The sequence below is a fragment of the Rhinolophus sinicus genome, linkage group LG11 (genome assembly GCF_036562045.2).
Source record: "Rhinolophus sinicus isolate RSC01 linkage group LG11, ASM3656204v1, whole genome shotgun sequence".
In the NCBI taxonomy this organism is placed as follows: Eukaryota; Metazoa; Chordata; class Mammalia; order Chiroptera; family Rhinolophidae; genus Rhinolophus; species Rhinolophus sinicus.
The window spans coordinates 20,646,780-20,763,050 of record NC_133760.1 but is presented as its reverse complement, the minus strand read 5'-3'; the positions used below and the strand labels follow the sequence as shown (position 1 = coordinate 20,763,050).

The 116,271-nt window shown below is 48.1% G+C and overlaps 3 protein-coding genes across 6 annotated transcripts; 2 read left to right on the top strand and 1 right to left on the bottom strand.

The window, feature by feature from the left end:
• Positions 1–822: 822 nt before the first annotated feature.
• Positions 823–5,339, top strand: ADAD2 (adenosine deaminase domain containing 2). The gene is made up of 10 exons (XM_019743706.2): positions 823–1,285; positions 2,741–2,881; positions 3,255–3,302; positions 3,396–3,521; positions 3,610–3,760; positions 3,847–4,014; positions 4,139–4,356; positions 4,460–4,703; positions 4,999–5,119; positions 5,207–5,339. Exons 1-10 carry the CDS (start codon positions 823–825, stop codon positions 5,309–5,311), a joined length of 1,785 nt encoding a protein of 594 aa, XP_019599265.2. The 3' UTR covers positions 5,312–5,339.
• A 1,963-nt stretch (positions 5,340–7,302) lies between these two features.
• Positions 7,303–28,462, bottom strand: KCNG4 (potassium voltage-gated channel modifier subfamily G member 4). 2 transcript variants are annotated; one of them, XM_019743739.2, is made up of 4 exons: positions 28,101–28,462; positions 27,519–27,722; positions 25,602–26,364; positions 7,303–15,690 (listed from the first exon to the last, which is right to left on the bottom strand). In XM_019743739.2, coding segments are annotated over exons 2-4 (1,539 nt in total). In that variant the 5' UTR covers positions 27,521–27,722; positions 28,101–28,462; the 3' UTR covers positions 7,303–14,916. The 2 variants fall into 2 exon arrangements, with proteins under 2 accessions (XP_019599298.2, XP_074170601.1); XM_074314500.1 differs by lacking the exon at positions 28,101–28,462 and having other exon boundaries at positions 27,427–27,536.
• A 143-nt stretch (positions 28,463–28,605) lies between these two features.
• LOC109453729 (WAP four-disulfide core domain protein 1) lies at positions 28,606–90,959 on the top strand. Of its 3 annotated transcripts, none has more exons than XM_074314502.1 (8): positions 28,606–28,745; positions 67,068–67,260; positions 77,836–78,019; positions 81,917–82,000; positions 83,228–83,368; positions 87,633–87,674; positions 88,858–88,930; positions 90,537–90,959. In XM_074314502.1, exons 2-7 carry the CDS (start codon positions 67,117–67,119, stop codon positions 88,914–88,916), a joined length of 654 nt encoding a protein of 217 aa, XP_074170603.1. In that variant the 5' UTR covers positions 28,606–28,745; positions 67,068–67,116; the 3' UTR covers positions 88,917–88,930; positions 90,537–90,959. The 3 variants fall into 3 exon arrangements, with proteins under 3 accessions (XP_074170603.1, XP_074170602.1, XP_019599295.2); XM_074314501.1 differs by lacking the exon at positions 28,606–28,745 and adding an exon at positions 65,261–65,416; XM_019743736.2 differs by lacking the exon at positions 28,606–28,745 and adding an exon at positions 66,488–66,828.
• The last annotated feature ends 25,312 nt before the right edge of the window (positions 90,960–116,271 follow it).

Here is a 116,271-nt window from a genome sequence, read left to right as displayed (position 1 = left end):
TTTTCCCCAGCACTGGCTTCTATAAGACTCGGTTAAATTTGTGGCCCCCTTCCTGCTATGGTGTTCTGTATCATAGCAGCCCATGTGTAAATTGCCTTTATCCCTAATTTCATCTTAATTTTGTTATTTCTCCTTCATTCCTAATCCCTCATCTTAAAGAATGGCTGTCTTGTGGTATTTTTATGAGCCAACTCAAAATCCCTTCTGAAGAACAAAAGGGCAGGGTGCCAAATATTTAATTTTGGCTAAGGAGCACTTCCAGTTGGCTTCAGGAAGGCGTACAGTTTACAGTTTTTAAATGTAAATCCTGAATATGCCGTGGGATTGTTTCAATTGAGAACACCTTTATTTATTGGCTGAGAAGCCCCAAGCTCAGCTAAGCGGCTAGGGGCGGGCTGCTGTGATGGCTGTGGCTTGGGGGCATCCTTGTGTGGAAGCCATATAAGACGCTGGACTTGGGTCCCCAGACATCTTCCCTAGTCTTTGCTTCCCCAGGACCACCTAAGGGCGAAGAGGCTGCTAGGAGAGGCCCCATGCCTCCCCAATCACCGCACCCAAAGCCCTGCACCTGAAGTGGGATGTCCACTCTATCCACATCCAGGCTTCAGCTGTCCAGGAGACTGGCCTTCCCATTGGTTGCGAGCACTGTCTGCCACACCTGCGGGCTCTCATTGCCCTCAGCGAAGAGGGGGCGGAGCTCGCAACGTGCTGTAGGGTGCACCGCGTGATCCCCACGCGGAAGCCCGCTGGCGCGTGTAAAACGGCGCGGGCGGCGCAAGATTAAGATCGGCCCACTGTCCCCTCAGGTCCTCACCTCCAGCCATGGCTTCAGCGGCTAGCACGGCCCCAAGCGCTGACGAAAGTGGCCGCAGGAGACACCGTCTGGCCGCTTCATTGCAGATCAGCCCCCGGCCCAGGCCCTGGCGTCCTTCTGCCAGCCTGGGCCAAGACCCCTTGGAGCCAGCCCCTGCCCCCAGCTCGGTGGACAATGAGGGGGGTGGGCAGCCCCTGGCCTCGGCTGCTGCGGGGGACAGTGGGCCCCGGGCGGGGGCTGGAGTCAGGGTACTGGGGGCAGCTCAAGCACAGGAAGACTTGGGGGAACAGACGGGGCAGTCCCCGAGGGTCTCTGTCGGGCCTGCAGGGCCTGCTGGGGACTTCTGGAAGGCGGCCAGACATCTGGGCCTACAGCTCAAAGACCCGCCTCCCGGCCAGGCCGTAGCCTTGCTCACGAAGTACGCGGCCAGTCTAGGCGTCTCCCTGATCTTCCGAGAGGACCAGACTGCAGGTGAGGCCCTGTGGCCTGGGACGGCAGCATGTCCCCGGCTAACCCCAGATGAAGCAGTGGGGACCGTGAGGTGGGCCTGAGCCTGGGGTCCTGAGGCAGCCCCCTGCTGTGAGCAGTGTGATGTTAGGACTACTGGCTACAGCCGACATCTAACTGGCAGGTCACCACAGGGTGAACAGTATCCCCATCTGAAGCGCCTGGAGGTTTAAGGACATGCCCCCAGCTACCCATCCTTTCAGCATGCTTTGTTTTGAAGACCAATGACAGGTAGTTACAGTTGCCTTTCCTGTATTGGAGATGAGATACCTGAGTGAGGGCCAGCCCCAGACTTAAATACATGCTCAAACACAGTTTGATAATGAGAGCACTACATGGAGATGTAATCATACTATGTCCTTTCCTCTTAATGCGTGCCCTCTGCCCCACACTCCTCAGACACACACACACAGCAATACACCAGGTTCCAAATTCAGGTTCCCAACCCGAGCCCAGTGCATCCCTTTCTCTAAGGAGAGCAAGAAAAAAATCATTCCTTAAGCTGTTGGGACCTTTAAAAAACTACCTAAGAGAACCCTGAATGAACAGAAAAAAAAGAAATAATGTATTAAATATGGATTGGGATTTACTTTAATTAGGGGGGGTAGGACAGCAGATGTGGAAATGATAATGATGAAGGAGTAAGTCAATAGTCACAGATCCCTAAAACCTGAAGGCACAACTCGCCATGCAGGCGGCGTGGGAAGGACTACGGTGGGTCAGGAGGCAGAAGAGGGAGGAGAGCAGGGCCCAGAGCCAGTTGGCATTCTTGATGCCCTTTTAAAGTGGGTGAACCTGAGTGCTAGTGAGCAGCGCTGAGATGTAGCGTCTCTTCTAAAAGGGCAGTCCTTTTGGGAAACAATTTAGCAGCAAGTACCAGCAACTACCGTGAACTAAGGTTATGCCCTTTCATCAAGGGAACCCAGTTCTAGGATTTTCATCTATCTGTTTTGTGTCATAAGTGACCCCTGAAATGATAGTGTTTGGTAGACAAACCTTTCAAATGTAGAAGAGAAACAGAGCCGTGTGTCTGGGGAAAGGCCGAGGGGGTACTGTGTGCTCAGGGTCATCATCCTGAGAACAGAACGGCCCTGGATTTGGGTCCTGGCACTGCCTGAGTACACTGCCTGTCCTTTGTGTGCCCTTTGTAAAATGGGGTCTGACCGACCCCATTTCAGAGGGGCTTCTGAGGATTGTCTGAGAGATGCTGGGCCTGGAGCAGCAAAGCAACTGCTGTGCCTGGTGCAGGAGTCAGCCGTCTGTCACCTGTCATCCTGGCCACCCTCAGTGTCAGACGTCAGGAGGAAGCGATGGGCTGCTGCGGCTCAGCGGGGGCAGATGTCACTGTGGTCGGCTCAGAAAGGGCCCATGATGGGTATGAAGTGCAGGGCGCCACTTCACGCTCCCCTCCTTCTCTAGACCCCTGCTTCCCCTTCTCTGTGCGTGTGGAACTGGACGGGGTGGCCTGCCCTGCCGGCACTGCCAACAGCAAGAAGGAAGCCAAACAGCAGGCAGCTCTCTCTGCCCTTAGCTACATCCAGAGTCAGCTGGAGAGCCCAGGTAAGGCGGCAAGTAACTCAAGTGGCCCAGCCCCAGCTGGGAGTGGGGGGCTGAAACACTGCACGTGCGCATGTGTGTGGGCAGGTGAATTGCTGCAGAGACCACCTGGGCTTCAGGACTGGGCCTGCAGGGAACTCAGGAGGCGGACATGAGCTGACCCTTGCCCTAATGTCCTTTGAAGCCTGTCAACCCTGGGGACAGGGACTGCTAGCGGGCTAGCCAGAGACTAGTTTCTGGATGATGAATTCCGCCCACCCCCCGTACCCCCTGCCCCCACACACACAATGGAACTTCTTGGCTTCCTGAAGGACAAAGGATAGGAGAACAGAATGCAGCATCCGTGGTGACCCACCTCCCCTTGTCTCTCTTCCAGAGCCCCCAAAGACCCCCAGCAAGCCTCCACTGGGCTCCGTGAGTGTAGGTAGGTGGGCCCCTGTTGACCCAACCCCCATAGCGAAGGGAGGGACATAGCCCGTGGGGCTCCCACCTCTGCCCCTCTCTCCCCCATGTGCAGAGAACATCCTGACCCACGAACAGCGCTGCGCAGCTGTGGTCAGCGCTGGCTTTGACCGCCTGGTGGACATGACCTCGCCATACTGGGCCTGTAAGGGGACTGTTGCTGCCATCATCTTGGAGAGAGGTAAGAGATGCCCTGCCTCCCCCCACCTCAGAAGGCCGCCATGGGCCCCTTGCCTTAAGCCGGGCTGTCTCTGTCTTCTCCCTTGCAGAGGTCCCAGGTGCCAGGGGCCATGCCAAGGAGATCTACGAGTTGGTGGCACTGGGCACAGGCAGCAGCAGCTGTGCTGGCTGGCTGGAATTCTCGGGCCGGCAGCTCCATGACTGCCATGGTGTGGTCATCGCTCGACGGGCCCTGCTGAGGTGAAGGGTGGGTGGGGTGGACACTCTGTGGCAGCCCTGGGCAGGACGTGGCATCCCCCAGCTGCTCCTCTCCCTGTCTCTCCCAGGTTCTTGTTCCGGCAGCTCTTGCTGGCGACACAGGGTGGCCCCAAGGGCAGGGAACGGTCTGTGCTGGCCCCCCAGCCAGGGCCCGGGCCCCCCTTTGCCCTCAAGCCCCGGACCTTCCTACACTTCTACATCAGCAACACCCCCAAAGGAGCTGCCCACGACATCTAGTATGTGGGGAGCTCCCGTGGGGTCCCTGGGTGTGGCTGGGTGGGGAAGGGCAGTGTCGTGCGGGGTCAGAAGATCGGCCGTGGCTCTCATAGCCACGTCCTGTTTCTTGCCCGGCCTCTGCAGCCTCCCACAGTCCTCCGAGGGCAGCACCCCCTTCCGCCTGCAGGCCCACATCCGAGGGGAGCTGAAGCCCGTGTGTTACTTGGCACCCATACTCCGGGACACCCACGTGGGCTGCCTCTCGGCCAGTGACAAGCTGGCACGCTGGGCCGTGCTGGGACTGGGCAGCGCCCTGCTGGCCCACTTCTTGCCTCCCCTCTATGCCACCAGCCTTGTCCTGGGTGAGGACCCTCAGAGGCATGAGGGTGGAAGGTGGGATCTGGCTGGTGTGTGGGAAAGGATGTTGGTGACTCAAGTCATGTCTTGTGCCTTCTGCCCCCACAGCCGACCCCTGCCATGACCCCCCAACTTTAAACAGTGCCATCCACACCCGGCCCACCCTAGACAGGGATTTGGGGTCATGCCTGCCACCTCCCTACACCCGAAACACACTGCACCTGTTTTCGGGGCCCCCCGTGGCCCCCTCCGACCCCAGTCCCAACACCTGCCATGAACTGAGCCTCAACTGGAGCCTGGGGGACCCTGACGTGGAGGTTGTGGATGTGAGCACCGGGCGTGTGAAGGCCGAGTAAGAAGGGCCCATGGATGGGCTGGAGAAGGGGCGCATGGTGAGGGGTCCGCATCTCCCTGCCCTGGGATAAGAGTGTCCAGCTAGTCACCAGCTTGGGTTCTAATCCCAGCTCAGCCTCCTACAACTCTGAATGTGGCCAGTGCTTCTGTCACCCACGCGGTGACAGCCCACGACACCCTCGGAGATTGTCATGGCATGAAATGAGATGGTGTAAGGGGTGTGGTGCGGGCCTTTTAGTTGAGTCCATCTTTTCCCTCCTCTAATCTTCATGTCTCTTTTTCTTCATCTCTAGTGCTGCCCTCGGGCCTCCCTCCCGCCTCTGTAAGGCAGCTTTCCTCCGGGCCTTCCGCCAGGCTGCCCAAGCTCTCGGGAAATCCCACCTACTGGCCTTGAAGACCTACGAGGAGGCCAAGGTCAGCCCCTTCCCTCCCCTCCGACCCTCTTTCTCCTGCAGCCCCAGGAAGTACCCTTTTTTCACTCCGTCTCATCTCCTGCCCCAGGCTGGACCCTACCAGGAGGCTCGCCAGCAGCTATCTCTCCTCCTGGACCAGCAGGGCCTGGGGGCTTGGCCCTCGAAACCATTGGTGGGCAAATTCAGAAACTGAAGCATCTTTAGGAGCTCGAAGTCCCTGAGCGGAGCTGGATCCTGCGGGAGGAGTGTTCCTGGCAAGGGGTGGGGCCGGGGTGGGGAGGATGGGGGCTACACAGGGTGAAGTTGGGATGAGGGAGTGGTAGAGGGATGGCGGTGACTGCAGATTTGGGCTTGAATAAAGAAAGTTTCTGGTGCTCCAATGTGTTGTTGGCTGTTTGAGAACGGCGTGGCCTGGAGCCCTTTCGTTTGTGAAGAGAGAAGCCCCTGACGTGGCAGGGCTCTCAGCTGGATCCCCTCCTCACAGATTACATTATTGCTGCACCAGCCCTGGCTCCTCCCTGCCTTCCAGCCTGCGTGCTCCAGGGGAGGCTGAGGCTGTGTTGTTTTGGAGCCAGGCTGTTGGCAGCAGGAGTGGGAACACTTCCTCTTCAGGTGTGATGGAGGCTCCAGCCTCTCTTCTTTTCCCAGGGCTTGACCTGGGAGGAGTGGTAGAGAAGGGCGGTGCCTGCTCCTGAGTCTCCTCTACCTCCCGTTGAGCTAACTCCGTGGGTCTGAGCATCCCCTTGTTGAAGGGTGCCTGGAAGGTGTAGGCACGGGTAGTCCCCAGCCAGGAGGGGAGGAGAGTCCTGCAGACCGCAGCTCCAGTCTCTGCTCTGAGGTCCTCTAGGTTTCTGCAAGTGGCTAGGCCCTGGAGCCCTGTAGGTGTACTGGGGTGAATAGTGTTCCCCCAAATTCACATTTACTTGGAACCTATAAAAGTGACCATACTTAGAAATAAGGTCTTTACAGATGTAATCAAATTAAGATGAGATCATACTGGATTAAGTGGGCCTTGAATCCAATGATTGGCGTCCCTAGAAGAGGAGGTACACAGGTTGACACGTAGAGGGGAGGAGGCCGTGTGAAGATGGAGGCAGAGATTGGAGTGATGCTGCCACAAGCCAAGGAAGGCCTGGAACTGCCCGGAGCCAAGAGAGAGGCGTGGACTGGTATTTTCCTTCTCCAGAAGTAGCCAGCCCTGCCAGCATCTTGATTTCAGACTTCCAGCCTCCAGAGCTATGAGAGAACAAATGTCTGTTGTTTGAAGGCTCCCAGTCTGTGGTACCTTGTGTGGCAGCCCTGGGAAGCTAAGCCTCCCACCAACTCTGCATGCTAGCTGCATTTTATAGGTGGGGAAACTCACAAGGTGAAGTCGGGTCCAGAAGAGCATATGTGGCCAAGGTGGTGCTGCGGTTTCCGTGCAGGCATCTACTTCTGAGCCCTTCAATCCGTCACTGCCTCGGCTACTGCTCGATTTACTTCTGTGACCTTGGACCAAACTCCCAACCTCTTTTATACACAGAACTTGGTGGTGTGGTTCCTACAGTTCCCTCATAGCGTTGACGTTCTCACCTCTGCTCTTTCCTGATGGCCACCAGAGGTGGGAGATGCAATTTTGCCCTTCAGAGAGAGAGCTGCAGCCTGGCGTGCTTGGGAGAGGCTGAGAGGTGGCTGGTGAGCGGACAGGAGAGGGGAGTCCAGGCAGGAGGAGAAGGGAGGTTTTCAGGAAGGTGCATGTGAGAAGGACTGGGAGGAAGATCAGAGGGAGGGAAGTGTGAACCAGGAGGGAGGGTCTCAAAGCCAGGTAAGCACTGAATTGTTATCATTATTACTATTTTTTGTGTAACTGAGGAGACATTTATCGTTAGTTTTTTTGTTTGTTTGTTGTTGTTTTTTTAATTTCTAAGGCCAACTTTGAAATGATTTTTTTGTGGTTACTTTTTTCAAAGATGGAGAGGATTTTTAAAACACCCAAGCCTGTTAATTAGCCCATTTATTACACATTGTTTTCTTCAGGAGACAGTTTAAATTGATTTACTTTTTGTGCTGCAGTGGTGACTGCAATCAAATCTAGGAATATAGTAACCATTCAAACTGCAGTTTTATGCAATGAGCCTTTTGATATTCATTCATCACATAATCACTGGGTAAACAACTTATTCAAAATGACATTAACTCGGCTATGTTCTGCCAAGTAAGTAGTATTTGTCCCCATGCTGCATAAATCTGCCTGTCCAATCCCTTTCTCCCAAGACAGTCCTCATTACACAATATTCGCTCAGTTCCCTTGACTCAGCTTATTTATTATTGCAGCGTGATGATGAACACTGCTATTGAAATGGAGAATCTAAATCAGGCGGTGACGTAATCAAATGCTGCTTCCTCCAGGACGCCTTTGCAATCATTCCCCTGCTCTGTTCCCTGCCGCTCTGAGCTCTGGGGATCTTGCCGAGACACTGGGCACCCGCGCCACCCCCACCCCCCCTCATCCCTGCACCGTGCTGTCCCTCTGCTGGTGTGGTCTTTCCCACTGAGTGGAAGTGTAGACTTAGCCCAAGGGGCCACTCCACCTTTCCAAGCCTCAGTTTCCCCATCTGGCAAATGTGAGTCACTCACAAATGCGTAGCCCGCAGGGTTAGGTTGAGGTAAACTGGGACCTAGGCCGGGCACTGTTCCTGGCCCTTGGCAGTTCTCAGGCAGTGGCTGTCAGTCCTGTCCGCACTCAGCTCCGGAGGTAGACCAGTTGTTTGTTTCTCTCCATCCTCCCCTGTGGGTCTCCCACACAGAAGATGCCTGATAGACAAGCATTGAATGGAAGATCAGTGATGTATGGGATCTCCTCTTTACAGGAGTGGGTGAGAGGGAGAAAATAGTAACCCTCTCCTAAAAGAGGGTTTTAGAAGACATTTAGAAAATTTCCATTTTATTGTGGCTCTTTTTTTTTCTCTGCCCTGCAGAAGCAGTCAGTAAGACCTAGAGAAGAGTTAGTGAAGAGTCTAGAGAAAGAGGACCTTCTCTATAAATTGTCATTCCGCTCCCTGGGTTAGTGGTGAAATGACAGCTTAAAAAAAACATTGGGCACATGGTAAGATGCTGTGACAAAAACAGCCCCAGACTCTGGCTTTCATCAGAGGTTATTCCTCACTGTCTACCATCCTCACCTCAACAGAAGGTGGCTGTCCTCTTCTGGACAGACATGACCCAGAGGTTCCCCACATCGCTCTGCTCACATGCCTGTTGATCCAAACTCAGTAACATGGAACATTAATGGTTTTTCCCACATGGAGCTAGGACGGACTGAGAGGCTCCACCCCATGAGGAGGGACCAGGCACTGCAGGGAGCATCCCACAGCCAGGAAGGGAGCACAAGTAGACTCTCCACAGGCTGTGTGTGCCACGTTAGGGAGCCCTGCCCTGTCCCTTACCTGTCCCACTGGTCCCTTACCTCACCTCTTCCACCACCCCATCACTTCCTCTACTCCAGACATGGTGGCCCCCATGCCGTCCTTTGAAGGACCAAATACATTCCTGCCTCAGGACCTTTGCACCTGCTGTTTCTTGTTTCCCAAAATGCTGTTTCCAGAAATCTGCATATCTCGCTCCCTTCACTCTTTCAGAATTTACTCAAATGTCATGGCTCAGAAAGGCCTTCCAGGTCACCCTTTTACAAAATTGCAATCCCACTCCTATCCTGCTTTATTCCTTGTCTGTTTCATTCCCTGCTGAGCCCCCCGGGCCTGGAACAGTGTCTGGCACAATAAAGATTTATTGATGAATGAATGAAGAATAAATTTGAAAAAACAAAAACAAAAAACAACCCATCAGCATGCCTTGCTGTCACTTCAGGGTCCTGGCAGCTCAGTCGGTCACATCGTAGACACCCCACACCCTTTCCACAGCCTCACCCACACCCAGCATCCTCTGACACCCTGGATTCATCTTTCCTAGTGCCATCCCAGGGTGAGCCTGGAGCTGGTTAATTTACTTTCGAAAGATCCCAGTGCCCAGAGTAGGTGTCAGTTGAGAAGACATCACATGTTGCATTGCCCCCACTCTGGGTGAGGTGGTAATGGGTTTGCATGCGTGTTTTCCCACAGAGATTTCCTATTGCACTGTGGGTGCAGATTGTTGTTCCCAGAGTGGCAGATCACCAGAGCCAGCCAAGGCGGCTGGAGAGCCAGGCCTCCTGACCCCGCCAGGACCAGCAGCCAGGGGATGACTGACTGGCTCAAGGATGCCTTTGGAAACTTCTATAGAAAACAGACATTTGTCCACGGGGTGCAGGGTGGAAGGGTGGACCAACTGCTGCGACACACAACCCTCCAGTTTCAGTGGCTTATGGGTGCAATCCATTAATGCCGGTGGTCAGCATGCAGGAGTTCGGGGACTCAGCTCCTTCCATCTTTTGGCTCCATCGCCCTGACAGCAAGGCTGGCAAACTTTTTCTGCAAAGGGCCAGAGTAAATACCTCCCGTTTGAAGGCCGTAACAGTCCGTTGTCTGACTCTGCTCTAACATTGTAGCCCCAAATCTCCTTAGACAATATCTGAATGAATGGGCATGGCTATGTTTCAATAAAACTTTATTTGCAGTAACAGGCAGAGGGAGGTATAGTTTACTGACTCCGGTCTTAGGACTTTGAGTATATCTTGAGTCTGCACAGGGTAGCGGGTGTAAAGGATCACGCAGCAGGTGTTTGCAACTGGCCCACAGTGGCGCGTTCCCCTTCCACCACATTCTACTGACCAGAACTCCGGCCCTGCCCCCCCCACACACACACCTGCAGGGAGGCTGGAAATGTGAACGAGGAACCAGATATTGGCTAATCCATTTCAATTTCAGAAGCCTGTTCAAATTTGGCACCCCTGTGCCTCCGTGTATGGTTTCTCCCACTACCACTCTGTCCTCTTTCTTCCTAGGACTTATCACAAGCTCTGCTTGTCCTGTTTATTTCCTTCTTGACTTATTTGTGGTCTGCCTTCCTACCTCCCTTCCTCCCCTCCACTCAGGCCCACGCAAGCATCTGTCTTGCTAACTACTGTCTCCACTGAGCTGGAACAATATCTGGCACATGGCAGACACTTAAAAAATACTGCCCCAGAACCTAACTACTGCCCCTCCTGACTTCTGACGTGGCAGTGGCCCTGGGATGGGTGACCTGTGACCCCTGCCACCCCTCACTTGGGGGACCCTCCCACCTCCCCTCACGTCCTAAGGTCAGCCCCAGCTGCTCTGACACTAGACATGCCCCAATACACCAGACGAGCCCCAACATCACTCCTTAACATTGTTTCACGTTTCTCTGGGAGTTGGGAGGGGCAGAGGGGGAAAGTCCCAATGCTTAGTTAGGAAGGTGCCAGGTGAAACTGCTGAGCTTTCCAGGGGGTCTTCTTTCACGCTGGTCTTTGGCAGAGTACAATGGAAGCCTTTGGAACAGCAAGATTGGCTAATTTTAGCTCAGGGTGCCCATATTCATTCCCTTTTCTTTGGCTTCGTCCCCCTTACAGCGAAGGTGAGTTGTAACAGTCACATGTTCTCCATGTGTCATCCAGAGCAGGCTGCGCTGAGGCAGGGCTGGGCTCTGCAGCTTTAGCCAAGGTCGCTTGGGACGACCGGAGCCATAGGGCCCACGGAGACAGCCAGCAGCGTCTCTTTTTATGTTTTCTTTTTAGCTGACATTGTGTTCCTGGAGGTGCCCCTTGGTGAGATGTCAAAGGATGGATGAGACAGCTGCCAGGCAAGGATCTGGAGGCACAGAGCTGAGGGCACTGGATGGGTAGTCCTGGCTTTGCCACTCCTAGCTGTGGGACTTGCCACATTACGTCCCGTCCCTGGGTCTCTGTCCACAACTATAAAATGGGAAGGTTGGGCCTGGTGACCCTAAAGATCCTTTTAGCTCTAAGAATCTATGGGCAGCCCATAGTTGGCAGGATCAAGGAAGAGCACTTGGTCGCAGGTGGAAAGAGATCGTCTGCTCTGAGCGTCAGGGATTCGTTTATCTGCGAGCAGATACTCTCCCTTCCTCACAGAGATGGCCAGAGGTGGCCTGCGCATGCCTGGCCTTCTGGCACATTCTATCCGACCTGCACAGTAGCAGAAGTTAATTTTGTTTCTTATTTGAATACCTTTGGACTCAGCCAGCACTCTCCAGCTCTCCGCACCCCCACCAGTGTTTCCTGGGGTCACCTCCCAAATAAAGGGCTCATACGTCACCCAAGAGGGGCATGTCAACCCCAGATATGATACCGCGAGAGGGACAGAACTTCTGGCTGGGAATGCACAGCCTTAATCTAAGCATGAGGAGACGTGGAACGGACACAAAATGAGACTGTTCTATTAAAAAGAGGGGTTTGTAGTCATCCAAAATTTCCGTGTCATCTACATCAAAGGTGGGAAAAGGTCCAGGTTACGGGAGGCAAAGGAGATAGGACAAGCAAATGCAACATCCGACCCTACACTGGACCCTGTCCTGGAGGGGAAAAAGCCCAAAAGGGTATTATTAGGTCAGCTGACAAAATTGGAACAGACGGTAGATTGGATTAAAATATTGCATCCAAGTTAAATGTACTGACATTGATCACTGCACTGTGGTTTTATAAGAGGATATCCCTGTTAGGATCTACACAGAGAAGTCTTTTGGGTTTCCCTGGGCTCTGCAACTTACAATGGAGTTGGTTTACCTTAGAGCTTCCTATCCATTTATTTTGATGGGGAGTCATGGATTCCTTGAGAGTCTGATAAAATCATTGAACACTTTGCACTTTGAAACACATACAACGTACATATTCTTTGTTGCCTGTCATCTCCAGAGGTCACAGACTTTTATGGAAACTCTTGGCTAAGAATCCTTGGACTAATGATCTTCCACTGACCACATTCTAAAGTTCGGAAAGCAAAAGACAACTTACTCTCACATGGCCCAGAAAAACATACTCTGTGTATATAATTTAAAGAGAGAGAGAGAGAGAGAGAGAGAGAGAGGAAATGATAATGCAAACGGGCAACATATTTAAAAAAGAGGTATATTCCAGTGTTCTATGCGCTGTTTTTGTTCTTGAAACTTTCTCTTGTGAATTTGACATGTTTTCCAAAGAAGATGTTTTAAAATGTTATTCAATAAGCAATGCCCATTATCAGCATTTCAATACAAGGAAGAGGAGGCAGGGAGTTTAATGCTCCTGAAGAGGGGCAGGCAGCCGAGCAAGTACAGATACACAGATACATAGCCAGGCACTGGTGGGTGCGGTGTCAGGGTGGGGTGGGTTGGAATGTGGCAGGCAGCTGGTGGACAGAGATCTCAGTGAACTATTCAAACTTGAACTACTTGCTGGTTTTTGCTAAGTGAGCAATTGTGTTGATAGTCAGGGACCATGGTCTGTTTTGCTTTCTCACCTCTCTCCTTGTTTCTTACATGCCCCTTGCCCCTCTGTAATATGAATTATTGAGATGAACTCTACATCCAGAATCACAGACTGCCCACACTGGGAAGGACATTAACCAACATCTCATCTGCCCTCTCCTTGGAATCAATGAGAAAAGGAAGACCCAGTGAAATCAATTTCTAGGTTCACTGTTATATAATGCAGGGTAGGCAAGAGTTGGTGCCCCCGACATCCCAAGACAATCCTGCTTACTCTGCTCAGGATACCATTGCAGTGTTATTACCATCTTGTCTTGAAAATTTTCTTTGAGGGTTTGGGCATTGTTTCAGAAGAGGCTCAGAGCTGCAGCATGATGTACTAGAAAGCGTATTCTGCTGGGAACCAGGATACTTGGATCTAACTAAATGAACTGGCTTTGTGGCCTTGGACAGGTGGCTTTCCCTCTCTGAGCCTTGGTCTCTCCATCTTAAAATGTGGGCGTTGATTTACTTAAGAACTTTTTATCCTTTTTGCGGGGTTGTGGGTTCCTTCGAGGATCTGGTGAAATCGTTGGACCCCATTTCAAAGCTGTGCACTCTCAGATGCATAACCTCCACAGGGTCACAGGCCCCCTCAGGGAAACTCCCCGCTTAGACTGTCTTCTGATGGTCCTTCCAGTTACCAAGTTCTCAAGTCTTAAAGGTCATCAAAAGGGAGGCAGTGGATGGAGCCCCACTTAGATTGTATTGAAGAATTAACCCATCCATCTCCAAGTCACTTTTTGGGCTCAACTCTGACTAGGAGATATTGAGCCAACATATTAAAGTTACCTCTGGTAGACGTATCTACAATACAACATGAAAATGGCTTGAAGGAAAGGCCATTTGCTCTTTGACTTCAGCTGGAAAATTACTCCCTTTGGCTACAGTCACACCCATTGGCCTCCGATAAAACAAGCCCTTCTGGGACTCACAAGACTCCTTCCAGCCAATGGGGATGAGGAGACCATCTAGCAACTTGCTTGTCATCCCTCTGCCAGCCAATCAGCACGAAGGAAAGGAGGACTCTGCAAAGCTAGACTAGCCCCCCAGGACATTACTGTGGAGAAAAAAAAATAGAGTGTTTAATTAAGCCCTACATTTGAGCACTCGATTCCAATTTTCTATTTCTAATTTAGTAAAGAATTTCCACTGGATGTGTACTAAGACACTTAGAACCTTGCCATGTTGGTGTTGGGCTCACCTATTTTTCTTTCAGTCCCTGCATGCTTTTGTTGAGATGCCTGGTATGTGAAACAGAGGAAAATGGAGATGCCTGGGTGGAAGCCAGTCCTAGCGATAAGCAGAGCTGGAGTGAGGATATTGCACCTGACACGCAGCACAGAACAGGTCTCTAATTAGAAGAGGCAGGGCCGGTGTGGGATCTGATGTGGGTTTCAGGCCTTCTGCTGGCTGTCGAATACTCTTCCCTGGTCCGGGACAAGCTTGCCACCTCAGTTCAATGGGCTGTGGACATGCACTGATTAGAAGTGGGAAAGCTGTCTAGAAATTCGCACATCCTTTTAAAAATCATTACTTGCCAATGTTGCACTATGGAGTGAAGAATTCTCCACCCACACGGAAGCCCTGAGGCTCCTCATGAAACTCCAGCCAGAAAATCACAGATCTAGCCCTACCCCCGAAGCTGAGGGTGGAAAACTAAGGTTCTTGCAATTCTGGAGAAAGCAGCAGCAGGAACAGGGTGCTCTCGAGGGACAATGCAGAGCCCCCTGCAAGAGTTTGCCTCTGTCAAGGCCAAGGATTGGATAACTAGAGAATGTCCCACCTGGAATCCAGTTGGCAAAGCAGGGCCTGCTGTGCTGTCCTGCCCAGGTCCCAGGCAAGTCAGGAGGGATGGCAGGCTTGCAGCCACTGTGCGCTTTAACGCAAAGAGGCCAGTTCTGCCTTCTTGGCTAAGAGCTTCCAGAGCTGGGCGGGAAGTGGGGAGGAGGGCGGCGGCTGCATTAGGAAAACCACTAGAGGTGGTGAACAGAAGGAGAACACAGTAATCCCTGCTGGAACCCATGAAAAGGCTGGCTGGGGAGATCGGATCGGATGGGTTTGCAGTGACTGGACCCTCCGGTTCCTGGTGGTGGGATGGCACAGGAGAGAGGGTCTTAGGGGAGGAATGGAATTCTGTAGGCTGGGTTCTGTGGGAACCCAGCTTGGGATGTTGAAGACTCTGTTGGGAAGGAAATGAGAACAAAGGGAGATTGTCACAGCCAGGAGGGTCAAGAACCACAAGGACCTACATCTCTGGCCTTGAGCCCCTCCTAGCTTTGGGAGCACGCCCTGAGCTCTAGAAACATACTACCATAGGGTCTGTGCCTGGTGTTCTCCAGCCCAAATCCGTCGAGGGCGATGGGTTGAAGTCCCAGCATACTCATGAGAGGTTTGCACTTAAATGTATTTGACGGGCGAGGGGGGTCCCTCCAGGATCGGGTCATCCACATCCTTCAGGAGTTCATGTTCACTGGCGGTGGTGGCGTTCTGCAGGCGGTGGAGGCGCGCCTGGAGCTGCTCCTGCTCCTTCTTGAGCTCCAGGTAGGAGTGTGAGAAGGTGTGGAAGATGGACGTGGCTGGGAAGGCCATGATGAGGATCCCACTCAGGATGCTGCTGAGGGCCACCACCTGGCCCGGCACACTGCGTGGGACCATGTCTCCGTAGCCCACCGTCGTCATGGAGATGATAGCCCACCAGTAGGAGGCCGGGATGCTGGTGAACTCCAGGACCCGCCCGGACTCGTTCTCGGCCACATAGACCAGAGGAGAGAAGAGGGTGATGGCCACGCAGAGGAAGAGGAGGAGCAGGCCGAATTCGCGCGTGCAGCGGCGCACGGTGAGGCCCAGCGTCTGCAGCCCCAACGAGTGGCGGGCCAGGCGCATGACGTACAGGATGCGCAGAGCCCTCAGCACGCGCAGCACCAGCCCCACCTTCTCCAGGTAGGAGCTGCCGCCGCCAGGCTTCTCACCGTCCCCTCGGGGCTCCTCTGGCACCGCCAGGGACACGTAGTAGGGGGAGATGGCCAAGATGTCTATGATATTCAGGGGCCCTTGGAAGAACTGGCACTTGTTCCGGGCCTGGACAAACCGCAGGCAGAACTCCAGGGAAAACCAGGCCACGCACACGGTCTCCACGATGAACATGTAGTAGCACTTCTGAGAGCACTCACCCTAGAGAGACAACAAAACGCAGGGTACAGAGTGGTCGGGCGACAGCGCCGGAAATGGGAGGAAATAAGCAGGCGGAAAAGCGATGCCGTATGTCTATATTGGCATAGATATCGATATTGATATAGGTATATATGGAATCAGTATAGATATCGATTCCATATATGGATTCCATGTATAGATTCTATATGTTAAATAGATTCTGTATAGATTCTACATACACTGTATATTCTCTCTATTCGATATATTATCGCTCTATATCAATTGAGCTGTGCTGTAGACTCTCACTTGTCCGTCAAAACCCCCTTTTTACATAGCTATCAAATTGTGGCTGGGCACGCAGCTCGGCACCTAGATCAGAAACCACCTTTCCAGGCTTGCTTGCAGCTAGGTGTGGCCAAATAATTAAGTCCCTGCCTGTGGAATGTAAATAGAAGTGATGTATGCCACCTCCAAGATGTTGGGGTGAATTCCTGCACATTCTTTCTCCCTGTGAGCTGGCACAACCCATTTGGCCCTGCAACCCAGCTCAGAACCAGCAGATTGGACCAATGCCCCAGTCGAGGATGGAGCATCCAAGGGGAAAAAAATCTGGGTCTTTTGATTGAGAGCTGTCCACTGGATCACTCTCTGTGAAAGAAATCAACCTCTGTTTTGTTTAAAGCCATTCTATCTTGGAGCCTTTTTGTTATAGCAGCCAACCTTCGCCTTTTCCGACACAAGCCCTCTTGTATACCAGGCACTGCTGTAGTGCCGTCACATAAGCCCCACGGTGATGCTGTGAGCAGGCGGCACAACTTCATTAAATGGCTCAGGACATGGTTCCCAGCGGTGAAATGACTTGCCTGAGCCCACATCCATAGTAGATGGTCTCTCAGCCACTGTACTCTATTTTATGACTTCTTTGCCCACCATCCCTCATTCATTCATCCAACAAAAATATACGGAGGCTTCACCTTGTGCCAGGCCCTGAGTTAGGCTCTGGGGGTAAAGTGCTAGAGAAGCAGTTGTCATTTCTGGGGTCTTGGAGGCTGGTGGTGCAGAGAGGGCTCCTGCATCCCAAGAAGGGCCCTACGACATGGAATGCAATTGTTCACACAGGGTCTGCTTCCCTGGGAGAGTCCAGCTAGGTGGGAGCTGTTGTGGAGTCACTGTGTCATTCACATGCCCTGCCTCTGGCTTCTAACAGAGCATCCCACCTGCACCTCTGCTACTCCAAGTGTGGTCCTGGCACCAGAAACATCTGCTTCCCCTGGGAGCTTGTTAGAAACACAGACTCTTGGGTCCCACTCCATCCCCAAAGATTCAGAATCTACATTTTAACAAGACCGCCAAGTGATGTGTGTGCATGTTCAAGTTTGAGAAGTACTGGCCCAGTGCAGTGGTGCCCAGCCTTGGCTGCACGTCAGAGTCACCTGTGGGGATGGGGGGGTTGGGGGGGGGTGGCTTTGAAAAAATTCTGATGTCTGGGCTGGGACCTCAGAGATTCTAATTTAATCGATATAGGTTTGAGCCTGAACAGTAGAACTTTCCAGAAGCTTCCTAAATGATTTTAATGTGGAGCCAGAGTTTAGAAACTAACTCTAAATATTATATTTATTTTTATATATTTATATTTATGATGGATGAGTAAATGAATGACCGAAGCCAGTTGCCTGAGTGAACAGCAAGATGTTGACAACTGCAGTTTTCTTTGGATTAAAAAGCTGTGAAGTGGAAAAAGAAATTATTTCCAGTTCCTGGGCCCACAGGAATACTAAAATTGAAATGTCCTTTATGTTTGGCTGCTGGAGGAAGAGAAAGAGGCTGGTGGGTCCTGATATCTATCTGCCTGTCGGGGGAAGGGGGGTGGGGAGGCAGCTAGTTTTCTCTCCTGACTTGTGTCTGGTCTACCGAGGGGTGGGAGGCTGTGGAGTGCTGTTGAGGGCTTAGAGTCCAGAGCGTCTGTGACTCAGGCTCAAATCTCACATTTCCACTTACACAGGGATGTCATTTGGCCTCTCTGGACTTGCAGTTCTATGCCCCGGAAGGTGCTGTGATGAATAGAAGTGATGCATGTGAAGTAGTTAGCAGGCTGCTGCCCCTGCAGGCACACAATATATTGTAGCTATCTTTATGAGATGATTCACTGATCACAGACATAGCCTGTCTGGTCAGTTTAAGGGTAACAATATCCTCCTCCTATCACTGGATTCTGAGGAAATTCTCCAACACTCTGGGAAGTCTTTGCCACTATTGCCCGGGTTTGCTTCAGGATCTCAGAGGTCTCAGGAGTTCGGGATCCTGATTCCCCAATCCTGCCACAAATTTGCTGTGTGACCAAGCAGTGGTCACGGCCTTCTCTGTGCTTCAGTTTCCAATAAAGAGGTTGGAACAAAATCAGTATTTCTCAACGCTGATTCGGAACCTCCTGCATCAGAATCCCCCGGGGTACTTGTGATGAATGCAGAATCTTGGGCCTCCATCACAAAATCAAAACCCTGGTGTGGGGCCCAGGGACCTGCATTTTAGCAGACCCCTCTTTTGACTTAGAGGCACTTGGAAGTTTTTCAGACTCTGGGCCAGAATCTTCTCCCAAGGCGTCTTTCATCTCTGACATTCTGGGAGTTTTCCTCCTGGCTTAAGAGCCTCTTGTAGTTGGGAAGAACAGTTCTAGGTCAGTGACCCAATAGCTCAGGAAGGTGACTCCTGAGAGGCAGAGAAGGCTCTGTGGGTCCTCTCTCGGCCTCTGGTGTTGGCGTTTGGATATGCAAAGCATGCAGGGCCCACCTCCTTCCTGCGGCCTGGCCCTGGCTGTGCTGGCCACAGCCCTGCACTGCAGCAAGCGCTCTGCCTCTGCCGTGTCACCCCGGGCACTGCTGCTCCACTTTGCATCTTTAAACCAACCTCCCAGCACTGGTTCTCAGAGAAATGACCCGTTAGCAGCTGGTGTTGGGGTGGTGGTGATTTATGGGGCTCGAAATAAGGAAATAATTCCCAGGTGAGACAATACTTGAAGAAAAATAGAAAGGAAAGAAAAAAGTTACTCTTTCTCTCTGAGAAAGTTTCTGCTTGCTTTTTGTAGGTAACGTGAACCACTTATCCTGGTTTGCCCAGAGATGTCTGGATTTGCGCACAGAAAAGGTCCCAGGTCACCAGAACCCCTTCAAGCCTGGGCAAACCAAGATGGCTGGTTGCCCTCTTGTCACGGGGGGAAATGAGGTGTGCTCTGGTTCTCTCATGCAGGGAAGAAGAACATGAGAAGTCTGGAGGTATGAGCCAGGCGACCACATGGATGAATCTCACAGACAGGACGTGGGGCAAGACAAGGCAGACATATGTCTCCATTTATGTGAAGTTCAAGAACAAGCAAAACTTATCTGGGGTGGGCCACATCACCAAAAACGTGGCTGTCTCTGGGTGGGTAGGGATTGACTGTGAAGGCACATGAATTTTCTGGGGTGAGGGGGATATCCAATTGTTAAATTGTATAGCTAAGATTTGTGCATTTCAGTGTATACATTTTTTACCTAGAAAACTGAAAAATAATAAAATGAATGGTAATAAGCGCCTGGGGGTAGGGAGTGGGTGGGGAGAGACAGAACAAGAATGGCAGATGTAGACAGTTTTGGAAGCTAAGTCTTGGGGACTTGGGGTACATTCTATCATTCTGTTTATTTTGTAAATACCTGAAATTTTCCATTATGTAAAACTGGGGGGGAAAACAAACACAAAAAAAACCCAAACAGGTTCAGAAATCAAAACCACAGTGAGATACCACTTCACATTCACAGGGATGGCTAAAAACAAAAAATAACAAGTGTTGGCAAGGAGACATTGAAGCTCCCAAACATTGCTGGTGGGAAGGTAAAATAGTATAGCTGCTGTGGAAAACAGGTTGGTGGTCCCTCAAGAAGTTAAGTGTGCATTTGTTGTCTGACCCAGCAATTCCACTCCTACTCCAACTGAAGGAATTGAAAATAGGCATCCGCAGCAAAGCTCATACGTGAATGTTCACAGCAGCATTATTCATAGTAGCCAAAAAGTGGAAACAACCTAAATGCCAGTCCACTGATGAATGCATACACAAAATGTACTCTAGCCATGCAATGGAATATTCTTCAGCAATTAAGAAGGATGAAGTACTGATGCATGCTTCCACATGGATGAACCTTGAAAACCTTATGCTCAGTGAGAGAAGCCAGATACAAAAGGCCAGATAGTATATGGTTCCATTTATGTGAAATGCCCAGAAAAGGCAAATCCATGGAGACAGAAAGTACCAAATTCATGGTCACATGGGACTGGGGGTGGGGGGGGGGAACAGGGAGTTACTGGTAGTGTGTGCAGTGTTTCTTTGTGGGGGGGGTGATGAAAATGTTCTCGAATTAGATAATGGTGTTGATTGCACAACTCTATACTAAAAGCCACTGATTTGTTGCACTATAAGAGGGTGAATATACTAGTGTATGAATTACATCTTAACAGGAAAAGCCAACATCCGAGCTGAAGGCGCCCAGCCAGTCAGTGAGGAGGCAATGAATACGAACCCCAGTTTTGCCCAACTCCTTTTCCAAAGCTCCAGAGCAGAGCTGCTCTGAAGGGCTCAGGGGTTAGAGGGCGGGCAGGCCTTTCCCAGGGCAAGGCCACCGTCCCTGAGGGTCCATCTGGACAGGTTGCCCAGCAGACCGCTGCAGGCTCAGTGAGGGCTCGTTCTTGAAGTTCCATCTGGGAAGGATTCAGAATTGAGTTCTTGACCTTAGATCTTTTCTTGCAACCTTCTCTCTCGCATCAATGCCTGCCAGCTCCCCCCTTGGGAATATGGCCATATTCAGCCACTTTCACCTCCTCTTTAGCTCAGTGCTGGTCGCACTGCTCCATTCAGCAGTGGGGGCTTCTCTCTCCTTCCCTCCCTCCTGCCTGTGATTTTCCCCCTCTGGCTCTGGCCTCAGCTCCAGGCTGTTTCCTCTGAGAGTCTTCAGGGCCTGGCCCTGCTGACTCATGCCTGTCCCTGGCTTCTCTCTTCCTCTCTGCCAGTTCTACTCTCTTTTATACCCCCTTTCACAACCCTCTCCCTGCTCCCCCCTCACCTTGAACCATAGACCCTTCTCCCCAGGTCTCCCCCTCCCCTGTACTCCCTCCTCCCAGTTGCCCCAACTCCCCAACCTTGGGACACAGGGTCTCTGAGAATGTGTGGACCTAAGCAGATGGGGCTTAGGAACTAGGCACAGAGACAAGGAAAGCATGGCTAGGCAGGAGAAACAGCACAGACCCAGGAAAGGTGGGCCCTGTCCAGGAAATGGGGAATACATCTTCTTAGCTAGAACATAGGGAGACTGAGCTGGGAAGAAGAAAACCCCCAAACAAACAAACAAACAAACAAACAGGTTAAGAAGAATTCCTTAGAGCTATTACCAAACGTCACTGAACACAGAGAGTCTACAGAGAGCAGACAATTCTTTATGGAGCTGATTCATGATCCAAGAAAGGGACAGGAAGAGGGGAAGCTGGCTCCAGCATGTGGCTTATTATTAAAGGCAGGGAGGTGGAAATTGCAGCCCAAAAGGTGAGTTGCAACCCCATGAGGAGGGCATTGTTCTGTCAAGGTGTTCCCAATAGTTCTATCCGGTCTTTTAAAAAAAGCAAATCTCTCTGTGTCCCCCTCCTTCCCCAGCCCTGCACCTTAGCGAGATGCTGAAGCCACAGGACAGGATGTGAGGGAAAGTGAGAAGCAGAGCCCCGCTGTCCCAGCCTAAGCCCCTCAATGGCTCTGTGACCCCCTGGGGCACTGTGCACAGCAGCAGTCCGTGTGCATTGAGCAAACCTCTGGGACAGGAGTAGAATCGAAGGTGGAAAGAGAAATGGCTGCTGGGTTTGTGCCTGTACTTGTCCCCCCTGGGTCCCCAGCACAGAGGACGCCCTCAGGGAAGGTCTGTTGAATGCATGAGCAAACGACGGATGAGAACCGGCAAGGCAAATGGACAAAGAAGACATTTGAGCCAACTGGCCACTGACTTTGCCGCTGCCATCTGGGTTTTGTGGAGCTGGGAGAGAAGTTGATGCAAAACAGATGAGCTGGGGGGTGTGAGCTGAGTCCCAAAGGACACATGATAAATAGGATCATTCAATCCCATCGCCACCCTCTGAGTAGGTGTTATCATTATCCACTTCTATAGGCGAGGGAACAGAGGCACAGAGAAATAGAGTGACTCATCCAAGGGCAGAGCCAGGGCGTGCCAGAGCTGGGATTCAAACCCAGGACTAGCAAAACAGAGTCTGGCTCCTTACTGTGATGAGGTGCTGTCTGTCTGCAGCCACTGGGATATCTCAGTAGCAGTAAAGAGGGAGAAGGAGATCAAGAGAGGAGGGGCAAGTGTGCAGCTGCGGCTGGCAGTGACCTTCAGCCTCCTCCAGCAGGACGGAAAGCACTCTGACCAGCAGAGCTGCCTGGCAAGGGCCGAGGCCACGTGGAAGGGTGCTAGGCATAAGTGGCAGGGTTGACAATCTTGACAGAGGACTTGAGCAGAGGAAAGCAAAAAAACCTAAGAAATCGCAACATTCATCACCAGATGGATTGGGAAACAAATTGTGGTATATCAGACAGTGGAATATTATTCAGCCACAAAAAGGAACAAAGTGCTGACACACGCTACAACCTGAATGAATCTTGAAAACATTATACTGAGTGAAAGAAGCCAGACACAAAAGGCCACATATTGTATAATTCCATTTATATGAAATGTCTGGAATAGGGAAATTCATGAAGACAGAAAGCAGACTGGCGCTTGCCAGGGGTTGGGGTGTGGGGAGAGGGGTGGGGAGTGACTGTCTGTGGGTACAGGTGTTATTTTGGAGTGGTGGAAATGCTTTGGAACTTAATCGAGGTGTTGGCTACGCAACATTGTAAGTGTACTAAACGCCACCAAATTAATTAATTGTTCACTTTAAGATGGTTAATTTTATGCTGGGTGAATTTCACCTCAATGAAAAAAAAAAATGAATCAGGAATGCTTGGAATATAAGCTCCAAAGATAAGAAATTTGTCTTCTCTTGTCTGCAGCACCTAGAAAAATGTACTTAGCAGGCACTCAATAATTGTGGATGAGTGAATAAATGTTATGATTTCCTGTTAAATAGTACCTAATAAGTGAATAGTGATGATGACAACTACCATTTACTGGCACTTCTTTTTTTTTTTTTTTTTTTTTTTTAACTGGCACTTCTTAAGTGTCAGCGTTGTTCCACTTGCTTACACGAATTACTCGTTTAATCCTCACCGTAAGCCTTGAGAAAATAGCATCCCTATTGTACAAATGAGGAAACTGAGGCTCCAAAGAGGTTGAGTTTCCCGAGCTCAATGAGTTCATAACGGGGCTAGGCCAAGATGCAAACCCAGAGTGTCTGCAGTCTGAACCACAATGCTGGACAGAGAAGCACCTCATAAAACCTGGCTGCCTGGGAAACGCGAGGGCCGCCAAGGCTCAGGGTCTGGACTACATGCAGAGTAGCCCCACCTTGGAAGACAGTTTGAGAGCCAAGCTGAGGTGAGCGTAAATCCTGGCTCGGCCACTTCCTAACTGTGAGCTTAAGAAAGTGATCAAACTTCCCTGAGCCTCAGTTTCCTATTTTGTAAAATGGGTGCAGCCATAGCATCTACATTCCAAAGCGGCTGCAAGGATTCAGTCTGTTCTGTCAAATGCCAGCCTTGTGAGGGGCGCTGAATAAGTATCGTTCTTTCATCCCTTTGGGGATGAGCTCCCCCAAGGAATCCAGGAAGGTCTGAACGCTTCGGGAGGTGCTTAGGCCCTCGGCTTGGTCCTTTCTGTTTATACTGCCTCCTCCGTTTTAATTTACAGTCTTGGGCACAGAGCTTTCATCCAACTGCCAAGTTTACTCCAAGGGGTGTTGCTTTGAGAAGGCAGAAGGAACAGGAAAAGGAAGACTGCTTTGCTCAGGTGTCTTTTAATTCTCCAACCTAGCGTTACACCCCCTCCGTGTCTGATGGAGGGGTTCTGTGAGTCATATCCCAGATGTGTCTGTCCCTCCACGTGGCATTAATTCATTGAGGGGATACCATCAGAGCCTCTCAGGAAGACTCAGTGTCCACAGGCAGCTCACTGAATCGCTGCTTTCAGACTGATACACCTGGAGGCAAGTATGAAATACCAGGCACATGCAGTGGGACGAGAACACCATCTTTTCATGCAAACATAAGGACATAGCTTAAAAAGAACAAAGAACCCAGGCCTCAGCCTCTTGACTTTCTAAATTAGTATTATTATTATTATCAAAACAGGGAAGTCCACACACTTATGTTGAGGGCCACACCTCCCGGCTTCTATCTGGGCAGCCCACACAAAGGTGGTGACACCCCTCTTATCCCAGGAATAGAAATGGCAGCCTGATTCCTCTACTCAGACTTGGGGCTGCACGGTTCTGCAGGCTTCTTGCCCACCTCTAATTAGATTTTTCCGAATTTCCATTAAACCAAGCCTCGATTCATACTATGGGTGATTTTCAAAGCATTAGGCTTTGAAAAGACCTTGGCCCTCTGCACAGTCTCAGTCCTGGCTCCCTGGAAATCCCTAAGAGGAACAGGCTGGTGGGAATCCAGGGGTTCTTCCTCAGCACTGGGATCGAGGGCACCTTTGGGGGGTAGGGGGCAGAGGCCACTTATTGTGTCCTAATCTTTTTACTGCAGTGTCTTTTTACTACTTATGAATATTTCTGTGAACGAGCAGGATCTTAAATCCCATGATACCGTGCTAAAGAATGAAAAATCACCAATGATTGGTGATAGTCCTATACAGGGAATAAAGCTGTTTGAAAGGCAAAACGTTTTGGTTGGTTTGCTTTAGGACAAAATGTTTATAGGTTAGACGAGTACATTTTATTCAACAAATAATGAGCGCACTGACCACGGTTATGGGCCATATACAGTGTGCAGTTTTATGTGTGTGTTTCGTTTATGGGCTCCCTCCATCTACTATAATGTAAGCTCTATAAGTTAGGGTGATGGGGGGCCTGGGAGGAGTATAGAGCAACATTTAAAATGAGGAAACAAGCCAGTTCTCAGTTTGAAGCTCTCCAATCACCTTCCCAACAAAATGTTATGTTCTTATCTCATTTCTCAGATCATCTGACCCCATGGGGATCTTGGGATCCGCACAGCTCCCTGGAAAGAGAGTGCAGGAGTAAGCAAGAAAATATTTTACTCTGTGGCAGTCACTTACAAGTCATCTCTCATCTCCCCATCCAGGGAGACTGAATGAGAAGTTCAGGAGAGAAGAAACAAGCAGGAAAACTGAGGACCTTGTCTCTCTGCCACCATCAGCACCTTTACTCTGTAACTCTGAGGAAGCTAAGTACCCTGTGCCTAAGTTTCTTCATCTGAAAGTGGAGCTGGGATGTCCGCTGGACACTGACTCAAGAAGGCAGGGATTGCTGGCCTGGCAGAGTACATGGCACAGACTAGCCACTCAATGGACATGTGATGAGGGCATTGAATGTTGAAACTTCATAGAAATGCTACCCATTTTATGGAGGAGGAAACTGAGGCTCGAAGAGTACATGAAGCAATTTGACAGTGGTCACAGAGCTGGGAGCGGTGAGGCTGGGCCTGCCTGGCCCGCTAAGACCAGGGGAGGCTTATCAGTGCCCAGGGTTCATTATCAGAGGCAGGGCCACCTCATGACTTTCATGAGCCCAGGGTACCCTTGCCTGCATGGGCCACTTCCTCCCAAAACTATATTAAAGCTTATCTTTTACAACTGCATTGATCTAAAAATGAATACAATCCACACTGGATAATATTCATTTTTTTCCCCTTCTTGTTTTAAAAGACATCAAAACGTGTCCAGAGGCCCGAAGTCTCCTGGGCCCAGGGCACTGTGCCCAGTGGAGAAAGGGACCCTGGTCAGGAGCCACTCACTCACCTTGTCCTCCTCGGCCCTCAGGTCAGGCATGGTGCTGACACACAAGCTCACCGCCGTGGTGGCCACGAAAAGAATGGACAGACAGGCAAAGACCTTCCCGGGCAGCCCCGACTGTGGGTTTTCCACCATCTCCCGCAGCCAGTGCATGAAGAGGCCCCAGCGGGAGTCATGCACGGTGGGGCCGCACGCCTCCCTTTGTTGCTGCAGGGCCTCGTCCCTGCGCAGCTCGGCCAGCTCCTCCAGCTTCTTCAGCAGTTTCCGCAGGCAGCATTTCTCCAGGTTGGCTTCTTCGATCCCCCAGTAGGTCAGCTCCTCCTGGAAGGACAGCACGCACATGTCCCGCAGGAGGGCCAGCTTGCCAGCCGCCAGGAAGCTCACAATCATCCCGAAAGCACTGGGACTCCTGTCGAAGAAGAACTCCTGGCGGTCCTGGTCGTAGTCGTCACACAGCTGCGTGATCTCCTCGAGGCTCTGGCAGAACTTGAGCTTGCTCAGGCGGCTCAGGGGAAACTCGTCCAGCGTGCTCCAGGGAAGGACATACCTCCTGCCCCCGACGTTCACCAGGATCTCCTTCTTCAGGTCAGCCATCGGGGAGGCGTCCAGCGCACCCACCTTCCGGGCCCTGCGGTAGTAAAGGCCCTTAATGGACGGTGGCTCCACGGAGCCAGGCAAGAGCTGACTCAAAGGACTGCAGGAGCTAGAGTGATGATGTCTGGGATGCAGGCCCCTGACTCTGGAAGGCATGGGTACCACTGTAGACGTCCTGGCACCCAAAGGGAAAAGAGCAAGGAAACAGGAGATGTCATTCTCAGGGAAGAGTCCTAGAGGTCACAGACATTTTCTCATGCTTGCTTTCCTGCAACTGGATGTGCATTATTCATTCATTGAATCTTATAGCCAACGCAGATTTATTGGGCATCTACTACATACTTGGGATCTGTCAGTGAACAAAAGGAGACAAATGCCATCCCTTCCTGGTGGAGCATATACTTATATCCCAAAAGAATCTCCCTGAAATGGGCATTACGTGGACTGGGACTTGGTGATTTCAGTCCTGAGTTGAAGAAGTCAGAGCGGTACCATGTCCAGGCTGTGTGGTCTTGGGCATGTGCCTTAACCTCTCTGATCTCAGCATTGTACATTCCATGACGAGACTTGTACCAACCTTGCAAGGAACAGTTGCTAAAAATAGAGCTTGGGAGCATAAGAAGTTCTCAAGTTCATTGCCAGGTTCTGACCCCTTATGGACTGCCGCTACAGGTGGATTACTCAGCCTCTCTAAGCCCTTTGCTTCATCTGTCCAGCTGGTGTAATTTGAGTGCCCACCTCATGCGTGCACGGTGAGGGTTACATGCAGTAATACACATGAAGTGTATATTAAGAATTCTTCTGACATGCCAGGCACCCTGTATACATGCTTCCCTATATTTACTCATCTCAACAACCCCATGAGGTAGACATAAGTATCTCCATTTTACAGATGAGGAAACAGAGGCACAGAAAGATTAAGTATGGATGAATGTGACTGTCGTAGCGTGGCGTCTGACTCTCAGCAGTCAGCTCCACAACGGTCACCTCAGCCCTTCTGTTTGCCTTCTCATTTGGAGGAATTTACTATCCGTGACAGCGCTCTTCCATTTTCATTGGATGCTTGTCTCAGCCACGCTTGCTGTGTGACCTTGAGCCAGTTACTCCCCCTCTCTGGGCCTTGGTCTTGTCATCTGCAAAGTGAAGGGGCCTCTAATGCTCTCGCCATTTCAGACCTGTGTAGGGCACTTGACTTACAATAGGGTTTTAGATTTAGCCCATGCATTTAAAAAATCACCTCCACAATAGTTCTCATCCTCAGCATCCTGCAACCATTTCCTATGCTATTCATTGTAGCCAGAGCTGTTTTCAGAAGCTCTATAACCTTACATTCCAAGATGCACTCCAATCTAGAGAAAGACACGACAGCCGAATGGAAATAAAACTTCCTCTCAGTTTCAGAGCCAGTTGGATTCCGGTAGACAGTGAAGAGTTGAATCACAGCCTGTGCTTTTCACACTTGCTCCCCACACATTCTGTTATTCTGCATGCGTTACTTCGTTTACAATGTATGACCAGAGGAAGATGAGCAGCCTGCGGAGAGAAGAGTTATTCTGAAATCCAGGGAGCCCTTCCCAAGGTGCTCATTTTCTGACTGCATAAAACAATACCCAGAGAGCTGAAGGGACTCATCCAAGGTCACACAACAAATCTGGTGCCAACCCAGGACTCTGTCTCCCAGTCTGGAGCTCTTTCTAGCACCCAGAGAACTGCCCTTTCTGCATTCACTACACAACCCCAATTTTGCAATCCACTGCCCCCTGAAACAGCTGGCACACAAAGCTCCTCACAGAGCACGGGAAAGGTAGTCACTCAAAACAGCACTTTGGCCAAGAATGTTTCACAGTGTCCTGCAAACAAACCCCCACCCCTATAGCAAACACTAACTTCTTCCCCTGAAGTTGAACTCACCCTCCTGTCTCAGGGAGCCCGTTTCCAGCTGTCTCTCTGCCAGACAAGGGGAGCCCATGTCTTGATGCCCCTGAAAGAGATGGGTTTGTGGTGGAGATGAAGGGGAAGAAAAGAAAAATCCCAAAGACATCAGTTTCTGGCAGAGTTAGTTTCCAATCTTTCTTCCCTTGCCTCCTCCAGAAACCTGAAGTCCGTTCATCTCTCTCCAGCAGCTGCAGAACAGCCCTGGGGGAGTGGGGTGGGGGTTTTAAAAGGACCCAGAGGCCCCTTTCCCTATAAGAGGTGAGAGTCTAAGGGGTTCATGCTAGGAGTGAGCCGGGCCAGCTGTCCTGCTTCAGCCGCCGGGCTCTGCACTCTGCGTCCCACGGGGACAGCCAGTGTAGTCCTGCAAGAGAAGGGGGGAGGGTGGAGAATGGGAAGGGCTTAGAAATAATCTCTCCATCAGCCAGGCAGCAGACAGGAGCAGCAGCAGCCGCCGCTCTGCCAACCGCCTGGAAAGCAAGGAGAGCCATCCTCCCCTCTCCTCCAAGGAGAAGCATAACTCGGAAGGAGCAGAGGACAACTTGAGGCCGGGGAATCTGCAGCTACCTGTCCTTGGCAACCTGGACGCTCCTCGGTGTGTGCTGACAGTGGGCAGGTGCTCAGGTAGAGGCTACAAGAACTTTTTGCTGCTTTGAATCAGCCCAGGCCTGGGACACGTTCAGAGGAACCCAGTCTCTCAGCACTGGGTGGGAGTTCCCAGTGCATGATGGACCAGGAAGAGGTGTGAACCTAGAATGACATACACCTGGATCCCCAACTCCAATGTGAATGTCTGGTGACCTTGGGCAGGTGTCAGTACCTCTGAGCCTCATTTGTAAAAAAAAAAGAGAATAATAGGGGTTTCGGGGAGGTCACACCAGAAGCCACAGAGCAGTCCCCGTCTGTGGGTATGGCTGGTGCGGTGCTGGCGAGACGAGGCATACTTCTAGGCTCTGGGGCCCAGCCGCGGCTCTGTACTACCTTGCTGCGTGTCCTTGCTCAGTCACTTGTCCTCTCTGCTCCTCAGTTTTCTCACTGGTCAAGTGAGGACAGTCGAAGCAGTGATGGGCTGAAATTGCAAAACCATCTTCTCATGTAGGTGCTCAATGTACACTGGCTCTTCTTAATTTTCTTAAGAGGTTCTGAGGCCCCGTCTCTTGGCTTCCAACGGGGAGTTATCATTATTAGCTCCGTTTTGCAGATGAGGTCTGGAGGCCGAGGGAAGAGGCATGCTCAAGGTCACCTTGCTGGTTGGAATCTGCACTTAACAGAGACTTTGAGTTCTGAGGTGAGGATCTGGGAATGAGGAAGGTCTGAGCTTGGGTCTTCCACAGTCACACGGAGGGGGTGGCAAGAGCTGCTGGTCTCAGTGGGCTTTCCGTGGCCTGGGCTAGCGATGGGGACGAATCCATACAGGAGCAGAAAAGCCGATCGAATGGAGGTGGTCTTGGGCAGTGGTTTTCGAATAGTATGATTGAAAACTGAGGGTGCTGCAGAAATGACTGAGGGGACTGGAATAGGGGTGACAAAAGAGAGGACACCAAGATGAGACTCCCCGCCTTACTATGGCAGCTCTTCTCAGATCAGTTTCCCATCGTGACTCTATAAGTGTAACCCAAATAAATGCCAAGGCCCCACAGGCCCCGTCTCCACACTCAGCCCACTCAAGAGACCCCAGGGCACCTGTTAGTGATGGAGACCCTTCTTTGCCCCCTCCCCAGTTCTGCTCCCTTTCCTCACACCTGCTCCAACACCTCTCATGGACCAGACACCAAAATGATCTTTTGAGCTCATGCTGGGTTTTTTTTCCTCTCCTCTCTCTGTCTCCCCTCCTCCCCCGGCTCTTTATTATTTATCTCAACCTCTGGCTAACTCTCCCCCAACCTGTCCCCCTGCCTTTCAGTTCTCTTTGGGTCTGGAGTGTGTGAGTTCAAATCAACAAATTATCACTTCCCTCCTCGGTGACCTTCAGCATGTTTCTGAACCTCAATTCACTCATTTGTGAAATGAAAATTATAGGACGTACCTATCTATTGTATTGAACAAATTCATTTACATTTAAAAGGCGCTTGACAAAGTGTCTGGGGTGAAGCAAGTCCCACTTAAGGGCTTGCTGTTATAATATTTATAATAACAGCAAGCTGTTAAGTGGGACTCAAGTCACACAAGAAAGATTTTGTTTGAAGGAAAGAGTCTGCATTTAAAAAGTATTTTAAAGGAAAAGTTGAGAGGTGCTAATCTCGTACAAGCCTCTGACAACTCATAGAGGAACTGAGACCAAGAGAAGAGGGTAGAATTGTCTGAGCTCCCACGGCCAGTCAATGGCAGGGCCAGGCTCAGTTAGGACTCATAGTCCAGTGCTCTTTCCACAGCCCCACTGCCTTCTGTCAGCATTGTCACTTAGCCCAACCTAGAGGCCCTTTGTCTTTAGCCTGGTGCCCAGGGCTGTCAGCCTCTGCCCCAAAGCATTCACTGAGTCCTTCCACAGGGCTTGGTAAAGTTCCAGTCATCTATTAGCTGAATGCCACTGCCTTCCTGTCCCCCAGTGTTCCTCCCTCTTGTGTGTACTTGAACTCAGCTAACTAAGGAAGGGAGCCAGGGGTGGGGCCTAGCCCTTTCCAGCATCTTGGAAGTCCAGGATGCAGGACAATCCATGCTAGCCCATCCTTACTCTCTTCTAAAGGACTGCCGCCTGTCATGTATTTCTGATAAAGTAACCATGTATGAGTCTCCTATGGCTGCTGTAACAACACACACACATATTACCTTGCAGTTCTGGAGACCAGGAAACCAAAATGGGTCTTATGGGGCTAAAACCAGTGTGTTGTCAGGGCTATTCCTGTAGGGGAGAATCCGTTTCCAGCTCTTAGGGGCCACCTGCATTCTTTGGTTTGTGGCTACATCTCTCTACTTTCTGCAACTGTCCTCACATCTCCTACTCCATCCCCTACTCGGACCAGCCTACCCCCCTCCTATTGGGACCCTTGTGATTGCATTGAGCCCACTGGATAATCCAGGATAATCTCTGAATTTTAAGAACCTTAACTCAATCACACCTGCACCATTCCTTCTGCCGTGTCAGTATTACATTTACAGGTCTCGGGGATTAAGTCTTGGACATCTTTTCAGCCCAGTGAGACCCATTTTGGGCTTTTGGTCCCCAGAACTGTAAGATAATAAATGTGTCCTGTTTTAAGCTCCTAAATTTGTGGTATTTATTACAACAGCAATACAAGCCCTGACTGGGGGTGGGGCAGGCAGGTCACACAGCAACCATCAGAGATACTTGCAATTTGTTGAGGAGAAGGTCTTGCCTCGTCTGTTTTGCCAGGCCTCCCAACACCTGCTTCCAGAAGTTGGGATCCATCCATGCATGCAACAAATATTTTTTGACCATCCACTCTGCTGTGACTATTTTCTCACTGGCTGTGTGACCTTGGGCAAGTCACCTTTCCTCTGTGTGCCTCAGGAAAAACGTGGTAATGATAGTTGTTATTGTAAAGAGTGACAATAATGGTTATTGTAAGGAGTGAGTGAGTTAATGCACGGGAAGCACTGATTTCAGTGCCTGGCACTTGGTAAATGCTCGATTAGAAATTACAAAGATGAGAGGAGCTGGAGTGGGTGAGTCTCAGGGTGCCATGAGTGAGCAGAAGAGGCAATAAACAATGGTGTGCTGTTAAATGATAATAACTGGCTTTCTGAGGGGAAGAAAAGTCCTGATTGTAGAGTTTGCCAATTACTGTAGTGTAAATACTCCTACCATGACCAATTTTGTGCTAATGACATAACATCCTTGAATGCTGAGCAGGGAAGAGATGCTAATGAGGGTTTCTTGCAAGCCTATGCCAGTGGGCTCCGTATATCACTGCACACACAGCTCACCAGGGAGGCCAGGGCAGCGCTCCCCAAGGCATGACCCGGGGTAAATCTTGATGGGAGATCAGCAGGGATGCAAAGCAAGACAGGAGAGCAGAGAGGCAGGTGGACATCCAAAATGATGGGCTTCTCTCCCTTGCTGAGAACTGTGGACTCTACACCGGCCTGGGGGAGCCACTGGAGATTAAAGCTGTGGTTCTTTACTCGGGAACCTTCTAGAATCACCTTGGAGAGCTTTTTAAACATTCCAATGACTGGGCCACATCCATATCTGTGAAATCAACTTTGCGGTTTGGGGACCTACATATAGAATTGCTTTGAAATTTCCCTAGGTGACTGTAATGTGCAGCCTGGGTTGGGAATGGATGCTTGCACTCAGGAGTGACACGATCAGGTATGCATTTTCCGGAGCTCACTTTGGCTCACTCCGACATTGCGGGAGGCTGTGTAAATTGGTACCACCCTTTCAAAGGGCAATTTGGCACTGTTGACCAACAAGCAATGCAGACACCCCTTGGTTTACAATCACATATCTAGGAATTTATTCTGCAGATATGCTGGTGCATGTGCACAAAACATGTGTATAAAGATATTCATTGCAGCATTGTTTGTGATAGCAGCAGACTGCAAATGACTGAAATAACCCTCGTTAGGGGACTGATTGAATAAACGCTGGTCAGAAAGGCGAGAGAAAACTCTGCAGCTGTTATAAAGGAAACGGGAATCTATATATACCGATGTGGAGGGACCAGCAAGCCGCATAAAGTGCAAGGTGCAGAACAGATTATACTGAATGCGCTGGTTTGTGTAAAAATAGACAAGGGGTGAGTGTATGTGTGTGTGTGTGTATGCATAAAATATTTATTTCTGAAAAATGGGTAAAAAACTAGAAACTGTGGTTGCCTCTAGGGAGGGAAACCAAGAGGTTTGGAGAAGGGAGGAGAGGGGAAGGAAATTTCCTTTTCGCTATCATTTTCTATGGTTTAATTTAAAAAAAAAAAAAAACTGTGGGCATGTAGTGATTCAAACGTTTATTTTTTTTAAGTTAAATTAAAAGGCATCCTCGTACCAGTGCAGAGGAGAAGTCAGCCTGGAAGAAAGAGCTGATTTACCAGATGGGACTGCAGGTGACACGCGCTTAAATAAGGCGGTGACTGTGGGGCTGGAGGGAGGCCTGCAGAGGAGCTGGGATGGACAGAAGGAAGCACCTGGAAGGTGCTAGACAAAGAGCAGTTGGTGGACCCTGCCCTGCCTTCAGCTGTCGTAACCACAACCACACCCCATCAGGGAGATTTTGTTAGTGGCCAAGGCTACAGACGCCACTGGAATGACCTGATCACAGCCTTGGGCCACTGGGCTCATTCAGCATGACCTCATTGGGGAAACCAAGGCAGCTCAGTAATTTTCATTATGGACTGGAAGTAAAAGCACATGTGGATCATTTACCACCAAGAGTCCTAAAGTCGAGGTGACACCAGGAGCCAGGTGGGTGATGCAAGGCAGGCTGGTGGGTGCTGCAGCAAAATGGGGACCCCAAACCCTCAACTCACAAAGGTAGAATGTGGGACCAGTGTGGCAGCATTTTTACACTTTGGAAGAAGAGCTATAATCCTGATGTTTATGCTAACTCTCTCAAGTTCTAAATGTTACCAACTATCTCAGTAATTCATAAGGTGCCATGGGGCTACACTGGTGCATGTCTGATGATCCAACAATTCCACTCCTTCATGAATACCCATGAGAAATTCTGTGGGGACAGAGCCAGGAGTGCAGTTTCCAGGCTCTCACCCTCACGTGGAAAGGTGCTCACTCAGGTAGTAAATGGCCATCAACTGTGATTGGATGGTCATCAGTTGTGGCTAGTTGGCCGTCAGCTGTAACCAGTGAGCCATTGGCCACTAATATAACTGCCATGGCTACGCCAGCAGCAAATGGGGGGCTAGCAAGAAGATGGTGGCTGAGCCAGCAAGCACGGATTGAAGTTAGCAAGTGGGGTTGGTTGGTTAACAGAGAAGCAGGCAGCAGGTTGCAGGTTGTGTGAATCCTGTTTCCTGTGTCTGCAACCCAGCCGCCAGCAAGACTATAGTGGTATGACTCCCCTGTCTATGGTTCCATGGGTGTTCCTTTTTGCCCTCACCATATCCTGCGTTTTTCTGTGGGGAGCGGGAGCTGAGAGCCCGCATGACACCCTGCACGACAGATGCGCACATGTGCGTACCAAGGGCATGGCTTAGAAAGCTGGTTACAGCATTGTTTTATAACAGCCGCCAAGTGGAATGCCCACTAACAGGAGAATTGGTAAATAAATTGTGTATAGTCACACAGTGGAATATCATACAGTAGTGAGAATGCGTGCACTACAGCCATTTGTGACAACATGGAAGAATCTCAGTCAGGTTGCGTGAAAAAAGCCAGACAAAAAAGAGCAGATACATGATTCCATTGATATAAAATTTAACAACAGGCAAAACTAATCGAGGGAAATAATTACCTTTGGGGGTGCATAGTGAGTTCTGGGGGCTGGTCATATTGTTTGATCTGTTTCGTCTGGGGGCTGATTACTCAGTGTGTTGAATTTGTGGAATTGTATTTAAATTTTAAAAGTGAGTTTTCTGTTGTTGTTTTGTTTTTAACCACCACTGCCATGGAGGGCCAAATAAGATGCATCAGTGGTCTGGATTCAGCCTTGGGCTCCTGGTTATGACTAGCTTATCACAATGAATTGCTTTGAAGTGGCCAGGCTTCCAAAGCTACTCCAGCCCGGAACCTCTATTTTTTGTCAGTCACCACTGAAGCCCATAGTTACACTCAGCAATATGTCTTTACCTGGACCATGCCCACTGTTCCTCCCTCCCTCCCTTGCATTTCTCCTGGAATTCTGAGGTCCTTGAAGACATAGGAAAGTCAGTAGTAAAGACTTGCCCTACCTTCTTCCACCTCCCTCTGCCTTCCTTTTCTGGAAGGAAGGAGAGAGGTGATTGGACCACTCACAACCACTTCAACTTTCTGTTGAAAAATATTGCTCAAGATGTAATTAACCCCAGTGAAAAACGCAAGCCCTGTTTTGACAAAACAAGTCTGTCCTCAGGGCAGTTTGCAGAAGTTGTAGAATGTCAGAGACAGCGGCTGCTACAAAGGGATACTTTGCGTTTGAACTCCAGGCAGCTGAGCTCTAGAAGCTGAGTTCCTTTTATTGGAGGAAGGATTGCCCTCCAAGGAGACTGCACGTTTTATATTCTTATTGGGGGGAATTACAGAACGGAACACTTGCTGAGGTCTCAACTCCCCCCTGGACCCCCAAGGTGCTTGTAGCTTTTTATCATGACATTTTTTAAACAAGTGAAAAATTTGCAAGACTAGTACAATGAATATCCCTATTCACTGCCTAGGCTCATAATTATTAGCATTTTGTCACACTGAAAAAATATATATATATATATATATTTTCCCCCTGAAACACGTCAGAGTAAACTGCAAACACTGTGATATTTCACTCTGAATTCTTCAGCATGGATATCCAGAAAATTAATGATAGTTGTCTACATAACCACAAAACCATTATCACATTTAACACGGTAAACACTAGTCCCCTAATATCATCTAATACCACCCAGTCCATAATCAAATTTCCCTGTCTCTAAAATGTCTTTTACAGTTATTTTTCAAAAACCAAGATTCAAATAAGGACCGCGTATGACATTTGGTGATTATGTTTCTTTACTCTTTTGATCTCCAACAGTCCTCTGTCCTCTCCCACCACCTTCCCCTTGCCCCCTACCCCATGACATTGACTTTTAAAGAGATCAGGCCAGTCTCATAGACTGTTCCTCCTTCCAGATTTATCCCATTGTTCCCAGGTGCCCTCTCTCCTCTCTATTTTTGGAAATTAGGTCTCAAGTATTGAATACATTCGAGTTAAATAGTCTGGGCAAGAATGCTTCATAGGTGGGGATGCTGGGAACTCATGATGTGTGGCTGTCCTTGGGGGATGATGCTGAGATGCATGGCTGGGGTGAGGTAGCCAAAGCAGAGGTGTGCGTTGTAAGGGAACACTTTCCTTTTGTGATTAGCAAGGCTTCTGGGGTGATATTTGGGCCAAAACACTTTTTATCTTTTGTCCTGTGGTGGGAACTCAGGGAAGGGAATGTTGGAAGGCAGATGAGGAGCCCCACTGCTCCTTCCCGAGGTGAGCTCCCAGCACTCACAGCTGCAATTTTCACAGTGGAGAGAGACCAGCACAGTCTAGCAGTTTCTCTGTAGCTTAGAGAGGGCCAGGCTGGGGCACTAAGAAGAATGGTCAGCACACCCTCACTATTTATAGCTGAGCTCTTCAGTGTATCACACACTGAATGAAATAACACATTTTAACCCTTCCAACGGCCCAATAATCAGAGGTCGTAGATCCAATTATTCTCCCAGTTTAGAGATGGAGACACTGAGGCTTGGAGGAATTAAGACACTTGCCCATAATCATCCAGATTCAAAACAAGGTCTGTCTGCTGCTAACTGTTCTATATAGGGCACCAACATTTCAAATTCCACAAAAACTAAATTCTGGGTCTGTGCCCCAGTCTCAGGAGGTAACAGAGGCCAGCAGAAGGGTTCAAGGTTGAGTAAGAAATGTGAGCTGAGACCAGGTGTAGATTAAGCTGTGACTGGTAACCTTAAGGTTACAAAGATCCTGAATTTTACTTTTCACTTACTCTATTTTTAATCTTCATGTATCATTTTGAAAAATACTTATGCCAGAGGGTAAGGGGGGTGGGGCGTGGGGGGTGGGAGATGAGGGTAAGGGGGATCGAATATATGGTGATGGAAGGAGAACTGACTCTGGGTGATGAACACACAATGAGATTTATAGATGATGTAATACAGAATTGTACACCTGAAATCTATGTAATTTTACTAACAATTGTCACCCCAATAAATTTAATAAAATAAAATTAAAAAAAGAAAGAAAGAAAAATACTTATGACAATAATGACCTAATACAATAGCTAGTGGTAACTATAATAAAGTCATGATTTTATTAATGTTATTTTTTAATGGTCAGGGCATTGGCTAGTGTATTGGGCCTGTTGCAAAGATGCCGGCACAGGTCATGTTGAAGGTGCCCAGCTCCTGCTAGAGTTCCACTCCCCACTGAGTTCTGCCACTGATGGAGCTCGATTATGGAGCATGAGTGGTGTTCAGGGGTGAATAAGACACAGCCCTGGATTTCAGGACAGCACGCTGGGGAGACGGACTCACAACTGACTATAGCAAAGACAGATTTAGAGAAACATTAATGGGGTAAACCACTGAGTCTTGGGAGGACAGAGAAATTTGAGAGTGATTCTAATTGGGAGAATCCAAGGGAGATTTTTGCAGGAAGGGACATTTGAGCTGGGCGTGGAAGTACAAGTAGGAGTTTGAGCAATGACACTGACAGAGGCATTGGGGGCTAAGGGGAGTGCAGGAATGAGGGCTGACGTGGACAGGGACTAGAGTGTACGATCAGCTCAAAAGGACAGTTACAGATAAAAAGGGTGACAGGGGTCAGAGAGAACATGGCTTTAAATGCTGGTTTGTGCACTTGGATCTTATTCCAAGGGCTTCACAGTGTCATCGAAAGAACTCAAAAAGAATAGGACCAGGGGCCAGCCCGGTGGCTCAGGCGGTTAGAGCTCCATGCTCCTAACTCCGAAGGCTGCCGGTTCGATTCCCAAATGGGCCAGTGGGCTCTCAACCACAAGGTTGCCAGTTTAATTCCTCAAGTCCCGCAAGGGATGGGGGGCTCTACCCCCTGCAACTAAGATTGAACACGGCACCTTGAGCTGAGCTGCCACTGAGCTCCCAGATGGCTCAGTTGGTTGGAATGCGTCCTCTCAACCACAAGGTTGCCAGTTCGACTCCCGCAAGGGATGGTGGGCAGCGCCCCTGCAACTAAGATTGAACACGGCACCTTGAGCTGAGCTGCTGCTGAGCTCCTGGATGGCTCAGTTGGTTGGAGTGAGTCCTTTCAACCACAAAGTTGCTGGTTTCGACTCCCACAAGGGATGGTGGGCAGCGCCCCCTGCAACTAGCAACGGCAACTGGACCTGGAGCTGAGCTGCGCCCTCCACCACTAAGATTGAAAGGACAACAACTTGACTTGGAAAAAAGGTCTGGAAGTACGCACTGTTCCCCAATAAAGTCCTGTTCCCCTTCCCCAGTAAAATCTTTAAAAAAAAAAAAAAAAGAATATGACCAGAATATTTCCCTGATGTACCTCAGGGAAAATACATCTCGGATGGGATGCGAAGACCAGATGAAGACAAAAGGTAAGGAAGGTTCCTCCGTTAGGAGGTCATGAAAAGAATGTGTGAGGGAGATGGTAAGGACGAGAAGGAGGGAGGTGGGGGGGATGCGGGAATGTTTCATGAGGAGCATGAGGGGCATTGGCAGGGTGTGTGTGGGGACTGGGTGGGTGGAAGGTGGGATGCAGGGAATGGAGGAGCTGGAGAAGGCTATGGTGACCCCAAGATTCCTGGTCTTTCAAGAAGGGCAGTAACCCAAACGGGAAGCAAGGGAGGAGGAGAGTTTTGGGGAAAGACAATGTCATCCCACTGCAGGTGTTCGGGAATTTGAGGGTGGAGCCCAGAGAAGAGCTCAGGGCGAGAGGCTCAAATGTGAGTCTCCTCAGCAGCCCCTCCAGGGAGGTTTGGGCTGAGGAGGAGCAGGCAAGTGAGGGGTGACCCAGAAGGCAAGGTGATGTGTAAAGCAATGACTTTCCTCTGGGTACTGTGAGATAAGAGGAAGGACAGAGTACCTCTGGGTCTTGGAAGACCTGGAGAGCACTTGAAGGATGGCCAGGTCCTTGAATGTGAACCTCAAGAAGGAATATATCTGCCAAGGACTCCTTATGGTTAACTAAGCACAAATTCAAAACTAGAGTCTAGGAGCCATTGCTGAAGGGGGTCTCTCATTCATTCTGTATTTCAGGAGAAAGCCACAGACTGAGCTGTCAGCCTCCTACACTGTACTCCTGCTGGCTGAGTGAACCCTTATAGAGGAGTTCCCGGTATCATCTTTTGACCAATGGGCTGAGAGACCTGTGCCATCTAATCAGAACTACACAGTTATATCCTCATTTTTTTTTTATACTGACCAGAGGGGCTCCATAACAACCAATCAGAACTTGAGAAGCCAACCAATCGGGACAGTGCTATGCAAATTTGGATTCCTTATTTGCATAAAATGGGCCAATCAGGAAGCAGGGCAGGAACTTTCTCTATAAAAGGCAGCCTTCTCTTCGTCTCTTAGGTGCACTTTTTGTCCCCTCTGGAGGCTGCGTTTCCCACTTTGTAAACAGTTTACTTGAAGAAAGTTTCTTCTTTTACCACACGTCAGATTAAGGACTCTTGTTGGCATTAGATTAATGGCAACAAACTTCTGTTGACATGGCTGAGAGGCAGGGAATGAACCTGAATTCAGGCTTGAAAGGTGTAGAAATAGGCTGATCTCAGTGTATCCCCCAATATGGTGAAATGCTTCTGCCTGGTCATTGGGGGTCTAGGCAGGATTGTCTTCCTGCCAAGAGGACCTCCTAGAGAGCCTTGAAGAGAACCCCAAGGGCACCTGGTGGGCTGGGGAGGCCCTTTTAGAGTGTCCTAGGGATTCTGAACAACAGCCTAGCTGGGAGTCTGTGTGGCTCAGCAAACAAAACTCCCACAGGGGTCATAGCACTTTGTCAGGTTGGGAATAACTTCCTATAAAAGGGTGGAAAGGCAGTCTCAGAGGGGGCCTTCTCCTGCACCCATCCTCCGCCCCAAGGAAAAGTGTACCTGTGTGGCTATCCTCAGAGGAGCCATCCTCAACATGCATACCACAAGGCCTCTACAGGAAAAGCTGTGTGCCAAGTACGTTTGGGACAAGGTAGATAAAGCTGCTTCCCCTCCTGGGGATCTGCTCAGCTCCCTGAACAGGCTGACAGGCGAAGCGCCTCTCCTAGGCTGAGGACTGGATGTCAACTGTGATTCCCCAACTTCTTGCCTCCAGGATCCTCCCTTTTTCAACAAGACAGCTCTCTTCCCCACATTAGTGGGTGCACACTGGGCTCCAGTGAGTCCCTGGCAGACAGATTGCCCAACAGTGACAGAGGGGGTTGAGTGAGAGTGTTAGCGGAGAGTGTGGTATGGTGGCAGGACAGCGTTCACCAGTGTCATTCTGCAAGAGTCATGTCTCTCCAGGGTTGAAGGTGGCGGGGGGGGGGTGGTATGTGAAAATGCCAAATGGCAGGAGGTGAGAACTCCTGAGCCTGGGAAGCCTTCGCTGTTGGTGGCCAGGCGGGTCCCTCCTGGGTGGGCACAGGGAGGCAGAGAAGCAAGTCCATTGCCAGATGGTCTTACCTCATCTCACGTAATATCAAATTTCTTAATTGCACCACCATCCCACATCAAAGAAGTCTTTGCTTTGCTTTGCTTTGTGGGAACATGTATTTATTATTGTGCTTTTGAAATCTTTTGGCTGTAAGGAGCTTATTTAATTTATGATTGGTACGACTCCTCGGTACACTTTGTACCTACTTCAGATAATCTTCTTCAAAATGAGACAACAAAGTGACTATTATTTTTAAATGTAATGAGATATGTTGGATGTGAAATTGGCCAAAGAATAAATGAATGTAACCCATCAGAATCTATATGAATAGCAAGGTTTTTCTTTTTTCCCCTCATGATTTGGAAGATTTGTCTGCTTTTAAAATCATCCATCTGGTAGTAGGTCTGAGAAGCTTGAGTGTTCTGGGGCCTTGGGGGCCAGAGGGACCTAATGGAGGAAAGGGAGGCAGTGGGGACTGGGGACTTGGGGAAACTGGGGGGGGGCTGAGAGCTGAGGTCTCCCGGAGGACAGTGGCTGAAGTGGGGAGGCAGAGACTGAGGTCCAAGTTCAGGATGTTGGAACTGGGGCCATTTTGGAGGAGGGGAGCCAAGGTTCCAAGTACAACTGGCAGTATGTGGTCTTGGTGGCATGTATTCCTGCCATCAGAACTGTCAATAGGAAAAGGATGAAAAACTTGAAAGGAAGGCAAATGGATGCCTGTATGTCCTTTCAATGTTACACCGTAGCTTTGACTAACAGGCCTGTCCAGGAATTATTTATATTTAATTCTCTAAGGAATTGTGCCTTTATGCAACTCTTTTTACTATTCTTTAGGGTCCAGATTCTGAAGTGAACATGTTAACTTGCAAATTTGTGCCTTGTAGAGATGAATATGATTTCTGTCTGTTACAAAGAAATCCTAAAAGTTATGGTTTCATTGCCCTGCAGAACAGTCACCAGTTCTGTATCTCCTCCAGCCATCTTATCCCAATTTTCTTGAGTGCCTATAAATACTAAGTCCTCAAGTGCTTTTTGGATCAGCTTTCCCATCCCATTGGCTCCCTCTCTAAGTACATACGATAAATTTTTGACACATGTTCATTCCATGTTGGTATGAGAGGCATTAAAAAAAGATTTTTTTAAAATTACATTTTGATCTCCTTTCACAGGCAAATGTACCTCCTGGAGACCCAGGTAGGGAAGGTCGATGGGGCCATATCTTTGGGGAATTTTGATCTCATGATGCTTGTAATGTTTCACATGCAAGCAGAGCAACGTCCGAGCTTTGCTTTGTTTCGGTCAGTTCCCATCTCCAGGTACCAAATTCTGTTCCAGGATTCTAATACTATGAAACAAACCATCCCGAACTTAGTGGCGTAAAATAGTGACCATTTATTATGGATAAAAAATAAAAATTATGGATTCGGTGGGACAGGAATTTGGGGAGGGCACAGCAAGACGCACTTGTGTCTGCTCCATGATATCTGGGGACTTGGCTGGAAGACCCACATGCTGAGGTGACTCAAACATCTGCGGCTGGAGAAGACACTTCCAAGATGATCTCTTCAGTCACATGTCTGGCACCCAGGCAGGGATGGCAAAAGGTTGGGCTCAGCTGGGACAGTTGGCCAGAGCTCCTCTAGCTGGCCTCTCCAACATGGCAGCCTGAGTGGGTGGGTGAACTTCTAACAGGGTGGCTTATATTCCTGTGAACCAAGTGGGTGCTGTGTAGTCTTTTACGACCCAACCTCAAAGATCACATGATGTCCCTTTGGCTGCACTCTGTTGGTCAAAGCAGTCACAGGCCCACCTACACTCAAAGGGAGGGGACACAGCCCACCTCTCAATGGAAAAAGTGTCTAAGAGTTTGTGGTCATGCTCAAGCAGCTACTGCTTCTTTACAATTTCCTTCCTCTTTGGTCATTTCTGATGACTTACAACAACCCATATCTCATAATAAACCACGAGGCTGTGGCAGATACCAGGGGGAGAGCAGACCTCCAGATTCAATCTTTGTTCCCAGTTCCAACTGTTGTCCTTGGGGTTTTTATCCAGTCATGCTATCTTCGTTTTATTGATTCCTCCAATCTTGGGGGTGGAGCTTCCAGTAACGTATGCCCATGGAACTCAAACAAAACAAAAAATATGCCTATTGACATGAGAGAATGTTCATGCTACATTTGGTAAGTGAAGAAAGCAAAGGAAAAATAAAATGGAAGAGTACCTATCAAGCTGCTAAGTGTTTGTTTCTGAATGGAAACTTTAGACATGATTTCTATTTTGTTGTTGCTTATATGTTATATCTGTATTGTTCTTTTTTTTTACAGAAAGCTCAAGTATAATGTGGAGATTAAGCTTGCAAGCCCTGGAGTCAGGCTGCCTGGGTTCAAATGTCAGTTCTTTTGATGTCTAGCTTTGTAACCTTGGGCAAATTACTTTGACTCTCTAAAACTCAGTTTCCTCATCTGTAAAATGGGGCCAATAATAAGCCAAGAGTATCTACCTCAAAGGTAGGACTGTTGTAAGGATTAAATAAGACAATGCATGGAAAGCACTTAGCACAGTGTCCAGCATAAAGCAAACAAAGTTAGAGATTATTCTTAGTGGTATTATTAATAATAACTTTAAAAGAGATAACAGGGTCTTAATTGTTTCTAATATCTAATAGCATCTTGTGTGTGTGTGTGTGTGTGTTTTATCAGGTGCATAAACCCAGTTTCATTGCTAGAAAAATCTCATAATTTGCTTTCACACCTTTAAAAAGCTGTTTGCTCCAGATATATTCTGTCCTCATGAAGATTTTGAAAATCTAGGGCAGTGATTTTCCTTAGAGGGGAATGAGAAGGTCACTAGGAAAATATGCTGTCCTATAGATCCTCAGTATTATAGAGTACATATTTAATCAGGCAAGATTGAGAAGCTAAAAGCAATAGAATAATTGACCTGATTTTTTTTTTTTTAAACACAGAAGTTTTGTTCTCTGCTGGACCACAAAAAACATTTGTTATCCTAAAAGAAAATGTTTGTTTTGACTTGTTTTGCCATCAGCAGAAATTTTGGCTTTTGCACTCAATCTCCTTCCTAGCTCAATAAATACGAAGGATAGACAGGGCAATGTATTTAGAGCAGTCTGGACAAGTGAACCGTGATGGAGAAGTGGGGTGATGGTTTGGTCATTGCACCCAGAGTGGAAAACTGAGACCCTGGCAGCACTGTATCCTGGGAACAGAGCTGGCCTGGGGCTGAAGAGGTGGGCTCAAATCTAGCTCGATTACAGAGTATCGAGTTGGGCCAGAGCTGGAAGTTTGTCACATATGCTCCTGATATAAAGGCTGGTGTGGAATGGGCAAACAGTAAGCACTGGGTGGAGGGATAAATAGAGGAACTGAATGCAGCGGGAGACAGTTTCCTGACCTCTGTCTCCTGGGCACTGTGCTTGGAAGCTATGACCAGAACCCAAAGGAAAGGACATTTTGTGTTTATTTTTCTGCATCCCCTGTATGGCCTACCTGGCTAATGATCAGAATTTTTATTAACAAACTCTTATCTCTCCCTTGGGGATATGGTGCTGGGGTTACAGAAAATTAGATTTATTTTCTTACAAAGAATGTTCCACATTTTCTAAATTTTCTACAATGAGCATATGTTATTTTCATACTTGTACATTTATGTCTATGTAAATGAAAATCCAAATGCACACTCTCCTCTCAACAAAGAATCACTGTTTCCATCCTGTCCTACATATTTCCAGACCCTTTTCAATACCTTTCATAGTAAATGCTTGAGGGCTTGGTGCGTGCTTTTCATCGTGATGTCAGTTGACCCTCCCAATAACTTTGAGATAGGAGCTCTTCATATTGTCTTTTTACAGGTGAGGAAACAGAAGCTCAGAGAGGTTACACCACTTGTCCAAGGTCACACAGCAGTGAGGGGGTCTAACAGCTGAGTCTATACCCTTAATCACGCTGCTACACATCCTTATAAACATAATATAACAAAATTAATTTCTAAATATATATTTTTTGTGATCTAAAAGGCAAACTCATTTTTTTTTAATGAGGAAAGGTGAGGATGGCAGACCACTGACAGATGCAGAGGACCTGATGACTTTTATTTCCTGTGGCTGAAAAGATGACAGAGGCAAGACCATTTGCCCAGAGGGGCCTTCTGGATTACCGCGGGAACTAGGTTTTTATGATCACCATAGAAAACACAGCTCTGGTGGATCAAAAAGACCCTTCTGTAGAGTGTATACTCAAAGTATGGAAATACACATACCAGTAGGCTTTGGGGGCTGGGAAGACCAGGCCAGCCATCTTGTCCAGGGGACCTCCTCTCCCTGGTACAACAGGCTGTCCTTTGTCACCTTGGAGTCACATGTCAGAGTAACTCCGCAGGCCTTCTTTGCCCCTGGTTGTTGGGTCAGCCCTGGTGCACTTTGTGGTTCCTATAACAATAAATTACGTGATGTCCAGAGTGTCTCTGGGCACGGCCCTGTCTGGTGGCCAAGAGTGTAACTGGAATGTAAGAAAGTATCAAAGCCTCTGGTGAGGCGTGTGTGCTGACCTCTCAGCCACAGGCCCGCTGCCCTGGCTCAGATGTACCTGAGTTCCAGCTCCAACAGCGCAGTGTGCAAAAAGGCAGAGGAGCAGCACTTCTTAAGTTTTGAACCCCGGTGTCCAATCTGTCCTCTCTTTAATTTCTCTGAAGTGCTTTCCTTTGCATCATCTTACTCCGACTGCAGGTGTCAAGGGCTTTGAAGATGAGAGTAGGAAAAGAAATTAATTATTTAAGGAAATGCATTTGCACTTGAGACAGAATAAATGTAGATTAAAACCCAGGGGGTCCAAATTGTCAAATACTGCTGGCATGCTCTTCATTCTTGACGAAAGGTGAATAGCAGCGGACATCTGCGTAAGGAGTTCTAATTTACAAACTTCCACCATGTGTTTCACTCTGACTTGATTCAGCAGGTCTCTGATACAGGTGTATCAATCCAGTCGCACAGATAAAGATGCTAAGGCCCGGAGAAGCTGAGTGCCTGGCCCAGGGTCACACAGCTTCCAAAGACCAGAGCAGGAATTTGAACCCAAGTTCAAAGACTCTATGACTTTTACGTCCACTCTTTCTCTGGGGCGGTTCGACAGAATTGATATAATTGTTCATAGAAACAATTGATACAATTGTTCACAGAAAGTTTTCAGTGAGGCTTTCCATCACTCTGTCTTTTCGTGTTCATGATGTACCGATTTGAGAATGAGACATAACCATTTGCAAACGTATTTAGAAAGAAAAATAAACCCCATGATTTTGATGGGGGCACTTAAGCTGGCAGAAATCACACAGAAGACTCACTATTGCTTTGGGCAGAATGTAAGCTATTCGTTATCAAATCCATTGATGATGAAAGCACTATAACGAAGCAATTGAATGGATTCCCACAGCCTCATTCTGATCCTTGTGTCTGCAGAGACCAGAGTAGGAATTTGAGTTCAATATCATCAAGGCCGATTTCCTTTCCAGCTCACAGTTATTAAACGCCTGGGGTTGATGTAATTTTTAGAGGGTGAGATGGTAACTGTGGCTTAATGGTGCAGAATTTGCAATTGTGGTTAAGTACTGGGTAATTGGACAGCCCCACACAGAAACTGCAGCTCAGCCTCCTCCAAGCCGTGTGACCTCAGGCAGGACGCTTCCCTTCTTGGCTGAGCGTCATCATCCCAATGGGAAAACAGCAGTGTCTTCAATATAGCAGTGTTGTTGGCATGGCCTGCTGGGTGCCTCCCGGGTTTGTAGCAAACAATCAGTAAAACATCCACTGCTGTTAATATTGTTGCCAAGGGTAGTGGGGTCGTGCGCATGCATGCATGGGTATGTGCAGATGTGTGTGTTTTAAGGCCATGAGAACAGCTAGAAAGCAGAAATAGGGTCCTAGAGACCTAATTTCTCATTTCAATGCAGCTCATTGATGACTTGGAATTCCTGGGCAAGTTGTTTATTTCCTTTGGTCCTCAGTTTCCCCATCTATAAAATGGACTTAACCTAGATTATTGGTAAACTTTCTGTTCTGTATAAGGTATTCTCAGAGTCTGTAATTCTTGTTCCATTGCATACAGATGGGAAACTCTCACTAGTGGGGAAGGAGCTGGTCACAAACACAGGTTGGCTGGGTGGGAGTGGGAGACAATAGGGAGTGGTAGGGATTGTGGTGAACTGAACCCCATTTGAAGGGGTCACCAATACTCAGGAACAGCTGATTGCTGTCACGTGACTACACTCTTTGTTCAAGAGAAGCTTGAACAAAGCTGGCTGGAAATAATGGATTTTTATATAAAACTTTGCTATTTAAAAATGTTAGCAAATTACAAAGAAAATTTAAATACCTGACATCCCAAACAAAACTGTCTGAGCATCAGATTCACATATGGTTCATACCTGTGGCCTCTGAAGCAGCTATATCTCCAGGCCAGCATCATTCCCAGGCAAGATCAGCCTGAGGACTGGGAGATCTTTTATTTTAACATTGTTTAATATTTTCTTGTAACGTTAAGACCCATATTATAATTTTGATCCCACCGAGGAGGAGACGAAAAAGTTCCCTGTTCTGGAAGTTGTTCTTCTTTTAGCTCCTTGGGCTCAACCTGGTTAATTCCATCATCCTGCAGGGCTGTTCTGCTAGGCAAAAGGTTTCAGGGATGCTGAAAGGTCCTGATGCCCCCTAAATCTTCCTCAGACACCTGGATTCCACCATTTGTGCTGGAGGCTCCAACCTCCGTGACCCAGGCAGGGTCTCCCACTTTAGTCAGTTACCAGACATATTTTTCATAGTGCAGATGAGTTTCAGAGTCTTTTGCGGTGTTTTTTAATAACTTATATAAATAAATATATGCATATAATTATAAGTTATATAAATAAAAATATGCATAATGTAAAATGTATCATTTTAATCATTTTAAGTGTACAGTTTCGTAGCATTAAATACTTTCACATTGTTATGCTACCATCACTACCATCCATCTCCAGAATTTTTTTCACTTGCAAAACTGAAACTCTTCCCTATTAAATGATAACTTTCCACTTCTACCTCCCCCCAGTCCCTGGCAATCATCATTCTACTTTCTATCTCTATGAATCTGACTAGTCTAAGTACCTCATGTGAGTGGAATCATACAGTATTTGTCTTTTGTGACTGGTTTATTTCTCTTAACACGATGTCTTCAAATTTCATCCATGTTGTAGCATGTGTTAGAATTTCCTTCCGTTTTAAGGGTGCAGAATATTCTATTGTATGTGTAGACTTGTATTGTATGTGTAATGAATTTTGTTTATCCATTCATCCATCAAGGGGCACTTGAGTTGATTTTGCCTTTTGGCTATGGTGTGCAAATATCAATTTGTGTTCTTGCTTTCAGTTCTTTTGGATATATACCTAGAAGTGAAAGTGCTGGAACATATGGTAGTTTTAATTTTTTGAGGAACATCCATATTGTTTTCATAAACAGCTGCAAGATTTTATAGTATTTCTAGCAATGCACAGGGTTCCAATTTCTCCACATTTTCACCAACACTTGTTATTTTCTGTTTTTTGCTTTTGTAATGAATTTAATGGGGTACTTTTTTTAGGGCTCAAATAAGGGGAAGAAGGAGACAACATGAGTGACCTGGGAGATATGAAGAAGTCCTTGAGAGCAAGCAGTATAAACCATTCCATCATACACAGCAAGTACTCCAGAGCTGCACTGTCCAATCAATGCAACTAAAATTCCAATTCCTCTATTGCACCAGCACATTTCAAGTTCTCAGTAGCAACATGGAGTGGTAGGTGGTTGCCATATTGAGCAGTGCAGATCTAGAACATTCCTTTACCACAGAAGGTTCTATTGGACAGTGCTGCTGTGGAGTTACAAAATACACGCACACAAATATACCTCACTTTGATGTTTGAGAGTCCAATATTGGCCTTATTCACAGTCAGAAAACTGAGACCTGGGGGCAAGGTAAGTTGACCTGTTGTATAGCCTCTGGGTGGCACGGTGGGGGTGAGGGGAGGGAATTGATTATAAACAATACCATTCCCACAGCATTTCCCAGGATTTCTTTTTAAAGATGAGTAGCCTGTGCTATTATTTCATGTACGCTCTGCTAATATTTCTTGTCTAGTGGTTTATTAAAAGTAATGGACCAGATGCTCCAAGGGTTATATCACCCTCATGGCCTGGTGGCTGACAGCCTTTGGCTTTAATCAGTGTCCTGACTGCTGCAGACCCACAAGATTGTAGGACCTCATGTAGCCAATTCTCTCTTCTTCCACAGTAATATGTCAACTGAGCACATGGTCATGCAGAATGAAGACTACATTTCCCAGCCTCCCTTGCAGCTAGGGGTGGCCATGTGACCAAGTTCTGGACAATGGAATGTTAATGGAGGATCAACATAGCAGCATGGCAGCATCTGGAGATGGCTGGCAGGCATATGCCTGCATCTGCCCCTCCCTTTCTCCCCTACGCCTTTCTCTATACTGTTGTCTGCAGCTGTCACCTTAGACCCAGAAGACAAGGTCAAATGTTAGTGATGGCAGAGTAGAGCAGAGCCACCATGTATCCCTGAACTGCTAACATTTAGCCTTTTATGTGAAAGCCAACCAAACTGCTGTCTGAATTCAGTCACTGTTACTTTGGGTCACTGTTACTTGCAAGCAAACCCAATCCTAACTGATAAGCCAGGTAATGACAATGGTTAACTCCATGTCAGGCCCTCTCTATAAACCATTAACCCTCAGAACAACCTTAATAAATTAGGGATTCTCAGCTAGGGATGATCCTGCCCCTGAGGGGACATATGGCAATGTCTGCAGACATATCTGATGGTCCTGACTGAGAGCAGGGTGTGTGGTATGCCACTGATATCTAGTAGTTGGAGACCAGAGATGCTCCTAAACATCCTACAATACACAGGACAGCACAGCACCACCACAAGAATTACCTGATTCAAAATATCAATAGTACTGAGGTTGCAAAGCTATTTTTTGTTTTGTTTTGTTACAAGTGAGGAAATTGAAGCCAACGGGCATAAATTATTTGCCTGTGGTAACACAGATTGTAAGGGGCAGAGTCAGGAATCAAATTCAGGTGGTCTCAGTACAGAGGGAATGGTCAGTATACACATGAGGCAAAGCATGGGAGGCATTCAACATGCCCCCGACACCCTGCATGTCCCTCCTTGTCTCCAGGAATCGGGCAGTTCCTGGCTCTGCCACTCACTAGAAGAGTGACCTTGAGCTGCTCACCTCTCTGGGTTCTTCTACTGTGTGAATGGAGAATGGTAAAGCCCCACATGCTGGTGAAGAGTGTTGGTGAGCCCAACGCAGAGCTTCTACAGCCCGGCACTGACCAATCAGAATGAGTTTGCGCAGTAGGGTCCTAGATGACCCTGTTGTTGAAGGATAACTCATTAGTTGCTGGACCAGGCAGAATCCTTGGGGGAGGATGCATGGAGGCTGGGTGGAGGACACTTGGGGATGTCGGAGGAGGGATTGTTTGCTAATTGGTATGGAAAGATTTCAGTACTTCAACAACCTGCATGGCCATTGTGGTTACACACCCACCACATTTTGGCTTAAGTAGACATAGAAATTGCCCAGGTTGGGAGGGAAACCGGCCTCGTTTGGAAGAATGACTCCAAACAGCCAATATCCTTTAACCACCAAATTATGCCACCCACCATGGGTCTAAAGAAATTAAAACACATCCACCATCCAGATGAAAAGCTAAGGGTGAGAGGTGATGCCTGATGAGCTCCACCTAAGACCAGGAGCTTTGTTGTAGCGCTCATTTACTACCCACAGCTGCCCTGGGAGGTAGGCTTATTATTTGCCCCCATTTTACAGATGAGGAAACAGAGGCCCAGAGAGGCTTTCAGGATTTGGCAGCTGGTAAGTGGACTCAAGAATTTATTTATACAACAACCCTGTTAGAAGGCAAAGGGGGCTTGGGGGCCTGAGCCCATCTCAGATTGGTGAAGTGGGGCAACCCTAACGTTCAAAAAAAAAAAGGGTTGGGGGAGACCTGGTCTCAAAGTGCCTTTGGCTGGCTGAGATTGCCTAGTTGGCCTCGGCACCTAAAGTTCACCAGGGCAACGTCAGACAAATGTCACTGGTTTCCTGCTGCCTTCCACCTTGACCCCAGGGACGGGCCTGCTCCATTTGCACTCCCTGACTGGGGCCCTGTAGCAGCACCAGCCCTAGGGTTTCTGTGCCCCCTTTCCACACTCTCTGGGTTGAGCTGCCTCTGGATTAGGGAGGTGCTAATGATTTGATACCTCAGCCCAGGGATTTAATTGATCCCCCAGCTCAGCTGGAAAAATTCCCTCCCTCTAATAGCCGTTTTATGTTTCGGTCCCTGGCACCTCTTTAATGATACTTAGTTCTCATCAGATGCTTCAAAGGAGAGAGAATTAAAAAAATTTTTTAAAAAGTCAAGACATCGGAACCAGGGTGAGTTTCCTTTCTAGACCATTTAGAAGGCAATTGCTTGTTACCCGTTATCAGCCTCCCAATCATCCGCTTTCACCTAAAGACTGAAAAGTGTCCCCCAAGACCACTTGAAATGAACGATAAGGGGCACAGAAGCTTCATCTTCTCAATGGTCATGAAACCTGGGTTTTATGGATCATCCATTCTCTGGCCTCCTGTTTCAAGTCTCAGTCCACCAGTCCCCTTGGCAAAAATGGTGCCCTAGGACAATTTACGCCTCTGCAAAGTGGTTAATGGCGCGTGAGACCATTTCCCACGGAACTAGAATGAAGTTAACCTTCGGCAGAAGGACACCACCAACAGGGATGGGGCTTTGTGAGTTTCAGAAGCTCGCGGGTTGAAAGCTATTTTTTCCTGTTTTCTTTTTTATTTTTACTATAAACTTGACTTTCGTAAAACGACTCTTTTCCATTTCGTTTCAACATAAATTATAAATATAATCTTAAGCACTTGACCTTAGTAAAACTGGAAAGCCACAAGTTGAAACAACATCCTAAACATGTGATTCAAACACACTTTTCGAGAGAGAACACGTCTTTAACACGACTATGTTGTCACGGGGGTGGTATCGCAGAACACACTCATCAGAACGCAGGTTCTTAGGGTTTGGATGAACGCAATAGGGCCTGACATTTCCTGGGTTGATAGTACAACTCAGCCATATGATTTCTGGAATAAGAAACTGTCGATGCTAAACAACTGTTTATCATCTTTCGCTGTCAAGGTTTCCCAGTGCGAATGACGAAAGGGTTTTGATGAAAGGAGACAGAGCCAGGGTGAGAAACCCCAAACAGAAACAATAGCAATAGTAGTGATAACCCCTATCTAGTGAGCACCTGGAAGCCAGGCTCTGTGCCGGGTGCTTTCCAAGCATTATTTCACTTGATCCTCCCAAAAATCCGAAGTGAGAGATGTTATTGTTGCCCCATTTTACAGATGAGGACACTGAGGTTTGGAGGGTCCAACAACTTGCCCGCAAATATGCACTCTGCCATTACGTTCCTCTGTGACCTTCCTTAGTGGAGTTCTTACATGGCTATCAAATGTGGTGGTCAGACTTTGACCTTGACTACTCCCAGACAGAATATAACCTGCAGGACTATTTTGAGTTGGCCCTCACAGTGTTATCTACCCACTAATCTTGGTCACATCCTAGAGAGGTTGTCACAAGCTCCAGAGGTAGGCTCTACCTCTGGAGAGATAGATCAGAAAGCCTTTGGGAGGTGAGGACAGGATTTGGGATTTTATTCTAAGGGTAGCGGAAGCCCCCAGGAGCAGAGTCTTGCTGGGACCAGATTAATGCTGTTGAGGTCTGGCTGACCACAGTGGAGGTGAGTGGAGGGAGCAATGATGGGGATGGGGCATAAGTGTGGGGGCCTCTGCCTCATCCATGTGAGAGGTAAGGGGGTTGGGACCCGGTAGTGAGAGGGTGGTAGGGAGGCCTGGGAGGGCTTGAATGCTGCAGGAGCAGGAGAGACAGACACTTAGCATTTGATGGGGTGTGAAGGATGAGGGAGAGGGCAGCGTCCTGGATTCCTCCTTGGTCTCTGGTCTGGGCAATGGGGTGGATCCATCAAGGACATGGAAAACACAGAAGGACCAGCTTAGGGCAGAATGTGATGATGGCTCCCGTTGTGAAGATACCATCTTTGAGGGACCAGTGGCATTTTTATGCCATGACAAGTGAGCTTCAAGAATGAGAGACATTCCCTAGATGCAGAGAAGAGATAACAGTGTACTAGGTTGAAAGAACAGCACTATGGATGCGTGGAGGCCTGGGGGAGCAGGATCTATTCTTAGAACAGGGAGGAATTTCATATGATGGCAACACAGGGTGTTTAAGTGACAGGAGAAGGCTGAGAAATGAGACTGGTGAGTTAGGCTAGGGCCAAGATGTGAGTGCCCTGGAATTTGCATCTGTTCTGTGAGCCATAGATTGCTCCCTGAGGTTTTTAAGCAGATAAGTGATGTAAGCAAGTCTTTTTTTTTTTTTTTTGGAAGGAGTCCAGGGCACAGAGGGATCCCACTGATGGTGGGAGAAATAATTAATGCTTTGAACTGGGATTACCGAGCCCTGTGATAAAGCTGCTAAATCAATAGCTGGGCGTGGGGTCCAGACATCAAGTGGAGAGTTCATTAAACATAGATATTTGATGATAAGTTCAGATGATTGTGGAGTCTGGGTCCAAGGATTAGAGGCACAAACAGCCTGTTGACTTCTGTCACTTGGCAACAAAAGTCCTTGTCAGAAAGGTGTAGAGCAGCCGGGCCCCTTCAAACATAAATGGGAAGTGTTTTGCATAGCAATACCTATCCAGCTTAATCTGATAGTCACCGCTTAGGGAATTTTATATCTATCCTTCCTTCCATCCATCTACTCATCCTCCACTTATCCATCCATCATTCTGTCCATTCATCCTCAGGGCTTTCCTCCTATCTCCATCCTTCCGTCTACCTATCCTTCCATTAACCCATCCTTTCTCCCATTCACCTGTCCATCCACCCATCCTTTTGTTGTCCCATCCTTCCTTTCACCCATCCATCACCCTATCCATTCATCTTTCTATCTTTCCTTCCATCTACTTATAATTCTATTCATTCATCCATTCATTCTTCCATCCTTATATCCATCTTTCCATCAGATCATACTTCTATCCTTCCATCCATCCATCCTTTTATTTACTCCTCCTTCCAACCACCTATCCTTCCATCCATCAGCTTTTCCACCTTTCTTTCCATCCTTCCATCCAACCATCTACCTATGCTTCCATCTTTCTTTCCATCTCTCCATGCATCCATCCATTTTGTCACCCACCCATCCTGTTATCTTTCCCTCCTTCCACCAGTCTTCCTTTGTTCTTTCTTTCCTTCCTTCCTCCCTCTCTTCCTTCTTTCCTTCTTTTTTTTCTTTCCTTCTTCTTTCTATCCATAAATATTTGAATGCCTATTGTATCGCTGGTACTGTTTTAGGCACGTGGGGAGGTGTCAGCGTACAAGATAGGCAAAGTCTTTTCCCTCATGCAGTTGACCTTCTTGAGCAGGAAACAGGCAATGAATAAAGTAAACAAGAAAATATGGCAATGCTAGGTGCTGCAGAGAGAGTTAAAATAGGGCCATGAGAGAGACTAAGTGGCTGCTTTAGCTAGAGTGGTTGGGAATGCTTCTCTCTCTAAGGAAGTGACATTTAGTTGAAACCTAAATGATAAGGGGACAGACATGTAAATTGTGTGTGTGTGTGTGTGTGTGTGTGTGTGTGTGTGTTGGAAGAAGAGCATTCTAGGTGGAGGAAATAGCAAGTGAAAAGGCTTGGTCCAAGAATGAGTTTGGTGTGTTTGAGGAACACCAAGGCCAGTGGGGCTGGGAAGGGGGAGGGCAGGAGGGGGAGAGCAGTGGATGATGGGCTAGAGCGGGATGGAGCCAGGACTGAGGGCCCTGTAAGTCAAGGTAAGAAATAGCAGAGTGAGCACCACTGCGGGAAATTGCTCTGATCTGACTATATGAGCGTCTCCAAGCCCACCTCCTGCCCAACCCCATCCTTCCTTCTTAGTCATGTATTTTCTTATTGTTGCTGTAACAAATTACACAAATTTAGTGACTTAAAAACAACACAAATTTATTATCTTACAGTTTGGAGGTCATACACCGGAAAAGAGTCTCACTGGGCTAAAATCAATGTGTCAGCCGGGCGGGGTTCCTTCTGGAGGTTCCAGGGGAGCATGTGTTGCTTGGCCTTTTCAGGTTTCTAGAAGTCACCCACATTCTTTAGCTTATGGCCCCTTCCTCCATCTTCAAAGCCAGCAGCATAATACCTTTAAATCTCTCTCTCTCTCTCTCTCTCTCTCTCTCTCTCTCTCTCTCTCTCTCCCCTTTCATATCACATTTCCATCTGGCTCTCACCCTTCTGCCTCCCTCTTATAAGGAGCCTTATGATTACATTGGGCCCCCCCAGATAATCCAGAATAATCTCCCCATCTCAAGAATCCTTAACTAAATCGCATCCTCCAAGTCCTTGTTGCCATATAAAGGCCCATCTATGTGGTTCTGGTGACCAGAACCAGTGTACGTGTAGACACCTTGGGGGGCCATTATTCCGCCGACCGCAGTTGGGATCCCATCCTCCTCGCTTTATCCTCCCTGCCTTCTGCCTCCACCCTCTTGTCCATTCTCCACAGAGTTATCAGGATTGCTTTTCTGGGAAATAGATTGGATCAATTTCTGGCATAAATTCCTTCAAGAACTTCCTCTTGGCCACAGGACCAAGTTCTATCTCCTTTGCACATGCCTGAGCATGAAATTCAAGTCCTTGCCTCATTCCATGTTAGCTCCGTGACCCTGGCAAAGTGATTGAAACCCTCTGAGCGTTGGTTTCTGTAGGTTGAATTTAGATACGTTAAAGTTCTGACCCCCAGTACTTGTGACTGGCCTTATTTGGAAATCGGGTTGTTGTAGATATAAGTCATTAGGATGAGGTCATCCTGGAGTAGGGTGGACCCTAAATCCAATGTGACTGGTGTCCTTATAAGAGAAGAGACACAAACCCTCAGGGAGAAGGTTGTCTGAAGACAGAGGCAAACACATTGGAGGGATGAGCCTACAAGCCCAGGAACACAAAGGATGGCCCACCATCACCAGAAGCTGAGAGAGAGGCATGGGGCAGAGTCTCCCTCAGAATCCTCAAAAGGAGCCAACCCTGCTGACACCTTGATTATAGAATTCTAACCTTCAAAACTGTGACAGAATAAAATAGCCTGTATCCCATGACTGGTCAATGGGGAGGGCATCCCCTTGCCCTAACCCAGAACACCTCTGAAGGACAATCCCTCAGAGGCCCCCATGGGGTTAGAGGCCTTCATTGAGACTGTATCCCCGCCATCACCCCCCTCTGCCCAGCCCTGCCTCTTATCTCTCCCCTCCAGGGTCGTTTCTGCTGATAACACCTCATGCGGCAAAGCTCCAGCAGAGTCTGCTCTTCAGCGCCTGATCCGGAACCACTTTTTCTTGGGGCGGGGGGGCGCATTGGGGATTGACTAAAGCTTTCCCAATCTCTATTTTTTCATTTGCAAAACAAAACTAATAAAGGAACCTGCCTCACAGAGCCATTTGCTGTGAGGGTTAAATGAGCCACTATAAGATTAAATGCCCTTAATCTTATAGATAAAATGTCCTTAATAAGTGGCATTTTAAGAGTAGGGCACCAATCAGACACTCCTGGAATCTTTGGCTAACATGTCTTCTTCCCCCCCGACCCCCAGACCAGAATCCTCTCGAGCTCAGCAGCCATGTTTTCTTTTATTCATTCAATTCATTCATTAGTTCATTAGTTCATTCTATCCCGTCTTCTCCCATTCATTTATTATATCTCATTTGTTCATTCCATTCTGTCTTATTTGTTCATTCTAGTTAATGCATTCAATTCTATCATCCCACTCATTCATTCATTCATGCATTCATGCATTCATGCCAGTCCACTTTGCTTCATTCTATGCACCCCATTCCATGTCATTCCATCCCTTTATTGAATTAAATCCGTATTTTCATTTCTTACTATGTGCCCATGATGTGCCAGACACTGCTACTCACACTAAGTTGTTGTGGGGCTTCATCCCTGGCCTTTGATGCAGAAGGTGGCACATGGCCCACCTGTTCAGGTGTGTGTGCCTGTGTGGGCAATTGTGTGTGTACATATGTGTGCATGTGTGTAGGTGCATGTTGTTGCTCTCCCAGGATGGGGAGGAGTCACGTTGGCCCATTCCCACTCTTTCTTGATTTCTTCTATTTTAGGGGAAGCCAAGTAGTTATGAGGCAGCAGTTTGGGGGTGACTTCAGTAAGATGGCCAACCCACATGGGAATCTTATTCTAGACCTTGACCTACCTAGAGCTGAATAAATGTGAACAATTGAACTGTCCCAGAACAAAGAGTTTTGCAAAATCTTGGAAAACATTCCTTTTGGTAGGTCAAACACTTCTCCTGCAACCCCTTTTCAATACCAAAGAGTCACCTTATCTTTTTATGTACATAACCTATGTCATTTGTAGGAAAATGAAATGCATAGGAAAGCAAAAAGTGGGGAGGGTTCATGATGACGCTTCCAGAGAAAATCAATGTTAATATATTAGTGTGTATTCTTCCACATTTTTCTATGCACACATGCATAAAAATACACCTTTTAGCAAAAATGGCAATATACTATACATTCTGCTGTAGAATTCATCTTTACTTTTTAGCAATATATTCTGAACATTTCCCCACGTCAGTAGAGTTATGCACCATTTCAATAGAGACATGGAATACCAGTGCGTAAATGTATCTAATTCTCTAACCAAGTCTCTGCACTTGGACTTCCTGCCCCTCTCCCCATATTTTAGGATTATATACAATGAATGCATTGATGGGCCTCCTTGAACATTCATCTTTCCTTGGAGCTGGCTTTGTTGTTGTTTTGCTTAGCAAATCAAATTAGGTGGTAGTGATAGATTAAAGTCAGACTAGCTGTAGTCAAATTATGACACACTTCATTTTAATAAGATAGAAAATCAGTTAATGGGGCCATCTAGCTTGGAACTAGACAATGCCACTCTTCCTTGGGTGTCAATACCCAACTTCTTTCCTCAGCAGCATCTGGCTGCTTCCAGCAGGGGGTGTCCTGAGCCAGTCCTACACTAGTCCTTGACACCTGGCACCGGCTTCTTACTTAATAGTCAGTTACAGTCCCAACTGGGTATTACCCAGGGCACCTAGCTTTCACAGTGTCTGTTGGCAACTCCAATTCAGATAAGTCTTCCTTCCTTCCTCCCTTTCCTCTTTTCCTCCCTCCCTCCCTTCCTCCCTTCTTCCCTTCTTTCCTTCCTTCCTTCCTTCCTTCCTTCCGTCCTTCCTTCCTTCCTTCTCTCTTTCTTTTATTCTTTCTGTTAATTTAATTGGGCTCACTAACTCTATCCATCCTGGACCAGTTTTCCTAGACTTCCGTTAGACAGATTTATCCGGAATTGGAGATGTTGCTCCTTGATTGCTAGAGAGCTGGGTGCCACCTAGAGAGAAGGGGAAAGTGGGGACTCACATTAACCCACCAGGAAGAAATGTGGCGGTTCGGCCAATAGAGTGGTTAATTTGGGCGTTCTGTTTTGTTTGCAAAGAAATTTTTGCTTCCCAAGGAAATCTTTTTTAAACCCCCCAAATTTGTATAATAGGATAATAAAATGTACCTCTTTCCATCTGGGCATTTCGGCCAGGCACTTGACTAGGTTGTAAGGACCCACATGCTAGAGTAAAGCTTAGTAGGACCACCCCTCACCGTGAGCTCTTCCCTCACCTCCCAGCTGCACAAGAAGCCTAAAAAGCCTTTGGGTGCTGAACAGCCGGGAGGGAGGATTTCTTGGGGGGAGTTGTCTGCATGTGTCTCCTACCCTGGCTCTCGTCCTGGAGAAAGAAGAAAGACGATCCCTAACCCTCAACCCTCAAGCCAAGGAGACTGGGGAGGGACTTTAGGGGAACCCCTCAGAGAACCCGTCCATGGACATGGGGGCTGGTAATCGAGTCACACATAAAAATGTTTACAGGGAGAGGCTGGCGTCAGGGATCCCTGAGAGATGAGCGATAGGGGTTCAGGGTTTGGTGGGCATCCAGAGTGGGACCACATCTGGGCACCTGGAAAGGCAGCCGGCACTGCAGGTCACCTTGACTTTTAGGCACTGGTCCAGTGGGAGGCCCAGGTGGGAGGCTAGAGGGCAGGAGGGAGGGAGAAGCCAGGTGTGTCCCCCATCTCTGCACCTTATATGGGGCCTCGCGTAGTGGCTGTGTCTCCCTTGTGGCTCCAGCATCACCAGGCAGCCATCCTGTGGTTCAGTTTCTTCTGGGTAACCCCAGATTGTAGACCTGAAAAACACCATCCCCTCTCTTTGTTCTCCCACCTTGGGGCAGGGCAGCAGCTGTTTGCTATTGTTCATCTCTGGGTCACCTCACTGTCCCTTACTTGGTTTCTCGGCCTTTCTGTAGCCTGTATAACCAAGTCCCTCTACTTTAAATATCCATCATTGTTTCTGTGTTCCTGCTGATACAAATCCTGTGCCTTTGTAATAAGAAAAATAAATAAAAGTTAGAAAAGTATTGGGGGCCTGATTCTTGAGGGATGGGTGAAGAGGAGGGTAGGACCATGGGCTTGAGCAGCAGGGTTGTCACATTTCTGACCCACCTGCCCGGCCTGTGGCCCTGCACGCCCAGCCAGGCAGAAATCACTTTAATTTACGTGCTTGTCACACTGAGATTTATGATGAGACAGCTTGTTTTTGCCAAGTGATAGATTTATGTACACTGCATAATAAAAGCAGAGGATTCTGTCTTTCTCTCTCTTTTTAAACTCCTGCCAAGGTAAAGTGTTCTCTGAGGCCCCTGCCAGGAAGGGCAGCAGGAAGCTCAGAGTATCCTGCTGTCCCCATTGACCACTTTTGGCCAAATGTCCTGCCTGGAGCTTGTCTACCAGGAAGGAAGAGGGAAGGGCTCAAGCGGAATTATCCTGTGGGTTTTGACAATGGTGTCCCCACAGTCAAATGGAACCCAATGAGGTTCCCAGTCTCGCTTGGGTGGGCTCTTGGCCCTGGGGGCCTGTTGGCCGTGGGACAGATCAGTGCCCTCAGCTCTTAGGTTGTGATGATTAATGTTTGCGGAGAACAATGGCTCAGCTGAAGCTGAGGCTCCTCTTGTTCCCGGCTGCACCATCACTCCCCCGGGAAGCAGGCGGGCCAAGTGCCACCGCAGACCTGGGTTCATGTCCTGGTCCAGTTAATGGGAATCAAGCCGGTGTCTTCACCTCTCAGCCTCAGTTTCCTCTTCTTTTAAGTGGGGTAATATTGTAGTAGCTGCCTCAAAGGGCTCGTCTGAGGATTAAGGAGAGACCTGTGTAAAATGTCTAGTGGAAAGGGTGACACAGTAGATGTTCAAGAAATGTAAGTCTCCCTCACCCTCTTTCCGCTTTAGCCTCTGCTTTCACAGATGCTCATTAGCGAGGTTGGGCTTGAACTTTGTATGTATCAGTCAGGTTGTATTTGGTGGTCGGTAACAAAAAGCTCCAGTTCAACCAGCTTAATCCTAAGGAAGATTAGTTGTGCTATGTAACAAGAAGCCCAGAGGTAGGGTGGCTCCAGGACTCACTTAATCTGACAGCTCAGCACTGTCACCAAAGACTCAGGTTTTGTTTTCTATGCTGCCATTTTAGTGTTGGCTTCACTCTTCAATTGGCTCTCTTCATGGTGACAAAGTGGCTGCTGTAGATCCTGGCATCACATCCTGATGTGCAAAGGAACCATCACTTCCAAGTATGTCTTCCAGGTGTGAGGACCACTTTCCCAGAAACACCTCACCTGACTTCCCCTCACACCTCACTGGTCCAGATCAGATGGGTCCAGAGAGACCCACTTCTGAGCCAATCACCAGTAAGCGGGGGTGGGAATACATGGTTGGCTTGGCCAATCATCAGGTGGCTGGGGTTGTGAGGGAATCACCCTCCCTCATCACTAGGTGTCCTCACCACTAGGTGGGAAATCCTGTTCCCACCAACATTGTCCCCAATTCCTCCCCTCTTCTCTGGATACAGCAAGAGCTGTATCTTCCTATCCCATAAGACCCTGCAACCCGGCAGGGATTGGGGGAAGAGGCAAGTGGCTCTGCCTGGAAGATTCTTCCCACCACACACCCTCCCCGTTGACTTGTTGGGCTCCTTCTCATCTCTGAGTTTAAATGTCACCCCCTGGTCATGGCTCCTCACCACTCTCTCTAAAGGAGGTTCCCCATCCCACGTGGTACCCTATAACCACTTTCTCAGATTTTTGTATCCTTACAGCATTTAGCACAATTTACCGTGTTTTCCCCAAAATAAGACCTAACCGGAAAATAAGCCCCAGCATGATTTTTCAGGATGACATCCCCTGAACATAAGCCCTAATGCGTCTTTTGGAGCAAAAATTAATATAAGACCCAGTCTTAATTTTCGGGAAAACACGGTACCTGGTTTTTTTTCGGTCTGTGTTTGCCCCGCCCTCCCCAAGGAACTACCAGACTGTTTTCCACAGAGGACGTCCCATCTGCAGTGTACAAGGGTTCAATGTTTCCACATCCTCATCAAGACTTGTTATTTTCTGGGTTATTGTTGTTTGTTAGTTTTAATCCTAGCCACTCTAGTGGGTGGCAGGTGCTATCTCATTGTGGCTTTAATTTGCATTTCTCTAGCACCTATGATGTTAAGTGTCTTTTCCCATGCTTGTTGATTATCTGTGTATCATCTTTGGAGAAATGCCTATTCAAGTCTTTTGCCCATGTTAAAATTGAGCTGTTCGTCTTTTTGTTGTTGAGTTGCAAGAATTCTTTAATATTCTGCCCTTTTAATTTTTCACACCTCTTTATTCTGATGTAATTCAAACTGAGAAATATTGTGACTATACTATAAGAAGCTTTGATATACGCTTTACCCAAATCCACCAATGGATTACATTTTGCCCCATTTGCTCATTGCCTGTTCTGTTTGAATGGCAATTATCTCTAACTACAATATCTTCAGAACTGGATTATTGGAGTTATGTTGGTGACATTAATGATAAGTCACACTCGCACCCCAATGTGAGCTCAGTAACCCTGCGATCGAGGGGCTGCCGTGGCCTTCACTTTACTGACGAGGAGCAGAAGGCTTGGGAAGACAGAGTAATTCCCTACCATCACCCACTCGAAGCAGGAAAGGAACTTAGGCAGATTCTCCAGCCCTTAACCTCGGATTCATGCTTCCCGGCAGAGTTTATTCCAGTCCGGTGGTTTTGTTTTTTCTTTTAACTCATGTGTGTGTGTGTGTGTGTGTGTGTGTGTTTATAATATACATACAGAAAAGTGTATGTAACATATATAGACAGTTTAACAACAACTACAAGCCAATATCCTGACTACTCTGTTTTACCATAAGATGGTCAGCTCTATGACTGTAATTCAGGCATTCTCAACTGGGGGGTGATTTCACCTCTTGACTAAGGGACATAAGAAATGTCCGGAGACATTCTCAGTGGTCACAAGTGGTGGGGTAGGGGCGTGGGAGAACACTACTGGCATCTAGTGGGTCGAGACGAGGGATACTGTAAATATCCTACAGTGCACAGGGCAGCCCCCACAACAGAGGGTGATCCAGCCCCAAATGTCAAGGGTGCCAAAGAGAAGCCTTGGGTACAGCTTGCTGGCAAAGAGGAGCATGGTGTGTCCCCAGCCGCAGGATGCTGTCTGGCACAGGTGTGGTGTAGGGTGACAACAGTGCAGGGGCAGGCGCTGCTGCAGATGCTTGTGTCCATCCAACCAGGTCAGGGGACTGGTGCCAGGCGGGGGTGACCCTAGGGTTACTGGCTGGCACTAGGAAGGTCTAGCAAAGTCATCTGAGCAGGAGCTCTGGTGGGAGGTATGGGAGCATCCATTTAGCCATTCATTGAATGTCTCCTACTATGTGCCAGGTGCATAGTAGATAAGAAAGAAAAACAAAAGCAAAAACAATGAAGAGTGCTTACCATCTATTGAGAGAGACAGGCGTTGTCAGAAGGAAATGCCACTCTCCCGCCAGGCTGTGTGGATCCTGTCAAGTGGAAGTACACGGGCCCGTGAACGCCTGGTCTACGGGAAGTGAGCTGGTTTGGAGAACAGAGAACATTCCTGGAAGGAAGGGGCTGACTGTTTTGCTGAGAGCTGGGATGTGAAGAAGCCTTCTGAAGTTCACTCAGCAAAGAAAACAGGGAAGAGTGCCAGTGAGAGGGAACAGTATATGCAAAGGCCCCACAGCAAAGAGTACATGATGAGTATACACTTGGGCGAGGGAGGCCAGCATGCTGCAGCAGGGAGAAGAGGGGGAGCTGGACGGACATGAGGCCTGGTGGTGGGGGTGGTGGTTGGGGCTGGGCGAGAGGCCAAATGTGTCAGAGCTCCTGGCCCAGAATGCGCATTCAAATCAGGGGAACTTTGCAAACAACTGAGTCCTATGTCATTGACCTGGGTTCTGATTCATTCCATCTGAGTCAATGGATCGGGTATAGGTGTTGAAAGTCCTAACGGTGATGCTAATAAAGCATCCTGGTTGAGAAAGGCTGGGCTGGCCTGCGAGGCCTTGGGGCTGGCATTTTTGTCTTTGTCCTGACAGGGTCAAAGCAAGTTGTTCAGCTTGAGAGGCGACACAGGGAGGGCTATCACAATCAGATTTGCTTTGGAAAAAAACAAACAAAAACAAGTGGCCGAGTGCCAATCCTACATTGGGGGTAGGTCCAGGTCCTGGGGCAAAAAAACCCAAGATAAGCCCAGTAAAGGCCTGGCCCGGCTACCAGAGAGGAGCTGAGTCTGGCTGAAGGGGCTGGACCTCAGCCAGGAGATAGAAAGCCAGGCCAGTCTTCAAACCTGGTTTTTCGACCCATGGATAGTCACATAAGCCAGAGCTGAGGCATCAGTTTCCTGGGGAATTGGCCAGGACTGGTCACTGTCAAGATAGGAAAGAGGCCAGCAGGCCCACTGGAGTTGGAGTTGGAGTTGGAGAGAGAAGCTGGGAGCTCCCTGGTTGGGAAGATGTCAACTGTGAATAAAGGGGGAGTCGAACACTTAAGTGGAGGTCAGTGACAGGATGGCGGGGTGAACTGAGGTCAGGGTCTGGCTCTCCAAGAACAAGGCGGCACAGGGACATCTGTTTTCATTCACAGCCTGGAGCAGAGCTTGGCTGTGAAGTTCTTAAGGCCGATTGTGCAATTCAAGGCCCTTTTCCATTAGCCCACCCTGCTCTTGCAGAGGACACTTCCAGGAGGGAGCTGCAGAGAACGGGCACCTCCTCTGCGTCTGATAGGCTTATTTATGCTACCCATTGAATCCTCCCGGCTTCCTAGCTCAGAGAGTGCAAAGGCTTGCCTGAGGTCACACAGCAGTATTTGGACCCAGAGCTGTCTTCTCTTATAGGCCCAGCAAGCACGCTGCCTGCCCAGGGATTGCAAGACTTTTAGGGGCCCAGGAAAGTGTTTTAATTTCTCTTAAAATCAGAAGAAAAAAATCGAATCAAGCTTGTATTGTTTTTGTCTTTTTATCAGTGAAGCTATAATACATCATTTAAACATATTTTTAATATTTTATAATAGAGGAAGGGGTCCAGGAAGGCAAAAGTACCAAGGGCATGTAAAAACCGTGGCTCTGTTTGGATGGTGGTACCACCGAGCCACCGAAGTAAGGCCCAAACCTAAGGTTTGCTGGCCTGCCTCCTTCTTACCACCCCACCCTACCCTGCAGTGGTGTATTCTAACCCGATCTGTTGGGAGCTAAAGCCCCTTCTCTTTCCAGCCTTATCTTTTGGTTCTCAAGCACATGGTCACCTCCCTGGGGAGACCTCCACTGTCCCCTATCATTAAGTCAACCCTCCCCCTTATATGTCCTTGTTGCAGATCAGCTGTCCTGTGGACACATGGTGTTATAGCCGTGAGCACCGGCTCTGAAAGCGAATGTCTGAGTTTGAATCCTGGCTCTGCCCATTATCAGTTGTGTATGGTTGGGCAGGTGGTTCATCTCTCTGACCCTCAGTTTCCCTGTCTGTGAAATACGAATAGTAAGAATACCTACCTAACAGAGTTTTCATAGATTAAATGAGTAAATAGTTTTCAAGCACTCTGTTGTTAATCTCTCTGAGACTCAGTTTCCTTATCTCTAAAATGGGGATGATGATGTGATAGATTAAATGAGTGGATATTTTTAAAACACTCGAAATTGTGCCTGGCACCAAAAAAATGCCATGTGTTTATTAAAAACAGTTTGATTAATATCTAACTCCACCACTTGGCAGTAAATCCCAAAGGAACAGGGGCTGAGCCTGGTTTTACTCTCTCTGGTATCCCCAGGCCTGGCACATAGTAGCCACTCAAATGTTTGAATGAATTAATGAATGAATGAACTCTGCTCCCCCTTCTTGTGCCTGTATGTTTCTTTCTGTTGGAAGTCACTCACACGATAAAGTATGAATTAATGTGCCACCCTGTCCCCCTTTCCTAGAGCACGTATTTGCCTGATCTGATCACCATGAATGGTTTTGCCTTCTAGGAAAGGAACAGAAGCCTCCGTGATCAGGTGGGGGAGTTTTGTCAGGGATAGAGGGGCAGGATTTCTTCCTAGACCCTGTAACTTGGAGACATGTCCACTGCTCCTTAGCGCAAGACCCCTAAACACTTGTGCCCTTTACATATTTCTTTTTCTTTTCTTTTTTTTTCTTTTTTTTTTTAAGGAGGGCTCAGCTCATGTGGCCCATGTGGGAATCGAACCGGCAACCTTGGTGTTATGAGCACCATGCTCCCACCGAGTTAACTGGCCACCCCCCTTTATATTTTTCAAAGAGACACTTTCCTCCCTTTTCAGAGGGCGGGAAGCCTTCGGCAGGCAGCAGCTGTCAGGTCCCAGCAGGCAGGCCTCACCAGCAGGCCTCTCAGAGCAGAGAAAATGAAAGCCCACACCAGCTTCAAGGCTTTCCCAGAGGAAACCTCGCCTACAGATGTACAGGAAGCCACCTTCACAGTTTGGTGAGTCCCGGGAGGACAGCCCACGAAGCTTGGGATCAAGTATAGGTCACTAGAGCTCAGATAAACCAGAAGGACCTCTGCCACTTGGAACAGACAGTTCTGAGGCATGGCAAGAGCCTGGGATGAGTTGCCAGCCCTGAAATCGTGCGGGTGGGGGGCCCCAGGCCCTGGCTGCCCCCTGGGCCCCCACTGGGAACGCCCAGGCTGGCTGTCAGACCAGATCCTGCCTGTCCTTGATCAAAGGAAAGCGGCTGTTTTCCCGGGTAAATTTGTTCCGTGTTAGTTTCTCTCCTTGGAGCCTGTTATCTTTCTACACAAAACCTGCGGTGCTGCAGTGTTCCTGGACTAGTCACCCTCGCTGTCCTGAAGACTTTAAAGGGTCAATTTTATAAGTTAACATTTGCAAGAAATTAAGTGACAGGTCACAACTTGGTACCCTGGGTCCCTGTGGTTCAGATACTGCTTTGGACCTGATATCTCCATTGAAGAACATCTCTTGAACACCTACTGTGTACCAAGCCCCTGTGCCATGTAGTGAGGAAAGCACTTTGGAGCCAGGCCCTGTGCAAGGAGTAGGGGTACAGGCAGCAAGAGAGGTGCAGATACTTGACGTTGCAGAGCCGACATCCCAAACTGCCACTGTAACAAATAATCACAAACTTAGTGTCTCAGAGGAAAGAACTGAGGGGCAGAGAGCGGAAGAAGCTTTCCCAGCATCATACAGACAGAGGCTGAGCTGGGACTCAGCCCAGGTGCATCTGAGCCTGGAGGTTGGGTCCCTTCCTCTTCACCCAGTGGTGTGTCACAGTGGTCACATGGGTCTGGGGTCAAACCCCAGCTCTGCTACCTGACCTCAGGCAAGTAGTGTGCCTCTGTCTTCCCATCTATGAAATGGGCGTCACAACGGTACCTGTCTTGGGATTGCTGGGAACAGGTGATGGAATATAAAGTTTGTGAAATATTCACCACTATATAAAACATTCACACGCTGACATTTATAACACACTTTTGATGTATGTGAAATGCTTCACATGCACAGTTTCATTGAACTCTCTCAAGAAATGCACAATGTGACTAACTGCCCACATGCCCACATTAGAGAAGAGCAGCAGGATTGAAGGGTGTGAGTCATCTCCCCACAGCCACGCACTCAGCCAGCCCTCATTCAGCCACGTCTTCCAAAGAAGCTTTTATGGACAGTTTGTCAGCCCAGCTGAATACTTGGATGAGGTAGCAGCTGGAATCCCCACCCATCCCACCGGACTGGTTCCCCTGTGTGCCCACCCCCACCCGGGCCCCAGCCTCCCAGCCCTGAAGCCAGCCCACCTCCTCAAGGAGAGACTACCTCAGCCTTCAAGGAAGTGCTCATTGTCACCGTGTGACCGGCCGCTCCCAGCCACGTCTCCAGGCAGGCAAGACTGGGGGCCCCCTCCTCCTGCCGCCCGCCACTACCATCTGAACTGCCTGGTTGGAGTCTGTGGGGCCAGATGTTATAGGGCAAGCTAAAAATAACCAGGCAGACTGGCCACCATCAGGGGTGGGGTTGGGGGTGGGGGCATGTGCTAGGCGTGGACACATGATCCCAGGGACCCAGCCGAGTGGAGTTAAGACAGTCTGGCAGACTGTGCACACTTCTGCTCCTCACTCGTAGGACCCACCCGGCGAGAGAGGGCTCCTCTTCTCTGAACATCTGGAAAGAAATGCCTTCTACCAGCTGCAGGATGGGCAGCGGAGGAAGGAAGGTCTTCTGGGCGCTGTGCTTCGTGCTGCTTCTCCTCAAACTTAGTTCTGCCAAGGATATCTGGAAACGGGCATTGCACGCGAGGCTGGCTGAGAAACCCCACGTAAGTGCCGGGTGGGGAGGCTGGGAGGAGATGGGTGATCCCCAGACACTGTATGTACATTCTGCAAGCACTCCCTCCAAAGCAGGCAGTGCAGGCGTCTTTCTTTCTCTAAATGTGTCAAAGTCTGGGGGGGTAGGCAGATGGAACTCATACCTTCAAAAGGCTCTTTTCCTGGAAGCAAAGAGTTCACCAAACACGTGCGAGGGGACGGTGACATGCTTTTGCCTATCAAAGTATGCTTTCTCCTGACAAGCGCCTGAGTCCAAGGACTTAAAACTGAGTGTTATGTCTCAACAACCAATAACCAAATGTTTATGAAATATGATGATATATTCCTACGGTTGTTACTCATGAAGTAAACATTTAGCAAAAACTGCTCTGGACCAGGCACTGTGTGAGGTTCTGTGAGTACAAGGTGGAGACATCAGCTCCTACCCTCAAGGATGAGATATTTGAGTGGGGGAGGCAGTCAGGTGACAGCTGATGGCAGTACAAAGGAAGGGCATGACAGAGCAAGTGGCAAGCCACATGTGCCCTGGAGCCAGGCTCTGCTGCTCGCCAGCTGTGTGACTTCGGCTGAGTTGTTTGGTGTCTCTTGAGCACCAAAGATCTCATATACTCATCTGAAAAAGCCAGAATGATGCATTGCCTTCAACAGATGTGTTTGATCGCCACTGTTGACCAGGCACTGTCCTAGTCTGTGGAGATACAGACATCAGATGCCTGCCTTGGAGAATTCATGTTGCTGTAGGAGAGGCACAGAATAAGTGAGAAATAAAAAGAAAACATGTGTTTGGTGACAAATGCTGAGGGGAGACATAAAGCAGAAAGGGGACTAGGAGAGAGGCTGGGAGTGGGGAAGAGGGTGAAATTTTAGGTCCGTTCCCCCCCACCCCGGGAGCCCAGAGGCACAGAAGAGTCAAGGCGATAACACCAGCATACTCTCTCTCTCTCTCTCTCTCTCTCTCTATATATATATATATATATATATATATATGCATTAAATGACTCAATATGCATAAGGTGCTTAATGCAAGTGGTCAATGCATCTGAGTGACATTTAATTAAATAACTGATAGTGGTGGGTGTGAATGGAATATAGGTTGCTCAGGGTACAGCCAGATTCTGTCTCGTTCAGTGTAGTGTTCCTGCTGCCTTGCCAGGTGCCTGTCATTAAGTTAGCACTCAGCACATTCTCGTAGGGAAATTATGGGCAAATGCAACGAAAGCACAGAAGAATGTATGCAGCTCTGCATACATTAGTAGAGTCAGAAAGGGTTTTCCAGGGTTGGGGGTATTCAACCTGGGGCTTTGAAGGATGAATAGGAGTTTGCCAGGGAGAGATGTGGGCAAGGGGGCTGTTTAATGAACCCAGGCATGGTTGGGTACATAAAACTGTATTGAGGCTAATCTCAGCCTCCAGGGCTCACATTCTACAGGTCAGGCAGGAGGCCACTATTTGTGAAAAAAGAATAATAGCAAGTGAAATGATGGTAGGTGTTTGGAAGGAGAGCTCACATGAGATAGTGTAGTCACAGAAAGCTTTCTGGAGGAGGTAAGACCCTGGCCAGATCTTGAAGAACTATTAAGAATTAGGAGGAGGAAGAACATTCTTGGAAAAAGACTCAGTGTGGGCTGAGGCACAGAGGCAGAAACAATGCATCTGGGAGCTCCCAAGAGGGCAGTCCCTGCTATGGTAGAAGGCTTGTGTGTGCAAGATTGGGGAGAGACCCTTCTCAGGTTTGACTGCTTCATGCTCTTTGCTGGCCCAACAGGACAATTTAGTTCTCCCAGGAATTTAGCACTATGGTTCCAGCACCAGGTTTCCAATATATCATCTGGTCTCATTCCTATTTTGTCCTGGGGTGTCAGACAATGTAACATCTCACTAGGAGGCATGGGAGGCTGGGAGGAGGGCTGGGGGTGATGTGCGGGGGTGGGGAGCGGGTGGGGGGAGTCTCTTTAAAAACACAGGCCTGGGTGGGCTTCAGAAACCCAATTGCTTCTAGCCACCATTTGTCAAATACAAGCATTTCAAATGTGCCCCTCGCTGGGTTGGAACTTTCCGCAGTTATCAACAGACAGTAGCATCCCTTTCCACCACCTAGATACAGGAAGGATGTGTGCCAAGAACCTGCCTCAGAGAAAGCCCCTGAGAAAAGACAGGCTCTTGACTTGTGGCTCAGAAAATAGGAAGACTGGGCAGGGTGTCAGGTCCAGGAATTCATCTCAGTTGTGTCTCTCATAAGCTGTGCAGCCTTGGGCCACTCACTGTCCCTCTCTGGACCTTGGGTCATTACCTGGGAAATGAAGGCAGAGGACGAGATGTCCTCCAGGGCCCTTTCAATTCTGATTCTAACTTCCATGCAACTATCCCACAGGGAATTTAGGAGTGCTAGGAAGCCACCTGCATACACTAAGAGGTAAGACTTCCCCCATGTGGCCCCCACTACCCCCACCCCAAGCTGAGTCAGACCTTCAGCCTTGGCCCTGGACCCTTGAGGGCTGTGGGGCAGGTCAGCGTAGGGTGAGGCCAGGTGGCCGGTAGCATGCTGAAGCCAGGCTGGACCCCCTCGGAGAGTTAAACACAGCCCTTGCTACCAGGTAAATCCTATAAACTTATAATGATGTGATTTAGATTAAAAAGAAAGGAAGTGCTCCTTATTAGAAACGTATCACTTCCTACTTATTTTGCTACATCTCACTATTCTCTCTGCTCTTGAGGTTACTTACGTCTCTGAAATCTGTATGATGCAAATACCAGGTGTTGAGGAGCCATTGCACACCTCTTCCCAATTCCTCATCCCGCGCCTTCCCATCCGTAGCTGGAAATCAGCCACAGTGGGAGTTTCAGCTCATGGACACGGTCAAAGGCTGCACCTGAGAGCTGGTCGTTCCCTAGCACATGGCCGCCTGGCTCCCTGGATCAGCTCTTGCTTCTCACCTTCTCAGAGCCCCGTCCCTCTGCAGAGTGGGCAATGGGCCCTGGGGAATTTCCTGAAAAAAGTTACAGCCTGGGGACTCACAAACAGTGCCAGAGAGGACGATGCTGCCTCCCATTCCCATGGGAGGGGCTTGTAAGGAGAAGGGCATCTCCTCTGAGCCTGATTCCTCATCTGCAGTGTTGGAGTGCCTGCTTTGCAGTCCAACGAGAGGACCAGCGAGAGCCTTCAGCTCCGTGCCCGGCGCAGAGCCACGTTCTTTACATGTGCACTATTCAAAACAAAACACAAAGCAGAACCAAATATTTATGAGGATGGATAAGACAGAAGCAGAATGTTTGTAAATAGCCCAGTGGCCTTTTCGGGACGCGCAGGGTCAGTTCTGCGGAGCTGGGGTTTGGGATTTCTCTCTCCTGGTATTTGATGAAACTCATAAGAACAGTTCTTTCCTGAGGGCTTCCTATGTGTCGGGCCAAGAGTTCGCCATGCGATAACTCTCAGGATCCTCTCAACACACCTACCAGGCGGGGCCCATTACCACCACCATATCGGCCTGGGAACCAGGTGGCCTGATGGTTCCGGTGTGTCGCTGTGGCTGAGCTATGGGTCTGTTTCGTCCCCTAAGCTCCCATCCCAGGCAGCTAGAAGTGTTTGTGCAATTTGTACCCTGTGCAGAAGTGCTTGCCCAGCTGAGAGGACAGTGAGAGGCTGCCACATCCAGGAGCAACAGGGGACTCTGTCATGCATCCTGCTGACAGGGCACCCCTTTGCCCTTAGTCAACCCAGAGCTGCGTCTTTTGGGGATGAGCACAAAAGCCCTGCAGGAGCCGGCAGCCTGTGCAACAATCTCGTTCCTCAGTCTCTCCAAGCTGACTCTTCTTTCCCTTGTTATTTCTGTGAGGTCAAGAGCCTTCTAATGCATCTCTTATTTTTCGCTAAGTCATAAGACTGGGAGAGGCAGGTGGCTTGGAGCTGTGCATACCTCCCCTCCGCTCTCATCATTCCCTGAGTTCTGACATCTTCACCTTCTTCCAGTAAACATAGGTGCCTGCCTGCCGGGAGGCTACCTCTGGCTGCGGGAACACACTCAGTCACACGCAGGACACGCCAAGGGGCTAGGGGATTCGTACCAGGGGAGCAAGTGGAGCTGAAGGACACAGCCTGCTTCCTCGGGGCACCTCTGAAGAGTGTTCTGTACAGTTTCTCAGGGGTTACCCTTGGCTTTGAGCTTCAGCTGCTCGTGTCAGACACCTGGATGAAACCCACCCCTTCTCTCTCTTCCGTCCCCACCTGCTGAAGCTTTAGGGATGTCTCCCATATATATATACTCCCTGCACTAAAGTCCTAGTCTCACATCGAGGTTTGGGGTTTAATTTTGTCCCCCTCAAAAGATATGTTCAAATCCTAACTCCTGTGATCTGTGAATGTGGCCGTATTTGGAAATAGTAACTAATGACAATGACGTGTTGGAGTCAGGTGAGCCCTTACTCCAATATGGCGAGTGGGCTTATAAGAAGAGGAGAGACACAGAGACAGACACACAGGGAGAAGGCCAAGTGAAGACGGAGGTAGAGATTGGAGTGATACGTCTACAAGCCAAGAAACGCCAAGGATTGCTCGGAGAGAAACATGGAACAGAGTCTCCCTTAGAGCCTCCAGAAGGAACCAACAACTTACTGGCACCTTGATTTCTGAATTCTGGCCTCCAGAGCTTTGAAAGAATGCATTTCTCTTAAGCCCCCCAGTTTGTGGAGCTTTGGTAGGGCACCACAAGAGCACTCATACCCTCTTCTTCTGGGAACAAACATAGTCAGCTTCTGTTCCTTGCAGCTGGCAATCTTGATGATGGACATTTCCCAGATGAGAAAGTCAAGGCCGTAGTGGGGAGTGATTTGCCCCACACCACTTGGCCAGAGACAGGTGAAGCTATCACTGCACCCTCAGAGTCCTGGGGACTTTCCTTGCTCCTTGAAAGATATCTCCTCTGTAAGACGCCATCCTTAGGACCAGTAGGATGCCTCCATGTGGAGGAGCAGGGGCTGCTCGGTGAGCCCTGGAGTGTTCGTGGCCAAAGCCCTGCAAGTCCTACCTGGGGGCTGGAGAGAGGGGAAGTGGCATGTCAAAGTGAAGCAACCCTACTGTAGGCTTGACCATACCCTAGCATCTCGCACAGATCCTGACCTACCACAGGCACCCAGAAACATTGTAAGAATGGGGGGATGAGCTGGCTGGATGGGCAGGTCGATGGAAGGAAGGCAAAGTAAATGGATAGCATGCTTTGGGGGGTGACCTTGGGCATGTCACTTTCTCTTCTCTAGACCTGTCTTCTCCATCTGACGTTCCAGTCCTGAAATTAATTCCAGGTGGAAAAGAGCAAGGGAAGAGGCATCCAGGGCCCTGTGTGGTTAGAACCTGAAGTATACATGCAAGAGGGAGGCAGGAGAGCAGAGGGAAAGTGGCCACGAATGCAGCACTAGTCACAACAGCCAAGGGTAGAAACAGCCCAAATGACCATAAGTTCAGAATGGATAAACGAAAAAGGTCTATCCATACGGTGGAATATTATTCAGCCACAAAAAGGAATATTATTCAGCCATAAAAAGGGAATATTATTCAGCCATTAAAAAGTGCCAACACAGGCTACCACATGGATGAACCCTGAAAACGTTATAGTCAGTGAAAGAAGCCAATCACCAAAGGCCACATATGGTGTGGTCTGTTGATATGAACTGTCCAGAATAGGCAAATTCATAGACAGAAAGTAGGTTAGTGGTTGCCAGGGACCAGGGGAGGGAATGAGGGAGAAACTGCTTAATGAGGATACAATTTCTATTTGGGGATGATGTAAATGTTTTAGAAATAGAGGTGGTGACTGCACAATATTGTGAATTTAGTGCCCCTGAACTGTATACTTAAAAGTTAAAATGGCAATTTTTACATGACATATTTTATCACAGTATATGTAACATAAAATTTGGTCATTCTTTGTCTACCTGGTCTCCTCCTCAGAGGGCCATTCTCTGAACACCCTGTTTAGAGTTCCCTTAAACATTTTCATAACATTCCGACTTTTCCTTCATAGCATTTAGCTCCATTATTATTATATGCATGATTTCTTTATTGTGGCTTGGTTTAGTTTTTCATTAGCTACTTTTGCAGGCAACTAAAGAAAAGAGAAAAAAAACCAAAACAGCAATTAGTTTGCTTTATCTGTGTGATGTTTTGTTGGGTGTTTGTCACTTGTCCTGGAGCTGAGGCACGTGAAGGCAGGGACACCACCATCTGGTTCAGCTCAGCTCTCCATGTACCCAGCCAGCCCAGTTCCTGGCACATAGTCGGCCTGAGAACTCTGAATTTGCCAGTAAACGAATGAATAAATTATATTAAAACCTTCCAGAACAGGAGAGAAGGGATGGAAAGTTCTAAACTACTTTCAGGTGTACAGCCACGCTCAGTGGAGACCAGTTGAAGGAGTTGGTTTAGTTTGTAGACATTCACGGAGATGGGGGTGTCCCCGGTGTTAAGATCGGGCTTTGGAGCACCTCTCAAAGGACGTCCCATTAACCGTACACTAAATTCTTCCCCCAGAGCCCAGTGCTAAGGTCCAGGGCATCGAGAAATGGCATTCGTCAATGCACACTGAACTCTACGCCCTCTGTTCCAGGGAGAGACATATTTTTAGGTCTTTGACGTCCAAATTCCAGAGGAAGAGCAAGCAATGCTTAGAGGAAACCCGGCTTTCTTCCTGCACTGAGCAAACCAGTCCTGGGGTGCACTTTTATGGGTCTGGCCGCTAAGTTGCTGGAACATTCCAAAGAAGGGTAAAGCTCTTAGTAGCAGAATGAAGGGCGTGGGGAGGGCAGAGGGAGGGACGCGGGTAAATTGGAAGAACTCTGGAGACTGGATTCTTTCTCCTTAAATGGCAATGGTTTGCATTTTTTTCCTGATTATAAAAATAATGTTTACTGTAAAAATTTCAGACACTCTAGAAAGTTATAAATAAGTAAAATTGATCTAAATTCTTCCTCCACAACATAAATGCTGTTGACATTTTGGGGGCTGTGTGCTTACACTTTTTCATGAAGCAGTTATACTCTGCACACATTTTTTTCTTAATGGCATTTTATTCATAATGCTTTTTAAAAATTTTTTGAGATAAAACTCATGTAACACTAATCATTTTAAAGTGTACAATTCAGTGGCCTCTAGTACGTTCACAACGTTGCGGGGCCACCACCACTATCTAGTTCCACAACATTTCCATAACCCCAAAAAGAAACCCCAGACCCACTAACCAGTCACTCCCCATTCCCCCTCCCCCAGCCCCTGGCAACCACCAATCTGCTTTCAGTCTCTGTGGATTTGTCTATCCGGGACATTTCATCTCAATGCAGTCATACAGTATGTGGAATTGTGTCTGGCTTATTCTTACAGTTTTGTACCTTGCGTTTTTCATTGAACAACATATGGTGACTATGTTAATAGGGTAGATCTGTGTCCTCTTTTCAAAGGTTTCTATGGTATTCCGAGGTTCAGATGTGCCACTATTTATTTATCCAGCCTCCTTTGGTTGGATGTCCAGGCTGTTTGCTTCAGTGGGCTCCAGACTTGCACTTGCAGAATTGGGCTTCCCACTGAAGGGACCAGAACTGGCATTTCCCTCACCTGCTTCCTGAGTCTATCAGCGGCAGCATGGCTTTGCTCATCTACAGGCTATCTCCCCGAGGAATGGAAAATGGCTACCAGGCCGGTAACCTTCAAGGGGTCATTTTGATCCAAGTAAGGCAGGCAGCCCTAGAAAGTTCCTGTCTGAGTTGCACCATGAATGTGTGTCTAGCAGCTGTTTGGAAATAGACTTGGTTATGCAATCCCTTAGCAGGAATGGAGATAACAGATGGAAATCACAGGTTGCTCTGGGATTTTCATGAAGGATGTTGACAGTCTGGAGTGAGTTGCCTCATTCTCAGAGGAATTTGACCTGCCATTATTTTATTTTCATTTGAGTGGCAATGGAGGAGAGGACGGGCTGGGGCTGCAGAGAGTGTAGGTACTGGGGATACAGGTGGGCACAAAACTGAGCCGCTAAGGAAGGCACATTGTAGGGGGAGAAAAACAATAAACCCACGAGTTGGTCAAACACAGTATTCCCACAGTGATCAGGGGTTTGGAGCTACGTAAAGGCCAGAGCCAAGCAGGTATCTTGGGTGAGAGGCACAGCCCGTGCAAAGGCCCAGCAGTGGGACTGGGCTTATTGTGTTCCAGGGACCTTGGCGAGGCCCAGGCACTAGACAAGACTGAGCAAGGGGGAGAGTGGTGGGAGGGAGGTCAGAGATGTGGAGGGGGTCGGGGCAGCTTGGGCCTGGGGTCCAACCTGTAGGCCATGGACTTTGACTCTTTAACCCTGGTGGGCTAAGAGGCCATTGGAGAGTGATCTATTTACTTCTTTGATGAAAGTCAGTTCTTTCTCAGAACTCTAGGAAACATCCTTTGTTTAGGACCTTCTTTGACTATCACCTTGCAGGACATGAAATATTTTTCAAAACATTTAATCCTTTAATCTGGGGCCCTCAGGGAAATCAGTTCTTTATCACCCTCCCCCGTCTATTGTTTCTGCTGGCACCACCGTAAATAACTTGCGAGATTTGACTTCTAAGCCGCTTATCTCTTGTTCTCTTCAAATTCTGAGAAACAACGTTTGAACTTTCCTCTCAGAGAGCTGCGGCCCATCTAAAATTGATCTATACGCCCCCTGTTGGGGGTGCCATTAGGAAGTCACTGGACCCGGAGGCAGAGGCGTTGGAGGTGGGTGAAAAGTATTTCACTTCTGATCTCCAGGTTCCATTAAATTTCATAAATGAGGCTTGATATAAAAACAGGCTAGGCAGAAAAACCAACTGTCCCCTCTAGCCCATGCATGGGCATTCCTCGTCACCCTCCCAAGGAGGCCTCGGCAGCTGTCACATTCTATTAGGATGAAAATGGTGGGGCCTTACGCTGGGTCCAATGATGTTCGTTCTGCAGAAAATGAACTAAGAGCTAATGGCTTAGGGTTATGTCTCCTGCTTGCAGCTTTGAAATTATTCAGGATGGCGTTTATAATTAGGGGGACCAGGTGGGGCAGGAATGGTGAAAAGACTGAACCAGGATTTAGAAGTTCCATACTCCAGTCTCCCCTTTGTTTGGGGGAAGAACCACCAATCTCACGAAGCCTTCCTTTCCTTATCTGCCAAATGTTGGCTTTGTGTTCATTTTTACTTTCCACGAATTTAATGACCTATATACGGAAGAGAAGATGAATTCTCTGGGTGAAGCTGGGGTGGGGACCAGGAGCCCCACCTTTTCCAAGCTACCTGCCTCCCCACTTGCTTACTGCTTTCTTCCCCCTCTTGCCCCTGGCAGTCCCTGGGAAGTAGTTTGAAAACCACTGGTCCTTGAAATTCCAATTCCAAGACGCGCCTGCTTGGGACCTGTTCTTGATGGCCCGACGCCCCCTACAGGGCATTGGGAGCAGCGCGTGGAATTTGCAGCCACCGCGCTAGCTGTGCGGGGAAGGATGTTTAATGCATCCTTGACCTTCCACTTTTCAGAGGAGACCAGATGGCATATGCCACTTTGTAGCTTGCCTTTTTTTTTTTTCTAACATATCATAAGTGTTTTTCCTGTCATTAAAAATTCTTCATAAGTACGTCTACAGTTTTAAAAAATTTTAATTGTCAGAGACCCACAATGGGTTGCCTGGTGACAAACGCTCCCAACGTCCCCTCTAACATTCTTATTTTGTTGGTCACGTGCCGGTATGTCCTCTATGCTAAGTACTGTGTCTCACTGACTATTCATTGAAACGTAATACCGGAAAGCACAAAAAAATCACATGCCTAGTACAGCTCTGCACAAAGTGAACCAGCACCCAGATCAAGAAACAGAACAGGACCAGCCTCCAGAGACCCCCATGCTGCTCCTGGGCCTCACGCACTAAGTGACCACTCTCCTAGCTTCTCACACCCGGCATCAGCTCAGCTGCCTCTTGCTGAACTAAGAATATAAATGGAATCAGACTGTGTGTTCTCTTGTGAGCTGGCTGCTGCTGCCTCTTCTGTTTTTTTGTGTGGTTTTTTTTGCTCAATATTGTTTGTGAGATTTATCCAAGTTGTGTGAATTTATCGATTCCATGTAAGATTTATAAATTCTCAAAGCTCTATATAAACATATGGATTATAAGATACATCTGTATATATGCGTGATTTTGTAGACACACATATATACCCTGTGGTATATGTGTGTATATATAAAATACATGTGGTATATATGTATATATCTATCTATCTATTATCTATCTATATCTATCTATTCAGGATAAAACTTAACAGATAAACTGTTCTCCATATTCATTTGTCCTTTTTGCTGCTGGTAGGTTTACAGACATTTCAGTTGGGGGCTATTACAAAGAGAAACAACACCTGTTAATCCTCAGCGCAACCCTGTAAGGCTAGGTCTGCTGTGATTGCGGACGCGGAGGCTCAGAGAGGCCCAGGAACTTGACTGCAGCGCACAGCTCCAAGCAGCGCTGGGATTCTAACGTGGGCCCCGCTGGCTGCGGCCGCTGGGCACCGCTGATGCTTCCCTCTCTCTGCAGGGCGAGGAAGCTGGCGGCCCCCAGCAGCCCCGCGCGGACCGCTGCCCGCCGCCCCCGCGCTCGCTGCCCCCCGACGCCTGCCAGGCGGTGCGCTGCCAGGCCGACTCTGAGTGCCCGCGGCAACGGCGCTGCTGTTACAACGGCTGTGCATATGCCTGCCTGGAGGCCGTGCCGCCCCCGCCAGGTAGGTGTCCGGGCCCTGGGGAGTTGGGGGCGGGGTGGGGCACCCAGGTGAAGGGTCCTGCCCTGCCCGGAGGTCCCCACTGGGAAAAACGCAGCTGGGCTTAAGCCTGGGCCACCTGGGCGGGTCCACCTGTGAAATGGAACAGAGCAGCTCATTGAGCAAGCATCCAGCTAGATGTACTGAGCGCGCTGTCCTCAAAGGGCTACAGTCCAGGAAACCGTGCCTTCCAGGGGAAATGCCCCCTGCTGTGAAGATGGGAGAGATATCTTTAAAAAATCCAGATTTCCAGCGTTTCTTAAAAATACTGGACCGCATTCCCTGGACCACTACCTGCGGGAGCCTCAGGTGCCCCTAGATAGTAGCCAGGTCCTCCAGTTCTCCACAGACCCCACCAGGCCTTCTACACTCATACCTGGCCTTGGAGGCATTTGAGATGGAGACCTGGGACCTTAGCAGGGTAGATAGGGGGTGCCCAGAGAGGCAGGGGTATGCAGACTCCTGGGTTCAAATCCACAGGCTAGCTGCTCACCTCCTTAGATTCCCCCCACCTGTAAAACTGAAATGAGAATGTGCAGCTCCTGGCGGGATCTGAAATTCCGAAGCGCTTGGGGCCCCATCAGGTTAGGAGCAAGTAATCAATAACGTTTGTTGAATCTTAATGAGAACCCATTTGGGAGAAACAGTTCTCAGGGATTCATCTTTGAAGGGAAGGAGTTTCAGATCCCTTCTGGAGAGAAGGTTTGGGAGGGGAGGGAAAGGGAGTCTGTGGGGAGATGGGCAGCTACCTCCCCCTGGGTGGAGAAAAGGTGTCCATAAGGATGGGGGCAGGAAAGTTTCCTCCACTCTCAGTTCTGCGTAGGGCTGAGCCTTAAACAATAACCGCCTGTTTGGACTGCATCTTTTGGCTGCGGGTTCCGTGGGCCTTAATTACCAAAGGTGGCTCTGAGAAGGCACCTCCAACCCTTCTTCCCAAGGCCGAAGCAAGAATGACCACACTGTGTTTTCTTTGGAGTGAGGTCACAGCGATGACAAGGGACTCAGCACTCTTAATGATGCTCATAATTACAGTCTACCATGTGTTTGAGCACTCCCTCTTGTCCGGGAACCGAGTGAGTGAGGTGCTCAGGACCAGGCTGGCTCTTACAGAGCCCTTTATGTGACAAAATGTCGCCCCCTCCTGGTGGAAAAGCACATAAAGGTGCTTCCCTTTAGGTGGGCAAGTCAAAAAAAGTGCAGTCCTTTGGACTGCAACAGGGCACAGTGATTCTAGCCTCATTGCCACCTAGGCCAATTGCTTTTGAGCAGTGCACAAACTGTACAACTGTCCGTGACATTTATGATGACCTTTCTATACATTATCTCATTTAATGCTCACACAGTCCCAGTTGGTGGAGAGCCCTGTTTTACAGCTGAAGACACTGAAGCTCAGAGAAGCTGAATTGGTTGCCAAAAGTCACACAACAGGCAGAACTAGAGTTTCAATCCAGTTTTCTGACAGGGAAGTGAACACAGCCTTAGGCCCTGAGCGCGGGGATGTGGGGCCCCAGTTCTGGCACCTGGGCCCATATATGGGGTCCCTCACTGCCTGGAATATCCTTCTCCTAGACACCCACACATCTCCTTCAGATCTTTGTCCAGAGACAGTCACTTTCTCAGGGAAGATTTCCCTCTCTAAATAAGGCAATCCCTCCTCCGGCCATTCCTTAACCCTCTACCCTGCTTAAGTTTTCTTTATAGCCCAACCTGGAATATTGTGTTTTATTTGTTTGTTCATGGACTGTTCCCCCCACTTGAAGGTCAGCCTTATAAGGAGAGTTTGGTCTGTTCATTCACTGCTGTATCCCCACCATCTAAAATAATCTCTGGACATCTAAAAGTTATTCAATGAATCAATAATTCATAAAATAATAAAACGACTAGTTTTCACTGGCCAGAAGGAAGAACCATTAGTCAGAATAATAATAGCAATAATAATAATAACATGTAACACAAGGTTTCTCACCCTTGGAACTCTTGGATAATTCTAATTGAGGTGGGGGTGGGGGTGACATGTGCATTGTACGATGCCAGACAGCATCCCTGGCCCCCACCCACTAGATACCAGTAGTACCCCCACTCCATAGTATGATGACCAAAAATATCTCTAGACTTTGCTAAATGTTAGGACAAAATTGCTTTGAATTGAGAACCATGATCAAACATGAGCAGATGCTTTGAAATGCACCAGGCCCTGTTCAAAGCAGCTTACACACTTCATTGCAATTCACACAGCTGCAGGGGGTGGACAGACTGTTATCAAAGGCAGACTTTGATAAAAGCACTGACGTACAGGGAGTTTATTTATCAGGTGATCCCAGCAAGTTCTAGTAAGAGAACAGAAAGGTGAGACCTTGGGCCTCCAGGCCGTTAGGGGTCTGCAAATTGATGAGAGGTCTTGACCGTGTTGCAGTATTCCAAAAAGTATAGCAAAATGCTATATTTCCCTGCTGCTCAGAAGCCTTTGACCAATGCAAAGGAGAAGACAAATAGAAAATATTAATACATTTTCTATTTGGTAAAAGATAGCATGGAAGGGGTAGCTGGTTAGCTTAGTTAGTGAGAGCACAGTGCTGGTAGCACCAAGGTTGTTGGTTCGATCCCCGCATGGGCCACCATGAGCTGCGCCCTCCTTAAAAAAAAAAAAAAAAAAGCATTCAATACATTTTCTATCATGTGATCCAAGGTGGTGGGAAGAAAGAGGGAAAACCATACGATTAGAAATGGTGGCTGCAGAATCTTATTGTGTAATCCCTCTAGTTCAGAAATTGTAAGGTGCAATTTCTGTTGTTTCAATTTCCACTCTGTGAGTGACCATCTCATACTTTTAAAGAAAAAGCTAAACAGCATTTTTACCAACACCTATCTATGGACTTTCAAAGGGGCTAGACAGCACATGAACTTCTTTATTTTTGTCATATTTCTGATTCAGACTAAAGCAGAGATCATAAACATAATGTACTCCCAGACCAGTATTACTTGAGCTCCAAAACGCTTACAATGTTTTCAATTAGCTGCCGATATTTGAAAACCAGAGGATTTACATTTGTTAAAATGCAGATTTATAGTTTAAAACAAAAATCACCTCTGCAAACACTGGAAATGGCTGGCCAGAGCTGACCAGCAGCTGACCCAGTCAGTCAGGAACATTCTCCGGTTGGCCCTACCTCTTTGTCCTACCTGACCTGCTTTTCTCCTTTATGTTACCTATCTGCCCCTGGAGGCATTTGGGCTTTCAACCCCTAATTTAGGTTTTTGAAGATCTTCTAGTCTACTGAGTGGGTCACTCTTCTGGTTAAAAATATATTGGTTATGGAACACGCTGCTGTAACAAAAAGACCCATAAACCCAGAGGTCCAACCTATTAGGTTGGGTCTCCTTCAGTTAATAGGCCAGAAGTAGGAGGTCCATGGGAGGCAGGTGGCTCTGCTCCACAGTCATCCTGGGACCCAGGTTCCCTCCATCTTATTGCTCTGCATGGTCAAAGTGGCTCCCAGACCGCAAGAAAAGGGAGAGAGTGGGCGAGGGGAGCAAACAGGCATCAATGCAAAGGCAGAACCAGAAGTTACATCATCACTTTCTGCTCACATCCCATTGGCCAGAATTCACTCACATGGCCACACCTAGTTTCCAGGGAGGCTGGGAAATGTAGTCTCCAGCTTGGCCACCCAGTGGCCAGCCAAAACTCAAAGTTCTATTACTAAAAGGAAGGAGCAAATGTACTCTGGAGAACCACAGTTGTTTCTCCTCCGGAGAGCCTCTGTGTTTCATGATGAAATGTAGGCTCCCCCATTCCCAGAGGCTGGGGTGTTTCTCAGCTGCCTGAGGAGGACCTCAATTTAACCATGTATTGTTTGTTAGTTTTAGATTGGCTGGTACAGCCGAAACCTCGATGGCTTGGTGGCAACGGCTGGCTCCTGGATGGCCCTGAGGAGGCGTTGCAAGGTACCTACAGGATAAAGCCCAGTCCTAGTATCAGAGCCAGAATCCCTCCTTCTTGGACTGCTACCAGAATACCGATAACATGGGCTGCCTCTGCTCCAGCAGGCGGCCTATGCCCAAATACTCATCCCTCTTGGATCCTCCCCCACTCCAACCCAGAAGGGTGATGGTGGGGGTGGCCAGGCTCTCAGCATCCCCAGGACAGTATAGGCTTTGACTCTCCCAGGGAATGGGGCCTCCTTCCTGGTAGAAAATTGAGGAGAGAGTTGGGGGTTGGTTTTCAGATCCCTAAAATCATAGTCAGGTGTTCTCTGCTTCCTGATGATGGGGCCTCCTCCAGGGTGGGTAGAGAGCAGTTTCTGAAAAGAACCATGGGCAGGCCCAGGGCCTAGAGAACTGTAGGCTGTACTTGCGTGTGTGAGGCTGTGCTTGTGATGTTGCACACTTTTGTGTGTGCGACTGTGTCATCCGTGAGGGTATGCAGCTATGCAAGCAACCATGTGGCCGTGTCTGTCTGAATATTTGTGCATATGTTCTTATAAATATGTGTGACTGTGTGTGTGTGTGCAGGCTTTGTGTCCGTGTGAACATGTGTGGGTAACTGTAAGTGTAGTACGCCTATGTGTGTTAGAACTTGTGGGACGGGGAAAATGTGTATGTGTGATGTGTGAGCATGTGTGTGTGTCAGGATTTCTGTGCATGAACATGTGTGTGCACAAGTGGCTCAATGTGAGCATATGTGTTACAGGGCTTGTAAGTGAACATGTATGTACCGTGTTCCCCCAAAAATAAGACCTAGCTGGACCATCAGCTTTAATGCATCATTTGGAGCAAAATATTAATATAAGCTCTCATATTATATTATATTATATTATATTATATTACTGGTCTTATATTAAAATAAGACCAGGTCTTATATTAAAATAAGACCAGGTCTTATATTAATTTTTGCTCCAAAAGTCGCATTAGAGCTGATGGTCTGGCTAGGTGTTATTTTTGGGGGAACACGGTACGTGTGTCACTATGCATGTGAGGACATGTTTGGGATCATGTACTTTGGACTGCCCCGTGTGTGTGTGTGTGTGTGTGCGCACACAACTCTGAGTGAGACACAAGGCATAGCCTGGGACCTGGGGGGCACAGATGAGATAACGTGCCCCCTGGCTAGCGTGCATTCACTGCCACCAAGAGGGGCTGCCCCTGAGACCCTGGCCTGTGTCCTTCCCACAGCAGAGATCTGCAGCACCACAGAAGATGGGGCAGAGCCACTCCTCTGTCCCTCGGGCTACAAGTGCCACATCCTGAGCCCAGGTGATGTCGCTAAGGGCATCCCCAACCGCGGCCAGTGCGTCAAGCAGCGCCGGCAGGCAGGTGAGTGTGGGTGCCCAAGCCCTCAACCCCACTCTCTCTGCAATCCCCCACATGGGAGACCCGTTGCAGAGAAAACCACTGGCCCCTGATCCTGGCCGAGAGCACCTCCCTCCCTCCTGCTGTCCTGCCCTGCTCCTCCTTTCCAATCTTCCACCCTTTCCCCCTTCGCCTGCACGTGACACAGGCCTTTGAGTCAGCAGACTGGCTGCAAGCCCCAGCTCTGCCACCTCCTAGCTGGCTGACTTTGGGGTCAAGTGCTTCAATCTCTGAGCCTCGGGTTCCCCATCTGTAAAATGGGGCCACTTGGTGTTGTTATAGGGATTCATTTAAATCAGACATGTAAAGGCCTCAGAGCAGAGGCAAGAGATAATAGGTGCTCAGAAAACATCAGATGTTTTATATCCATCTATATATCTCTTTTTTGAATTGTCTGAGAACTCTTAACTTCTACCAGGACCATTCAGTGTCACTTCATTAGTCTTCGTCTTTGGAAATGGAGACAATCAATAGATGAGTGAGGGGCACGAACAGTGTCACATTAATTTGCATAATTTTCCCAAGGAGAGCAAGGACAGCAGAGCAAGGACTGCGGGTGAGATCTAAAACCCGCCTGTGCTTCATGCAAGGCGTAAGGTCGAGAGGTTTGGTGTGGATTTGGAAGACACGTGTGGCAAGCAAAGAATCTGGAACTTCCGGGAGAGGGAGGGTAGACTTATCAAAGACGAGCTCATTGGAACTGAGTCCACACACTCCCGGGCCCACGTCCCCACTTCTGCATCTCTGAGTCCTAACAGCTGAGGACAGATAACACCCTCAGTCAAGATCAAGGATAATTACAGCGACCCTGTTGGCCAAAAGAATACATCAGCGTACATGATCTGCCAAAGCATTTTTTTTCCTGATTTGAGAATTTATTTCTCTGAGGTGTGTCAAGAAAGACATACACATTAAATCAGTTACATGTTTAGCATCATTATCATTGCAAATAATAAAATTATGAGACATTAGAACTATCTTGAGAATCTGGATATCTGGAATTCTGATTTGAATTTGAAAAATATTGCCTGTAAAAGGATTCAAACTAACTAGGTATCTTTGTGATTTCTCCTACATTCTACTTGCTATTTGGAGTTAACAAATGGGTTCTCCGGCCAGATAGCTTGGGCTCCAGGGCCCACTTGGTCCCTCACTGCTGAGTGTCACAAATAGTAGAACTTTCCATGCCTCATTTTCCTTATCTGTAAAATGGGCTTATGATAGTTAAGCTCCCATGCCTCTTGCACAAAACAGAATCTCTGCTATTTGTGTCACTGTTCATCTCTAGATACCAAATCACACCTTAGTGGATGGGGTATGTGTTCTATCACATGCAAAACCCCAAGAGCAGACCAGCCTGTAGGAACATGCTGAAGTCTGGAAGGAACAGCCTTTATCAAAAGAGAGCTGTGGGGTGAGTCAGGAGTCCTTCGAAATGTAATGCCATTTTTATCACTGGAAAAGCCTGGAACTACTTTGCCTTTCTTATCTTCTGATCCTGCTTATTCACTTACATGAGACCCACTTCTAGGATGGAGATAAGCAAAGAGAGCAATTAAATGATGCCTGCTGTTGACTGAGTGCCTCAGAGATTCTGTCTTTAAATTTTGTCGGAAGCCTATAAAAGGAGAAGTACAAAACCAGAAGGCAGTGTTGTGTGTGATTCAGAGTACAGGCTCAGAACCAGTGAAATTGGTTCAAATCCTGCAGCTTTCTTCCCTGGTGACCTTGGGCAGGTAACTAATGTTTCTTAGCCTCAGTTTCTTCATCTGTAAAATGGAGCTGGTGATGGTCACGATAGTAATCGCTTCCAAGGGTAGTTATGAGTTTTTAATGAGAGAAGACAGGTAAGGTGCTTAGAGCAGCACCTGGCACACAGTAGGTCCTCAAGGAATGGACACAGCTATCATCTCTGTCTGATGGAAAACGGAGGACTTGAGTTCAAGACCTTGCCCAGACAGTGCACACAGCTAACCAGGAGCAGAGTGGGAATTCCTAGCCTGTCCACCTGCTCCAAAGCCCATTTGTGCATCCATGTGTGAGTGTGTGTGTGTGTGTGTGTGTGTGTGTGTGTGTGTTCTCCCCCTCCCACAGGAATGATCTGAGCCTGGCGGTTGGAAATGTAAGTGAAATTTTTAGCCTTGTGCCCAGAGGGGCTGTCACTTAGCAAGGATTGTTGGTAGTTGTAGAAAGTTTGGAAACATCCTGAATTCCAAAAACTTTTCTTGGAGCAAAGTTCTTGGGGAAGAGCGGGGCACTCTTGACCCAGGCAACTAAGGAAGAAGCCTTTTATACCTTTTTTTTTTTTTTTAACTACAGATTTTAAATAATTGCAGACTAACAGAAAAGTGATAAGAACAGTGCCTGGGACTCTCTACCCCGATTCACCAATTGTTAAAATGTTGTCACATTTGCTTTATCATTCTCTCTCTCTCTCTCTCTCTCCCCAACCCCAACTCTCCCTCCACAGACATCTACATATTTGCTCTTCCGGAGTATTTGAGAATAAGTTGCAGATCTCACGCCCACACCTAAAATGCTGTCTGCTCTGAGGGCCAGCTGCTCGAATGATCATTCAAGTTTTACAGGCCATCAGCCTGGAACCCAGCATTTGAGGGGGTCATGTCTTTCTCAAGGGAAAATGAACATTGATACATGCAATAAATCTTATTTTTTAGAGAGCAGGATCAGGGGGAATTAGTGTATTTTTGTTTTTCTTTTTCCTTTTTTTTTTTTTTTTTTTTTGAGTGGGTTCAAGATCATTCAAAAGCTGAGCATCCAGCCTCATGATATGGGAGATAGGGCCCAATGCTTGCCTGGGACAAGTGACTTTGCCAGCTGTGTCCTGAGCAGAATAAAATAAGGTCACAGAGCCTTGAGCAGGCATTACTTGGCCAAAATGCATCCTCAAGGAAAAGGGAGGAACAGGAATGTTTCGGAAAGCCTCTGGCCTGGAAAAAACCCTAAAACTTGACTTCTGATAAGCTCTCCGCCTCCGCAAGGCTGCTGATAAGCTATCCACCCGAGGGTGTGGGTCAGATTGCTTGGACTCTTTCACCTTATACAATAAATGTCAATCCTGGTCTTAAAGACTCAGATGATTTTTAGGATGGCCACAGAACAAAAGGAAATAAAATGATCAGATAGGGCATGGAGGTGATTTTTCAGTTGAGCTAGAATTGACGTGTAACATGATCTGAGTTTCAAGTGCATAAATGTGATTTTTGAACATCACAGCCGTCAGACAAGGCTGATGCACTGACAGGGAGAAGTGAGCTGATGGAGGCAGACATTGATTGCCGTGAAACATCTGTGTTCTGGCCAGATTTCCACTCTTCCCTGAAATGTTTTACTGCTGGCCTTGGGTGGGGGCTGACAATCAACGGAGGGAATTGTGTAGTGGTGATGCTTAGTAATTTGAGACATATGAAATTGCCAAGAGTGGGCCACTTTTTACACACAAAAATGGCAATTTCATATGGTTCCTTCTAATATTTGCATATGCATTGTAAATGAAATTATTTCTTTTAATCCTCACAATAATTTAAGAGATACTAATTTTATGCCCATTTCCAGGTGAGACTCAGAGAGGATTAATGAAGCAATGAATGAAGATTCATTCTCAAATTACTTTGTCATTTCCAGTAATGACATTTGAGTCTCTTTTGAACAGACTTTAAAAAATACCATTTACTCCCCATGTGAATGTATTTTGTAATGACATTTGCTGGACAATATGCTGAAATTTTGTTTCCAGTTCATCTGTGAAGACAGTAGTTCCCAAACTTCTTGATCTCAGGACCCCTTTATACTCAAAATATATTGAGTACCCCACAGAGTTCTCCTTTGTGTGGCCATGGATATTTACCATAAGGCTGAGACATTAAAAATATTTATGTATTCATTAAAATAACAATGATAAATTCATTATGCAGTAAACAGAAATAACATTTTTCTTTAAAGTAACTATGTTCGAGCACAAAAAATAGTGAGAAGAGCAGCATGATTTTACATTTGTGCAATTCTAATATGTGAATTAAGAACTAGAGTCTCACATCTGCTTCTGCATTTGATTGGCTGCGATACCAAAGTCACGTAGACTATGGAAAATTCTACTGTCTATTCGAGAGAATGCGAGTGAAAAATACAAGTAATTCCTTAGTACTATTATGAAAATAGTTTGGGTCTTATAAACTTTCTGAAAGGCACTGAATCCTTTGTTTTCCAGATGGGCGATTCCTACGACATACATTATACAAAGGACATTCAGGTAAGAGAAGAAACTATCCTTTCTTTGCAGAGAGTCCTAAAAAGGACCATGAGCATTTCTTGGGTGAAGGAGAAAAATAAAATCCTATTGACTATTATGAGAGCTACAGTTTGAAGCTGCTAAGAAGGGAAATGACCATATTCCCCCCAGGTGCTTTTATGCCATGAGATGGCACTTTGGGGGTGATGTGATGGGATGCCAAGATGCTTCTGTTGTGAAAGTCTCTCCCCCAGCTTGGGAAGTCCTCCAGGTGGCATCTGGCATGGCAGGAGCCATTCCAGGATGCAGGCTGGGAGGGTCCTGACAGGAGCAAGCCCTGGCACCAGACCTGGGGGTCGGGGGAGCAGCTAGACAGGTGACCAAGACAGGGCCCGAGGCAGCAGCTCAGGGATATCTCACAGGTGACACACTAGGAACCAGATTGGGAAATAAAATAAAAGACCTGTGGTCTGATGGTGGGCAGAGGAGGTATTAGGCAAAGAGGGGTTCACAACAAATATGGTTTCACGCTAAATGTCAGAACCTGAGATTGGAGGTGCTTAAGTCCCTCCCTCTTCATTCTCGGAATTGGAAAATATGGCTGATACTATCATTCCATTCAATTATGCATTGGTCTACCCACCCATCAATCCAATAATTCATTCAATCATGCATCCACCCATCCATCCATCCATCCATCCATCCATCCATCCATCCATCCATCCATCATATCCTGATTAAGCATTTATCAAGCATCTTGTACTTGTTCATTCTTTATTCTATTCTTCATTCTGTACTGGACGTTGGGGCTACATCCGTGAACATGGCAGACCCAGGCCCTGCTACCACGCAGCTAGTACCAAGCAGGAAATTCACACATTAATAAGCCCAAGTGGTTTTTTAACAACAGCAAGTGTGACTATCCTGAGGGTGGAAGCCACTTGGCCAGCACTGCAACTGGAATGTCTAATACGTGAGGGGGACAGTGGCAGGAGATGAGGCCAGAAATGTGGGCAGGGCCAGACTCTCCAAGGGAGAGGCTACAAGTGGGGAGTACGTGACCCCATTTGTGGGACAGGCCAGGGTGCCAGGCCAGGCCAGGCCTAGGTATTTGGACTTCACTTGGCAGTGACAGGTGAGCCTTTGAGCAGGAACCGACAGGCCCACCCTGACAGAGCCCTGGGGTGTTGTTTTTTTTTGGCAGAGGGTGACTCCAAGAATGTGGCAGAACATGGAAAAGGACAACAGAGGCACTTTCAATAAAGCCACGACAGCGGGTGAGAGGAGCAATGAGTCAATGGTAGAGGATGGGGGTGGGGGGTGGGGGGGTTTGGGCAGTGAGGTGTTCTAGGTAGCTTTAATCGTGAAGTCGAAGAGTGGGAGGGTGAAGAATGGGGCTTTGTCTGCAGGTAGGATTTTACACTCCCTGAGCATTTCAAAGTGAACATATGAGAACTTGGTGTGTTATCAGAAGTGGAAGTTTCCTCTGGACCTAAATCCATAGACTCGACTAGATTGTACCTTCCCTTTCCATCTCCTTTCCATTCCTTTGCTCTAATGCCTCTACGAGCAGGCAGGTAAGTCCTCCACTGTCCCACGAAGCCTGTCCCTTTGTCTCTCCCTCCCTCTGTCGCAGGATACTATCAAGGGCCAGGTCTGTGGTAGGCATGTACCAGGCACTCGGGTGCTCAGTAGCCGTTCATGGATATCTACTGTATGCCAGGAGTTGTGTTGGGGGCAACACAATGATCAGAGCAGAGAGAGGTCCCAGTGTCACGGGCTATGCCTCCAACATCCTTTAGTTGGAGACTCAACAAGTCAACAAGTAAGTGAGCAAGGAAGTGACAGACTGAAATAAGTGAAGGAAACGGACAGATGTGGTGCAGCGTAACCGTAACCGTAACCGTAACCGTAACCGGCGGGTACAGGAAGCTGCTTCACATGGGGGTCAGGGAAGGCGGGGTGAGGAGGTGACATCTGAGCCAAGAGCTAAGATGAGAAGGTGCTGCCATGGGAACGCCTGGAGAACGGACACAGAAACACCCTGAGAAAGGAAAGATCTTGGCTTAGAGGAACCACAGGGAGGCCACTGGGCTGGGAAGAGAATGATGGCAGTGGGGGTGGGGAAGCAGGGGGGCTGGCACCAGAGGAGGTTTATAAATAGGTTAGGCACAGACTCTGCTCTCAGATGTTGTCCAAGGTGAGATGTAGGTGAATGCACAGGGCTGTGGGATCACAATGACAAGAAGGGTCTCAGTAGGTGAAACCTGAATACCCATTCGTGCCCTGTGAAAGCGGCATGTCTACACGCGGTAAACAAAAGCCCTTCCAAGCAGGTGACTTCCCCAGGATGTCCTTGAACGGCAAACGTCAGGTGTCAGATTCCAGAATATTCAGGTGTGAGTCCTCCAGGAAAATCTAGAGCCAGTAGGGATTGAGGCTAGTATGTCTATTACCTGCTGATGACAGGAATAGTCCTTGCCGTGGGTCGAATGTACCTGAGCACTGTGAACCTTAAACGTGGGAGTGCTGGGTGCCTGTGGAGAAGAACATGACTGTGACAGGCAGTTTAGGATGGCTTTTCAGAGCCAGCCAGACCTGGGTTTAAATTCTTGCTCTACCACCATGTGACCCTAAGCAAATGACTTCAACTCCCCAGCCTCAGTTTCCTCATCTATAAAATGGGAATGATAGCGGGGATGTGTTAGGAACTAAATAAGATGGTACCCATAGAGACTTCAGTGAGTTACGAATTTAGTCTTAGCAGAAGCTGGCATCTTCCTGGTGCCTGGTGGGGGCGGAGGGGGGGAAGGCACAGATTTGTGACCCCATGTTCTGCCCAAGCAATGGCTCATAGTCATCCCTTCTCTGCTTCCTTTTCAGCCAGTTTGAAAGAACATCTCCTCCACTTTCTGCTAAGCCTTGGAAACAGTTGTATAAAAACGATTTGATCCCCAGAGGATATGCCCAGCTCAGCAGAACATGACCTCAGAAATACTTAGAGATAGGACACCTGGCTCTCAACCCCAGCGTGGCCTTACCTGGCCAGGTGACTTTGTGGGAGTCATTTATAAGCTATTTTGTCATCCTGGAAACAAGGCACGCCTGGGAATCTCATGTGACCCTGCAGCTCTGCAGATCATATATGCCCTGGGAAGAAGTCACTGCCTCGTGAGCATGCATGAAGCCTGTTTCTAATACAAATGGGTTGGTATCTACAGATTTCTTCCAGGTATGACTCTGGGAATCATGTACCCATCCCAAATGTTCTCAAAATATATTCACTCATTGTAAAATGGAAATGAACTTCTCTACTCACACGTGATTCATAGTTTTAACCATCTGATAATCTTAAATCAGGTGTGCTAAAGTCATGGCATGGATTCGTGGGGTTTGGAGGGAGGGTAGGTGTTGCTGGGGTGTCAGCTCAGCTCTGCTTCTGGAACCCAGGAATATTCAGGCCATGTGCACACTGTTTTAGTTAGGAGCCCTCTGAAGCAGCTCCTGGGAGGAGGGTGTGTTGAAAGTGATGTATTAGGAAATTTCCTGGGGAAAGTTGGGACAGGAGGAGAAAGCCGTCAGACAAGGTGAGGTGTCAAGGTCCCGAGATGCCACCCCCTTGGGGGTCCTAGAGGCAGCCTGAGTCCCACCAGGGCTGGCTCCAGTGGCGGGAACCCGTGTGGTCACTCAGAAGGGCCTTGCACTTGGTGTAATGAAATTCTTAGCAATTATTGAAGCAAGGGTCTGCATGTTCATTCTGCAAATAGTGGCGTTGGCCCATCAGGGGGCAGGGACGCCGAGTATGTGTAAGGCTCCCAGCACCCTCTGTGATGGCATAAGGCTGCCGGTGGTGGGGGAGGGGGGTCGTCCACTCTAGGAGAAGCCCACTTCCTGTGCACACCGGGACCCAAGGGGACATGAGCAGAGCCCTGGGGGGCATCTGTTACACAATTCAAATCTCAACAGTGTGTGCACAAAAACAAACACATACACACGCTTGCAGCGGAAATGATTCCACATCCTCCCATAGCCTGCTTTCAAAACAGCCCCTGGCGACTGGTATTAACAGGTGGTTTGGCAGGATTCAACCTTTTTAACTCCAAAATGGGCTTATGGGGAGACAACACCTGAGTACACATATTTTTCAAACAAGCAGCTCTCCTGTCCCCTGTCCCTCTATACGTCCCCCATCCACGCCCACACTCTTTCCCCCATACAATCCATAATCTCTTGGAAAGCACTCGAAAGCCAGTTTCAGGTGGAGATTAATGGCTGAGGGGCCTTTTGTGTGTGTGTCATTTCTGGGCATCTGGGCATTCGTATTGCTCAAGAATTCTTGTTTTTTATTTTGTTTTTACGTGTGGAACATGAGTCAAGTGATTCATGTAAAAGGTGTATAAAGCGGGCATCTGTCACGCATGAAGGTTTTGACCTTCATGTCAATGGAAAGGAAAGACGACTTTATCCAAGCAGGGCAAGTCCAACAGGAGACATTTCGGAGAGTGAGGTTTATCTCTGTCCATTCCAGGCACAAACTGCACTGCAGAATTTATGCATGTGATTTCTGTGGGGCAAGCCAGGGGTCACAGCTTGGGTGACCGGTGAAATGCTCAGCGCCCCACCTGTCCTGGAGGCTGGATCTCATTGGTTGGGAAGGGATCTGGGCCTGGGGTTGGCTGAAGCTCCTGGCAGGGAGGGGGTCCAACCAGCAGCAAGGCTCATCGAGGCTGAGGACCACAGTCTAAGGGGCTGTTCCTTCCATGGCCGGCCACACTCAATGGAAGCAAACAATTACAACACGTAGAGGCTTGAGTGTGCCCAGCACACCCTGTATGGCTCTCAGAAAAGAAAACCGAGTGAGTATCAGAGATCTAAAAGGGTTCACCCAAAGTCACCTGGCCAGTCAATGCTAGAGCCAAGATTCCAGCAGCCAGGTCTATCCGACCCACAGATCGGGCACCAGAGACCCAGCTGTTCTGCTAATTCTGGCCTATGGAAGCACATCCCTCCAGCCACTGAGGCCCAAAAGGGGACAGTGCTGGTGTACCATCCTGCAGAGGGCTCTGGGGACAGGACTGAGCTCATCCCCACTTTTGGGGGGCTGCTATGAGATGGGGCAGAGACAGTGGAGACTGGTCAATCTGAGTTCCAATCCCAATCAAGACACTTACCCTCTCTGAGCCTCAGTTTCCTCCTCTGTGAAATGGGTGTGATAAGAGTAGCTGCCTTTCAGGGTTGCGCAGGAGAACATGATGGATTATGGTCAGTGTTCGGCAGGCATGGTTACAATTCCTTATTATCTTGGCACAATAGTGCCCTGGGAACACAAATGCCCCAGTTGAGAACTTCTGGTTGAAGGCTAAATAATTTTTATCACTTCATCCATCAGTAAATTCCACTGGCGCATTTCCCCTCAGGTTCAGGGTAATTAATTACCTTTCCCACTCACTCATCACCTATTCATTCACTCATTCATACATTCATTCTGTCAAGAATATTTACCAAGGGCTAACCACCTTTTGTTGGTAAATCCAAGACGCACATTTTTTCACCTGTGCATATCCCTGAAGTTGGGATGTGTCATAGTTACAGACAGCAGGCATCATTGCCTGCACGTGAGCACATTGAAACATGCAGATTGTGGGTAAGCCGCTTGGTGGAAGCTTCCAGGAATAACAGAGGAACCGTCATCTGGGGAATTCTGTGTCACCAGTGCTCTCAGAGATTCCGAAGGCCATACTGGCAGAAAAACTCGGATACTGGCAATTCTGCGTGGAAAAGGGATTTGAATGTTATTACAAATGTAATAACCTAGGAAATACCTTTTTAGCCCATTTATTTCACTTATGTTTTCTTTTCTTTTTTAAAAATTTATATTGGGGAACAGCGTGTTTTTCCAGGACCCATCGGCTCCAAGTCTCAAGTAGTTGTTTCAGTCTAGTCGTGGAGGACACAGCTCCCTGGCCCATGTGGGAATCGAACCAGTGACGTTGGTGTTATGAGCAACGTGCTCTAACCACAGAGCCAACCGGCCAACCAATGTTTTCTTTTTGATGTATGTACATGCATGATACATAATTTAAATCTATGTCTAACTAAGTCTGAAAGAGGTTTCTAATAGGTTTGAAATAGCAAGGTGAAAGCATCTCTCAGCTTAGTTGGCAGTGCCCTTTTCTTTTGCTTATATGTACAGTTATGTTTGGATTATGATGTAAGCTGCCCGTCATAGTTTCAGTCTGAGACACGGAGCGGAACCCAGAAACTGCATACACATAGTTCACACTGTAGTGGGGATTTGAACCACGGCCTGCTGACTCCACGGGGCTTTGCCCCTCCATCCCACAGCCCCAACCAAGTTAGAGGTTCTGGTGGAAGCTCCTCCCTGCTCTCACCTGCTTTCCTCCTTGGTGTGTCCCTGCCCCAGATTCAGTCTGGAGGGGGACACACAGATAAATCAGTGATCACAGGCAGTGAGATAAGTGCCCCAGGCCCAAGTGCGAAGCGGCTGTGTTTCCTGGCTTTGAGGCCTAGAGCCTTGCCCCCCTTTGGAGCTGGCACAGCCCTTCCTTGGATCTGATTGGTTTGGAAACTAGGTGACAGTGCTTCTTACCTAAACTAAGTTCTAAGAAGAGGTCCAGCTGTCCAGCATGTGAGAGAGGTCTGGGCTTGGAACAGGGTTTCAGTGGTGGCCCTGCTGTCACAGCTGTGTACCCCTGCACACAGAGCTTACCCTTTCTGAGCCTCTGTCAACCATAGTGGAGCAGAAGTAACACCTTCCAAACCTTCCACAGGACCCGATGAGATGAGGAGTGTGAAAACGGCAGGACACTCAGGCCTGTCCAGGGTCTTCTGGGGCTAAGAGACAGGAGGAAGCAGAAGGGGCACTGGAGGCCCCAGGCTGGGATTGAAGGGGCCTGACAGGCTGTACACCCACTGTGCTGGTGGGGGTGACAGAATCCCAGCTCCAACCAGCTGGGCAAATAGGGCTGCAAGGAAGGACACGGTGAAGGAGTGGCCAGGGGCATGGCTTTGGTGCTGGCCTGACAGGGTTCAAGTCCTGACTCTGACACATGCTAGTGTGTGACCTTGCATGAATTATTCACCGTGCCTCCATTTCCCCACCTGTAAAAGGAAGTGGTGATACTCCAGGGCTGTTATGAGAAGTAAAAATGTTACAATATATACGGTTCTCAGAATAATACCTGGCTTGTAGTACGTAGGTGCTTGCTGCTGTTGTTGTTGCTATTATGACCTCTCAGGAGGAATTGACCCACCACAGCTTGGGAAGTCAGGGCCTCCCTCACCTGGGCTTCAGGGACAATGAGAACCAAGGATGGAGTCCATCTCCCAGTCTCTCTCTCTTCTCCGGGCAGAGTGACTGTCTCCTCATGATGTGAAATGTGGCCCTGACAGCTCAGACTCTCCATCCAGCACACCCAGAAAAACTGTTCTCTGCCCCTCTGACACCCTGGGGAAGGCCCCCAGATCTGGGCCCAACAGTTTAGGCCAAAGGAAGGATGAAGAAAGAACAGGCAGCTCCCCTGTCAGCAATGGCAATGGCGGTGGGGATGCCACACCAGGAGGGGTTCCCACAAAAATGCGCCCATGGTGGGGGAGTGGGCAGACAGTCTCCTCGATGTCCACACAGAGATCTCATTTCACAAGGGAAGACCACAGAAGCCCAGAATGTACTGTAACTTGCCCAAGGTCACACACAGCCAGGCAGCAATAGGTGGAGCTCTGTCTATTCCTAGCATTCACCCCGTATTACCTCATTACTCATGGCAACTTTAACAGTAACCAGCACCTTCTGAGCACAGACTATGCTGCCACGTGCCCAGTCAGCCTTTTGCAGAAACTAACAACTCATCTGAGCTATCCCAACCCATGAGGAAGACACCCACCCATCTTACAGATGAGGGAACCAGAAGCACAGAGAAATCAAGTCACTTAGCCAGGGTCACCCAGCTAGTACATAGCAGAGTGAGGATACAGATCTAAGTAATCTGATTCCAGAGTCCTCGGGAGGTAAGAACTTTTTCTTCTTTTTAAACAGTGAGAAAAAGCATTTAATTTTATATAATTATAGGAACACACAGGTATTGTTTGAGTTGTGGATGAAATATTGACGTGATGGAGACATTCTTCTATCTGCAGCATTCGGAGTTAGAGAGATATTAAATAATTGTTGTTTGTCTCCTAGGAAGTACAAATCATAGGAAGCCTTTCCAGAAAATATTGTAGGAAGAACACATTTGTTTATTCCCCTCCCATTAATTGTCAAAGTCAGATTATATCTCATCCTAAGGTCATCCACCTGTCTTTTCTTTCTTTTTCAAAAATAACTTATAGAAACTTTTTATTTGAAACAATGGTAAATTCATGGGACACGCAAGGAAATGTACGGGGAGATCCACCTCCCCCGCGGTGCCATCTTCATAACTATAGCACAATATCACAACCAGAAAGCTGGCACTGGTACCATGCACACAGCATATTGGGTTTACTCCAGTTGCACAGAGGAAGCTGAGAAGGGTGAAGCAATTTACCCAAGGCCATTGGGACATCAGAGCCCCACCTCCCATTCTCCCATTCTTCTAGGAACTGCAGGAGGCCAGCCCTGTTCCTCCCAATCCTCAGTTTGGAGTTTTCTTTCTTGCCACACAAGACCTTCATATTGAAGAGACAGCAGAGGCTGTGGCCACCTCTGCAGCTGCCTGAGGGCTGTGTCACAGTGGCAGGGGGTACAGTGGCCCAGCCTCTGAGTGGGCCGTGTCTCTTCTAACAAGGCCTCAGAGCAAGGTCGTGAGGAGGGGAAACAGTGGACAGGGCTCCAACCCTGCCTGCCGAGACAAAGGGCTTCTCCAAGGCCACTGGAACATGACCCCAGGGGCACTTGGCTAAGGGTAGGGGCCTTACCCACTGAAGCAGCTTTTCTATAGAGCCAACTTCATTACACAATCTGTCTGTTCCTTGGGTAAACGGACAAGTCACAGTCTTTCCTGGGGCCATTTTCCTTCTGAGCTGCCAGGTTGCCCTCTCCTTTCTTTCATAAGGATACTTATCACTGGACTCAGGGCCCATCCTAAATCCAAGATGACCTCATCTCAAGATTCTTAACTTAGATACATCTGCAGAGACCCTATTTCCAAATAAGGTCACACTCGCAGGTTCCAGGGCTCTGGGGGATTAGGACATAGACATATTCTTGTAGGAAACACAATTCAACCCACTATTGGGAGCAAGTTAGCTAAGTTAGGTGGTGTAAGAAGAGAAAGGGCATCCCAGGCAGAGGGAACAGTATGTGCAAAAGCATGGACCAGAAAAATTCAGGAACTACACACAAGCAGTTGAGAAAGGGGGCACTCTGGGAGTAGAAGGATACAGGATAGAAAGTTAAGGAGGTGCCAGCCAGTTCACATCTTGAGTTTGAACCTAACCCTGAAAATAATATGGAACCAGTGAAGGGTTCGCCTGGTTTATTATTTCATCTAATTTTCCCGATATCCCTGAGAGGCCAGTATCATAACCCCCATTTACAGATGAAAACACTGAGGCTTAGAGAAGTGAAGTCATTTGCCCACAAGCAGACCATTAGGAAAATGGCAGAGGCAGGATTTGAACTCAGCTCACTTCTAACTCCATAGTGGGAAGATGAATGCAGCAAGATTTTGTGTGTCTGTGGTAGGTAGGCAATGGGATATCCAAGAAGGAGGAAGGGAACAGACATGGGAACTTGCCGGGACCAGGTGCCAGGCTCACTGCCCCATCTGAGTACCACTTCCCAATGCTGGGCCTGGAAGTCACCATGTTGATATTCTGAGACCCACCTCCTTGGCCACAGCTAACTGGTCCAGAAACAGGACCCCTGACTCAAGCTAGGCCAATCCGACTCCCTCCCACCCCAAGAACTTGCTCCTGAGTCTTTTTTATGGCAGAAGGCAATATGGCAGGTGACTAGGAGCCTGGCTCAGAAGTGAAAGACCATTCAAATCCCAGCTCTGCCTCTCCTCTCAAATGTGTTGTTTTCTTGAACCCCTCAATGTTTCAGTTTCCTTCTCTGGAAATCGGAATGATGAAAACAGCACTTTCCTTTATGGCTACTGTGGGATGATTACGTGAAATCCTGGTAGTGAAGCTTCTTTCCCAAACCTGGCACACAGAAAATGCTGGGCAAATATTAGTGGGTTCTGCTTGTAGTAGAACAGAGGGGATGGGACTCAGACCTGTGTGGAGCCTACCTCCTGCCTTGTATATGAGGAGGGAGGAGGAGAGAGGGAAAAGGAGAGGGAAAAAAAGAGGGAGTGAGTGAGGGAGAGAGGGTGGGGAGACGGGGGGAGAGAGAAAGAGAGAGAGAGAGAGAAAGGCAGGCCACTGGCGTTCTTAACAGCTTTCCAGGACTTGCTTCCAATTGATATGAGACTTGGCTGCCCTCCTTTTACTGAGGTTCAAGGAAACACCACCATGATTCCCAGTCATGAGCTGTCCTGACTTTGGCTTCGGCTAGCTAGCACAAATGAGTTTCTGTTAACTGCAATCAAAACCAAGTCAAAACAAAACTATACAAAACACCAACCAAAAAACACCTCGACTGGGACAGTTTGGCAACCACCTTTGAAATGGATGCCAGGGTTCCTGCCCCAGACCTGGTTACCATATAAAAAGACACCCGGCAGGTCCAAGCCACAGTGTGGGGCAACCACTGAGGCTCCTAAGCAGACCTCCTGCCCATGACTTCTCGGAGGCCTCATGTTCAAGGACACGCATGATGGCCATTCCACCCCGCATTCCACGCCCACTCCTCCTGCTCCTAGACGGGCAGGCTTCTGGCAAGTTCTACACTCAACCCAGGAACTCGTTGAATAGGTGCCTGAGATGGGTGAGTCCCCTGCCCATTAGGTGCTGCCCTGCCAGGCCTGGGCTGGAGACTGTGTGAGAGCAAAATAGTTGGGGGCAATTATACTTTTATGACTTTATGCTAAGGTGAGTGCTACATGTCTAACATCCACTGTCTCAACAACTGGTTGGAAAGATGCCATCATCTGCATGGACAGCAGAAAGATTTGAGGCTCGAATACTGCAAGTTTCTAGCTCAAGTTCATATACTAGTTACTAGGCAGGGGGGCCAAAGCTTTCATTCCACATTAAATCCTGCAAGTTCAGTATTAACACTTTCTAATATAAACAAGGCTTGGAAGTGGTATAACAAACCTCTTGGACTCATAAGCCAACTACCATTGTTTCATTTTTACCCTCAACTTTTTGCAGGGGGAGAGGCTGGAGTACGTTAAAGTAAATCCCAGACATCGTATACATCACCTATGAATGCTTAGAATGCATCTCTAACAAATGAGGACTTATTAGTTTTTACAGCATAACCATAAAGTCATTATCACAAGACCACCTGGATGGGAAACCATGTGGGAACGGCCAGACCATGTGTTCTGGGAGGCAGTAGACAGCCAAGTCCTGTTCTCCCTGGTGCGGGCAAGTTCACTAGAGCAGTAGTTCCCAAAGTGGGGTCTACAGACCAGCAGTATCAGCATGACAGGTACCTGTGTTTTAACACACCCTTCTGGGGATTCTGATGCCAGCTCTAGCTTGAGAACTGCTGCTCTAGAGAAAGATGGTTTGCCCAGGAGGTGATTCCATTCTTGCATTCAGTTGATTTATTTATGCAAGTTCTGGCTCCTTCCCCAAAGGATGCTGAGAGCTGGTCTTCAGGGGTAATTAAGTGGTCTTCCGGTTAGAAGTGTCAAGTCTTGAGGCCCATGGTCAGTGGATGAGACCTGGCTCCTCCTCTCATTTCCTAGGTGACCCTGGATGCAAAGTCTCCTCACCCATGAAATGTGCAGGTGATAGCAACTGCCTCCTACACTGACTGCAAGGTGGAAACTGTTTAAAATATACAGAGTGCTTAGAATGCTTCCTGGTACATAGCAAATGTTATGGAAGAACCCGCTGTCCTTATTGAAACGGGGGTGGCAGGGCCAAGGTACGTGGCCTAATCTATATGCCATTATAGGGTGGCATGTGCTACGACAAGCTTCTCCCTCACCATTGTAGGATGGCTGGGAGTAAGCTCTCAGGACATCACCAGGGGTCTGATTCTCAGGGGTGGGCCTCCAGGGAGAGAGTAGAAAGGAGATTTGGGAGCTGGTGGGAAGATCAGGGAATCCCACTGACCAGGTAGGAAGGCTGCAAGGTAGTGACCTGGCAAGAGATGGTGAGGGAGAAACTTGTGGTAGCACAGGGTAATGGGGTCCCCAAAGTCCTAGAGAGAGGACCGGAGGGAGGGCTCTGAGCTGCACGAGTTGTGATGCCTCCGGCAGCTTCAAGAAAGTTCTCGTCCCCTGGGGCCCAGCGAGGAGAACAACCAAGGAGTTGGGGGGTTGGGGGGTGGACACTGGGAAAGCCGGGAGGGTGGGTTTGGGTTCTGAGCTAACACTTGTGTGACACTTGTCCCAGGTTTGGTTGTCCCCAAAGGCTCTGGAAACATGAGAAGTCTAATAGACGGACAGAAATCTTGTTTCGTTCACCTCCATGCACGTGAGAAAAGCATCATAGGATTTACACCTTTGAGAGGACAGAAATTGCCAATCAATTAGCACAGTCAGGACAACAAGTTTTGAAATGGGATGACCCACTGATCCACCTGTAGACATTGCAGAGGTCCATGGTACATATTAGCCACGAATTTCATTTTTAAAAATACGTTTATATTAGCTAGTCCTGCCCCCAGAAAAGGCCTCGAAAAAGAGGTCCTCTCTGGAGCCTGACACACAGGGGTGGCCTTAAAATGCCATTTCCTAATTTTTAAAAAAAATTAAAAGCAGGGTTTCTTGTAGAAATAGCGCATTCCAGGGCTGGAAATATGCAAGACAAGGCTGGTATATTTTGTTTTCCCAAATAGGAAGGAAGTCTCCTAGGCAGATGCCAAAAGAACTCAGAAGTAGCTGGAAGAGACTGTGCCCTGGCCAAAGACGTGAGAGCTGGAGCTTCAGTAAGGATAATATTGAGATGGATTGACACCCATCGATGTTTCCATGCGTGAGTTCACAAAAAAATGTTTTTAAAACCTTGTGGATCTCCTTCAGAGGATGATGAGGAACCAGTTCATTATCCTGAAAACTGGGAAAGGGAAGGAATCAAGCAGTGATAAATTGTAGATGAGGAAAAGCCTCTCTGTCTGAAAGTACCCCAACAGGGTGAGAATATCACAGTTTTGCAATCCCCAGGGAATCATGGGTCTGGACCCTGAGCCTCGATGAGAACTAACACCCCAAGAAGAAACCACCAGACATTAGGAAACTCCTGATGGAAGAACACAGGGGCAAAGGGATGGAGGCTAAGCCCCACCCAGCCTCTAGATCCCACTTCCAGTTTGCAGGAAATTCCGAGGACAGAGGCACACGCAGAACTGCACCTGGAGTGCGCCGTCAGCAAAATCCCCCAAATGTGGAGAACGGTACAGGTCAACCGGCCTGGGTTCCTCAACAGACAAGTGTGTGGTGGGTGGCAGATGGATGCTGCGGTCAACAGGATAATGACCTCAAATCTCTCCATGTCCCAATCCCTGGACTCTGTCAATATGTGACCTGACAGGGCAAAAGGGACTTTGCAGACGTGACTGAGTTAAGGATCTTGAGATGGGGAGTTGAACCTGGATTATCTAGGTAAGCCCAATGTCATCATAAGGTCCTTGCAAGAGGGAGGCAGGCAGGGTGAAGACAGGCTGAAGCAGCATGAGAAAGACTCAATCAGCCCAGCTGAGGCTGGTTTTGAAGATAGGAAAAGGGGTCATGACCCAAGGAATGCAGGTGGTTTCTAAAAGCTGGAAAAGATAAGAGAATGGATTTTTCCCCTAGAGCCGCCAGAAGGAATGCTGCCCTACTGACTTTAGTCCAGTAAGACTGACAGACATCTCACTTCCCAAACTGTAAGAGTTTCAATTTTCTTGTTTTAAGCCAGTAAGTTTCTGATCATCTGTTACAGCCTGTCATGCAGGGTGTCAGCTCCCGCTCCCCACATAAGAACGCAGGACACTGTGAGGCCAAAAAGGAACACCCACAGAGCCATAGATAGGGAAGTTATACCACTATAGTCTCACTGGCGGCTGGGTTGGAGACACAGGAAGCAGGAGCCACACAATCCGCAACCTGCCGTCCACTTCTCTCTGCCAACCAACCTCACTTGCTAGCTGCAATCCGTCCTGCTAACTGCAATCTGCTCTTGCTAGCTCAGCCACCATCTTCTTGCTAGCCCCCATTTGCTGCTAGCGAAGCCACGGCAGTTATATTAGTGGCCAATGGTGCACTGGTTACAGCTGACGCCCAACTAGACACAGCTGATGGCCATCCAATCACAGTTGATGGACACTTACTACCTGAGCCAGCACCTTTCCATGTGAGGCCGAGAGCCTGGAAACTGCACTCCTGGCTCTGTCCCCACACTTTACCCCTCCAGGGTCTCGCCTCACAATCTACGCGACAAGCATCTTCCGCAAGGGGCCCTGTGCGAGGAGCCTGGAGGTGGAGGCAATATCGTGAACACAGCCAGTTTCCTGGGCACAGCCAGGGTTTCTCAGGGCACTGCCACTCTCTCTGGGCACAGCCAGACTTCCTAGGCACAGCCAGGGTTTCTCAAGGTACCACCAGTCTTTCTGAGCACAGCCAGGGTTCTCAGGGCACAGCCAGGGTTTCTCATGGCATCACCAGTCCTGGGCACAGCCTGACTTCCTGGGCTTCTTAGGGTACCACCAGTCTCCCCAGGTACCACCACTCTTTCTGGGCACAGCCAGCTGGTATCTCAGGGTACCACCAGTCTTTCTGGGCACAGCCAGGGCTTCTCAGGGTACCACCAGTCTTTCTGGGCACAGCAAGACTTTTTGGGCACAGCCAGGGTTCTCACATATTCTCAATGGCGGCCGGTTGAGAACAAAAGCAAATATCTGCCAGTTCCACTACATGGTGGTACGTTCCCAAGCAAATAGTCAAGTGGTTCGTTAAATTAGGGATGGAAGGCAATTCTCCATAGTCCATAGTCATTCACTAGGGCTGTGTATTAGCCTCACAATGTGTACCCTCTCCGCAGGTCGAGGGCTCCAAGTCCTCCCCAACCTGGGGGTGAGGGCCTCAGCAAGCATTTCGCAGCCCTTGGGAAGCAAGGGCTGCAACGACCTTCGCTTTCTCCGGCCTATGCTGGTTGGGGAGCCATCCACGTCTTCCCACCCCTCCACGGGGGTCCAGCTCTCCGGCAGCTGCTCCTCCTGGTCTTCCTGACACTGAGTGTTCATACGTATAAATTGCTCTACCGCCCTTCGGAGAGCTTTGTCCGGTACTGTACCCTGCTCGCTGCGCCATTTGTCATGCGAGGTGGCCTGCGGGGTCTTTAGTCCTGCTCCCCACATAGGAACGCAGGACACGGTGAGGCCAAACAGGAACACCCACAGAGCCATAGATAGGGGAGTCATACCACTACAGTCTCGCTGGTGGCTGGGTTGGAGACACAGGAAGCAGGAGCCACACTGTCCGCAACCTGCCGACCACTTCTCTCTGCCAACCAACCTCACTTGTTAGCTGCAATCCGCCGTGCTAACTGCAATCTGCGCTTGCTAGCTCAGCCACCATCTTCTTGCTAGCCCCCATTTGCTGCTAGCGTAGCCACGGCAGTTATATTAGTGGCCAATGGCTCACTGGTTACAGCTGACGCCCAACTAGCCACAGCTGATGGCCATCCAATCACAGCTGATGGCCATTTACTACCTGAGCCAGCACCTTTCCACGTGAGGCAGAGAGCCTGGAAACTGCACTCCTGGCTCTGTCCCCACACAGCAGCAATAGGAAACAAATATAGATGGAAAAACTGAAAGAAATTTAAAGGACATATCAAGTTAACAAAATGGGCCAGACCCAACTAGAGTGGTGTGTAAAGACGTGATTAACATAGGAACATAAAAGTCAGGAGAATGGGTACATTTGGAGGAAGGGTGAAATGGCTGAGTTCCCTGAAAGGGTGACCAAGTTCCACTCTGTCACAGATATTGGCTTCAAAGGGTTCCTACCTGAAAATAATTCATTAAGCTGTACCTTTGTTTTGTGTGGTTCTCTGAGACTGATTTATTTTACATTTAACAAGGTAAAAATAATGACGGTTTCATGGTGTATAGAATAGAACCTCATTCTTTGCAGCTGTCCAAGACAGCATTTTCTCTGATCTTGGTGAGGTTTCTTTCACCAGCAGCACAGGAAATGGCACATAAAGAAGAGAAAGACAGGTCTGGGGCGCTCCTAACTTAGGTTATGCAAAGGATGGGGCACAGCAGAGTTATCCACAAATAGAATGTGGGTGTGCAAGTGTTTGGCACATGTAATATAGACTTCAGTGTGGCAGCCATCTGTGTCCCCAACCCCGACCTCAGCATTCACCTCTCCTGCAGAAAGCTGCTTCCTAAGAGAGCCTGGACCCCTGCCAGAGCATCTTCCAAGCTTCTGACACCTGCTCAGCCTGTGGCAGGGGAAACCGGAAGCACTGCAGACTTAATGTCCCAGAAGCAGCCAGGAAGGGATGGAGGCTGGCGGGGTCAATATTCCAGCTGCCTCTCCCCTTGGTGGGCATGAGTCTGCTCTGCACTGTCTCGGCAGAGTTCCCCAGCAAGACCGAGCTCCAAGGACCCACCGTGGTCATGGCTGAAGGATGCCCCTTTTATCCATTCCTTCCCTTCCCTGCTTCATTTCCTCGCTCCCTCTGCCAGTGTTTCCTGTGGCAATCACCTCCCACATAAACCACGTGCATTCAAATCTTTGTCTCTAGGTTTGCTTCTGGGGGAGCCCAGAGCAAGACCCTAAGAAAAAAATGTAATAGGTAGAAGGCGATGGTTAATCTAAACACCTGGTTGTAGGGAGTACCTGAGGTAGTTCACCTGGCAGCTTCTACCACCACCACCACCCCACCCCTAGCTCCTTACATAACTTCTGGCACATACACGCTCGATAACTATTGTTGGGTGGATAGGTGGATGGATGGGGACCAGTGTCCCACCTGCCATTAGGGAAGATGAGAAGGACAGACCTCTCACCCTCCCTCCTCCCCTGGCATAATCCTGACAAACCTGGTATCCTTCCACTAAATTCCCTTTTTGCTTAAAATAACCAGAGTCCGTTTCTGCAGTTGCAGCTGGGTGATTTCTAATTGGGTGATTTCTAAGCCAGGTGAAGTTTAGCATTAACTGAAGGCTAAATAGAGCACTGAGTTTTCTGACAGACAACACAAAAATTTTGAGACAGAGAAAGAAATCTTTCCTTCTATTTTTTAATTTTAATTTATCATATCCCATGATCCCAGAATAAAGAGAATTCTGGTTTTTATTTAAAACAAACGTATGAAACGTTTAAAACTTGAACAAAATATAGAGACTAATACAATAACTTTGGGAAGATGGGATTTTCATAAGTAAAGGGGTGTGGTTGGGTATTCAGTGCAGAGTCACGAGCAGGCATTGAACCGAGTGCTTTCGTCTCCTCAACTCAGCTCATTTCAGTGAGTTCTTAACAGCCCGGTGGTGGGCGTTCTTCTGTTCTCACGTGTAAGAAATGAGGCTCTGATTAGTTCATTCACTTATTCTTTTCTTTAGATCCCACATGTAAGTGAGATCATATGATATTTATCTTTCTCTGTCTGCCTTATTTCACTTAGCATAATGTTCTCTAGGTCCATCCATGTTGTTGCAAATGGTAAGATTTCATTCTTCTTTATGGCTGCGTAACACTCCATTGTATAAATGTACCACAGCCTGTACACCTGAAGCTGAAGCTGAACAATAATGAATGTCAACTACAATTTTATATGGATAGATAGATAGATAGTTACAAGAAGTGGAATACAGCATTAGGAATAGAGACAGTGGAAATGTAATAGCTCTGTGCGCTGTCAGAGGGGTAGTAGATGGGGGGTGGGGGTTATCCCTGTGTGAGGGATATAAATGATAAATGTCTAACTAGTACATTGTTTTGTGCACCTGAAACTAATAAAAATAAATAAACAAACAAACAAATAAGTAAATGTAAAAGACATGAGGCTCATAAAGTGGGGCGGTTTGTCAAGGACCCTGGAAGTTAGTAGAGTGAGAATTGGCTCAAAATGGATTTTTTTCCCTAAGTGTCAGTGCCAATCCTGCTGTCAGCAGAAACCCTTCCCACTTTCCCGTCATGTTCTCTCTGCTGCCCGACTTGGCCCAAAACCCATGGAGAGTGTGAAGCTCCCAGCTCCGATGACCAGCGCTCGAGTGGGGGGCTCACGTGTGGGTACCAAAGATGCCCTCCCCCAGGCAGGGCTCAGCAGTGGGACCCTGTGAGCAATACCAGCTCCCAGAGGCAGCAGCGCTGCTAGTCCAAACCACCTGTTTTGGAGGAGTTCGAAAAGGGCGCCCATTCTCTGCCATGAGCATCTATAGATGGGTGATCAGTGCCCCTAGACCTCTGCCCGACCTGCTCAAGCCCGCCAAGAAGCGCTGCTGGATTCTATCCAGGGCTCACTCCAGGCCAGGTCGTCCTCACGTAACCTTCATGACCACCTGCAAGGTGTGTATAATTTTTCCACTTTTAGAGATATGAGTGGCCCAGGCTGAAAGGATGAGATACGTGGTTCAAAGTCCCAAAGACATGAAGAAGCCGTTACACTGGGGCCTGGGTGTGAACCCTATAGAAGCGTTTCCCACAGGAGGGTGTGATGTAAGGGCCGCCTCCGTGGGTGTTTTCTCCGGAGCTGGGACATGGGCACACTTACTATGATTACATGTCCTTTCAGCCCCAACCCAGAGCCCCGCTGTCACGCAAGCGCACCTCTCCTGGACTGTGGGTCTCTCCCGTTCTTCCCAGCCGGACGCCTCTGTACTCGTTACATCCAGCTCTGCATCTGCTCCCTGCAGTCTGAGTCTCCCAGGTAGACAGACATGTACTCCTTTATGTTCCCACTGCGTCCTGCGTGCGGTGACATTGTGACACAGGCCATGTGATTTTGCTCCTTCTCTACCAGACCCAGAGGTCTTGGAACTCAGGAACAATGTCTAAATCCTCTTTCCCAACATCAAGCATGATGCAGCCACATAGTAGGTCCTCGACACTAGATTATTGAATTTGTGAATGATCAAATGGATGAGATTGAGTCTGCCTTCTGAAATAGTCTGAGAGCTTCTGAAGAGAATCCTCTTGACCACCATTGGCTCTGAGCCTGGCAGCAGCGGATGGTACAACAGGTTTGTGAATGAATGAATGAGTCCCTCCATGGGGGCGGTGCAGTATGATGTGTAGCTTCTGGCCTCAGACTCCAAGGACACAACTTCTGGCTTTCCCTCTTCTCTTCGCTGTGTGACTGTAGTCAAGTTACTCAACCACTCTGTGCCCCCAATTCTGACCCATTCTTCTGAGTTCCCCAGAAGCAGAGCCTGAGATGAGACTCATAGGCAAGTGGTTTGTGAAGGATGTCCTTCCAGCAACAACTGGTAAGGGAGGGGACAGGACAGGAGAGGCAAGAGTGTGGTTTCAGGCCAGATCTGAGGCTCAGCCTGGGCAGCAAGGAGCTCTAGAGGAGGGAGTGAGCTCCACCTGAGTTGTCCTTCTGGGGGGGCAAAGAGCTCGGCTTCTCTCTTGGGTTCTCTAGTTCTGGACATTTCCAGGCACTTTCGTCTTGGGCGCTGCCAAATGTGGCCTCCAGCGACCCACAGCTGCTGGATTTTAGAAGGGGGAGCCCCCCCACACACAAAGAGATCCCAGGGGATCTGGGTGGAGGACCACATTATCTACTACATTCCCTCTTCTGTGAAATGGGGGTGCTGATAGCAAATATGGTACATGTTATGAGGCTTGAGTGAGGGCAGAAATCAGTGCAGAGCCTGGTGCCGAGTCAGCAGTATTGTTCGCTAGTATTGTTATTACGCTGCTGCAAGCTACCTCTCTCCTCTCCGCAGGCTCCAATAAATATTTGTTGAATGAATGAACCAGCTTTCCTACTGGTTAAACCGGGTTCGCAGTGTCTGCTCATTCACCACCCAACCTGGTTATCAGAAGTTTCTTCGTGTCCAGGCTGGTTGGTGCAAATGGCAGCGGGACCCAAAGCAAGGAGGAAGCTGACTATTGCAGGTGCAGCTGCAGCATCTCGTCCTGCCACCCTGGGAGAGCCCCCCCTTCCCAGAGGTGCCCATTGTGCTTCAAGATGGCCACTGTCCCTGGTCTTGCCTCCCTTCAGTTTCACTGTGGCCAAGCCACTCAGTTGCCTCTGGCTATGGCTCTCTTATGTGTTTATCAGTTCAGCAAAATGTTAAGTGCCTACTATGGGCAGCACACTCTTTTAGGTGTTGGGAATAAAGCAAGGAAGATATGGGTACACTTGCCGCCTGCCCTCATGGGAGTGACAGTCAGTCCAGTGTGTGTATGGGTGGGGGGTGCTGATGGTAAACATAAACAAGTTGATGAAGTCAGTGCATAAAAGCTACGGAGCAAAATAAATCAGGATAGGGAAATGTAGGGTGACAGAGGAGCTCTATTTCTTAGGCTTTTTAAACTTTTTATTTTGAAATAATTACAGATTCACAGAGAGCAACAAAGGTTATACAGAGAAGCCCTGTCTCCCCTTCACCCAGGTTCCTCCAATGGTTATATCTTACATAACCACAGTGCCATATGCCCCAATGGTTACATCTTACATAACTACAATGCTCTATCAAAATCAGGGAAATTGACATGCTACGCTGTGTGTACGTGGTTTCTGTGTAATTTGATCACTTATATAGATTCCTGTAAGCACCACCTCCATCAAGATAAAGAACTGTTCCATCACCACATGGATCTCCTTCTGTCTACCTTCATAGTCAAACCTATTCTCCCCACACCATCCCTAACCCCTGCCAACCACTAATCTCTTCTCCATCTCTATAATGTTTTCACGTCAAGAATGTTGCACTGTAGAATCATATAATATGTGACCTTTTCAGATTTGCATATGTATATTCTTCACCAGATTCTCCAAGTCTGTGTGGATGTGTGTCCTCTCTCTTTCCCCCTCCCTTCTTTAAACCTAAAAACTTTAGGGTTTACTTTCAAAAAGGGACAGTCTCTTACATAACTAGAGTACAACGATCAAAATCAAGAAATTCACATCAGGATAATATTACCGTGTTTCCCCGAAAATCAGACCTCACCGGAAAATAAGCCCTAGCATGATTTTTCAGGAGGACATCCCCCGAACATAAGCCCTAAGGTGTCTTTTGGAGCAAACCTTAATATAAGACCTGGTCTTATTTTCAGGGAAACATGGTATCTACAGACCTTACTCAAATTCACCAATTGTCCCTCTAATGTCCTTTATAACAAAAGAGAAAGACGTTTTTTCTGGGTCCAGAATCTGATCCAGGATCATAAGTTGCATTTGATTGTTAGAACTCTTTAATCTCTTTTGATCTGGAACATTCCATGGCCTTTCTTTATCTTTCCTGATGTTGACATTTTTGAAGAGTCCAAGCCATTCATTTCCTAGGATGCCCCTCAATGTGGGTGTGCTGTTTCCTCCTGATGGAATTTGTTAAGCACTTTGCCAGGAATATCCCAGAAGCATGTTGTGTTCTCCTTGGTCCATGGTATCTGGGGGCCACACGATGTCATTTGTCCCATCACTGGTCATGGTAACGCGGTTTCCTTGGTTAATGTGGAGTCTGCCACGTTTCTCCTCTGTAAAGTGACTGTTTTCCCTCTGTCACTAATCAGTATCTTTTGGGGACATACTTTAAGACTGTGTTAATATCTTGTTTCTCATTAAACTTTCATCTGCTTTTAAAAAAAATTTTTTTTAACAAGATTTTTTTATTGAAGCAAAATTGACCTACAGGAAAGTACACAAAGTACAAGTTCTGCTCAATGAACTATTACACAGTAAAACTAGCAGAGCAGGATGAAGATGTGTTTGCATCAGGCTGCACAGAAAGGCTTCCCTTGGGAGGGGACACTTAAGTCTAGGCCTGAAAGGAGTTGGGGTGGGTCCTGTGAGTTGCTGAGGAGGAGAACATTCTGGTGGAGGGGCTTGTGAAGTTCAAAGGCCAGGAGGCTGGACCAAGCGAGGTTGCTTGACAAACAGACAGGAGGCTGGTGGGGCGGGGCTCCCTGGCACAGGAGGGGTGGGGTCGACCATGAGGCCAGATAACAGCAGGGCTCTGTGGGCCATTGTGAGGCATTTGATTTTAGCACCAGGGCTCCCAGATCCCAGGGTGAGATCCCAGGAAACAGAAGCAGGGGAGTAGGGAAGTGAGACAGGGAAAATAAAGGAGGTGTCCTCCCAGTAGTTACCCCTGTGGATGACTGGATCCTGATTCTTTGGGAGGATCCTGGGATACAGCGTAGACCATGCGTCAGGCTGTTAACTCAATATTTCTGGCCCAGGGTGCCAACATAAAATCCTTCAAGCAAAGAGCCACAGTAGGCACCCTTCACACTTAAAGGTGAGTGTGAACAGGGTGTGTTAATGGCATCTTCTCTGGGAAGCTATGGAGGGCTTTGATCAGGGGAAGGGTGTGCTCTGTGTTCACCTTTGCAGGGTCACTCAGACTGTTGCGTGAAAGATTGACTGTAGAGGGTGCCAGGAGGGTTGGGGAGAGGCCCCCACCTCTCTGTTTCCATGCTTGAAGGGATTCCAAGCCCCTTCAGAATTCCTCAGCCCCAGGGAATTGAGCCTGGCTGGGGTGGGCTGCACCAAACCCGGGAAAAGAAGGTCCTGCCCCATTCTACGGGCTACCTCACTGAGAACTAACTCCACCCTTTCAGTCACAACCTAACTTGGGAACCCTTAGGCTCTAGGAACTTGCAAAGGGAGTAACTAGGAACTTTGAACTCTCTTTATTATATTAAAAAGCCAACAGAAGTTGTACATTCAACTTCTGATCAGGCTTCCTGGTGTAACTAAAATATTAACTCATTCATTCTCCATTCAACAAATACATACTCAGTGCTTCCTTTTAAAATATATCTTGATTGAAATAAAATTCGCATAACATAAAATTCACCATTTTGACCACTTTAAAGTATGCAATTCAGTGGGTTTTAATATATTCATGAGGTCCCACAACCATCCTGTCTAATTCCAGACATTGTCATCACCCCAAAAAGAAACTCCGTACCTCCAAATTTCCCCCTTCTCCAGACCCTGGCAACCACCAATCTGTTTTCTATCTTTATAGATGTGTCTATTCTGGACATTTCACATGAATGAAATCATACACTACGTGGTCTTTTGTGTCTAGTTTCTTTCACTTAGAATAATGCTTTCAAGGTCCATCCCTGTTGTAGCGTGGTCCGTACTTCATTACTGTTTATGGCTGAGTAATATTCCACTGCATTGATGGACCACATCCTGTGGAGCCATTCACTGCTGATGGATACTTGAGCTATTTGCACTCAGCACCTTCTTTTGAACTCATAAATGTAATAAAGTGCCATGACTTTGTGGAAACCACTGGGACAGTGGGGATCCCTTTGCAGTACGTCTCAGTTGGTACAGGGATCAGGGGGTCTCTCAGGAGAAGCAACAATTCAGATAAAATTTGTAGGGTGATCAGGAGTTAGAGGGGAGTTGGGGTGAGGGGATCGCTGGGGAGACTTACCGGCAGAGGGGACATCTCAGGCAAAAGGGGAGAGGAGAGACCATGCAGCTGGGGCCTTTGAGAAGGAAGGGGTTTGGTATGGCCAGAGCAGGGAGGTGGGGAGAGAGTCAGGGGCCAGGGCTCTGCAGCTCTGCTCTGGCCTGTAAAAGAGTCTGGAGTTTAACCTGAGGACAAGGAAGCAGCGAGGGGGTGATACAAGCAGTCATGAATCTCAGAACCGTGCTGGGGTGGGAAGAAGGGAATACAAACTGTGTTGGGACTGAGGGCTTTTCCAGGATGCCAAGACTTCCGGTGCTAAAACTAGGACCATGTCAGCCAACCTCGGATGGTTGGTCACCTCCATGGGGAGCATTATCTGGTGAGTTTAAATATGGAAAGTCTTGGGACTCTGTGCTTCGGATTGGAATTCTCTTGACCCTGGGTGACAGGTCTGGATGCTTTTGCATTTTTTAAATGAGAGCAGACTTTGAAAGGTAACCAAATTTCCAACTACATGACAGTCTGGAAAAGACAAAACTATAGAGAAAATAAAAGAATCAGTGGTTGCCAGCGGTTTGGGGTGAGGGAGAAATGAAGGGGTGTAGCACAGGAGATTTTTAGGGTAGTGAAACTCTTCTGTATAATCCAGTAATGGTGGACACGTGGCATCAGGATTTGTCAAAACCCACAGAATATACAACACCAAGAGGGAATGCTTGTCTAAATTATGGACTTTACATATGGAGATCTTCTCCTTCAACCATATCACCACTTTCTAGAAGTTTCCATAACTTCCCCCACCCAAGATCATGCCTTCCTCTTCTGAAAGCCTTTTGGTCAATAGGTTTATTCATGGGCCAGGTCTAAATAATTGTTGGCAGCTACTTAAAGTGTAATAATGAGAAGGACTCCCAGGCCTGTCCCAGCCAACGGGGAACTGTCAGACCCATGGGTGTAAGAGGAAGTGGGAGTAGTGGCATCTGTGCTAGGGATTTACCTCTTGGGATTTACAAGGAGCAAGTCCCAAGGCACATTCATTTGGCACATGGTGTCATGTTCCGCAGGGCTGTGCCCTGTCTCTCTGGTGAATTAAGCCCCTTGGAAGCCCAGAAATGCCCACAACTGTAGGAAGTGCTCAGCCGATGTTTCCTCCTCATTTAGGATACATTGACTAGGGCAGAAGTGACAAAGACAGTAGGACACCAATAGTGCCTGGAAATAGGCTCTGTGAGTGCGAGTGTGACCATAGTTTTGGTGCAAATGTGTGAATTGTTGCACGTAAGTGGGTCTCACTATGGTGACACAAGCTAAGCATTTTTTCACGTGGGGCTCTTTGGCTCTTTCCCTTCTCTCTGCATGGAATACTGTCCTCCCAGATATCCACAAGTGTCACTTCTCATCTCATTCAGGTCTCTGCACAAATGTCCTGACTGCTCTGGCTACAAAAGTTTCCTAGGGCCGCTGAAACAGTGAGCACAAACTAGGTGGCTTAGGACAACAGAAAATCTATTCTCTCCCAGTTCTGGAGGCCATGCGTCTGAAATCGAGGTGTCACAAGGTCACGCTCCCTCTGAAAGCTGTAGAGGAGGATCCTTCTTTACCTGCTCCAGCTTCTGGTGGCCTCAGGTGGTCCTTGGCTTGTGGCTGCAACACTCCAATCTCTGCTTCCATCTTCATGTGGCCTCTCGCTGTGTCTGTGTCTCTCCCCTTCTGTCTCTTATAAGGATACCAGTCATTAGTTTTAAGGCCCACCCAGTTAATCTAGGATGATCTCATCTTGAGATCCTTAACTTAATTATATCTTCAAAGATTATTTTTCCAAGCAAGTTTACATTCACCGTTTCTAGGGATTAGGACATGGGCATTTACTTTTGGGGGATGTCATGACACAACCCACTACTTCCACTGCCTGACATTGCATTATACATCGCTTTGCTTGTAGCCTACGGCACCCAGCAGGAGATAAGATACAAGAGTCCAGACAGAGTCTATTGTGTTCAGTGGTCTACCTCCAATGCCACATAGCAAGTGCTTAAAAATATTGCGGAATAATTGCAAATGGCTTTACCTCCCTAAACTCCATTTTTCATTTATAAAATGATTATTTTGTTGTCTGTGTGTACAGCCATTAAAAAACAAACAGAAATGAGAGTTTATGTAAACAGCCATAACTTCATACTAAGTCCTAATATATATGTATATAGATATATAATATATATGTATTATATGTGTATATAAAATATGCCCTTCATATGCCATACTCCTGCTGAAAAGGGTGCCTTCAAATGCCAACCTTATAATTTGTGAATGAGGTTTATTACCACATAAATTTGAGGTGCCTTGGGATTGTATTGAGGCTTCCCAACAGGGTGTATTGTTGGGAGGTAATTTATGGGAAATGAGATGACACCACTTTCCTGCAGAGAGTGAATGGGAGTTGAAGAGTGTGACCTCATTATCCAAGGTGCCTAGAGCAGATATTCAAGAAATGCTAGATGCTTTTGGCTGAGTCCCGCCCTTGGTTCCCAAAGCTGGCCAAAACACCAGGATCACTCTGGACGGTACACCTCAGAAAGTTTCCCAGGCTACTGTCTTGTCTGAATTGATTCCTTGAGAGTAGACTCTAGAACTCAGCAGGTTGAAGGCAGGAACACAACTCTTGAAGGAAAAAAATCTTGAAGTCAATGTTCATGACCATGGGATCCAAACAAAGTGACAGGGCTAAAAAACAGGGCTAAAAGACAAATATAAATAGGAGGAATAAATAGATACAGAACTAATTTACAAAAAAAGAGCACAGCTTACCAAGTCCCTTACAAAGAATATACCAACTTTTTGAAATATTTATAAAAATGGCATACAAACCAGGCACAAAAATCTCAACAAATAAAGAAAATTTAGTAGACATGCGTGCAGGCTACATCTTCTGATCACAATGCAACAAAAACAAAAATTAAATAAACTTAAGCTGAAGGGTCCCCATTCAGTTGCCTCGAGTCAGATAACTTATCGCTTTAACTGCTTTCTCTGTGGTCTACTCCATAATTTTTTTTTTTTTTTCATCCCAACAGATCCAGGTGTTTCACAATAGCCACTACCCAGAGTTTTCTTCCTGAATGCCCTGGGCGTTCTCAAATGTAATTCATGAATTCCAGCCTCGACATCTCTGAGTTGGAGCAGAGGCGACAGTGATCAGATCCAATAAGCTGGGTTTTCAAGGGAAAGGCATTTGACCAACACATCGCCCCCTGAATGTGATGCACCACCTGCAGTGATGATACCCTATTAACACCCTTGGGAAAGCATGACGTTCTATGCCAACAAGGCATGTTTCCTCCCTGGATCCAACACTACCTTCAAATCACAGAATGCCAGTTGGAAAGCACCTGAGAAATAACTGAGCCAAATTCATATGCATTCTTCGATATGAGTAATAGGCTTTCCTAAGGACCTATTAATGTCAGGTACTGCTAGGTACTCCACATGCAAACATTAGCTCAGATTTGCACAACACGGCTGTGAGGTCAGTTCCAGATAGCTCCCCTTTGCTCCTACAGACTCACTTGCCACTCTCCCTTCTTCTTTGGGTTTGTGGTCCAGGAGTCTGCATCTGTGGCTTTCATTCCAAGCTATTCCCTCCACTAAGTTCTCAGCGCAACACAGTTACCTCCTCCACGTAACTACTCCTTCCTCTTGCCTCCCAGGCCTTGGAAGGTAGTATGTTTTCACTGTTGCTAATCTTGAGCAATTGCACAATCCAATCCTTCTGGTTTCACCATGCTGTGTCCACACCTTCCTAAATAGTCTGTTTATCACACTCTCCCCCAAATCACTCAATGTGAGGGTGCTATCTGTTGTCTGCTGGAATCCTGACCAGGGGGGGTCGTATCATCCTTATTTCGTGGATGAGTAAACTGAGGTAGAAAGAGGTGAAGCAAATTGCCCAAGGTCACACGTCGGAAAGGAACAGGACTGGGATTCAAATCTGGACTGACTCACACCAGAGTTTTGCTTTCCCCATTATTTTCGGGCCTTTGTTGAAATTGGTAGAGCCAGGCAGCAAGATGCCGGTAGCCTCGTTTGTTTCTATAAAGGGGGAAGAGGCAAGAGAAACAAGAAGGGCCACCAGACCTACTCGACAGGTGGAACGGACCTAAGGTGGCCACCCCTGAGGGAGCAGTTGAGGCAGGTGGCGAACATTGTCTCAAAAGGGGCATCACAGTGCTAACCACAGCAGCATGTAGACTCAAACTGGAATGATCCAGAGCTCAGTATGGCGCCTGCACACGGGTGACAGGCAAATCCATGAAGCGTTCCATATTTGGTGCAGCGCCCCAGCCTCCTCATGCTCTTTGCTGATTAGCTCAGAAGAAACAATGAGTCAACGCAGTGCATGGCGTCAACAGCAAAATTTTGACTTTTCACTACAAAAAGGGGGGGGGCAGCACAATTTAATGGATAAATACACGCACCATGTCCTATTGTCCTTAAGTAACCCCACCCTATAGATGAGGAAACTGAGGCACAGAAGAGTGGCACACAGCCTTCCCCAAAGCCACCTCCCTACTAAGTGGTGGGTCTTGTTATGGACTCCAGTCCCATAGGAAACCAGAGCCCTTACACTTTTCAATACATCCTCTTGGAGGCTGGGCACTGTCTACAATGCCCATTCACTCATATACTTTGGGAGGCATTTGAGCCCAGCAACTTCCCTGTGGTGATAACGATACCAACATAAGCTGCACCAAGCCCTGCCCTGAGCCCTTCCTATGCAACACCGTCCATTAAATCCTCCCCATTTCACTATGAAGGAGGCGCTATCATGGTGGCCATTTTACAGACCAGTAAACTAAGGCTCTGAAAACTTAAGAAACCTGCCCAAGGTTCCACCATTGGCAAGTGCACAAGTCCATTCTGCAGATGAGAATAAAGGGCTCAGAGATCATCCAAGACCCCTAAAGACTGTGGGGTCCTCAAGCTCTCCTCCCAGTACTGGGT

Excerpts from the sequence above, each read along its gene's own strand:
- ADAD2 (XM_019743706.2), top strand. The coding sequence starts at position 823 with ATGGCTTCAGCGGCTAGCACGGCCCCAAGCGCTGACGAAAGTGGCCGC. Across the intron at positions 3,303-3,395 it reads ACTGGGCTCCGTGAGTGTAG|AGAACATCCTGACCCACGAA; the intron begins GTAGGTGGGCCC and ends CCCCATGTGCAG. Across the intron at positions 4,015-4,138 it reads GGAGCTGCCCACGACATCTA|CCTCCCACAGTCCTCCGAGG; the intron begins GTATGTGGGGAG and ends CGGCCTCTGCAG.
- KCNG4 (XM_019743739.2), bottom strand. Across the intron at positions 15,691-25,601 it reads TGAGGGCCGAGGAGGACAAG|GGTGAGTGCTCTCAGAAGTG; the intron begins GTGAGTGAGTGG and ends TTGTCTCTCTAG.
- LOC109453729 (XM_019743736.2), top strand. The coding sequence starts at position 66,503 with ATGCCCACATTAGAGAAGAGCAGCAGGATTGAAGGGTGTGAGTCATCT. Across the intron at positions 66,829-67,067 it reads CCAGCCACGTCTCCAGGCAG|GACCCACCCGGCGAGAGAGG; the intron begins GCAAGACTGGGG and ends CCTCACTCGTAG. Across the intron at positions 67,261-77,835 it reads GGCTGGCTGAGAAACCCCAC|GGCGAGGAAGCTGGCGGCCC; the intron begins GTAAGTGCCGGG and ends CTCTCTCTGCAG.